We start from the raw sequence: 144,179 nt of genomic DNA on the forward strand, positions 1-144,179 counted from the left end.
TTCTGGGCATCTGCTATGTGCCTCACTCTGTGGTGGGTGCTGAGGGTCCACAGATGAGAAAGACACAGCCCTGTTGTCATGGATGTCAGGGTTAGTGAGAGAGATGGACAATAAAGAGATATTGGTTGGTTAGTGATATACCATCTGGTGAGATAAGAATGATGATAGGATATGTTGAGATTTTAAATTTTATGGTAGGAGCCCTGGCTGGGGAAGGGAGAGAAGGCACACTTCTAAGGATTTTCCTAAGGTTAATGAATGCCCAGGCTTGATGGACTCACTCCATGAACCATCTTCTTTGAGAAGGACCCAGTGGGGAGTGGGGGTTTAGGGCTGGGTGGCAAGTCCTAGGTGGAGGACTGCTGTTGTCTGCCCCTCCTCTCACTCCAAAGGGAGGATTGAGGTGGTGATGGGGGGTGGTGAGAGCAGAAATACAAGGTTGCTCTCCTGTGTCTCATTACCTCAAGCTGCTCTCCCAGGGATAAAGCTCAAAGACCCACCCATCCCATTTTATTTTTTTGGAAGGAGCGGAAGCTGCAAGTGCTGGGATGACGGCAGAGGCTGCTTTCAGGGTTATATTTAGAGATCGACTCCTACATTCAAATGGAATCCTAAGCAGGCTTTCAGGTGGGTGGAGCAGTTGCATGGCTAGGCAGACTTCCTTTGGATGCTGGGAACAGCTACCTAGGCCTTGGTCGAGGAGGACCTCAGCAGGAGGAAATGCGGGAAGGAACACTTTATGAGCTTAAATAAGCCCCAGCCTCCACTCCAGTTGGAACAGATTAAAATTTGTGGCCCCTTCACATTTCCTGAGGAAATAGAATATTATTTTTTTCCCTCCAAATGAAAGGTCCCTGGTTCTGTCCTGAGGCAGTAAGATTTGACAATAAAGAAAGACTGGCCCTGGCTAGGTAGCTCAGTTGGTTAGAGCATTTTTCCCATATGCCTAGGTTGCAGGTTCAATCCTTGGTCAGGGCATATATAAGAAGCAACCAATGAATGCATACATAAGTAGAAAAACAAATAGATGTTTCTCTCTTCCTCTGTCTAAAAAGATCAGTTAAAAAAAAAGACTAATCTAAAATTCATTTTTACTGAAACCAAACCTGGCTTGATGCCTATTCACAATGACCTTAGATCATCTTGCTTCATCACTCAGTGTATTTTTGCATTTCGAGAAAAAATTTGTTAGTTGCTCAAGATATGACTGAGATATGATCACTTTTCATCATAGTTTGGGCTAGTTACATTCTTCCTGAGGATAGAACTGTGGAATGGGAATGGGTATGAGATGAATGACAAAGAACAATGAAAGCCTGCATTTCCACTTTCCCCTTACAAGGGAGCTCTAGAATGGGCCAAGTCCCTTTTCTTCTTCTATCTGTTTCCTGGGACCTTGTTCCCCTTTGGCCTAGACATTATCTGCTCATTGATCAGCACTGTACTGATCAATGAAGGAGCGGAAGTCCCCCTTGGGAGAGATTCTGGTGGTTGTACTCTCAGGCAAATTTGCTGTCAACATAAGAGCCCCTAATATACTCTCCATTCTCTTCAGCTGAAGCTGGACAACAGGTATCAAGGACCAAAGATGACATAGAAGACAAAGTTTCTGATCCATGGCTAATTAAAAACATTCTGCCTCTCCCCACATCCCACCAATGTATCTGAATTCATGCGCTGTTCCTTGACAAAACTAATACTGCCAGCACCATTTCTCCTACATTGAATTATTTATTCATTCAACAAACCTTTAATCGAATAGTTCCTGTGTATCAGGGAGACCAAGTTGGAAGACTTGGCTCTGTTTTCAAGAAGACTCCAGTCTGATGGGAATACTGGCTTGTAGAACTGGTATATCTTACAGGGGCTGGAGGGAGTGCATATAGATGCACATTATGTGGTTGGAACATGGGAGAAAGTGAGTCTGAGTTGCCCAAGGGAGCCAGGGATGTTTCCCAGGGCAAATTGGAGGGATGACTAGGAATTTTCTAGAAAGATGAGAGTGGAGAGGCCATTCCAGCAGAAGAAACAGCATGTAAGAAGGCTCAGAGCCACGAAAGAGAATGGTAATTTCTGGAACTGGAGCCTAGGTTCTATCAGGGTGATGGCACATGGGGGATTGGCTTCTAGGCCTAACAAGAGCCCCATGGGCTTGTTGAGAAGGATCTGTTTGCTCCCAGGGTGATGGGAAGCTGCTGAGGAATTTCAAGAAGGAATGCTGGGAGTAGATGTTGATGTGCTCTCTTGACAACTGGCTATAGACTAATGAGAGAAGAGCTGACATCCTCCTACTGCTCTGCAGTGGATGCTCTTCTGTGCCCCCATTCTAGGCACTTGTCCCCCAGCTGTTGGAGTATCTCCTGCTGATGTCTCATGCTGAGTCCCAGAAAACTGGCTAAAGAGAGCTGCTTACCCAAGACTCCAAGGGCATATAAAAACCTTCTCTTAGGACAACTCTGAAGGGCCATCCCAGGTCCAGAGTGCCCTGTGGGATCCATTGACACCTTTGTTGTGACTACATCACAGCTCAACTCCTCCTTTTGTCTAATTCTGCTTCCTTTACTTCTTCACTGGTATTGTCCCCAAGAGCCCTACCCAGTAAGCCCCCTAAGGGCAAATCTCCATTTCAGAGGCTATTTCACAAGGGCATCAACCTGCATTTCTCTTACCCAGCCAAGGGGCTTGGTGGAATGCCCCTCTTCTCTTGGGTCTCTCCCTCACTCTGTCTCTTCATGGCAGAACAGTGGTTGGGACTTTGACACACCACATTTTGCAAAGTTTCTGATTCATAGTGTACATCAAAGTCTTTCTCCAGGCACTACTGAAGATTGTGTGGAGGAGGACAGAGGTGACCCTTCACTGAACACCCTTTTCCTCCACTGTATGAGAGAACATGTTTAGGCTCATCCCACATTTGTGTCAGGGACCAACTGGATCTATGGTTTTGTGGGATTCTACTGGGAAATTAGGACTTGGTTTATTTCCTTGGCAGTTGTCTCTGCTTTTAACCAATTCAAAGAAAATCCCTGACTTAATATGTACAAAAAGTCATAGAACTTAGAATTAAAAAATACTTAATAAATGCATATAGTATAAATTTCATAAATAATTTTTTGCATGTTTGAAATAAGTAATAAATGCGTATAGCAAAATATTCAGAAGATACAATAGGGTGTAAAGTAAGTATGCTACTTTTTCCTTCCCCTAACCTTTCAATACTTCCCCTTTTCCTTGTCTCTATTCCCCACCCCAAACAACCACTGGGGCCAGTTTCTTGGCATTTTGCACAGGTAAAAGATTTATCTTCCATCCTTTCGGCTGAATTGATCTCCATTGACAAGGCCACACTATGTAAAAGCTGGGAACAAAGTGTGTTGTATAATTGAGCTGTTCTATATCTCAGGCTGTAGCTAATTTATAGATTTTTAGTATTGGAAGGGTCATTAATAGATGCTTAGCTTGAGAAGGCTTTTTTGATTTCCCTTAGGAAATCTTTACTCGCATTGAGATGCTGTACCTTTGTATTTATGTCTCAAGACATACATTCCTTTTTAATGTTAATTATAAAGTCTTACTGCACATTAGAAAATGTAGATAAGCCATACCTATACTATCACCAACACAGATAAACACCCATACCATGCTGTTCTCACTTCTAGAGCTTTCTCTCTGTGTGCGTATGTACATTTATATACATATTCTTTTAAAAAGTGATATCACACTCTAATACAGTTTTAAACTTATTCTTCTCTTACTATATATTGTGAATACATTTCCATGTCAATAAATCTCTTCAACATTTATATTCCTTAGAGCAACCTGGCTGCTGTGTATGATAGATGTGAACAGTAGAAGTCTATTTCCTACCCTGGTGCCAGTCCTGAACGTGACCAGACCACGAGGGCCGCTTTCCCCCGGGGCTCGCGAAGGCTCTGCCACCTCAACACAGGATGCCCAGGTGTTAGTGATCTCACCATCCCAGCCAGCCAGGAGGAGGCAAGAGCATGCAGCAGGATCTCACAGGCACTGGAAGGGGTGCACATCATTTCCACCCACTGTACATTGACTAGGACTCAGGCACATGGCCACACCTCCAGTAGAGGAAGTTGGGAAGTATATCCAGCTGTGTACCCAGGAATAAGAGGAGGAATTTGGGTGAAAAACTGGCAGTCTCTGTCCCATATTTATTGATATAGCTTGTTTGTGGTCTCTCTTGTGCCTGAAAAACTGAATCCATGTCTGATTCATCCCCAGAATACTTTTTATAATTGTCAGTGCATTGTTGCTGCTCTGTAGGTATTTGCTGAATGAATGCATGGAGCCCTACTAGTTCTGTTGTTCGGGATTATGAGAATCGAGGACTTTTGTTAAGGGGTAAACAGGAGACACCTCTCAGATCATGAAGGAGTTATGGAGTAGAAAGTTGGCAACTGAGAAAGAAAAACCTTTGTAAGAGAAAGGCAGGTACTCATCCCGGACAAGGAAAAGAAGTGAAGGGAATGCAAACTTTGTGGAAGTTAACACTTGTATCTTCAGGGAATTTGTATGATTCTCCACCCCCCCTCCCCAAAGCTGGATAAAATGAATCTCTCTATAACCTTTATTGGTCTGAACTGTATGTAACCCTTGATGTTTTTGCAGTCTGTATCTTCATTACATATTTAATGATTTTTGGTTGTTCCTAAGAACACAGAGCACTGTTAAAGGCTAAGGGAAGGCTCTGTGGCCTAGGAAATGCCATAAGCCCCAGGGGACTAGCAATGGGATTCTGGGGTGGCACCCAGAGAGCAGCTGGTACAGACAGTTGGTATCCTGGCATTGCTGGTGGATGCAGGATTAAGACCTTCATTGATAAAACAAGTGTCAATATTTCTATGCATTAGATGATCCTGATAGTGATTCTAGGAAGGCAGGTGAGTGCAAGGGGAGTTCTCCATGTGAGTTCAAACTGCGGGAGAGTTTGAAAGGTCCGTACCACTTTGTTCCCCTTCTTCCAACTCCAGAAGCATAGTGACTGGTGCCAACACAGCTGGCAAAGGGGGCTGAGGCCAGGCCCAGAATTCCCTCATCACTCCAAGCCTGGGTTTTACTGTAACGTCAGGAGCCATTGAGCTTGGTGCTTGATCTCCCCATTCTGACTTGGTCAGCCCTGGTCTCCACCTTTATTTTGGAACATCCATTAGGGAATACTTGATTTCTCCTTATGTAATCTGATCTCCCCAATATGTACTTACTTTTTGAAACTAACTACAGGCTTTTGGCTGGCTTTCCTTTCTCTAGAGGGTAGCAGGAAAAATGCCCCCTATAGGTTCTCAGGGCCAGTGGCTGTCCTGTTAGAGGCCAAGAGCACAGTGGCTCTGTTCCACAGTGGGCCTGGTTGGGGAATGGACTGAGGACTTCTGGGCAGCCTGAAAGCCTTTTTTTATTGCAGGATTGGGCACAGCCTCCTGGACACACACAGTGCTGGAGGAAGAGGGAGAAGTAATGCTCAGCCCTTTGCCCAATTTGTTTCAGAAGCTGGTGCCCAACCAGCCAACATCTAAGAGGCAGGCACACATCCCTCAGGGTTTATGAATCCACCTCTTTGCCTCCTGCAAACAGAAAGGGGGTAACTAGGCCAGGTAATTGCTTTGTTGGATGGAAGTCCTTGTCATTTAATATTTTACAACTTACATGAAAATCAGCTTAACATGTTGAAGGCTACTTGCTTTTTCAGTGGAATTTTTAAATGGTACGGCAGTTAACTTTGGCTGCAGTAAAAGCTTACAACGAGTCAAGTAAAGAATATATATAGTTTCCTCTCAGTATCCCGAGTGGCACATGTAGTTATTAAGATTTAAAGCATTTTGACCTTCAGATCATAAAATTCCTAGAGCTTGGGGCAGGGGGGTGGAGATGAAGGGACAAAGGGAAATAACGAAGGGTAAGAGGATTCTTGTCAATGTCATCAGCTGTTAAATAGCGTTATTTTATGGAGCACCATCCATCTGAAAGCCTCAGAGCCCTTTGTGGGATCATACCATCAATCCTCGCACCATCTTATCCCCTCTAGGAGATAAGAGGCAAATGGCAATGAAGATGAAATGTGAAAGAAAAGGTGCTAAAGATGGGGATTTCAGTTGGTTGCTGAAGGTCACCCAGGAAGTTTCTACACCATGAGTCTGGGGCTCAGTGTGTCAACCCCTGTTAGAATGCTCCAAGGGCTCACATGGCCTTGCCCTGGGCTGCGTAAGGAAAGGATGAAGGCCACCACCTTGTTTTATGATCCATTGAGGGTCACAGGGAGGGCACTAGAAAAGAACACACACACAAAAATCATTGAGAGTATAAGTCAGAGCAAGGCTCTTGGGCTGGGCCAAATGATAGCTTTACTTGCTATCATTTACCAATGTAATTATAAAGTTGGTTGGCTACCATTTGAGGGCCACACAAAGCAACTGAGCATAAATGTGTCCATTATTTAGAAAAGTCAGTGGGAAAAAATTCATCATGGTGGGCAAGGGAAGGGAATATCATAACATCTCTTCTAATCCCTCCCCTAGCACTTACTCCCCACCCAATGAATCTCATTAGTTGGTGTATAAGGGGAAAATTGTAATTTAGTCATGGTTGAATGTATCCCATTTCCTTTCAGTATTTAGAGACCTTTTTCCCCCCAATTATGCTTTTGTGATGAGAGAGGTACAGGGATTCTCTGGGGTTTGGGAATCTTTGCTTTATCCTGAAAGCACCTGTTTATTCCCTGTGTGCAGTGGTTTCTAATCCTGCCGAGGATGGAGAGATACAAAATAGGCTTCTAATTTCATGGTTGAAGTGAGAAGAGATAATATCAGCTCACTTCCCTGCATAAAATTTTTTTCTAATAAAAATCTTCTATAAGTTTGCCTTTGTGACTGCAACATGGTCAGGAGGATAAGCATGTGTATGTGTGTGTAGTTAGTTTTCATTCACATATATTTATAAATACATCATGAGAAGAAATTCTTTTCTTAACCCGAGGATGAGGCAGGGTGCTCTATGTTGTCAATATGAGTGGCCAAGGTGATTCCTTTTAAGCATTTTTAACACCTCTTGAGACAGAATCATGGCAAGTGTCAGGTGTATCAGCCCTTGATGGGGAGCAATATTTTAGGCACCCCGAGGAGTGCATCTCTCAAGATAATTGTCCCTGCAGAGGCTCTGCACACTGATCACTGGCTGCCGTGTAATCTAAAAGTAGCCAAGAGAGGAGAGGGTTAAGGAAAATAAATGGGGTCCAATGTGAACATCTCTCCCTTTTTTCAGCTTTTTAGAAGATAAATGTTTCAGATTTCAATCTGTGGTTCCCAGCAGTTCTTTGGGAACACTGCAGTAGGCCCGCAAAAATCGCTACTGCTGAGCCAACCCGAGATAATGCGTCTCAGCAGGGATGACATAATGTGCTAAAAGAAGACGATGATGTAATGCCCATCTCAGAAATCAGAGCCAATTTCCGTTACAAAGCCCTGGAGTGTAGCAGGAGGTAATGAGCTAGCATAAATTGTGCTGCATGGAAAACTTCTAGGTCTGATGTCCCCGATCTGCATGTTTAAAGGCAAAAAAAAAAAAAAGAGAGAAATAAAATAGAATTCCTAGATCTGCTGGGCTCAAGGGCATCTGCTCAGTGAGAAGCTCTGCCCTCTTCCAATTTGGACAGAACGGTGCCCCAGGCTGCCCAGATCACCTTGGTCCATGTAGAGGGTTGGTTGTCTGGGTCTGTAAGCTGCAGCAAGGTGGTGATGTAATGTTTAATGCTAAATTTGTTTCTGCTGATAATGTTGAAGAAGTGGGTGTGGTGTTTGAAGGAGATTCGCCTTCCCTGGAGTGTGGGGGTAACTAGGCTGGAAATGCCTAGGAGAAAGTCGGGGGTGAGGAGTACTGAAGAAAGTCAGATTCACCTTGAACACTTTATTATGTGCAAGCTGCTCTGGCTCGGAGAAGTATGTGTGTGGGCTCCTGAAGCTCCCAGATAACCAACCTCAGCAGCCTCCCCTTAATTAATGATGCATTCCGACCTCCGGGTATAGCCTGCCTGGCAACCAGAGTCCAGCTTTTTGTTGTGTTTCATATAAATGTTGAAAGCAGCCATAAATTCATCTAAGCAATGATCTAGGATCTCAAACAAAAAAGGAAAGAAAAGCACGAGCTTTGATTGAGAAAGCGGTCCTCCCACCCCCACTACTATTTTCTATTTTAGTTTATTCTTTCCTTCATTTTATTTTTAATTGCTCTGAGGGTTTGCACGAGGAACACATTTCTATTTTATTTGCCTTCTACGGTTTCTGTTACTTATTCCTCACAGGGGACTTGATTCTGTAACCCGCCCTGCACACCACCAACTCCCTCTGGATGGAACGGCAGTGGTTTTATGTCACTTCGTGCTGCATTTTGGGCCTTCAGCGCCACAGACCTGGGTGGTGACAGCATTGGCAGAGACCTGCTGGCTTCACAAACTGAATGCTGTGTCTTTAAATAGGGAATGAACATCGGGAACAGATGAATTTTTTCTGGTATAAGAAAATGAGAGAAATAAAACAGAAAACATGACATATAGGCTAAGGAAGAATTGCTTCTGTGACATGCAAACTGAAGTGGGCATTGCTGTCTAGACCTTTCTGGGAAGTGCTACCAAGTTTTTTAAGTGTATTCTTACCTGCTAAAAGCACAGTCACCATCGCAGCCACTGGTGGTTATTTGCGGACTGATCACAAGTCAGGTATTAATACTATTAATGATAATTTTTATCTAGTATTTTTTAATGTGTAGCAGATGCTATCGTAAATTCCTTGCATTAATTGTCTCATTTAATTCATACCAGAAGCTACCCTATGAGGTGGGTATTACTATTATCACATCCATTTTACAGAGGAGAAAACAGAGGCTCAGAAGGTTTAAATAACTCACTAGGTTCACAGCTAGTATGTGGCCCAGCCAGCACTGGCACCCTCATCCTAGGACTCTGCAGTCCACTTGCCTAACCACTCTGGAGCACTCGCGAGTAGGTGACACCAGGTTTAGGTAGAGATGGTTCCTGTCTTCCAGGTGAGGTATTCCATAGGGCAGGTGAATTCCTTATATTAATATTTACCAAAGAAGGAAAGATTGTTGCCTTTTATTTTTGTATCTGTATCACTGGGCCCAGTGCTGGGCATATATACCAAGTGCTCCCTAAATGTTTGCTAAATGGGAGGGGTCAGGTAGACAGAAAGATGAGTGCAGAAGGAATAAAACCCAAATCAGACAGGGAGCTCTCCTGAGGATTACACAGAGTCAGGCTGCTTCTAGTTTATCAGGGAAGACTCTGAAGGAGATGGTTAACAATATGTCTGCATTAGCATCTAAGTAAGACCAAAGGATTGTTATTATTTATCCCCAAGCCTTTAGCATCTGACCAGGTGATTGAGGTGCTCAGTGAATAAATAGTAGAGAAATGTTATGTGCACATTTCATTCTTTATTATTAGAGGACCGTCCAAAGGCAAGTTCCTACCCATTCAATAATGTCAGTTTTTAAAAGGAAGCCCTGATATAAAAATGAATTAGGACACATAGGAAGGACATTGTAAAGCAGACTTATTGATCTGGATAGTTTGTAATAGATCATCTCCTTTATATTCAACAGCTCTCTGCAGGCCCACCACTATATAGTAGTTGCTATATTTATACACCAGAAGAGAGATTGAGACCTTCTGTGTTCTTCTTTAGTCTGAGATATATAGTAGCCATTGTTTGTTTGTTTATTCTGGTCTTCCTAAACCATAAAAAGACATAGAAGCAACAATAAAATTTAAAATTATCGCCAGTATTTTCAACCTACAACAAGCAAAATTATTCAATCAACTAACAAACAGCGGGCAATGGTGAGACCATCTCCGTGGTAGGTTCAAAATCTCACACTTTCAAGTATTCACTTGTGATAGAATTTCGTTTTCATCACACATAGTCTAGGAAATGCTTCTTTGGCCTTTCTACCAAATTATTCCTGCCCTTCCACCCTTTCTGCATCCTAAGGCCTAGTGAATCTGCTTCCTTTTCATTGTCTCTGCAAGTGTGCTTTACTTCGCATTTAGATCATCATAAAGAGCTAATCCATTTTTGTATGTAATATCTTCCACTCCAGTTCATCGTGGCCCAATTAATGTGCCCAAAGGCCAGCCCTCTGAAAAATTTTCAGTGGCTGCCCATCACCTAGGGAATTGAGACCAAGCTTTCTAGCTTGTCCTTTTAAATACTCTGCAATTTGGCTTCCAACACAGTTTTCTAGCTGTGCATCGCCATTTATCTGCACTTTATCCAAACTGGTCCACTTGCTATTTTCAAAACAGACCTTTTATTCTTGTGCCTTTGTGCCATTTCCCCCCTTCCTTCCTTGCTTCCTTCCTTCTTTGCTTCCTTCCTTTTCTTCCTTCCTTCCTTCCTTTCTCTCTCTCTCTCAGCTGCCTTGCCCCAGGAATCCCACTCCTCACTGTTTAAAGACTTAATCTTTTCTATCCTTGAAGTTCCAGCTCAAGATGCCACCTCTTGATGAATATTTCTTGGTTCCTGACACCTGGAAATGACCTAGTCCATCTCTGGACTTCCATAATATTCAGGTTGAGCCTCTCTGAGGGCACCTATCTGTTTCTTCCCTGTGTTATAATTGTTAGTGTGAAATGTCACCGCCTTAGAATTTTGCTACCAAGAGGAATATTTTTCTTGTCTATCTTATTAAACTGTAAAATTCTGGAGGCAAGACTATGTCTCCTTCATATTCATGTTCTTTGCGTGTGCAGCAGAGTTCTTAGCACATGGCAGGTGTTCAGTAGATGACTGTCAAATGAATAAAATTAGCATTTAAAATCCACAGTTGCAATATTAACCATTGAGGCCCAAAGCCAGAAAAATGGGGCTCACTTAGGTATACTTGTCTCTGCCTCTTTTTGTCCCTTGGATATGGGTGACCAAGGATTTCCACTGAGACTTGCTGATATCTGGTTTATCTGAGGAGGCTAAAGAGAACATAAATATAGTTTAGAAGAAAAAAGGGACAACAAGGGGATGACAGGAAGCTACTCACCAACTGACTTTTTTTCATCTAATTTTTTTACCCCTTACTTTTTTCTTTTATATCTCTTTGTCTTTCTCCTGTTCTCTACACTTTTTGACCCATGGTGAAGACTATTAAAAAAAAGTTATATTTTTCCCATTTCCATTTAGTCCCCCCTCCCCCAGCCCATGGTAAACAAAAACAGTATTAGATTTCTTGCTCCATGAAAATTTTCTGGTTCTGCCAAATTATTATGTCCATTGAGGAAATTTAGGTCTTACTTTCCCATTCCATAAAATGAAAGGATGGTAATGGATTAGCCCTGAGTTCCCTTACAGAATTTCTGAGTTTGTTGAAATTTAGTAAGAGACAGTACTAAAGACATTTTCCCTTCACTCAGGCTACTGAGTTCTTGAGTTCTTGACATTTTCTTTGCTTTATATAGCTTTATGGAGCATATATAAAGCAGAAGCACACATTGCATCCGATAAAAATCCACCCATGGTAAATCTTGAGAGGGTGGAAAGGATTTGAGTTGATTAGTATAGAATCTTATAAAGCTAAAGAAATTCCCTTTAATGAATAATAAGGTAATGAAACTCCCCTGTAAAATCTAGCAAAGTAGAGAAAAGGGTGGATATTGCTGTGATGAAGCTTGTATGAACCAGAGGGGTAGTTAAATGTCACAGTGCCTTTTCTGGAAGCTGGTATAGGCATATGTATCTCTGAATCCAAGAAAATAGAGACTTTTCTTGTCCTTGCTCAAGCACCCACTAAAAGACCAGTCAGCCTCCATCCCTGAATAGCTGTGATATATAGAGCTACCTCTGATATTCTTAAAGAATTTCCTCTGCCTGAAGATCACAGCCTCAGCCCTTCCAGGTTGACTTCAACCATCTATTTCTTGTCCAGATCAAAATAACTATGAGCCAAGCCAAAGGACAAGACAGTGTGAATGGATCAGTAGAAAAGATAATAATGCGATGAGGATCATCAAGATGTTGTTTCTTACACTGATGGTGCCCAAGGTCTCTAGCCCACGCTGGGTAAATAGGGAGGGAAAAGAGACCTCCCAGGGGATATAGGTGGATTGTGAGCAGTTCCCCCCGACTACCTATTCACATCCTCCTTCCAGGAATGAACTCAGTAACTGACTTCAAAGGGAGCTCAGCCCACACCTGCCATTGACCACAGCCTTGTCACCAACACCTTATGCTTAAGTGAATCAAAAGCTTCCGACAGGTCTAAAATTAGCCTGGCTAAACATATCATTAAGGAGTTATGGAGGAGTGTGAATGACCTTTCTTCAGCCCTGCTCTCCCAGACCCAGTCAGCTGTGGGGCTCACCGGAGTGCTAAATCAGGCTTTTAGGTGCTTGAAATAAATGACCCTTTAGATTGATTTTTTTTTTATTGCTTGAAGGTGCATATTTTTAGAAAGTTTGGAAGCGTTCTGTTCATCTATTTTGAATCATTTGAGTATAAAAATGTGGCATTTTTCACACTTTGGGATATTCAAGTCCCCTATTCCTTTTTTTAATGTCTCTAATATATTTTTTAAACCTTTCAAATTAGTTTATTTAAAGGCCAAATTTGATTTCTTCACAGTTTCTGAGGTAGGAATGTAACTTTACCAGCTTTCAGGGAAAAGAAAACCATGGTAGTTCATCGTACAGAAGTTATAAATATGTGTGAATACTATTTTAAGCATTATATTTCTGGTCGGGATTTAAATACACGTGGCAAAGGCAGGGTCTGTGTTTCTACTCCTTTATACAAACCTTAATGGTAAATTAAGGGAACAGATTTATTCTCTTTGTCCCTGCTACTCAAGGACACCTTTATCCTCCATTTCTTTCCAAGTTGCTAGCATATAAGACCCAGGGGAAGAAAATGAGGATGACGTGGTGCCATTTTTGTACTCTTGCTTGACGTGAGCCAGATTGTTTCAATTTCTTTACTTTCCAACCCAATTATTTTGAAATTCATTTCTCTTCTCACTAAGCCACTGTGTCCCTACATGTATTTTCAAGAACACCAGGCCTGTAGGATGTTAATAGATGTCAACTGGAAAAAGTTTTGAGTTAAACAGATTTCTTTATGGCTGAGCTTCTTTCTCAGAATCCCTAGTATGTGATGTGAATCACCAAGGAGGGACTATTGCATTATATAGTATTTGTCATGCTTTTGTGCCCCGGATGAACTAACTCGCTCTCTTTCTCTCAGTAGCTAGAAGCCTAGTGTTTTTAGGAGCACAACCTGGGAAGTAATAGAGGATGATGTTTTCAATTTAAAATTACATCTCTTTTTAAGTTGACTGGGCAGCTCCTTCTCCTGAGCAGTGATCATCTAGGGAGGCTACTGGTATGTCCCAGCTCTTCCACCACTGAGTCGTGACCATAGAGAGAGTCACCTGTCATCTTTGCACCTTCCTTCCTATCTGTGTAAAATGAGGAGGCAGGGCCAGATGATCCTTTGGACCATTAGAGTGCCTGCAAGGTGGACAGTCACGGGGCTTGAGCCCCAGTCCCTCAACCACAGCTGGTTGAACTGGGGGTGGGATAGTGTTATCTGTTCAGGTTTGAGTGATGTAATTTTGGCTTATTATCTTTCAGATATTGCCAAGCAGTCATTAGTGGTCAAAGAATTAATCTAAGAAATTTTAGGCAAAAGGAATTCCTTTAACAAAGGGCAGGCATCTGAAAATAGGAGCTTGGCTAGAAAGTGACTCCTCGTCCAGGATTTTAATATGGGTCTCACAGCACAGCGAAGGTCATTTTCATGATTTTTAATTAAAGTGTGTCTATGTTAATGCTGTAATTATAAACAGGCTCTGTCAAGTCAAGGAACATTTGCCCTTCAATCATTGTCTTTCAAGGCACTGACTGCTATTTTTGACAAGTGAAAAATGTCTTTAGTTTGGAAGTCTACTAAAAAAAGATGTAGCTTTTATAGCTAAGTGATCATACTCTTTCTGGTTCTTCCATCTTAAACTCAGAGCCTGCTACAAACATCTGAAGAGCCCTGGACTGCAAGTAAAGCCCATGTTCTATTTAAAGATACTGGACTCAGTCCCACTGGGCTCCAGTGTCCTGATCTGTGAAGTGAGATCCTGACTATACTGTCTCTGGGAGGCATGCCTCCAGAGGCTTCTCCGTCTTCCTGGTCAAAAGGTACCCACACCATGGGCCTGCCTTCAGCTTCCCAAGCTGAGTCCACAAAGATGTTGTAGTAGGTTAGGTGTTCATGGCTGAGAGCTTCATTGCTCTGTTAGGAATACTCCTGGGTCTTGTTCTCTTTGCAGCAGGATGCTCTTGCATACTCACCGTCATAGTTTGAGGAAACACATTACTCCTGATGCAAACATCATATTCTGAATGTGGTAATAGTGTTTTGGAGGCGTGGAATATTTTGGAGCCATCTTCATTCATACTTCCAAGGCAGCTTCCTTTTTTCCAAGTCTGTCCATCCTTAATAACAGTATAGAGAAGCAAGGGTGAAGCCTCATTATTTACACTCTCACCCCACCTTGGCTCCAACAAGCAGCACAGGATCAGAGTGGTGAATTGTGGGGAAGATCCTCTTTCCCAGTAGAAATCATTGTGTGGCTGTTCTGAATTCACAATTTGTCCTTAGGTCTGTAGAGGCAGGCTTTGCTCTAACTGTCCTCACCACGGTCCTCTCCAAATTCCTCCAGTGTGGACCTGGCTCTCTCTTTGGGTCCCCCAGCCACAATTATTGGAATAGGAATAGGCACCTGATCCCAGAAGAATCAGTCTGTAGGCTGGGCTGATTAGTGATATTTCTCTCCCAAGAATTTGAACTGCGAAACTTAGATTAACCATACTTGAAATTATAGAGACAAACCTGTCAACATTGGGCCAGCCTACTCCCCGTGATATACGCGGCAGGAGCTGGGTAGCTGCTGCTCTCATTATAAGACACGTGTTCCTCTCCAGCCCACCCCACCTGTCCTCATGCATATTATCTGCCTAAGGATCAACTTGCCCTCCCCCTATACATTACAGTTTACTCTTTATCTTAAAGCTTCATCTCAATTATGCTTTTGCCTAACTTTCCTATAATTGAAATTCTTACAGGATGACATACCTATTGGTCTCTTTCCCATCTACATGGAAGCTTGTCTGATTTTCTATTAGTACATGATGGGGGAACAACTGGGTGGATTGGCATCCTATTTGGAGAGTACATTAATATGGCCTGGCTTAAAAGATAGGCTGTGTGAAAGTCATGAAATTCTCCTTTCATGGGGATGGATGGGGATAGCTAAAAGAGGTCCTTTTTTTCCATAGACCTTTTCCAAAACACCGGAAGAGACTGATGTGCAATTAAGTTACTTTTGGACAATTGGCTCTAGCTGTATTGAATGATGTAATTTGTTATAGAGGTTGGGGTAGTTTGGGAACTACAGGAGACTTGGGTCTTTAAGGGTTTCTCTCAGAAGAGTCAGGAGTGTGGTTTGGACCAGCTCTACCCACTCTTTTGCAGGGTTGGTTTGGTTTTTCTGTTGAAAATAGTTGAATCACTTTAGGATTAAAGCCAGGTTGATGAGGAAATTTAAGCAAGAGAGAAGAGGTGGTTTTCTGCCTTTAGTCTCTAAGAAGCTAGGATCTTTCAAAGGAAAAGAGTAGTGAGGCTGATTTCCTGATGCTCAGCTCCTGAGAGAAGGCTTCTGCAGAGAAACACAGGGAGATCAAACCACATGGGATTGAGATGGAGGCTTAGGGGTAGCACGGTAGGGGTAGGTGTTGTTTCAGGGACCAAAGGTATCAACTGTGTGGCCAGATGTCCTGGCCAGAGTGTCACATTAGGGATCTGGATCATGTTTGGGTTCAGCATTTTTTTTTCCTACCATGTTTCTCAGAAACTGTGGAAAGCAAATGCTCAGGCATATGGGCTGCTGTCAATGGTAACGAATATATGGTATATTTTTTTCTAAATTCCTGGAAACTGTATTACCACAAGGCAGGATATAAAATAACCCCTCCCTTGTTTTAGATTGTTAAGTGGGTTTTAAAAGATGATGGCAATATATTTTCAAGAAATTAGAACTTGGGGGGAAATCTTGTTGGCCTATCTGTGGCAATTTCAATGACATTTCACAACTTTTCTGTTGGTGTGGAACACCATTCAGTCCTGCAGTGAGCAGGATGGTGTTTTAAACACCGATATTTGCAAAATTCATGAACTAAAGGGAAACCGAAATGGTTAGAAGGACCCCTTATTAAAATCTATTTAGTTTGTATGAGCAATTAAAATGTTACGGCCCCTCTTTTGTTTGTTATTAAGAATAGTGGGAATAAAAATAACATTTTACATAAGGAGACAGTATGACGTTATATACTAATAATACTCCTCCAAATCACATGAGGTAGGTGTTAATGACATCTGTGTTTCACTGATGAAGACATTGACTTGCTCTAAACCACACTGCTGACTGTGGAGTGAGGATTCAAGCCCAAATCTTTCCCTGCTGCACCTCATATAATCCCATACCCAGTCCTGTGGTGTTTTCTCTTTACAGTTTATTCTTGGTGAAGAATTAACCTGCAACCAAACCAAACCAAACCAAAACAAAACAAGTTAAGTATCCAAGGGGAAAGGTACATTGGCCAACTCTTACGCTGGCCAACTCTTATGATCACCTCGCATCCTCTTGCCCCACCTTTTACTCAACCGTTGCCAAGGAAACCAGCCACGCCTGTCTCTGTGCTGCCAGGATTTTCTGACTTGGCAGTGTGGTGCACCTGCAGGAACCCCTAGATCATTCTCATACTTGCACAAATCTGGAACTGAGAATTAACACCCATGGGCAATTCTTCAGCAATGAAGGGTGTGGTAGCTGGTCAATAAACCCTTCCTTCCTGGAATCCTCTTCCTGTGTAGCTCTGCAATGTACTTTGCATTAAGTTTTCTTCCTTTCTAGTTTCACTCTTTTCAGCTCCCAAGTGTTTCTTGGATTCATCTCTGCAAATTAATGACCTATGTTCAAGCTTTTATCTCAGGCTCTGTTTTCTGGGGGAAACCCAAGCTAAGACAAAATTGTTTTTCTGCAAACAGCAGCTTCAAGACCACTCACTAATTACAGCGGGTTTTTGTCATTTCTGTCACCTAGTATTCACTCTTTTTTCTTATGATAGCCATAGCTTGAATCTTTCTAACTTAGTCTGTGTGGCTTTGGTGTACTTGATTTCATCTCCAGATTCCACAGTCTCCAGGCCACAGTCTAGGATTGAGGGTGAACATGTGACCCAGTCAGATGCTCTGAGCCTTTTGCTAGGAATAGGACTCTTGCTCCCGTGTGTTGGGCTGGGTCCCTGAGAGGCCGAGAGGTCTGTTTTGCCAGTGCCATCATGTGGGACTTGAGACAGGGGAAAGCAGGACTAATTGGAGGAGAAAAAGCTGTGTCCTGATCATATAATATTTGAGTCCTGAATCCATCTATGCACCAAGTCAGATATACTACTGAATTTATAGTTTGTATAAGTCTGTAACTGTCTGTTGGCCAAGCTGCTCCCTTGTGATGAAAGTATCTCAACCATCCTCCAGATTTTTAGGCTCTCTAGGTGAGGCCTTCCTGGACTAGTGGACATCAGGACACATCTCTGTTCCCATCACACAAGTCTCTGTCCAACAACACATTTATGGAAACTGCTGTGGGGAGATAGATTGTCTTTCCCATTGCCATCCACCCAATCAGATGGAAATGTTCTGCGTGAAATAATTTGTGGCACAGTTTCAATCTTCCCTCCTAAGGAACAGCAGATTCCCAATATCTTTGCTAATGAGATCATGGAAGCTGTGGCTAATACAGAATAATTTCTGCCTTGATGAAAGGGGTGGGTTTGCTGTGTAGCAATGGCTTTGGTGTGACTCACTTCGTCTGGAGCCCCTAATGTCCTCTTTCACTTTGTAGAATTGCTGTTCTGGAGGAATACTCTGTGCTAGGCGATATTCCAAGTCTAGCACAATGTGCTCATGGGCATTGCTGGTGGTGGCTTAGATAGTCCAGGTTCTATCTTCTGCCATACTTTGCACCTCAGATTTCATCTTCTTATTTTTATTCCTGCTTATTTTACTCTTCCAACCCCATGGCTTTCTTCCCTAATCTAAATCAGTGGCTTCTGCAAATCTGTATCTTCTGAGGAAAGACAATTCAGTTTTAAAGGAGTTTTACGAGAAAGATATTTTTCTTTTCATTGCCCTCCATTTCTACTTTAAAAAAATTTACTTCTACTAGTATGTATTATTAGTTAAGCTATGATTCAGGATCCCAAGGTGGGATGTACCCAGGTACCCCTTCATATCCCTGGGAGAAGGATGGCAGACAGAGGACAAAGGGGATGTAGCCAGTTCAGATCCTCCCAGGCAATATGCCTTCTGCCAGGTGCTCGTCCCTGGCTGACACCTGGGATATGGGACAGAGGGACTTGTACACATGCCAGTACCATTTGCACATGGAGACATCACCCCCTTTAGCAGTCACTGCCTTTTCTCACAGCAGTGGAATTCCAGGCAGGTCTGCCTGTAGTTCCTGGTCTGGTTCCGGTTGGGGAAGTGGCTATCAAAAGGGGCAGTCTTGAAGTTCTTGATTTTGGTCTTGATGTCTTTGGCCATGTTGCTGACTCCTAAAGACGCCCCTGAAGCCACTCACTGCTCACTGTGACCCTCAGCAAAGACGCCCCCGTCTCCTCCATCTCTACTTCTGATTCTAGTTGCCAGTGCATTTGAACCCTGCTTGAGGGTGTGATGCAGCTAAAGGTTTCCTAAGCAGGAGGGGTAAGAGCTTCACATCATCTGTAGATGGCCTAAGCTACTGAACTTCTCAGAGGGAACCACCTCAATCCCTAGAGTTTCCTTTCTAAACTGCCTCCAACTCCACATCAAGGTGTCTCTACCTCCTTTAAGGATCAGTAACTCAATAAGCTCATCTCATGTAGTAACCATTCTCAAAGCCTTTTCTCCATAGGCTGAGCAATTTTGTAGTTTTCTTAGTTTTCTGAGATGTAGAAAGCTTGAGAAGAGGTGCCCAGAGTCACTCTGGGACAGATATAAGGGCCTAGGGTAGACTTGGAGACAGGTGTCCTGAACTGAAAGGATATACCAGAATAAAAAGAAAAGTTTTGTTCATCATAGCATGCTCCCTGAACAAAGCCTTTTTTCCTGGGAACTAGATCTACCAGAATCCATCTCATCATGTTCTCACTGTTTGTTGTATCTTTTGAAGACAAAGCTTTTCTTTGAGAAAGACCTCTTTATCTCTGGCATCAGAATTTCTGTTGTATTTGCAAGGGGCCCTGTGGCTCAGTCTTAATTACTAAGTGTGTTTTTGTTACTTTAAGTTATTGTTAATTTTTACTTCTAGGTGAAAAACTATGTTGTGGCTAGTTATATAATTCCGAGAGTAAAGCTCTAGATATAAATAACTACCTTGCTTTTTCCTGTTTGTATAACTTCAGTAATCTATTCTTTGGCCAAGACAGTGGGGTCCTGCTAGGAAAAAGGACAACTGAGCAACAGGAGGATGAAGAAAGGCACTTCTAGCTATACTGGTGGCCTTGGACGGACTCCATGCTTCAATTGACTTCTCTCAGGCCATTGATGAGGGCCCCAAGCAGAATCCTGCTCTATTCAGGATTGCCTTTGGGGCTGCTAAATAGAACCTTTTACAATTTCTAACAACACCTACTTTACATAAATAAATGAAATTGCACAATTGTTAGAACAACACACCTCATCGCCACCCTGATCAGGCATTCCCTTAGGCATTTAAGATTTATAAATCAAAGCTCTAGAGACTGCTCATCTGACCTCATAGAGCAAGCAAGCTCTCTCAACATGGCTAGTTTTAAGGATTTCTTAGATACCCTGTTGCACAGTTGTGATATTCATCACAAAGTTCTTTAATGGGCTTCTCTTGGTGGTCATTTTGTAGGCTTTAAAGCTGAGATGTTAGTGCTCTGGGCAGGGCACTGTGCTTAGCACTGCAGGACCACACAGAGAAGCCACAGAAAGGGTTCCCGCAATCAATACATTTACAGTCTTGCCTGGGACGCCAGGGCACAAAACAGACCAAATTTAACTAAGTGTTTTGAAGGGACAGAGACTGCAGTCCCGGAGCTGTTACAAGGAAGCTGTGATTACCGACTAGGTTTACTTAATATAATTAACTCTTTCTCTGAAAAATAAACATGTCCATTGTAGTTTCACATAACCTTAGTGTTCATCACCACCCAAAGACAGAGATAGATTTTGAATTTCTGATGATAAATACCCCATGATTTATTTTGCAGCTAAAACATAGAAACAAATATGCTGTTTTTTTTATTTACCAAAACTAACAGTTGATGAAACTAGATTGGATATTTTTATGGCCGAGGAAAAGTTTTGAGCTGCTGAGCCACTGCACTGAGGGGACATTATTACATGTTTTAAGAAGTCAAAGAAGCAACGTGTGGTGGCAAAAAAAAAAGAGTTCCTGGAGTCAGATGCGACAGACTAGGTTAACATGTAAGACTCAACACCTAAGTCTTGACCCTCTGAGAGCTGTGTGACCTTGGATAATTTACTTAATCTTTCTAAGGTTCTATTTATTTACTGGTAAAGCAGAAATAATAATCTCTTCTCACGTCAATTTTTGAATCCATGCATATGTCACCTAGCTTAATATGTGAGACTAGTAGGCACCCCATAGTGATAGATTTTGTATTGATATAACCACATAAATCTGAATTGCCTCTTGTCAGGTCATTTGGAATCTTCACATGGAATGATCAGGAACTGTGACATATATTGAGGGCCCAGGGTAAGTTATGCTGGGCTATATTTTGGCTAAAGGTTATGCTCTTTTAAGTGCCAGACATATAAAAATAATAATAATTTAAGAAGATGTTATTGGTCTCAATAAATTTTTAAAAATCTAGAATTTGTTTTTACTATTGATAATTCACAATTGGCAAAAACATTTTCTGTAATTTTTTTTTTTTACTAATGAGATTCATGATGTCTTCAAAGATGAAAATTATGATATAGCTGATATTGCTGGTAACACTGAATAAAAACTATGGTTTGGTCATAGGAAACTTATCTATATTACTATAGGGAGGTAACAAAAGCATTTATAGAATTAGCAGTAGTTTAAACTCCTTGTTGTTGGGGTCAAAGGCATTTATTTTATACAATACAGATGAGTTTGTACAAGGAAATTTTGGGGGTACTGTCATGGACTGAATTGTGTCCTCCCCCACGCCCCTCAAGAAATTCCTATGTCAAAGTTCTTAACCCCAGCACCTCAGAATGTAACTGTATTTGGGTATAGGGACTTCTACAGAGACAGTTAAGGTAAAGTGAGGTCACTAGGGCAAATCCTAATCCTATATGCCTGGTGTCCTTATGAGGAGAGGCAATGAGGACACAGGTACAGAGAGAAGATGATATAGAGACACAGGGAGAAGACGGCCATCTACAAGCCAGGGAGAGAGGCCTCAGACAAAACCAATGCTGCCAACGCCTTTCCATCTCAGACTTCTGCCTCCAGAATAGGGAAAAAATAATTTTCTGGTGTTTAGGCCACGCAGGGTGGTACTTTGGTAGGCTGTCATCAGTGAACAAATACAGATACTAAGGTAGTGCTAAAGAATTGGAAGCTTGTTCTTGGGGCCAGGATCATTCCACTGAGATGTGGCCACTATTTTTCTAAAAGAAAAAAAAATGAAAGTTTTCCAAAAGAAAAAAATGGGATTTTTGGGATTCTCTGAACTGGTGACTTGTGCTGCTGAGCCACACCTTAGAATGTGATATTAAATACAGAAGTCTGAGAAGAGAGTTCAAACTGGTTTCATTTTTTTTTTAACTTAAGTCATTTTAAATGTGTGAAAAATCAGCTTGACTAACTAGGGGAATGAGAATTTACCATGAAAGTAAAGATTGAAACTCCTACCATTTAAAATCTGCCTTGTAAACAATAGTAGAGGAATGTGATTAAGTTCTTAAAGTGACTAGCTAGGAAGATCTGAATTCTAACCTACACCCTTAACACTTACGAATGGTGTGGTTTGGGTCAAGTTACTTAATCTCTCTAAAACTCTGCTTTCTCATGTGTAAGAAGGGGTAAGTTTGTTAAAAGGATGAAGTGGGTTCATAGTGAGTTGTTGTGTAGATGTACAATCAATATAAGCTGCTATTATTATTTATGCTTATATTCAAACACATAGTTGTTTAAACAGCTGATGAGGAAGAAATGTAGGCAAACTCTGTGGAAGAACTCACACTGACCTGCAGTGGTTTACACAAAGGGTACCAAACACCATGGATGTAATGTGATATTCTATTATTCTAATTACTGCTGTGATGGCTGATGTGGAGACCCCTGGTGGTTCTATCCTCTCAACGATAATAGTGATGAATTACCTTCCAGTGAAATAGCCTCACTGGATAAAAAGTCTGTTCTTGAGGGCATAGGAATACTTCTTTGTGATGGGGTGGGCTGTGGTTAGTCACAGTGTTCTTTATTGATTCTTTTGAACAATGGGTGGTTTTCTCTTCTAGCTACCTATGTATGTATGTTAGAGGAAGTAGGATATGGTTAGTGACTTATTTTTAGATCTCATATAACCCTTAACTTTGCCTCTGTTATTACAATTCCAGACACTATAACTTCCTTAGTTACCATTGCCTCACTAGCTCTTTTTACATTTTGTGGTAAACCAGTTGATCATTGAGACTGCGGAAAACAAGGCCTGCAAAGCTAAAGGCTGAGAAATATATTTCTTTTACAAACCTTAAAGAGGAGCAGTGACTCAGACCTGGGTGAGCATGTTACCCAGGGCCTCTTAAAATAGGAATGTTCTTTCCCCTGAAGCTGCAGGGATTAGTGCTGTGGGCCTGGGAGTTCCTGAAATGAGTGCCTCCCGGACTTCCCCAGGGCAGAGCGTGGGCCTCTGCACCTTCCTGGAGGAGCGTGGGGCTTCTCAGTCCCCATGGACACCCTTCCTGCCACCTGCCAGTGTTGAGCTCCCCAGAAAGGAGAGGAGGACAGATCCTGGAGGAGGTGAAGAGAATAAAGCAGGGTTCCCAGACAACAAAGCAGCACAGAGAAGCCTACGGCAACCCCACGTAGGCCCAGGAGAGTTGATTTAAGTTGGGGCACATTTCCTTTCTACAGCTCCAGGTGTGGTACATGGTCACCCTTCACAAGCCCATCAAACCCTTTCTGAGACTGATCCTGCCTGGAATATTATTCTGTTACATTCTCCAGAATGTTATCTTAAGTTAAGATCCTAAAATAATAATTTTCCTTCTTGCTGTCTTCTTCTGGAGTGGAAGATCTTATAGAACTCCTCTAGTAGAAACGTTCATGGAAATTCTGATGCTAGTTGCAAACCAGGATGATAATAGAGAAGAGTGCTGACGAGAGGTCCATTCAAGTTTGGAGGCAAATTGTCTCAACATACACAGCTCATGGGGAGAAGAAACCTGGAAAGCAGTAGTGTGGAAGGGGCGCTGGGGTGATAGCGGACAGCCACGGAGCAGCCAAGCTGCAACGAGAGAAGGCAACATGAAAGGCCAGACTTATTTTGGGACACAAACCCTGAGTCATGGGGTAACAGAGACCAGGGGTGACAGCTGGTCTCTAGGCTCCACAGTGAGCAAGCATCTGGAATATCACTTTGATTTTGCAAAGCTGACTTTAGGGCATAGAACCTTGGGGAATTTGGAGAAGGGCAAGGAGAAAGGGTATGGAGGTGAGGACGACTCAGGGAATCTGATCAGAGGAAGGTTAAAGGAGCTAAATGTGGGTAGTTAATATGGGGAAAGTAACTCCTGACACCATAGAAGTCAAGAATTTTTTTATAATAAAAGTGGTACAATTAAAAGATAAGAGATAGGAATTGAAAGAATGAATAGCACATGAAAATATTTTGGGCACACAGGACCGTTTCCCAAGGAAATCCTGTGTGTGTGTTTGTGTGTGAGTGTATGTGTGTGTACCCCATTACTTGAGATATTTGAAAGTAGATTTAAAAAAATATTTTATTGATTATGCTATTACAATTGTCCCATTTTCCCCCCCTTTGCCCCCTTCCACCTTATACCCCATTCCCTCATGCAATTCTCCCCCACCTTAGTTCATGTCCGTGGGTTGTACATGTAAGTTCTTTGGTTTCTCCATTTCCCATACTATTCTTAACATCCCTCTGTCTATTTTGTACCTACTGATTTATGCTTCTTAATCCCTGCACCTTTTCCTCCATTCCCCCTTCCCCCTCCCAACTGATAACCCTCCAAATGATCTTCTTATTTATGATTCTGTTCCTATTCTGGTTGTTTGCTTAGTTTGTTTTTTAGATTCAGTTGTTGATAGTTGTGAATTTGTTGCCATTTTAATGTTCATAGTTTTGATCTTTTTCTTAGATAAGTCCCTTTAACATTTCATGGAATAATGGCTTAATGATGATGAACTCCTTTAGCTTTACCTTCAGTGTCTGGGAAGCACTTTATCTGCCCTTCCATTCTAAATGATAGTTTTGCTGGGTAATGTAGGTTGTAGGTCCTTGCTTTTCATCACTTTGAATAATTCTTGCCAGTCCCTTCTAGCCTGCAAAGTTTTTTTTGAGAAATCAGCTGACATTCTTATGGGAATTCCTTTGTAGGTAACACTCTGCTTTTGCTGCTTTTAAGATTCTCCCTTTGTCTTCAATCTTTGGCATTTTAATTATGATTTGTCTTGGTGTGGTCCTCTTTGGGTCCAACTTGCTTGGGACTCTTTGAGTTTCCTGGACTTGTATGTCTATTTTCCTCACCAAATTAGGGAAGTTTTCTTTCATTATTTTTTTTCAAATACATTTTCAATTTCTTGCTCTTCCTCTTTTCCTTCTAGCATCCCTATGATTCAGATGTTGGTACATTTGGAGATGTCCCAGAGGCTCCTTATACTATCCTCATTTTTTGGAATTTTTTTTTCTTGTTGCTATTCTGGTTGAATGCTTATTTCTTCCTTATGTTCCAAATTATTGATCTGAATCTTGGTTTCATCCTCTCCACTGTTGATTCCCTGTAGATTTTTCTTTGTTTCACTTAAGGTAACCTTCATTTCTGTCTTTTTTGTGCTGTTCCCACTCAGTGAGTTCTCTGAGTATCCTTATTACCAGTGTTTTGAACTCTGCATCTAATAGGTTAGAACTCTGCCTCTAACTGGTTATCTCTGTTTCATTTAGTTCTTTTTCTGAGGTTTTGTTTTGTTCTTTCATTTAGGCCATATTTCTTTGTTTCCTCAATTTGGCAGTCTCCCTGTGTTTGTTTCTGTATATTAGGTAGAGCTGCTTTGACTCCCTATCTTACTAGCATGGCCTATTCTAAAAAAGGCACCTGTAAACTATGTGGGGCAGAGCCTTCAGTAATCACCAGGATGGGACAACCTCTTTCACCACTTTGTGGCTCTCTGTGTGGGACGAGGGCTTGGAGAAGGTAGAGTGCCACTGCCTGGCTTCTGGAGGTTTTCCTGGCACTTGCCCTGTTTCTAGTTACTTCACTTTCTGTTATGTGACTGGTGCCCTCCCAGCTATTGGCCTGGTGCTAAATCCCAGAGAGGGTGGGTTTGTGTAAGTTCTAAGTCCATGCAGGCCCTTTAAGAGGAGTTTCCTGAAAATCTGGCAGTTTCTTCTGCCACCCTAACCCCCACTGGTTTTTATAGTCAGAAGTTATGGGGATTTATCTTCCTGGTGCTGGAACCCTAGGCTGTGTGGTCTGGCCTGGGGCTGGGATCCCTTCCTCCTGTGGAGTGTCTCCTGATTTTTATCCATCACACATGAATGTGGGACCACTCATTCCACTTCCTCTCTGTGTCATACCATGTCTCTGCCCACCTTTGTGTCTCTGCCCCTCCTACGCATCTAGAGGAATGTGGCTTCTTTAAGTCCCTGGTTGTCAGACTTCCATACAGCTCAATTTTATGATGATTCTGGGTGATATTTGTTTTGAGGTGTAGTTGTAATTTTTTCTATAGTTGTGTGAGGAGGCAAAGTGTGCTTACTTATACCTCCATCTTGGCCAGAAGTCTCCTTTATACTATGAAACTTTTATGCATACGGAGTTAAGGAAGGTGAAAGTAGATTTTCAGTACAATGAAACTGTAAACTTCTCTGCATCAGAGACCATTGCAATACAAGGTGATCTCATTTGCATAGCCCCAAGAACAGAGTCCCATGCAAATATTTCATAATTTTATTGCTTGATCCAAGTGAATTATACCAGTAGTCACTAGACCTCTAAACTTGGTAACAAATGTTTTCATGCAGCTTCTAGAATCCAGAGTCTTTGCAAATTAGCCTCAAAATGCTCCCCTAAAATACAGGCTTCTTTCAAAAGATGTTTTGATTCTTAAAGTCCATTCTGTGATGAGAAAAGGAATCCTCCCAAGGCTGAGAAAATAGAGGGCTTACGTCACATGTGGAAGAAGCATGGTCTTTCCATGGTGGACCAGAGAGTGAAGTAGAAGGCAGGGACGTACACCCTGGTGAAGACCTACCAATAACTGTGCTTCCTGAATCCTAAAAGATGCTGTGACATGTGTGGTTCTGGTTCCAGGACTGAGGGTCTGCTTAAGTGTTTGGAAATCATGGAAGATGCTATACTATCTGTACAAGCAGGGATTTTGCCTCAGACTGAAACAAACCTTCCTTTTGTTAAGTCCAGTTTCAAAAACAAGAGTTTGCTGCTAGGTTTTGAGGACAGCTAGGAAAAGCCTCTGGGCTTGGGTCCTCACAAGCCTTCTCAGACAGCAGGAGCCTATGAGGGGCCAGACCTTTTTGCTGTCTATTTTTATTTATAAATAAGTCCTACCTCCCAGGTGCTGGAAAGCTAATCCAGGCTGACAGATTTCCTGACTTGACTGCCCTGGCTTTCAGTGGCCTGTGTCACTGCTATTAATAGTAAACTCCATATTCTTAAAGAGCTTTTCTGTCTGCTCTGCCAGTCCTGGGGCAGACCTTGGTAAGAAGGATCAAGTTGGGGTTAGGCGGGAGGAAGACAGAAGCAATTAAGTAGAGGGGACAGGGAGGCACCAAAAGAAGAAAAGCCAGGAATTTCTTGGGGGAAATTAACCTTAAGCTGACTTTGAAACTTTCTTTGATACATTCTTTTAGCAATTGGTGTTAAGGTCTGCATAATACAAGAATTAAGGAGCTCAGCAGGACTTGTGGGTAGATGGAAAGTGATTCTGATTACCAGATTTTTTGGTCTCTATGAGAAGGGGACTCAGATAATCTTGAGGAGCTTTTTTTTTTTTTTTTTTTTGGCTTCCTTTTCGTTAAGCAAATATAAACATAATCCTTTTAAAACAGGGCAATGTATATCTTTTTGCTGGTGTCTTCTTTTGGTTTTCAAAGAGCATCGCATATTTTGGGAGAAATTCCACTTGGTGCTTTTGTGTCTTGCTTGTTTTTCCTACTCCCACCCAAGGTCTCAAGCAAAGTCTGCACAGTGTCCCTGAACACTTTAGAAGTGAACCTTTATTAATGGAACTCTGGGGAAATAGAATTTATGCTTAACTCCTAGTTAAACATAAGACCCCATTTGCTTTAATCCTTGGTGTTGAAATCCATTCAAAAATGTTTACATTTGCTTTTATGTATGTACACAGTACATGGATATGATCTAATCTCGCTCTGATGATTCAGCATCTTGCAGCCCCTTGGTTCTAATAATATTTTATGGTAGGAATAGAGAGTACAGAAGATTGGCATAGGTCTATGCCTTGGCTGAAAAGGCTCCTTTATCGAATTGTGTTTGAGTTCGGGGGCAGACTGGCATTCCTGGTTCAGTTCCAAATACCTGCAGACTGCAGCCCAAATACTGCCACTCCTTTAGCAGGTTCAGCATGAGTCCCTTCCTTTATGTTATCTTCTCCTAGGAGAATTGTGAAGCTCCGATAATGAAGAGTGGGAGAATGGCTGTGTCTATGAACAAGACAAAACCCATGGGGCCTGGCTGGGTGTGGCCTCACTCCCAGGCCTGAGGCCACCTGCTTCTGAGTTTCTGCCTTGACAAGCCTGGGACCTGGATGGGCCCTTGAAGCCCATGGGAACTCCTAGCTCTTTCCCAACACAAGGAGCTGAGGAAGTGTACATGTATTCCCTTACATGGGATAGAGGAGTCACACTGCAGTGTGTCTTGGTGTTCTCTTTGATTTCAAGGAAAAGTGCCAAGTTGGAAGGCATAAACAGCCCATTGAAAGACACTTGAAAAGAAAATCTCCTCTCTCTCCCCCTTTTCATCCTAACTGTTAGAATAATGGCAATGTGGATCCATGAGAAAGTTAAGAAAATAGTGGATCAGGAGTTCTATTTGCCTTGGTTTCTCTTGATTATTGTGACAAGGAAGAAAGAACCCGCTGCATGCAAACTTGTGTACAACCTCTCTCAGCTACGGGACTTACCACACTGATGAAGTAAATGGCCAAAGAAAGTAGAGCTGGGTCAAGGACAAGAGGAATTAGCCAAGGGAGCCCCGTGGTTCCTTGCTTGTCATGAATGATGTATAGAATGAGGTAATGCAACCAAAATTAAGTGAGAGCTGCACAGTCACTTTCCACACAGCTGGGAGTGAAGCTTTTTGATGACTACATGATTTTTAAAAAAGGCCTGGAGCATCAGAAGGCCTGAAGTCTAGAATCACATTACTTTGTGACCTTATGTCACAGGTACAGCTGGCCTTCAAGGAAATAGAGCTGTCTCCAAGGGAGGATGCGCAGATATTTGACACTGGGAGGTTTGGAAAAGCCTTTCTTCCAATGTCCATCCCTCCCCATTTGTGGTTCTTGTTTCCAGTCTAGAGAATCAGCAAGCTTGCTATTGGAAACTTGGGGGATGGGAAGGTGTGGTTAAGAGAAGACAAGAACTTAAAATCTCAAGTGAGGCAGGATGTCCCAAGGGAACTCCTTGGCTAAAGCAGAGTTTACAAAGAGTAGCCTTCATGATTTGCTTAGAATCAGGACTTTTACCTGCCTTGAGCTTTCCTTCACTTGAGCCTGTATTTTTGATTTATTCTTGGTCCCCTTTCCTGGCTCATGGACTTTTCTTCAGAAAAGGGGGTCAGGGAGACATGGGTTAGCCCTGTCCTGGCTGGGTAGCCTTGGGCCTCATCTGCAGACTGAGAGGGAATATCTGTCATAAGAGAGTTTTGAGGATTGATGTGTCAGTGGCTAACAAATATCAATTCTCTCCTTCCCTTTTTTTCACTCTCTTTTTTTCCTCATTAATTTGCTAGTAGATGTTTACTTTGCAGCTAATAAAACTGCTGCTTCTAAAGTGGACTCTAGGCCTGTTCTTTTTGAAACATGTGTCAGCCAATTAGTTTCCTTTGGAGAAAAATATTTTGAGAGAGAGAGCGAGCGAGCAAAGACTGTTTAGGGAACCATCATTTTGGGTGCATATGATGATTAATAAAAGGGTAAGAAAGGATAATGGACCTAGGTTTTTATAACCTACTTGCTTTCTGCAGTGTCTCTAGAGCACTAGCAAGATACTGCTTGAAAGACAAGAAAAAATATCTTCTATAGACCTGTGCTGGTTGACCTTTAATTTTATTCTGCCTACATTATTTGGGAAACCCCCAAGCTGAAAATTTTCATAAAAAGAACTAATAACTGGGGTTCCGGGCAGAAGCAAACACAAAACGCTTATGGTGGGATGAACCCTTAACCTGAGTCTCCCAGGAATCCCACAAGTAAATACCTGCTAAACATGAGCTCATGATACATAGTTGCAAAATATACAAGAAAACAATGTACCATGAATATGTATTAGTAGACATTACAGAAGCACATTAGAATTAGAGAGTTTCCAATAATTTAGGATAGGAGAGTCATTGAGTAGAAGCTAGGACAATGATGTTTTAAATAATTAAAGACATATAATAGGAATTGAAAATATGAGAACACTATAAGACATTACAAAAATAATTTTTTAAAAAAGGAAAGGAATACTTTAAAAGAACTTACTAGATCTCTATAAGGGAATATAATTGAAAGGAATTAAAGTGATAATTAGTGAATTGGAAAGTAGATCTAATAAAATTTCAGAAACTAGCATTGAGAGATAAAGTGATAAGAAATATGTAAGACAGGTGAAAATACATGTAGAATAGAATTAAAAGGTTTATATGTGTTAATTACAGTTTCTGAAGGAAAGAATAAAGGGAGCAAGGGAAAGGCAGTACTTGAGATTAAGAACTTAACAGAATTAATGATAGACTTAAGTCCTCACATACAGGAAGCACGACAGATTCCACGCAGATTAAACAAAAAAATATAGTAGACATACTGAAATGGAATCTCAGAACTCAAAAGACAAATAATAAAGAAACAGCACATTACTTCTAAGAACTGAAAATAGAGTTTTTAACGGCAAAAAGAAGAATAATATTTTCAAAGTGCCAAGATAGAATTTTATGGTAATCTTACTCTTGAATGATAATTTGGCTGAACATAGAAGTTTTCATTGACATAGCAAATCCAGAAATTAGTAGTAAGATGAAAGAAGACATGAAAAACATATAAATTAGTAAGCACAGGTAAATCTAAATTATATTACTCTATACAATAACAATTCAAACAGTGGTATGATATAGAGATAAGAAGATAAGGCACAACTAAAACCTGCTCAAGAGTAACATGCAAGACAGGAAGATTTAATTTAAACTGCTTTAAGTTCCTGCATTGTTTGAAGGAGGATACAGATAGTGATTAAATTTGAACTTTAAGGTAAGCATGCATGTTAAAACTTTGAGAATAATCACTAAAATTAGAAATTAAATATGTAACTTCCAAACCAGGAGAGAAGGGGCCAGGGATATAGAAAATTCATTTAATTCAGTAGAAGTAAAAATTGGAGATAAATAGACCTTACGGAAAATAGGAAACAACATAAGATAATAGTAATAAATTCAAATGTCAGAAATTACAATAAATGGACTAAACTGTCCCATTAAAAGATCAAGATTACTATATCGAATTGAAAATAAAAACAAAACAAAACCCACAGATGTATCTAAAACATAAAGACCTCCAAAAGGATGGCAAGAGATACACCAGACACATTTTAATCAAAAGAAAGTTGATATATCTAAATTGATATAATACAAAGTAGGGTTTAGCTAATAGAGGTAAAGATGATCCTTAAATAAGAATAAAAGAAATATTATTTCAAGGACTCATGAGCCAATGGAAAGAAAAAACCCAACATCATTACAAATAAAGTCTTAGTGACTATAGTAAAACCCAGAAAAGCATATACACATCAAGTTCTCTGACTACAATGGAATTAAATGAGAAAATAAATAAAAATTCTTTTTAAAAAACAGTACTTTTGGAAGTTAAAAATAATTTCACTTCTAAGTAAGTCATGGGACAAGTGAATAATAGGAACAAATATTTATAATTAAACAATAATGAAAATATCATAGATGAAAGTTAGAGTGAAAATGCTACTTAGGGTGTAACTGACAATCTTATTTGCTTTCATTAGAAGTGGAAAAAAACCCTCATAGAGACAGAAAACAGTATGGTGATTACCAGAGGAAAAGGAGGGTGAGTGGAGGAGAAGACAGTAAAGGGGTGGGGGGGATAAATGATGATGGAAGGAGACTTGACTTGGGGTGGTGAACACACAGTACAATATACAGTTGATGTATTACAGAATTGTACACCTGAAACCTATATTATTTATTATCTAATGATACCCCCAAAAGTCAATAAAAATACCAAAAAAATGAATAAAGCTTCAAAAAATAAATAAAATAAAGTCCCCCCCCCAAGAAAAAAGGAAGTGAAGAAAATCAGGACTTTAATGACTTAAGAATCTATTAAATAACAGAGTAACTCAAAAGAATTATACGGAAGGAAGATATGAGCCTAGAAACATAATCTAATCAAAAGCTAAAAACTAGAAAGATTCAACAAAACCCAAGAACTGACCTTCTTATGCTTCTTTATGCATTCTGTCTTAGGAAGGTAGGTTGACTCACCTAATTGGAAAATGTCAGGAGAATAAACTGAGCTTACTCAACTAAGCTCTGCCCTTTATTTTTTTCAGAGCAAACCTGTCTTGAGTCAGAATAAGTTTTCCTTTGTCCCTCCATTCCATAGATCTGACCCAGGCAGCTGTTTAGGGAATTCTGTATACTCACTCTAAATTCTGGCTCTCGTATTCAGCTGCAATTACCAACCTAGCTTTTCTTAGTGTGAAAATACTCTTTTATTTGTTTCTTAATTTGTTCACAATCTGGGTGGGAGAGAAAGCACAAATAAATCTTTTTAGAAATGGATAAAAAAACTTTGCTAAGATAAAGTAGATATTAAAAAATAAAGAGAGTATACTGTGGCTAACCAAATACCAATAAATATAAAAACTCTGATGGCAGTTTATTTTTTGGAAAAATATAATTTGCCAAAATTGACTCAAAAAGAAACAGATAATTATAATCATTAACAAAATTCAGTCTTTTGTAAAAATCTACACTTATTTATGTGTATATGTATACATATACTCATTTCAAGCTTCAAATTTATGAGTAAGTTCTATCAAACATTCACTCTTATGCAAATGTTCCAGATAAAATGAGTGAATTCTCTCCAACTCATTTAATGAGACTAGTAACTTTGGTAGATCAGATAACTTGATGCTAAAAACAGTGGAAGTCAAGAATTACTAATAAACATAGGACCAAAAATCATAAATGAAATACTTTCAAGTCAGAATCCAACAGTAGCTCTGAGTTTTGTAAATGTGCATTTGTGTGCATGTACACACGTGTGTGAGTGAACTAAGTAGGGCTTACTAATTCATGTAAAGGTGGCTTAACAATAGAGTCCCTTTTTAATATTTAGCATTTTAACTAATTAGAGAAGAAATACCACATAACCTTTGCAATTGAAGCAGAAAAAGCACTTGAGAAATTCAAAATATTTTCATGATAAAAAATTCGTAGTGAAATGGACAAGAGGGGAATATTTGATAAAGGACACCTACTGAAATATCAGAGCACGCACTGGACTCTGTGGTATTACCTTGAGAGAGGAATACGACAAGGATGCAAAACAAGAGTGCCTGTCATCGCAGCGTCCATTTAGCCATACACTGGAGGTTCTCATCAGTGGTGTCAGATAAGAAAAAGAAATAAAAGAGCTGGAAGAGAAAAAAAAAGCTGCTTTTTAAAATACAGTATATTTATTTATATACCCAAGAGAGACTGACAAATAATCCTGGTAGTAAAGTTGTTGGGTAAAAGATTGTAGGTTGGGTTCCAGAGAAGCTGATTCTGAGCCAGAGATTAGCTTGGAGAGGGATCATTGGATTGTGCTCTTGATATCACCTGTGGAAGGGAAGGGCGTGAAACAGGTTGATGTAAAGGGAGCAGCTGAGCTGTGATGCAGCCCCAAAGAAGCCCCAGACAACCTCATGTGAAGATCCGAAGCTGGCAATCCGTTTAGGATTGTTCCAAGTTAAGGTGAGTAGGCCAAGCCTTTATATCCACAAGTTGACCAGTTACTGGGTGCAGGATGGCTGGGGGAGGGGTGTGGCCTTGGGGTTGGCGGCTCTTTTCTGTGAAGACACTTCTTCAAGAGGACTGAGGTCTAATTGCTGACATTGCTTCCTGCACCTGAGGGGGGATAAGTTCTTAGTCCTGAGGGGGGTCTGGGAGGTGCTGGGATCTACTTATTCATCTAGTTCGGGAGCCATTTCTTCTGGGTTCCAGTGGGAGTCTTTTGCTTGGGGGAGACTTGTAAGAGGGAGATCAGTGGGGTGGACTGTTGCTCCCTTTGTTGTAGCCGGTTTTGGGGCCATGCCTGATACTCATTCACCTCTGCTTCACTGTGCATGCTACGCCCCTCAGCTCACACCACGGCTAGTCTCAGTGACCCACCTGGTGGGCGACCCAGATCTCCCTGCAGAGAGGTCTGACTCCCTGGTAACTGGTGCCCTCTTAGGCCAGAGTTACTGCAACTGTCCAATTACCATAAAAAATGGGCAAGATATTACCAAGAGGTACCCAGGTACATCACTGAAATACCAAATATAGCCTTCCCTGCCTACATGTGTAACAGCAGTCCCCCCTTTTCCTGATAATTAGCGTTAATGCCCCTGCTGCTCTGAACCTGCTACTCATTATGATAATTGCATCTCCTTGGGTTCTAACAGTTAAGTGCTGCCATCTGGCCTCTATTATTTCAGGGTTCTCATATCCCCATTGCTCTCAGTGGACGCAGTTCTATAATGGCCTCTGTTCCTGCAGTCTCTGGCCTGCAGAGGGGAGCCACCACTGAATTTAGGGAGGCTGGTGTCCCCCTCACACATTCTTTGTTGCTTTGGGCACTTCCTAGGGAGCATCATCATCCTATGGATGTTTTAGTCTTACACAGTAAGTCCACTTTTGCATGCCTACTTGTTTGAGCCTTTTAATTACTCTACTTCCTGCCTTGGTAATTCAGGTATTTCTACCTTCACTTATTAATATCTGGAATATTTAAGGAATGCCCAGAAAACTGTAAGAGAGAAGTCACATTAATAGGCAAAGGATAAGAACAGGCAATTCAGTGAAGAACCATGAATGGTCAATACACTCGAAAAGTTGTTTACCCTCCCAAACAATTGGGGAAAAGTTAATTAAAAACACAATGAAATAATTTTTCATACTCATCAGGTTTGCAAAAATTGATAAGTCTGCAAAATCCAGGTGAGGATTTGGAATGAGGAAATAGTCATGTTCTGCTAGTGGGAGTGGAAAGTGGGTGCGCAGATGGGAACAACCACTTTGGAGAACAATTTTGTAACATCAAAAAATTTTTTAAATGAACTCATTTTAACCCTTGCAATTCTCTACTACCCTAAAGAATTTTTTTTCATGTATGGATAAGAATTTATTGAAATTGAAAACAGCCTTAATTTCCTTTCATTGGAGAATGGATAACTTGAAGTATATTCATACAAGGACATATTATACTGAAGTTACAGTGACACAGACCTACAGTGGATGGACCTTAGAAGGTGAAATCTTGAACCCCCTCAAAAAACCAAAACCCAAGTTGCAGAATATTTATAGTAAAATCTATATATTATTTATGAAAATATACATATTTATGTATTTCATATATGTAATACTATTACATATTGCACATATGCATTGTATATTTTAATATCTTACATGTATGGATGTTATATATGTCATATATATTATGAAATATTATGAAAACATGAATGGAAGTGAAAAATACCAAGTTAAAGGTAATTCCTCTTGCAGAAGGGAGTGTGAGGAGGAGAAGAATGGGATTAAGGAGGAGCTTTTTATTATATCTATAATTTTTTTCCTTTTAAAAATCCTGAAGCTCAAAGATAGAAAGCAAAACTTCGAGCTTGACAAAGCTTAGTGTTGGACAATGGATGTTTGTTATTTTCTATACTTTTTGGCATGCTTGAACTACTTCAGAATTAAATAAAAGAAAAAAAAATAAGGAGTTTAGGCTGTCTAAGGAACAATCCATTATTTCAATTTAATTAAAAATAAAGTTGCAAATCCTTGTTTCTGACTAATGAAACACAACTTACATAGACCATGGAATATGGCCTGATAAACTCGATCTCTATTCTTCAGGGACTCTGAAAGAGGATAGTTAGGTGGACATGAATAAATCACATGTACTGAGAATAATCAGATGGGATCTCTTTAGTCTTTCTTCTCTGGGGACTTCAAGAGTAGGATAGGAGAAAGCGTATCAATTCAGGAAGAAGCTCAGCTCAGGAACTTGTTAGGAGATTCAGCAACTTGTGCAGCACCTAGGCCAAGGCCCCTCTATTTCTGCTGTCAGAATCAGGCTGCCTACCATTCACAGCTCTCTGTAGGCTAAGTCGCTCACTGGTCTTGGCATCGTGAGCAACGAAAAGATGGCATTCCAGTGCCTCTGATAACATCCCCTTGCCTGTTCAGTGGACATGGAGAGACAGGGCTGTGCTGGGAATGATGGTGATCAGAGCCATATGGAGAGAAAACTGAGAACATCAGCATTAGAAGAGGCCTTAGAGACCATCAAGTCAAGCTTTTGTGTGTGTTCAAACTTTTTGTTTCAACAGACTAGGTAAAATAGGTGATCATGAAACTGCTCTAGTTAAAGCAAATGGGGTGGGGGAACCCCAAAGAGTAGTTCTTTGTGCTCCTGCTTTCCCCTCTCCTTCCCTCCCCTCTCACTCACATCCCTGACAACCTGACCAGGCTCTAGGAAGCACATGATGTAAGACACTGGCACATCTAAGGCCTTCATTTGACAGATGAGGACATTGACCTCCAGTGGGGATGCTGTGATGTGCTCAAGGCCACACTCAGCTGTTGGGGCAGAGTCCCTCCACCCCACCAATGTTCTTTCTACCTTACCCTTCAAGCAGTTTCTTTATTTTCTTAGAATTGAGCCAATATAAACAGACAATATAGATTTTTTCTTTCTTCTTTTATTTATTTATTCAGTGTCTATGTTCTAGATTTTAAAAAGACCATTTTGAGCATGTCCATGCTCAAAACCCATATAGTATCATAACCCATGATACTATAATCCTGTTGTGTTGCAACACTATGCCACTGAGCTCCACGTGAAACAATGGGGGTTAATTCTTAAGTGTTCTGATGATGGAAGAGGGATCCAGACTAATTCCATGTGGGGGAGATAGGAAGTAATATTAAGAGGAAAAACAATATCTCACTCTGCCTCTTCTCAAACAGCTTTCTCCTAAACCCCACTCATTTAGATAATAATTTGGTTTATCATGCTGCACTTTTAAAATGCCGACATCTTCCCTCTAGGTAAAATCCATTGATTGCTTGTATCACCAAGGGAATATTAATAACATTTCCCGAGCACTTTCTACATGCCAGACACTATGCTAAATGTTTCATATGCATTATCTTATATAATCCACATAATGATGGCATGAGGTAAATACAACTATATCTGCATTTACAGAAGGATAAATGGAAGTTTAGAGAGGCTAAGTATTTTACCTCAAAGCACAGCTAATAATAGATGGCAGAATCCAGATTCGAGTCCATGCTCTTAGCAGCTATGCTTCCCTGCAATGGATAGTCAGTCAAGCACCTGGTTAGAGAATTTGTGTTTCACTGAATTGTGTGGAAGAAGGGAAATTAATTACAGAGCAGATAGGCAATGCTAGGTGGATCTTTCCTCTCCAATGTGCAATGTGGCTAAAGTTACTTCTGTATAGATTTTTGATTAGAGATTCTCAAGAATAAAGTATAACATAAAAATACATCTTAATATAACTAATGAGGCTAAAAAACTATACTCAAAGAATGTACAATTTGCTGTAAAATACCTAAATGAGAGCATAATTTCTGGGAGAGCTGTATGCTATCAGTCCTGATTATTTAAAGTAATATAAAAGTTAATTACTGATTATCCATTTTAAAGAGAGGTAAACTGGATATTTGAAATAAATACTATATATATATATATATCTCCAATGATATCAGTCTGCACATCATTCAGATCCATTTGCAAGAAACAGACTACCAAATTCAAACTGACTTAGAAAACAAGGATATTTCTTAGGTCTTACAGCAGGCAATTCAGAAGTAGAGTAGGCTCTGTTTGTTTGATTCTGCGACACAAAAAATGCCATCAGAGGGCCAGATTCTCACCATCTCTTTATTCTGCTGTCTTAAACTTTGACTTCATTCTCAGGTTGGTTTTCCTTGTGTTCACAAAAGGGCTACCAGCAGTGTTTGGGGCTCTACAACTTTTTATTTGCATGAGTGGGGAAGAGAACCGAATTCCTCTTGCTCTCTTTAGAATCAAGAAGAACATGCCCAGAAACCTCTTTTCCTCCTCACAGGGCAGACTCAAGGGTCACATGAACATTTCTTAGCCAAATTCCTGGAAAATGGGTTGAGATTACTCACTGTCAGTCAGGTCCCTCTCTTTAAAGGAGGCCATTCCCTCTGACGCCATTGACTTTCCTCAACAAGGTAAGTGGAATGTGTTACAAAGGTAACCACAGTCCGCAGTACAAATTTGCCTGTACCAGATGGGTACCATGATTCACTGATATATTCAAAAGACATGTTTGAAATATCTGCCATCTGCTCAGAACCAAGAGATTCTAAAGAAAAGCCACACATGAATCCACTTTCCTATTAGGTGACAAAAATGACAAACTGTGGCTCATGCCCCACCTTTCTCCTCCCTGATCTTTGGTGTAAGCATACAACAAAACCCCAACACAGCCCAGGACTGGGCTAGAGATGGAGATGAGCCCAAACTGATGGCTCCAAAATGAGGAAACTGGCCAAATCCAATCAACCTTTTAGTTACTAACTAGTTATTTTATTACACACAAAACTTTAAAAGAAGCAGTCTTTCTCTTTTACACAGACCAACCTCCCTGTATCAGATGATGGATTTCCCTGGCTTAACCTTTAACTTTTGAGAGCACTGGGTGTCTGGCTCCATCCCCCACAACTCGTCAATTCGAGAGCTGGCAGCTTCACTCCTGGGCTTACTACATTACACACTTACATATTTTATTTTCGGAGTGGCAGGAGCAGGGCTCAAAAAATTGTTATATGAAATTATTTTGGCAAAATAATTTCATTTGCTAGTGTGAAATACCTTTAGAAGCGCTGCCCTGGAAAGTGGTTAAGGTATGGGCACTGGGAACAAGTTATGAGTTGACTTATACTGTGGTTTAGCAAGATTTAAAGTTGGTCAAATAAACAGTTTTAACCCTCTCCCCCCATTTGCCCCCTAACAGCCCAGCTGACTGCACCTGCCTCTTTATTAACCGCAAAAAAGTGAAAACCTAGCAACATGAAATTAAATCTTTTTCTGCTTTGGCACCAGTATACCCATGGAGAGTTCTAAAGACATAGAAGATTTAATGCTTAGGGAGAGCAAAAGATTATTTGCTTCTGCCCCAGCAACAGAGCTATTCTAAGAGCTCCGATTACTTAAGAGAGGCAGGGCACAGGCACGGCTTCTCTTCCTCTTGCTCAGATTTTAAAATTCTTGTTAGTCTACTTATTTGCAGAAGAGATTATAGCATAGTCTAGAGCAGTGGTTTTTCTGGGTTTGTTCTGCTGGTGACTTCCATGATGATCACTAATAGTGTTTTTATTTATAAAGAGATAATAATTTACATTTTTACTTTCGACATCATCTTATCACTTAACTGTTAGCTCATAAAACCCAAGAAGCATCCTATTCTAATTCTAGCATGTGTTTCGATGGTAGAAGTGAATAGAGAGAGGTGGGGAGGGGAGGGATATGGAAGTCAGTGACCAGAGATTATTTTGCTGCGCCAAAATGAACATGGGGCTTGGACTTGCCACAGTCCTACATTCATATAACTTTTCAGAGCTTAGCCTTTCAGGTTCCAATGACTCTATATTTTAGGACTTTTGTTTCTCACAGAGATTAGACACCAACTCCTAAAACTATTCTACACTGTCCCATGTGTTTTTATTTATTTATTTATTATTATTATTATTTTTTACCATGTACATCTTTATTCAAGCCTGAATATGGATCCCACCTGTGTCAGAATCTTTCATACACAGAGCATGAGACCCACTACTCCTGGGCCTTAAGAATACTCTGAATACACTGAAGAAAAAAATTGGTGGTCAGTTGGGAAAGCAGAGTCTTTCTGGCTGAGTCCACTTCCAGCCTGTGTACATGCCTGTGTTTTTTTTTCCCCCCAACATCAAGGACTGGGTGAGTAGTTTGGTAGGTTGTAGACATGTCTTCCCTGTTGCTCTTGAGCCCAGGAAATAGAATATAATTCACCCTTTGTTTACATTAAAAACATGGGAGCAATCCTTGATGCTTTCGTTTTTGTCATTCCTCACATCTAATTATTCTGAAACCCTGTGGTGCTCCCTAAAACACATGGAGAATACCTCAGCCTCCTTTCTGCAGTTAACATCCTTGTCCAAGTCACCATCATCCCTAATGCTCAAGAATTTTCTGTCTTGTCTCCTTGGCTCAATCTATAATCCATACTCCATCTTGAGGCCAGAATTTTCTTTAAAAAAATACAAATCAGAGTATACCAATTACCTTTATAAAACTCTCTGTGGTTTTCTAGTACTATGGATAAAAATCAATTCCTAGTTATGATTATCTTAGCCCCATTTGATGTATCTTCTGTTAACTTCTCCAAGTTCTCTATTGCTTCATCACTATGCACAGAGTTGTTACCCATATTTTTTTCTATGCCTAGAAAGTTTATTTCTTAATTCTTCACATAGTATTAGCTTAAATGCCACCTTCCCCAGGGGCATTTCCTGATTATCCTTCCACAGTGGTGTCATAGTTACCATAGTTCAGGTAGTTTAGCATCCATGCAAACTCTCTTTTTCTATGCTGAGAATGCAAAACGAAAATTCACATCTCCCCAATCCTCTTGGAGCTTGAATCCAAGAAGTGACTTAGTTTCCACCAACACAATGCAGGGTCCCCATTCTGTGGCTCATGGGGTCTCCATTTTGATGGGACCAAGCATCATTTTGCTGGCATGGGTTGTGGTGGATAGGGGATGATTCTGGAGCAAGCAGTTGTGGCTGTGACTACAAGGTATAGCAGCGAAAGGCAGCTCCTGAGTCAGTGGCTCTGCAACAGCAGCAACAGCTGTTTTAATTGTACTGGGGGCTAGAATATTCTGCAGTCAGCATGGCTGTTGCACCTTCCTAATACAACAGCTTCTTTTAACAGATTCTGCAGAGGCTGGGGATTGTTCTTGAGAGGTCAGCCCAGAGCCTCCTCCTCCAGCTCTTTTAAAAACAATTTTATGAACACTGAATTCCCTGAATAGAATCCTTTTCTGCTTAAACTAGTTGAAGTGGATCCTGTTGTCTTCAATAAAGTCTGGACCAATATAAGTGCCTTCCATAGGTTACTCTTCAGCTTATTTTTTTTCCTTTTTTTCTTCACCCTTATCATAATTTAAATTGTACTGTTCACATTGTTTCTCTACACTACAATATCAGCTTTATGATAATGGAGCTTTGTCTCCAGAATGGAACTGTGCCTAGCACCTAGGACAGTTCTTGAAGCATGGAAGGTGTTCTGTAACCATGTGTTGCCTGAATGGATGGGCCCTATGCCTTTGCTAGGGTGCTCCACACCATGTGCCAGCAATCTTAGCAGTAGGGGGTTTGCTCTGCAGCTACAGTCTTTCATTTGACTCACCAGTTGTTTCTGGTCCTGCTCCACTTTAGTTTTTCTGACTCAGCTATGGAAACATGCACTTCTGATGATGATGACAGAGCAAGTCCTTGAATTCTCTAAAAGCTCTGCATTGGGAAGCTTCTGCTAACCGGTACCTCACACCATTATCAGCAGAGCAGAGCTCAGCCAGATTTCACTATCAGTAGTGTCAGGCAGCAGGGCAGAGACTGGACTAGGAGGGCCAGCCTAACTTGGCCATTGCAGGGCCTACTCGCACGATGAACTATTTCACAAATGATCGAAAGTCTGGCCTCTCTTCCTCTTGAAGGACTGCCCAAGATCATCCCATTCATTCTGGTTGCTTGCATGTCTCTTTCCCATAATTCAACATGCTTTCTTCCTTTGCAACCTGTTCCCAAGTGTGCAGCATGCCTAGCTAAGTTAACACTTTATTTGCTCTTTCGAAGAGCCGTATGTTTCCCTTGGCCTGTTTTCATGTGAAGCAAAGGTCCAGAAATACATGTATTCTTTTTGTTTTGTTTTTAACAAACTAAGAACTTGGATTCTCAGCATAAAATGTTGAATAATAGATTATTTGCCTAAAATAATCTATGCCTCATTCGATTTTTTTATTCTAGTGCTCAGTACAGGGTCCGGTACATAATGGGTACTCAGTGAATATTTGAAGAATGAGTGAATCATCCTTGTTTTGTGCTTTTTTTTTTTTTTTTTTTTTGAAGCTGGCTAAAGGTTAATATATGCAGAGGAGACAGTATATGAGAAAAAAAATCCCACATATGACTTTGATTCTATTCAAATGTGTTCCTGCAGTTAGGCAGGATTTCATTAACATTTTCTTCACATCATGCCCGCTGAATATCATTGCTAGGTCTAGTTGACAAGTGTCGTTCACAAGTCACATTCGTGAACCTAGTAGGGTATCCTGCCAGGTGGGGCTTCCTTTTCTCAGTTCTGACACAAATCAGATGGCAAATGTCAAATGCTCTTTTTCAGGACTCATATACAGAACGATGTGCTTCTCCAAGGTCAGGGCAAGCACCCACTTTACTTTGCATTCATGAGCAGGAATGCTGGCGACAGGTAACCTTCAGAGAGGGTGGCTGTCATTGGCAGAAGGGCGCAGGCTGGAAATTGAATCTTCCTAAAAAAAGTCACATCTGCCGGCTGGCAGGAGAAGGAACTCATGTCAGGGCAGGCGACTAACTGGCAGTGGAGGGCTGCTGGTTACTGATTAAGCTGGGCAAGGCATTTTAAAAGCAAAGAGCACTCCCTCAGTGGAGATTAGGCAGGCTCTTGCAGGCTCTCACACCAGGGGGCGGGGGGGAAGGGTGAGGTCAGGAAAAGGACAGGTAGTGGGTATGCCCTTGGCTGGGTGGATGGGAGAAGTCCTCTCTCAGGGGTAGCCAGGTCCTCTGTTTGGTGTCCAGAGCTGCCTGAGACACGGAACGCCTATCTCTAGAGCAGAAACTCCCGTCCCTGAGGGGTTGAGACACTTTATGGCTTTGCCAGCTGTCTCAAAGGGCAAGGTGAAATTCTCAAACTCAAGTGGTTTCCAAGTCTCTTGACTAATATGGAGACCACAGAGTTACCTTTGAGTACTTTTTGAAGGATGAATATTTCCACTCTCAAAATGCCTGGGAAGAGTTGCTGTGGTTGCTACTATGTAACAAGCCTTGAGTTATGTAGTTTGCAGATGTTACATAGCTGTTAAATTGAATCTTTACAAGCTGGAGACATAGGTATATTTATCCTGTTTTATAGATAAAGCACCTGAGGCTTAGAAAGGCTGAACAACTTGTCCCATATCACAGTACTGGAAAGTGACAGAGCCAACTCCCCCAGATGAAAGCAATTCTGCCCCTGTCTAGGGGACTGAGTCACTAAATAATTGTTCTTTGCCAATTGCAGATTTTAAGATATTTGGCCCTAAGGCATGCTTTTTTCCATAATTGGGAACTAACTGTACATTATTGCTCTTGTGTCCCTCAAACAGTATTTTATTAACTATAGATCAAACTAAGTTTTTTCTAACTTTAATTAAATGAAGCAAAACATAGATTAGCCATAGAGAGGGCAGCAGGCACAGGAGGAGTGGGCAGCTGGCTTATAAAACATGAGTGGAGGAGGGCCCAGCACCATAGCCTCTCTCTCTCTCATCTTCTCTTTATGCCAGCCTGCCCTGATGCCTGAAACAGAACCAGTCACTTAGATGACGTTCCTCACAGTCTCTACTAAAATGCCAGTTTATTACCTGCGAGGACTAATGTGCCGATGATCACAGTATTGTCCCTTCACCTGTGCATATTGATTTCTCTCATTTGATTGTCCCTTTATGAGGATCGGTGGCACTGCACCAAGTCCTCAGGGAAGGGAATAGAGGACAGTGCGTTTTGGTGGTAGGAATGATGATCAGGGGAAGGTGTCAGGAGAGGTCAGGGGCATTAGGCCCTATCACGTGGGCACGGATCATGATGGAAGCGGAAGCAGCTGGAGGTCTGCATGAGGATCTGAATGTCCCAGGAAGAGAGAAAGAGACCATGGGAAGTTATAAAGCTAAAATGTGCTGGGAGTGTTCATATAGGGAGGGGAACCCACAGATAGCTTTGAATATTTAAATTTCTTTTTAACATTTTGGGTAAACTTCGTCAATGTGCCACCCAATCGTTATGTTTTATCAAAGAAGTAAAGTGTATCTCTCAACAATTTGGCCTTGGCAGTCCTAGGGGGAGAACAGAGGAGCGTGGGGAGAGAGGACGAGAAATGGGAAGCGCGTTGTGAAGTGCACGAACACAGTTCCCACGCCATGATCGGATAGGGCTGTCTGACGTTGCCAGCTCTTCCTCACGTGCTGTGTTTCCCACCTCCCACACCCGCCCGAGGTCAGAGATCCCAGATGGGCTCGGAGGTGCTCACAAATGCTTGACCATAGCCTCCCCCGGAGAGGACCCAGGCACTGTCACCCAGTGGGAAATTCCAGGGCCTCTGACCTGCTCCACGATTCCCAACCTGGAGAACCTCTGACCCTTTCCTCCAATTTTCCTGGGCTCCTGCTTTGCTCCTGACACTCAGCCCAATCTCACAGCTTATTGTTCCCTTATGAGTGGTGCCAACAAGGGCAGATGTCAAAGACATTACCTGCAAACCAGTCACATCACCTTTTGGCTGGTGTCTGCTCCTTGATTATTAGTAAAGGCAGTGTGGGCCTCAGGCAAATCTGTCAATTCAGCCAGGTCTGCTCTTCATTTTTCTCCTCCTTTTGCTCCATTTCACACCAGCCTAGCATCTGGTGCCCTCATCCCCTTTCTCCCATGCCCAGTACTACCCGCTTTACTATTTCATGTGTTCTGGTCCTCGAGCAGCTCCTACTGTGGATCATTCTCCTCTTCCTTTTGAGCCTATGTATCCAAACTTACCTGTCTGGGGTTTGGTTGTTTTAGGACCTGTTCTTTTAGGTGCCAGGTTGTCCAGATAACATGAAGATTTAGCAATGTATTTGGTAGCTAATATGTTGCTTCTTCCTGATAAGCAAAACCTTAAAAGCACTTCAGTGTAGGCCTTGGTCTACATAAGAAAGGCTTCTAAAGGGAAACTCAAGAACTGCCACCAACCAAAAGGGAAGACAGCCTGGTCACTGGTCCTCTTATCAGCAGAGTCAGCTGTCCCCTCTGTGTCTGTGGGACAGGCCCTGGGGTAGAGGTCTGAAAGTCTAGATTTGCACTTTATTTATGATTCCAAAAAGATCTTGGCAACTAGCTGTACACCTCCCTCATGTCTCCAGTGTCTCTCTCTGCAAAATAAGGGTTGATAGCGAGAGGGCACTCTTCTTTGTCTAGGTGGTGGAGAAGGCTACTAGATTATTGCAGAGCTCTCTGAAAACACTGAGCATTTGGAAAAAGCTTAATAAAAGATTTTGATGAAGTTTCTCCAGAAGTTGTATGAGAGGTTGAGATGGGGTCCTTGGCAGAGTCCAGAGCTGAAGAGCAAATTTCTTGCAATGCATAAGGAAAAAAAAAAAAAAGCACTAAATGAAGTACTCGTGGCTATTAGATGCTTTCTGCCCTAAAACATTATCCATGTCTGGCAAGTTTGAGGGGTGATGTATGCCAGCCATCGTCCAATTTTGAGATGCTGTCTTAAGGCATCATAGAGACATACTGTGCTGTGAAGGTTTTGAGGCTGATAGAGGAAGGGTGGGTGGGGTGAACTCTAGCCTTCACAGAGTTAACTGTGGAACATGCACCTGGCTTTCAGATTGGCCCAAATAAATCCTGATGACCTGTCTTGTTCTGGAAGCCACCTAGGCTTGGATTTGGTAATATTGACAGGCAGGACAGAGTGTCCCAGGAGAAATCCAGTGATACCAAATTGCTCATGAGGGCATCTTGATTTTTTCTTTCAGAACTTGGAGTAACAAGTGTCTTACCTCTGGTGGCCACTTTGGTTAAATGGAAATGTACCTTTTTGAAGACCTGAAGTTCCACCTCTGCAGAGTGTTTGCTTGGACTGCATAGTAAATTCTGTACAGCCTGGAGCAAAATCAAGCTCGATTGTAGGTAACTGGGCCATAAGTGTTGACCAGAGTAGATTTGGGGTTGAGACAAAAACTATAAAATGTTAAGCCTGGAGTGTTTTGCTTGGTATAAGATGACCATGACTTACTTCCTTTTTAGGTTTCTATTGATATCTCATGTCTGCATGCCATGACAAGACAGGATAAGAGTACACCAAGCATTGGACTAAAATTTTTTTCTCTTCTCCTTCTCTCCACTGTGTTTCTCTGTGGGACCCTGCTGTGGCCTCCCTGTGTCTGCATATTATGCATATCAAGAAACAGAGGCAAGGCCAGCTGGCTAGGCTTCTTCTGTCTACTGGCTTGTGGTCATGTCTCCTCAAGCAACTGTTTTGGGGGGACACCATTAATGCTCATTGCCCTGGGGAAATGGAGAAGATTCAGTTCCTTCCTTCCATCAGCCACGGGACAGATTTCCCCTGCCAGGAAGGGCACTCTATCCTTGGAAAATTCACTAGTCTTTGTTTTCAATATTGGTGATTCTGGCAGTTAACTACTTTCATTTCCTTTACCATGCCTAGGTGCCATTTTGGTCCTATTAGTTTCTTTAGGAAGAAAATATCTCTACATGTCTTTAACATCTGATCTTTTTAATCAGGAGGAGGTGACTTACTCTGGGCAGTCTTGCTGCAAGACCCAAAGGAGCAACTATTGAAAGAAGAGGAGAGAAACGGGAACTGAAGTTTTAACAATAAAGTCACATTGAGAGAGAAGCCATTGACAGGTGAAGGTAAGAGTGGATGTTCAAAACCCAGACCTCTGAATCTGTGGATCAGGATGGTGCTCCTGGGTCTTGTCTTAGAGACAGCATCACCCCAGCACTGGTTACAACTTGAGCCCTTGAGAGTTAAGGATTTACTGGTAACATATCCATTCTGCACTGAGCTAAGCCCCAGATTTCTACTCTCCTCTTTGTTTCTTTTTCATTTTGTTCATGTTCATGATCAAAAAGGTTTAGAAGGATGGGAGGTATGACATAATTCACTATCATTTGCGGATATTTTGGAAATAACGATCTTTTTCATGAAGTCAAGGGTACAAGCTGCCATTTCTCCCTTCCCAGAGCTTAATAGTATAATGATTTATGAAGACCTCTTGCTGTGGGCAGAAAAGAGGCTATGCAGGTGAGAGAAACAGAAATTCCAGTCTCTTTTATGGAAGGTTGATGGCTTAGTCATGGAGAAGGGAGACCCTTTCAAACTCTGTGTCATGGAGACTGGACTTTGCCTGCCTGATCAGAGCCAGACACACTGGACTGATGGAAGGACAGGAGAGATGCCTTAGCCAAAAAGTCACAGACCTGCTTCCCTGGCAACCCTTGGTCCCCCAGCCTCTCACCTCTTCCCACAGAGAGAAACAAGTTTATAATAAAAGCCTTGGTAGAAATAAATGTTCAACTGGGTGAGTCTACCTTACTTAGTGTGTAGGGTCTTGGTGTTTTTTTCAATTGCAAAGGTAATTTAATATTGATATTAAAGGATAATTTGAAAAGCTAGAAATATTGATGTTTTATATACTTTTTGGTGTTTTTATATATTTTTCTAAAGTTTTTATAACCAATATGTATGACTTAAAAATAAAGTTATATTAAGATTTCAAAAATAAATCACTTCTACTCCCTCAGGCTACTACAACTATTTCCATTTGAGGTATACCCTTTTTCAGTGTTTGTCAATTTTGTGCAATTTTGGCATACTTTAAAAATAATTTATTGAGATGAAATTTACATAACATTAAATCAACCATTTTAAAGTGAATAATCCAGTGGCATTTAATGTATTCACAGTGTTGTGCAACTACCATATCTATCTAGTTCCAAAACATTTCCATCTTAATTTAAATGAGATTGTAATCGATATTAATGGGCAAAACCTCTTACCCCTTCAGTGGTTTTTCTGCATTTCTTTGCATCTTTCCCTTCCTCCACTAATCTTTGTTCCAACTGTATGGATTTATCTATTCTGGATATTTTATATGAATACAATCATATAACGTGTGACTTTCTTTCACTTAGCACACTGTTTCAGAGGTCTGTCTATGCTGTAGCATGGGTCAGTACTTTTTGTGGGTCAATAATATTCCATTGTATGGATATACCACACTTTGTTTATCCATCCATCCACTGATAGACCTTTGGACTATTTCACCATTTCTGGCTCTTGTGAATAGTGCTACTGTGAATATGCATGTACAAATTCTTTTTTGTGTTTTCAGTTCCTTCAGGTATATATCTAGGAGTGGAATTTCTGGGTTATATGGTGATTCTGTAGGACCTGACAGACAGTTTTCCACTGTGGTTGAACCACAGTGGTTGAAACACTATGCCTTCCAATCAACAACATATGAGGGTTTCAATTTTTCCACATCCTCACCAACTTTTGTAACTTCTGTTTGACATACTTCTAACCGTTGTGAACATGTTATTTTATGTAATCAAGTCTTAAGTTTTAAATTTGTACTAACCTCTAGTGTTTATGTATACTTAATTGCCACTTCAGGATGATTTTGTTCCATTACCCTGCTTTTTCTCAGATCCTATGACAAAACATTTGAGAACAGCATTTGTTGTTCAAGCAAATTCTCTTGCTTCTCAGAGCAATCTCTGTATTAAACATGAGCGATTGTACCTGTTGGCCCCTGCCCTCCTTTTTTTGCTAATGAGCTTTTTTGAAGTGTGATATTTGAAACAGAGCTCTGTCCTAAAAGCCAAGCTGTGGTGCTCACATTCGGCTTCTGTTGATAGCTCTGCTGACAATAGGAATGCATGTATGTTCAGAAGAGTGATAACAATGGGAGATGTCCTGGAGTGTGCGCTCTTCCTCAGCCTACCTGCCTCTCCACATTACACCTGTCACAAGCACAAGCAGGCTTTTCCAGCGAGGCTATATGAGTTTAGGGCCAGAGGCAGAGACAAGGATGGCCTTGTACCTACAGGAACAGACAGGATAAAAGGCAAGAGTGATTACCTTAAGATGGATTTTCCTATTATAACTTAACTGGTGAATTAAAGGATTAGGGAAAAATGACAGAAGGCAAAATTCAGGATTTTTCAACCTTGGTACTAGTGACATTTTGTGCTGGATAATTCTGTGTGGTGGGAGAGCTTCCCTGTGTGTTGTAGGATGTTTAGCAGCCTCCTGGGCCTCTATCTACTAGATGCCGGTGGCCCCCCACCTCCCATACCCCCTCCATGCCCTGTCCAGCCATTGCTAAATGTCCTTGAGGGGGTTGGTAAAAATGACTCCCAGTTGAGAACCACTGGGCAATGTGAATATTAACTTTTTTGCTCATTAACTGCCATTTTTGGTGGGTTATTTAAAAGCTAGTATTATGGGGTGGCAGTATATGCCAGACACTCTGCTCAGCATTTTCATTCATTTATTTCTCAGCAAATATTTGAGTGTCTTTCTGCTAGGAACTGAATCTATAACGTGGACTGAACCCTGGCAAACACCTGCCCTCATGGACCTTCCATTCCAGTGGAGAGACAGGCATATTGAAAGAATCACACAAATGTATAACTGCAACTGTGCCAAGTGACAAGGAAGGGAGGCCTTTGGAGACTATGATGAGAGCGGTTTCCCAGTGCTCCCAATGTACCAGGCTTTGTTCTGCAACTGTCACATGTATGCTCATGTGACCTTTACTACACTTCTTTGATGTGGGTACTAGTATTCATGTCTGTTTGGCAGGAAGAAAGCTGACTTTGAGGTGGTAAAAGTCACACAGATAGTAAGTGGTAGAGTTGGGGTTCTGAGACTGATGAGTTGTCTTCAGAGCCTACTACCCAAGACAGTGAGGTGACATCAGTGAGATCAGCAGCATGACTAGATGATAACTGGTTGAAGAGGGGAAGGGGAAGTGTTCCAGGGCAGAGGCAAAAGCAAATGGGTGGGCCTAGAAGTGGAGAGAGAATAGAAGACTGAAAGGCCAGAGGGACTGGAATGCAGAGAATGTTGGGGAAGGAAAAGCAAGAGAAGCTGGGGAGGTGGGCGGGGTCACTCCATTTCCAGGGCTTGCAGACTAAGTTAAGGAGATTCCTCTTGATCCCAGAAGGGAGTTTGTGGGGGGTTTCAAGTAGGGAGAGGACACTCTTAAGTTTGCCCTCATTACCATATTTAATATTACAGCCACTCATGCTTTTCAAAGTTTACAAAATTGGAAAATGGCAGAGCTGGCCTTGAAACTCAAGCACATCCCATTCTAAAGCCCATTCTCTTCACCACACGATGCAGCACCCTCCTATTCCAGGGCCTTTGAGCCCAACCTGGTCACTGAGCACACCTCCCTCAGGGCAGTGAGTTGGGTCTGATGTCTGGAAATTTTGTCCCTGTGCATTTTGATGTTGGCATGTGAACACAGACAATTCTATGCATCTTAACAGGCATTCTTTAACTTGAAGTTTCTAGTCTCTGTTTACTGTCTTGCACTCCAACTCCAATTCACCCTTTCACCCTGCCCACCCCTTAGCTCTGTGATTCTGCCCTGGGACACTGCACCCGTGGCCTCTGATAAGAATCACTCCATTCAGAGTAGCTGGCAGGTAGATGCCCTATTTGCTCAAACATGCGTGAAGGTCTCCACTCCCCGGATCTCGTGGCAGTGGAGTTTGGAACTTTTTGGCTAGCCTTCTTCTGTTCTGTTAGAGATACTGTGTTTCCCCCTCCAGGTAAACTTCAAAATTGTGTTCATTTAAATATTAATTTGCAGTTGCACAATCTTTCCTGTGATATTACCACACTCTGTGGGGATTAGGCTGAGTGAGCCTCCTTGCTCATTTGAATCACAAGTTTCGTCAGTGCTGAGACTTGCCGCCAAGTCGGATTCTTCCTTTGCACCACCCAAAACGCTCAGCAGTGCTAACCAGATTGAAATGAGCCCCTTCATCTTACACATGGATAATTAAACTTCAAACACTGTTTATCTCAGTCCCCAAATCCTCAAAATGCAGAAGCAAATTAATTTTAAATCTATATCTGCTTTAAATAGTAATTGTTTAATCAACAGGCTCGATGTATAATTATATTCTTTGTTCGTACTCCCTGCAGGCTTGAATAGACCACATAATTCCTGGGTTGCTTTCATTTCTGTAATTAGATCATGTGACAGGCCCTTACTGTATTACAGTTGACTAGAGTTGCTTCTCTCCCACCCCCTTCTAAATTCTAAAATGGTTTCTCATGAATACTTAGATTATAACAGCCCAGCTTAACACGGAGCTCTGAGTGTTTTGCTTTAATCCTTCACTCTCCTTCCACCTAATAATTTACTTGGGAGCAAGTGATTTTTACCAGTGCCTGCTCCATGGTGCTAGCTGTATCCTTTCAGAATCATGAGTACTTGTCCTTATGTTGAACTCCTCTTTCCCTAAAAGAAAACCCCTCTTGACCACATAGAAACACACTGTCTGGACCCCTTGAAGTCAATATGGCTCTTATAGAAGTGATAGTTGAGGTTCAAACTGAACAAAAATATATGTACTAGGTTTTTCTTTTGTGACCATCTGGGACTTCATGGAGAAAGAGGAAGTGATTTTCATTATTAGAGAGAATAGTTTTGTCTCCAAGAATTTGACTTGTCTGGATTCATTCCACAGAAATGAGAGCTGGACATTAGATAATTAGGTCAGCATGGAAATCTATTCTCTAATTACGATCTGTTTGTCCCACACAATATGCCTGATTTTCTAAGGGTCTGTGCTAAGAATATGATTGTTCAGCCAATCTGGCTCTTTGAACTTCTTTTATTATTCATATCCTCCAGCTTATTAGTTTTTCAGATTTTATTTCTCAGAGTTCTTATTTCCCAGAGTTCTTATAATTCTTAATATTTTCTCATTTTTGTTACTGAGACATGCAAAACTGGGTGAGGCTTAGCAAGTATGGCCTAGTCAATACTATATAAATTGGCAGGAGTGATTTGAAGTTGGAGAAAGAGAGCACATCATTTCTTTTTGTTTTAAAAAAATCATAAGGTGTTTATTGTTCAAGCTCAAAATAACTAGGCTCTTGCCTTCCATCATATTTCACAACCACATCCAAGTTTGCTCTGTCACTCCGTGGTCTTCTTTAGTTTTATTCATTATTTCTTTTTTTTTTCTACCCATGGAATATCTGTGTTTTTGAGCTCTTACCTATACAAATATACATTTTTCAGGTTGTATCTCATTTTGCTAATTTGATCCAGCTATGCACTTTTATGATTTTCACCACCATATCTCTGTAACTGCCAGGTTTTGTTTTTTTGGATCATTACAACATCCGTCTGGGTATTTGTAACATCTCCCAATTATATCTGTGGAATTAATTTCTGCATTTGTTATCCACCTTTTCAGATCATGCATGCAAATGCTAAATTAAATGTGACATGCTCATAGATACCACTACATTCACAGATTAATACTTATCCTGAATTAATGTATCTATGACATTTTTGGTTGGAGAATTCTGACCCCAATTTCTCTTCAATTCTTCACTGGGAGATCAATCATTATGTAGTTTTTATCTGTATATTTCTCCAAGATTAAAAAACCCACATAATCATACAGAAATAATGAGGTGTATTTTGATTTAGATGCTATGTCTGTTAAGGTTTAGTCAAGAAATATAAATCACTTTTCGGTTTTTGATAGAAGAAATACAATACAGGAGACTGATATTGTTACCCAGGTGATGATAAAATTGAGAAGCCAAAGAAGAGAGGGTACAGCAACCCAGAGGTTGGCAATGGCTGGAAGCTGCTTCCACTATGAGGCAGGATGGACCATACAGGGAAGAGGTGTTACCAGAGTGGGAGCACAGAGGACAAGGTTGCCTGTTGGAGCTGGAAGCTTCTAGGAGAAATAGCACTGCCTAAGGTGCCGCCCTGGGCAGGGGCAGGGAGAGGAAAGGATAAATATCTTAGCATCCTTTCTCCTCCAGCTGTCAATCCTTTTAGCCTTGGATTGGCTGATCTTACTTGGAAGCCAGTTGGGAAGAAATCCAGATCCTGAATATAAAGGTTAGATTTGGGGAGGTTCAGAAGTAGATCTGAGAGCAGAGACAAATGATCAACACAGATGTGGTCAGAGGTGTGGCAAAAGCAGGTATGAAGTCCTTCACGTGTTTCAGTGAGCTTGCCAACTCACTACTAAGCATCATTCTGTCCATTCCGGACACACTGCTAGGCTAGTCTTCCTAAAATACTACTATGAACAATTGCCCTTACTTTCTGCCACATCAAGCTTGAACTCTTTAAAACTCTCCTAATTTGTGTTGTCCTTGCCAACTCGAGTCCAGATTGAGTTCACATTTGTCTTGGCCCAATTCTCCACCAGAAAGGGAGGACAAAAGGTAAAGTGATATTGCCTGACCACCTATATGTGACAGACACTGACCTGGGAGCTTTGTATGCCTTGTCTTATTATTCTATTTTGAAGTAGTACTTCGATTTTTAAGTAGGATAGTGAAACTCAGCAAGGTAAGGCAACTGCTCCGAGGTGACGTAGTCTGGCTAGCATTGGAGCCACATTCATCTGACACTGAATTTTCTTTCCGTTGTGCCATATTACCCTGCTATTTTATTAATGCTCAGAGAAAATCAGTGATTTACTAGAGTTCACACGGTTGGTAAGTGACTGACAACTCAATCCATCTGTTTTGGATTTAGAAGATTTCACTGGTAGTCATATTTTAACAAGATCATGTCCACTTCTCCTTAGTTCAAATTTTACTTTCTCCATGGTATTTTCCCCTGACCTGGAAATCCCACATCAAGCTTTCCTTCCTTTCAACTTCTCTGGCCCTTACATCATTTAAATATATAGTGTCATTGAGTCTCTAAGTGCTTTATATATGGGACATAAAGTTTGGAGTCAGATGTAAATAGTAATGGCAACCAATTCTTATATATCCACTATGTCCCTTTATAAAATCCCATTATAGTGACATAGTTAACTTTTAATGGTTTGCTGCTAACCTCCAGGAGTGTGATAAGTGCCTAGCAGTTTAGAAAGAGAACCCTCTATTTCTTAACACTGATGTTTAACCTTTAATATTTATAAGATAGTGTTAAAGTGCAGATTTTGATTCAGTGATTCTGGGGGGAGGCCTGGGGTTCTCACCCCAGACCACACTTTCAGCAGTGAATCTAGAACACAATGTCACATCAGAGGCAGCTGACAACCTACCAAGGACACACATCACAATGGACATGGACAGACAGCTGCATAGGCTCAAATCTTGGAAGCTGGGACAAAAGGTCAATCAAATGAAGGGTCATAAGGTTGGAAGACGAGAACATGAGAGCAAATAGGTATTAGTGAGAGTAAGTTTGATGGTTGTGGGGCTGGTATTGTATGGTAAAGATCTACTGTCCTTAAAAGAAAATTTTTTATAGTCTATTGCTCTTTTAACCTTGAGGGAAGAGTGACTGAAAGAAATGTGAGGTGTTCTTGAAAGGGAGGAAGAGAAGGCTGTTTTTAGGCTCAGCTCTGACTTAGTGATTTCCAAAGAGGACAAAGACGATGTTCTTCTGGAACTTGGTTTGGGGGTTGTATTGGGAGAGGACTTTGTGTTATGGTGGCCTGAGTTTCTTGTTCTCTTTTGTCAAGTTCTAGCTGGACTATAGGGAAGAAGTCACTCTTAAGAAGGACGATAACTGTTGATGTCCAGTAAAACGTGGCAGGAGCTCCCCACTCAGCCACCTCTGCTGACTGTGTGTTGGAGCCTGGAGTCAGCTAGCATTTCCACTGGAGCAGGGGTGCTGCTCCTCCAGGGTTGTGGGTGTGACTGCGCCGAGCATAGGCTTGATTGCCTCTTGGGGCTTCCTGGAGAAGAACGGGAACACGGGCCCTTCTTCTTTCTCCATGACCTTCCCCTGGGTCTCAGGAAAGTATACTGAGGTGCCTCCTTGATTGTTAGAATCACACTGAATGTTTTAACCAAGATCGAAGAAGATTACCTGAGGTCCTGGTCAGAATCAATCTCAGTTCCATTTTTAAAAATCAATCCAGTATTTTCTATAATTCAATCTTCTCCTCTCTCTCCTAAATCCCTGTTGCTGATGTATATATAAAAAATCATTACTGCCTTTGTCAGGCATTTAACTATCTATGATCCATACCATCTGCTACAGATTTGTCAGTTTTATTTTTGGATTTTAATGAAGTTTGTATTCATTTCATCTCTCTTATACTAACCATTACATCTAGGACACAGCTCAGATTTCCTCAAACCATTTAGAAGAGGATTGGATCAATGTGCATTGCTGATTGTGGAACTGGATCAGGAAAAAAATGTGTTTTTTGACAATTTATACAATTTTCCCTCATTGATTACTCTCCAGAATGTCCTTGCACATTGCTTAAATTTTCTTCACAATGTGATCTCCCCTAGTTACCAAATACTAGTGATTTTTATTGACCTTGGTATTTTTGGGTGGCCATGCTTGAAAAACACTGGGGTGGAAGCAGTGGGGCAGAAAGAGATAACGCTGTAAGAAATAAATATTAAGTATAAAATATTACCACTCTTTTCTCCTATTAACTTTTAGTAATATCTGGATTCAATTTGGCTAAGTACATTGCTTCTCCACTCTCTTCTGGAAAAGACTGTACTAGTCTCTCCTACTAGTGTTGAGATCATGCATTTTCATCTACGTCTTTAGTACTTGACACATCAGTGCTCAGTAAATACCAATACATGAATCAATGAATGACTTTATTTGATTAGTCTATATTATGATCCACTGACAGGAGCCTTTTTGAATTCTGCAAATGACTGGCTAGGAGGTGTAGGCAAATCTTTTTCTTCATAGAGTTAAAGTCAGTTTTCCTGAAATTAATAGTTTTGTTCCTTTCTATATATAAACACAGATATTATATTGCTGTATAGAGAGATAACTGTATAGAAATACAGACTTGATTTGTAATTTCTGTTTCTAGTGAATCATCTCACCTGAGAAGGTAAAGGGAACTGCTAAGGGAGAGAGATAGGCAGCAGAAAGGACTTGGGCTTTGGTGTTAAATAGAAGTATGTAGGTTAGAGCACTGGCATCCCCTCTTTCCCATGATGGAAACTTGAGCATCTTCCTAGTGTTATGAGTCTGTAAAATACAGATATTAATGAAGTATAAGTGAGATAACATACAGTGCCCTAATAAGGCCTCCAAGACCCTGTCTGAGCTGGCCCTCATGTGCCCCATCATGGTTTCTTTGCTCTCTGAGTTTCACCCACACTGCCTCCTTTCAGTCCTTCAAACACCCTAAGCTCCTCGTGACCTACCATAGGGCCTTTGCACATGAAGTCTCCTCTATCGTCCCCACTTTTTATCTAGTTAGCTCTTACTCTTGATTAAAAGCACAGCCATAGCATCACTTCCTCAATGAAGCCTTCTCTGATCTCCTTCAAGTAAGATCTCCCTGGAAGGTATACCTTGAACTTAAGATTTACTATACTTGTCATTAAAAAATAATGGTGTGATGTTGTTCTATTCCCCCTACCCTTTCTCCCCATGAGGATGTAAGCTCTATGAGGGCAGAGATCATGCCTATCTTATTCATCTTTATATCTGCATGTTTAGTGGAATGCTTGGCACAAAAATAGCTTACTTAAATGTTGGATGAATGAATAAATGAGTGAAAAGTAATTAATAAAAGCAAAATAAAAACTAGGTGCACAATAATTTTTATTTCCATCTAATTCTCCCAACTGCCTTCTTTTCTGAGGCTTTGCAAGGGGGAGTAAGACAAATAAAAAGAGTTTGTGATTTTAATGGGCATATGGTGATCTTCAGCTGTCTGAAAATTTCTCCGTTGGCCATTTCTCTAAGTCTGTAATTCTCAAGCCTTGCCTTGCACCAGAATTACCTGGGAAGCTTTTTAAAACTACAGATAAAATTTCAATTATTGTAGGGTGAATCCTTCACATCAGCATTTTAAAATGCTTTCCAGGTGATTCTAATGGGTAGCCAGGGTTGAAAACCACTGTTGTAGGCAAGCAATTGTTTTGAAAAGACGCATTAAAATTCAAGAATGTCTTTGTCTATAGAAGCCATTGTATGTCTGTTGGAGTGAGTTAAACATATTAGCTTCTACCAGCACGTTTGCCCTGACTAATCAGATGGTCCTTTAGAAAAAGGGAGGGAGCAGAGACCAAACATCACACTGGTAGATCATCATCTATTGCTGCACGTCGAAAATACATGATCAGGTGGAATTCTGCAAAGACAAAAAACCTCATCTTTCAACATTGCCAGTATATAGGCTTTGCCTAAATACACCAGACTGTATCTTGTTTCTATGGAGTGAATCACAATGGGGCTAGTCCTGGATGTGTCTTTCACTAGACAAAACTGTGCTGGAATGGGTTTCTAGTGTGGAAACAGCTTCAAGGACATTGCCCCTGGATAGTGCTATAGAGGGGAGTGGTGTGAATGTGCTATTGGACAGGATTTTGGAAGCCAGTTGGCAAAGATGATAGGAAAGAGCAAGCAAACTTTGGCTTCAAAGAATGAATTTGTAGAGTCTTATTTACAGAAAAAGAAAATAGAAAAAATGTAAAATAATAATTTGGAGCAGCTGAGCTCTCTGGTGTAGCCATATCCCTTGGGATGTAACAAAGGAAATGCTACCATCTCTGGGCCTGGAGGGTTGATGCACAAATGCTAAATTTTAGAACTCTGTTAAAGCAGGGGTTGCCAAACTATGGCCTGTAGGCCAACCCCTGCCTTTTCACTGTTTTTATGCAACTTGTGTGCTAACAATGGTTTTTACATTTTCAAATGGTTGAAAAGTAATCAAAACAAGAATAACATTTTATGACTCATGAAAATTATATGAAATTCGAATATCAGTGTTCATAAATAAAATGTTACTGGAATATAGCTACATGCATTCATTACACATTTCCTATGGCCACTTTTGTTCTACAAGGACAGAGTTGAGTAGTGGTGACAAAGATTGTGTAGCCCACAAAACCCAAAATATTGACTCTCTGGCCCTTTACAGAAAAAGTTTGCTGACTTCTCTGCTAAATAATCAGAAGAGGGACTGACTGAAAGGGTTAACCAAAGATGGAAAGAGGAGTTAGAGACAAGAGAAAGGAGGATACAAATATCATGGTCACGATCGTGTACTAAGTGGCAGATACAGTTAATCCTCTCAACAACTCTTAAGGTAGAGTCAGGGTCCCAGCAAAACATAGATGCACACTCAAACTAAGGTGATTGGGAGAGGGCTTCATAAATAGACTATTGACAAAGTGAGAGCAGGGGTAGTGATCCGCAAGAGATAGTGTCATATCCCTGGTGTTGTAACAAAGGAGATGTTACACCTCTGGGCCTGGAAGGTTGAAGGAAGGGAGGGATTTCCAGAACCCAGAATGAAAGAGGTGTGTAGATAAGGTTTCCTGGAGGACATAGGCAGTCAGATAGACTCCCATGGACAGTGAACCAATGGCTTCAATATCCTACCCTTGCCCTTCTCCCTTCCGGCAATATCCTGCTGGGCAGGACTCTGTTGAGGAATTTCATAGAGGTCAGTCTTCTGGGGCAGAAAGGAGGATAGTGAAGGGTACAAGGGATCTGGGGGGTGAGGCAAACAGAAGATATCCTACATGGGTGGGTATGTACCACCGTCATCACTGGGTTCCACTTGCCTACTATTTTATAAATGATGGAAGTCACACTTAAGGTCAAATAGTGTGCCTCAATAAATGCCAGGCTGGGCTTTGAACCAAGACACTCTGATTCTAGGACTCTTTCTCTTAAGCATTGTGGTATCCTGAGTTCAGATAGAAGGGACCTTAGCCAAAATCCAGTTTTCCTCTCTCTCAACTCAGGAATGGCTTTTGCAGTATACTTTTCAGGTGGTTCTTTGGCTGTTACTTGAATATATACCTATATGGAAACCAACCACTCTCTTGTGGTCATTTTTATTTCCACTGAGGGATCTTTCTTGTTACTGGAAAGTTCTTCCTTACATTGGACAAACCCAGGAGGTCATATTTACTAATTAAAAAAAAAACCATATTGATTGATTGGTTTGTAGGCATCTGAAGTTTGAGTTTTCTTTACCACTTTCTTATATTTTTCTCTTAAGTTACTATGAAAATTCCTCAATTTCTACTTTCTTTCCTGTGGCCCTTTTGGTATCCTTCACTATGTTTAGATATATGATGTTTTTATGGACAATCCCTTCTCCAGCCAGATGATCACTTTCTGTAGCCTCCTTCATAGTTCAAAGTAACAACCTTTGATTGAAAGGAACTTAGAGTACAAGCCTTTATTTTTAAAAAAAGCTTGAGCTCTTAAAAGTCATGAAAGGTATATTACCACCTCTTTGGCTGGCTACTCAGTTTCATGTGAATCAGTGGAAGTGGGTGGTGGTCAGTGGGACTCATGCATCTGGGCAGACTTTGCACTGTGACCTGCAAGCAATCCAGGAAGAAGGGTCACTTATGAATGGCCACATCAGGCCCACAGATCTGCCTTTGCAGTGTGGGGAGGCACACTGGACACCCTCCTATCCTGGATGTGGTAATGGGATACCTCAAACCTGCTGGTATTTATAAGTATTTCTTATTGTTTCGTGGAACATAGCATGTGGTTTCTTTTTCAGAGTAAATCTAGGACTTGATGAAGCTCTGTGGACTCATGACGACGATGGTGATGATGTTAGTGATAATAACAACAAAACTGTATTGAGGACTTAATTCTTGGTATACCAGGGATACTTCTCAACATTTACCATTTGAGTCCAATAAACCCTTTTTATGATTTTACATTTTGTCACTTTATGAGTAATTTAAAAAAGTAAAATCAGAGATATTGTGCAAAACAACTTTATTAGAAATATTAATAAAAATTTAAGCATTAAATATGAATTTTTCATTCCAGGTTTTCCGAGGGTTATGTACCTAAAATGGGCAACTTCCTTTGAATGCCATTAACTGGTTATCAGCTGTCAAGTATGATTCTAGAACATACTCATCTTGTAAATACTGATTCCAGATTTCAAATACATCTCTCAAGAGTTTAGTTTATCATTACTTCTGATTTTTTTCTCCTTGCCGTTACATCATCAAAATATAATACTTTTTTTTCCTGGCAAAACACCAAGATAAAGTCAATATTCAGAAATCAAAGGCACTTTTGTACACCAACAATGAAATATCAGAAACAGAAATTAGGAAAAAAATCCCATTTGCTATAGCAACAAGAAAAATAAACTACCTAGGAATAAACCTAACTAAGGAGGTAAAAGACCTATACTCAGAAAACTACACAACACTGAAGAAAGAAATTAAGGAAGACACAAATAAATGGAAGCATATACTATGTTCATGGATTGGAAGAATTAACATCATCAAAATGTCTGTTTATAGACAAATTACCCAAAGCAATTTATAGATTCAATGCAATCCCTATTAAAATACCAGTGACATATTTCACAGATATAGAACAAACACTTCAAAAATTTATATGGAACCATAAATGACCCCAAATAGCTGCAGCAATTTTGAGAACTAAGAACAAAGTAGATGTGATCACCATACTTGACATCAAACTATATTACAAGGCCACAGTAATCAAAACAGTCTGGTACTGGCATAAGAACAGACACATAGATCAATGGAACAGAATAGAGGCCACAAAGAAACCCAAGTCTCTATGGTCAATTAGTATTTGACAAAGGGGGCAGAAACATAAAATGGAATCAAAATAGCCTCTTCAACAAATGGTGTTGGGAGATCTGGACAGCTACATGCAAAAAAATGAAACTCGACCACCAATACATAGAAAAATAACCATATAGAAACACCATATACCATATGGAAAAATGTTATTCAAGGTGGATAAGAAACTTAAATATACATCGTGATACCATAAAAGTCCTAGAGGAGAAGATAGGCAGGGAAATCTCAGATATTCCATGTAGCAATATTTTCACTCATACGTCCCCTAGAGCAAGGGACATAAAGGAAAGAATAAATGGGACTTCATCAAAATAAAAAGCTTCTGCATGGCTAAATAAAACATTAGCAAAATGAAAAGGGAATCAACTGTATGGGAAAACATATTTGCCAATGGTATCTTGGACAAGGGTTTGATCTCCAAAATATGTAAAGAACTCACATGATTCCACACCAGGAAGACAAACAATCCAATTAAAAAACGGGCAAAGGACCTGAACAGACACTTCTCCAAGGAGGACATACAGAGGGCCCAGAGACATATGAAAGGATGCTCAGCATCACTAGCCATCAGAGAGATGCCAATTAAAACCACAATGAGATACCACTTCACACCAGTCAGAATTGCCATCATAAACAAATCAACAAACAAGTGCTGGCAGTGTTGTGGAGAAAAGGGAACCCTGGTGCACTGCTGGTGGGAATGCAGACTGGTGCAGCCTCTGTGGAAAACAGTATGGAATTTCCTCAAGAAACTAAAAATAGAACTGCCTTTTGACCCAGCAATCCCACTGCTGGGTTTATACCCAAAGAATCCTGAAACACTAATTCAAAAGAACCTATGCACCCCAATGCTCATAGCAGCACAATTTACAGTAGCCAAGTGTTGGAAGGAGCCTAGGTGCCCATTGGTAAATGAGTGGATCAATAAACTGTGGTTTTATACACAATGGAATACTATGAAGCAGAAAGAAAGAAGGAGCTCCTACCCTTCACGACAACATGCATGGAACTGGAAAGTATTATGCTAAGTGAAGTAAGCCAAGTGGTGAAAGACAAATGCCATATGATCTCACCTATAGGTGGAACCTAATTAACAAAACAAACTGGCAAGCAAATTATATCCAGAGACATTGAAATTGGCAACAAACTGACAGTAACTAGAGGGGAGGGGAGAGGGAAGTAACATGGGAAAGAAGGGAAAGGGATGTAAATGAACATGAATGAGGGATCCATGGACGATGACAAGGGGGAGTGGAATTGAGGGTGGGAGGTGGGTGTGGGTAGGGCAGGGGAAAGTGGTAGTGGGAAAATGGAGACAATTGTATTTGAACATCAATAAAAAGGAAAAAATATAATACTTTTGAAAACTTTGATGACTCCTGGTTTTTTGAAACCATCTCTGTTCCATAGCTACAAAACATTTCAGATTTATAAACATAATTAGAGTTTTTGGGTTTTACATTGTCTATTTTCTTCAACCCCTGTTCCTACACAGACCTGCCTTGTCTACTTATGGCCCATATAAAGCAAATTTTGTGTACAACCAATATAAAAGATGAAAGAATATTGCCACTCATCTTTTTAGCAAAATAGTGTGGTCCAGGTTCTCATTATATGCTGAAGTTCTTATTAAGTGACTAACTCTATGAGAACACCATACCTCCTTTTGTCCTTAGAAATCTAGTGTCCATTCATTGAATCTAGAGGTTGAGAAAGTTCATGTAGGATATTGTCATCTAAAGACTCATAGTCTCAGATTTCACTTATGTAAAATCTTTTAGCATTAATCTTGTGGTTTGTTTAATAATTGTGAGACATCTTCCTCTGTAAATTTCCCTATTTTTGCCATTATGGGTAGAAAATAAAAATTATGGATTCTTAATTATGTTTACTGAAAGATTAAAACACTACAAAGATGGTATCTCCTGTGTTCTTTTAATCCTTGAAAGGGGCTACAACACTTGAGGCAAGACAACAGGAAAACTGAAGGGTGATCTAATAGTGATGGTGTTTAAAAAAAATTATTGTATCAACCTATTATGCAATTCCATCATTTTCCTGTTTCAGATTATATTAGTGTTTTATAGCACAGTTGAGAATAATTGATGAGTAATATCAAATAATGCCTAAGATAAGCAACAAAAATATTTTAAGATATAGAAAAAAATTGCTAAAATCCCATAACATATCTTGAATTTATATACATTTATAAAAATTTATAAAAATTCAAGATAGGATGAGTTTTATTCTATTTTTTAAATAGCAAATTTTCTCTTTGTTCTTTGGAAGACTGCTAAGAAAGAGTAACAGAGATGAAATAGTGATCCCTATAAGACTGCTTAAAAATGAAATTCCGAAGCTAAAATGGCACCTCATGATTCCCAACATTATGCTTACAGTTAACATGTATTAGGTACCATGTAAGAAATTTGTGAACATGACTAAAATCATGTTACTGGATCAAAAAAAAATAGAGTTTCAGTGTGGGATGATGAAAAAATTCTGGAGATGGATAGTGGGGGTGGCTGCACAACATTGTGAAAGAAATTAATGTCACTGAATTGTACACTTAAAAATGGTTAAAATGGTAAATTTTATGTTATGTATATTTTACCACAAAAACAGTAATAGTTATCTAAAGATATTTAGATAGTATATGTAGGATTCTGTTTCTAACATCTAACTTGCAGGAAACAATTCTTTAGTCATTCACCACAATCCTATGAGTTAAAACCACCCCTCTTCCAGTAGATGGAAAAGGCTCACAGAGTGTAGGTAACTCACATAACATCACAACTGGTAGGTGGCAGAGAGGGTGAAGAACTCTGAAGAAAGACCCCAGAGCCTCGCACAGAGCCGCTGCACCAGCTACCACTCGTGGGAAGCGGGCCAGGCCAGGGTCCCGCCATGGGGTGCAGAGGCTCCATTCCCCTGTGTGTGCCATGTGCTCCGCTTCCTCTTTCCAGACTTTTAGTATAATTTACGATTCCTTATCTACCTTTTGAGCATCTCTTTGTTCTGATATTTAAAATCTTTACATTTAAAACCACATGCATTTTTGGACAAATACAGCTCTGATACCCTTAAAAGAAAAGATACACATGTGGTGTCCCAAAGGGCAGAGGAAAACAGCCTCCCACCCTCAGCCTTTCTGGGTCTCTATTGGACTTGGCTCCATGTGGCCTCATCTTCCAGACTCATGGCTTATGAATGGCAATGACCCCATCTGCCCCTCCTAGTTGCCACTCATCTGCCAAGTGGTGGTAACTTTCACCAGTTTGCACAAGCTCCATAGATATTAAGCCCAACTTGATTTTATTATGTTTTTGAGGAAGGTAATGTGTGATTAGCTGGATGTTTTCTGCTAGTAAGGTGATGAATTCTAAATATGTATACTATCTATCTTTAAACATGAAATACACAGATACACATTATTATTCTAGTCTAATAAAAATCACATTGATGTGAATAAACAAGAGGCAGCAGAATAATGTACTTTACTTGAGTAGAAAATAAATTATTATTCACAATTCAAAGATAAATTCATTTTAGCATAGGAATGTAATTGGGGTGAAGATCTGGAAATGCCTTAGAGTTGTAGTTCCTACCTGGACCAGCTGAGGGCAGTAGTTCTGGTAAGAACAATCGTTGGCCTTGATTACCCCCATGATGTCTGGTAAATGGTCATTTTGAGTAATTAGGAGAAAGAATATCTCTAGCCCTTAGAGTGTTCTACAGTATTATTCTATTTTCAAATGGAAGGAAGGAGGTGAAGACAATAGAGGGAACTAGGCCAAGATTAAATGTCAGTATTTATGGGATTGTTATAGTGCCATGAAGGGTCCAGTGTGGGATCCAGGGAGTAGGAAGGCAAGAAGAACAATCAAGTGAAGAGATCTCTCAGGGAACTATTAACTTGCCAGCCTGGTTGGAAATGTGAAAATGGGAAGCAGTGGTGAGGCAGAGGCAACCCTAAGATTTCAGGGTTGGGAACTTGTGATGCTCAAAGCAGGAAAAGGAGTGGGTGGGGGACAGTGGACCTCACTGTCATGAGGTCTCAGGGATGCACTGCAGTGCAGGCTAGGGCTAAGGGCTGTACTGTCACAGCAGTGAGCCTTTCTCCGCTGTCCGGCATGAAGGTCGAACTCACACCTCTATTGTGTTAGGCAACAACCCGTGGGTTGGGGCACTGACCCCTACATAGATGAAAATCCATGTATAACTTTTGACTCCCCCAAAACTTAACTACTAATAGCTTATTGTTGACTAATACCTTACTGATAACATAAACAATCGTTTAACACATATTTTATATGTTACATGTGTTATATACTGTATTCTTACAATAAAACAAGCTAGAGAAAAAATGTTATTAAGAAAATCATAAGGAAGAGGAAATACATTTTTTTATTGAAAAACATTTACGTGTAAGTGGACCTGCATAGTTAAATGTACGTTGTTCAAGAATCAACTGTAATTGCAATTTCTGGAGGTCCTGTTACAAACCTAACACCCAAATTTCAGATATGGGAAGCCTTGCAGCATAAGACGCTTCCTCAGAGCTCAAAGAACAGGCTTGCTTCATGCAGCTGATTGAAGTGAAACCCATTCAGCTGACTACCTGGTCTGTGGGGGAGAACATGTCAAGGGGTAAGACTGATGTGAGTAAATCAAATAGGAGGGTGAGAAATGAACCAAGCCATTGGGAATCACTGTTGTGTGTGTTCACACTTGTGTGCAATGCAAGGCTGGAGAGGTCAGCCTACTGAAGACTTTGTAAGTCTGGGATGTATTCTGAAGGTAATGGGGAGCCATGCAAGGGTTTTAAGCTAGAAAGTGACATGATCAGGTTTGTTTTTAGTCTAAAAAGTACTATAGCTGGGTTGGTTATTTTGATCATATCAGTGACAAGACAATCAGAACTGAGGCAAGTTAGTTGATTTCTTGTTTGATGTTCAGACCAAAACATACACCCTTTGAGGAATTTGATTGTACTTAGTCCTCTAACTCACTTGGCTGGGTTTGGACTCCATCATTTTCCCTATTGCCTACTGTTTACCTTTTCTGATATCCTCTCTAAAGGAAACCAAGATATTGTACTTCTCAAACTCCTAGCAGAAAATGGGAAGAAATATTCTTGGGATGAATTAATCTTTTGGAATTTCCTCATATATTCTTCCAAAAATTGAAAATAATGATTACAAAAGGGATGTAAATGTTAATGGCTTTAGAGAGTTGTTGATGAAACTGCTTATTTTTGTGAAAAGAAACACAAGAAAAATTAGCTAGAAACTTGTGAAACTGGTTATCTACAGGGGTGACTGGGAACCAAGTGTAAGGGGTAGGGACCTCTCTTGAGTATACCTTTTGATTTAGTTTTGACTTTTAAGCTATGTTGATGGTTTTCACTTCCCAAAATTAAATTAACGGGATGGAAAAAATATATTGAATGTAAACAGAAAAAGAAAAACAATTTCATGTCAAATAGATAAAAATCACACATTAGAAAAATTATTCAAGTCACTCTTAAGCACAGTATTCTGATTGTATACTCTCAAGGTGACATTTTCTAAGAACAGAAATTGCAAAGAAATATTGAGCTTAACAAGCTGTTGGTAATGGTAATGATGTAGCAATACCAAAACTATCGTGTGTGTTGTAGGATTGAACAAATGAGTAAAAATACTGGGGCTGTTGGGAACCTGGGTTCTCACTGTGGGAGACACGAGATATAAATATGGACTGAGAGATGGTGGTTCTTGACTAAGCTATTACTATTATGGTTATGAAGTGGTAATTTTCTAAATTCTTTTCTCATTTACTAGTTGATATTCTTCTGTAAAGAAGAGCTTTCCCTTCTTTCCACTGTTATTTTTTTCATATCAGAATGTATTCCTTTTTTCCCCTAATGTGTTATAGCCATTTCTCTCATTAGCTGTTTTGATGTTCAAATTATACAGGTTTCTCAGTGGACATTGCTTTAGTCTAGATCCCATGTCCTCTTGACATATTTCCATTATACTAAGAAATGCATTTCTTAAAAAAATAATGAATCTATACTGACACTGCTAAGACCAATGTAATAGCACAGAACAAAAACAAACCAAACCCAACAAAAGGCAAAACAGAGACCAGAGTAAAGGGACATGTCAACTAAATGCAATGTCATGTCATTAATTAAATCCTGGAGGTATATCTATATATCTCTATCATATCTATACACACATATATAAATACATATTTACATAACCATACATACACATTTATAATTTGTGTGTAATTATGATTTGTAAGATTATAAATATATAACCATGTATATCATATGTACATACTCATTTAAATCATTTACATATGACTGTATAGGAATAATTGGAGAACTTAAATAAAGACCATATATTAGATAATAGTTTGATATCAATATCAAATTCCTTGAGTAAAATAATTGTATTGTAGAAATGAGAATCTTTTTGCCTTTTTGAGATACACCCTGAAGTATGTTGGCATGTCTCACAAAGTCATAAAGCTAAGTCAAGTAATTCTCAAATGGTTAAATGAAAATATGAGTACATATGTATACAGAGAGATACAGCCAGTGGGGGATTATATGAGCAACTAGTGAATCTAGGTGAGCAGTGTTTATTGTACTTTTCTTGCAGTTTTCCTTTAAGTTAGTAATTTTTCAAAATAAACAGTTGGAGAGGAGGGAAAACATGTTAGATTGAATGAGAAAGGCCATGGAAGGCAGGACTGCGGTGGGAAAGAGCTTTCCACAGCTGCAGGACGTCCTGGAGGGGTCTGGCAGGCAGTGCCGCATGGCAAGTTGGTTAGAGGCCAGTGGCAGAAAACAGAACATCTGGTGCAGCTGTGATTTAGGGCCTGCAAGCCTTGGGATTTCGGCGATGCAGCTATTTGTTTTAAACACACATATAACATCATTTCATTTCATATCCATATTTCACACCAAGAAGATGAGGTCATATTCCAGGCCCACTCACTCAATGGGAGGTGCACTGGCTGGTCTGGTAGATGCGTTTTTCTCCAGAGCTCCTCTTCGAGTGATTTCCATTCTTCCTCCTCAATCTTGCTGTGAAATCACAGTTAAATGATTGTAGAAGAGACTACATTGAAGATATCCAGTGATCAGCAATGTGGCTTATTTTCTGTCAAGTATGACTTTGTCATTTTTATCTGATGCTTACCACACAGCCTCACAGAAAAACAGGTTTGCTTCACTGCCTCCTATCCCTCCACTCAACCCCCTCCAGCCCATGGCCCCTCCGGCTCCCGTACAGATTTGTATTCCTGGCATCCTGCTCTTAGTTGATGAGTTTTTGTTTTGTCCCCGGGAGTAAAGCGGTGACTGCTTTAAACTGATAGCAGTGCCATTTTGCTGCCCCATAGACAGTCATTTAAACTCTGGGACATGTGGCCACAGCTTCAAAATTCAAGCAATGGAAATGACATCATTATCAGCCAACTCTTTATGATGAAAAATGACCCACATTAGGAAACAATCTGAACCCAAGGAAACTTTAGTGATCAATCATTACAATTATAATGTGCCGGTCTTTTATGTAAATCCAACCTACAGTGTAGCTGGGTTTGGGTGAAGGAGTTGGGGGAGGAGAAATTCTGTGGAAAAAGAACATTAGTACAATATAATTAAGCAAAAGGGAAAGCTTCAGATAATATATGTTTCTCAGAGGACCATTTCATGCCTTAGGGACCCTGACAGGTCTAGGCTGAGAGGTTGCATCATCATCATTAAAAGCATTTGTTAAATGCCCAGAGCTACACAGAAATGGCCTGGGCTTTGTGCTGTGTGAAGTTAATTGAAACAGACCAGGGCCTTCCCTCTATGAACTGGAGCCTTTGATGGGCTACCCCATCGTTGGGGAGGGAACAGGGACTCCCCTTGCTGCAGGGAGGCCATCACAGTCACCAGAGGCTGGTGTTCCATGGGAGAGGGGAGTGTGGAGGGGTGGGAGGTCTCGGGGGTGGGTGTGTATGCCTGGCTTCCCTCATTCTACTTCATTCTTTTCTGACTGGCAGTTCTTTCCGGCGCTGTAGTCCAGTCACAGTGTCGTGTGGCCTGAGTACGAGGTAGGAAGGTATGGACTGTCACTCCACCTGCAAGGAGTCTGCTTATGCCGAGCTCTGCCATTTTCACATAGTGCAGGTGGTGAGGCCTTTGGTGATGGATCTTGCCTTTATCTGTGGGCATATATGATTGCTCTTGGCCAGAATTACCTGTTCACACGTGCTCCTCAGAGTTTGTGTTTTGTCTAGTCCCTTTTTCTCAAACCTAGAAAAGGGGGAAGTATGTGTGAGATGTAAGGGAGGTGAGGAGGGACAGAGAGATAATTGATGTGGCTGTGATAGTCCCAGAAAGTTGCAGAGAACAGACTTATCAAGGTGTCTCTCAGTTGCCTGAACCCTTGGACTTGTGAAAAATAGAAGGAAGTGAAAGTTATTCTTCACCAAGGACTACAGAGGTCATAGGCCCATGGGTAGCCTGACGGTCTGGTATACCTGGGCTAGTGAGTGTTATAAGGAGGATCTCCACCTCGCACCTCCATCTGGGGATGCTGGGTCCCTACCAACCCCATTTTTTTTGGAAAGAACTTTGTGGTATCATCTCTTCTGTCCTTCTTGACTCTGCCTACAAAACCCATCTGTCATACATGTTCTTGTCCTAAACCAATGTCTAGGTTAGGAGGCCCTGGTCTACTTCCTCCTCTATAATACTCTCCTACAGGATGCAAACAAACAAACAAACAAAGATACAAAAAACCCCCAAACCTTTTCTACCTGCAAACCAAAAATACCTGAGATTCCCTCCTAGGAATTTGGTCCTAGGAGCTAAAGCTTCGCCCTCCTCTGGAATACACAGGCTCCTGATAGGCCAACACATTAAGTCTTGTGTAGATTTGTGGATTGTGGAGCTTTCTCATAGGGCAGCTGAAAGCAGGTTTCCAAAGGGTGAATGGAGGAGCAGCCCAGGGCACAGGCACCACCCCAGCAGGACAGACAGGATGGAGTCTGGTGGAGAGGCGAAGGTGTGGGCCCAGTGCCAGGAAAGTGGAAAATCACTTCTAACAAGACCCATTTACTCAGTGTCAGGCACTCTACTAAGTCTTTACACCAGTCACACCACTTACTCCCACAACAGCATCATGATGCTGTGTGGGAGCTTTTATTATCCTGTTCTGTAGAAGAGGAACCTGCAGCTCAGAGAGGTTGAGTGACTGACTTGCTCATGATCACATGGTTTGTGGGAAGAACTGGGATTCAAACCCTGGCAGCCCGCCTTTGACTCTTGCCCTTCACTGTCACACTGCACTGGAAAGAAGAGGCGCACCTGTGGGGAGGAAGTCTGTCAAACTTCCTGGGAAGGAGGTTCCCACTGCAGTCACCCAGCCCTGCCTCTAGTCCCAGGCGAATTGGTTGTCTTTGGTTATAGTCGATACATGTGTCATGGTGGCAGCAGGAGGCCACACCCTGTCTAGAGAGACCTGTGGCCTTGCCAGCAGAGGCTGTGCTCTGTTCTGCTGGTGTCAGTTCCAGAGAAGCCATGAGATCTTACCCTTGGTGGAAGCCAAGACCCAAACACCCAACTACTGCTCCCCCAACCCCCCCAAACATCCATGTTGCCTTTGGACTTGTGCTGCTAGCAGCTTCCTAATTTGAGCCACCATGGCAGTTTAAACATTGCCAGCAAATGCCCAACTAATTTGTCTGCAGAGATTAATGAAATCAAATCTTGGGATCTACTGATGTCATTGGGCATGCTCCAGCTGCCCTCAGTTGTAGTCCAGTGGCTGCTTACGCCGAGCTCTGCCAGTTCACTTAGCTCAGTGAGGGTGTTGTGTGGAGTGTTCTCTGACCATGCAGAGGGCAAGGCTGTGTTTTCTGCATAGGAAAGAACTTACTTTATTCTGGGCTAAAAATGAGGCAAGAAAACCACTTTGCAACATACCCCGAGAAAGATACTCACTTTCCCTCCTAGGTGTAGCGGACTTTCAATCAAGGCACTGTCCCTGTTCTCCCCACAGTGATGGAGGCACAGAGTTAGGCTCTTTGGAAGATTTGAGTGGTGGCTCTGGCTCACCCTGAACGTCCAGCTCCACCTTCTCAGTTTCAGGTCTGTTTGGGGAGGGGCAATGTGGGACATTGTGAAATAGTCATCTCTTAGCAATGGTTTAAATCATGCTTTCTCTGATGAATAATCCATACATGGTTACCAGGAGTCATTAATTGTTGTCAGTCTTCATTTTCCAGGTGGTGGGAAAAGGGGAGGGTGAAACACACATCACAGGATCTGCTTTGCCTCTCTTTGAGAGCTTGGCTCTGTTGACAAACTCAGGTCTTTCTTCCCCATTTAGCAAAGAAGCAGGGTATGGGGGACTCTCTGAAAATGTGTTTGGAGAGACAGAAATAATTCATTTTGGCTGGGAGCTCAGGAACTGATCTGCCTGTTTGTAAAATCCTCATTTATTTGCACCTTTAGTGAAATGATTATTTTATGTCTGAGGTCTATGGGGCACTCATTAAAATTAGTATGGTATTTATATTCAACTGGCTCACAGAGTAAATCACCCCTCATGCCCAGTCTGCTTCCTAAAGCTCACCCCAGAAATTCTTAGGCTCTGTCTCTTTCCATTAAGTCCTTTTGGATCTGGTGCATATTCATGACTAGATTTTAAACCCAGAGATTTTTCATGCCCCATTAACTCACGCCGCTCTTCAAAGCCTGTGCACTGGTCATGTTTCTAATCACAGCCAGACTGGATCAGTGACTACCAGGTGGCGAGTGTGGTTGGGGTTGTGGTGACCAATTCCCAGTGGGTAGAAAAAGTGCAGTGCAAGGAACACTGGGATCAGAAGACCTGGGATCAAAAAATAAGTCAACCAGGTATTATCTGAGTGACCTTGGACTTGACTTAAAACTCTCCTGGCATCAGCTTCTTATTCGTACAGTGGAGATAGTAATACCTACATTGGAAGGTTTGGGGAAGGCTCAAGTAAGATAAGGTATGAACAAATGCATCGGGAATGATAAAATGTTGTATACACACAAATTGTGGCTCCTGGACTTAAGTTGGATCAAATAGTTCTTGAAAGAAGATGATCTAAGTCCAGAGCTTTGCTAAGCAGATATTCCTTATTGATTTTTCTTCTAACAGGATTTAATCTATACTCTGTTGCCTTGTGTCTAATTTTTCAAAAGATAGAGCCAGAGCACCTCAGTGTAATTCAAGGAACAGGTGCATGTCCTTGTGAGGGGTTCCTCCCTGACTGCCACAGTGGACCCCCTGCTCTGCCTCCGTCTTCCACCCCTGCCAGGCTTTTGAGCTACCACATCAGTGTGCCCAGGTCTGTAGAGGCTGGAGGGTGTGATCACAGCCGTGCCCAGACTCAGCAGGCCTTTCAGAAAGAGAGGTAGTTTGCCATTTGAAGAATTGTAATAATTCCTACCACTTATTGCTTATTGTGTGCCAGGTGCTGAACTGAGCATTTTACATGCATTACCCCATTAAATCTTCACAAGAGCCCTGGGAGGTAGGGACTCTTATCATTCTTATGTTACAGATAAGGAAACTGAGCTTAGAGGGTTTTAGGTCTACTGTCCAAGGCCAACAGTTAATGTAATGCAGTTCAGGAGTCCCAGGTAGGTCTGTCTGACTCCAAAGGCTGCTTTCAGTGCCTGGCTGGGCTGGAACTGGACACAGCAGCCAGAGCCTTGGGTCACACAGCAAGATCCAAATCAACCCAGGGAATGTTCTCCTCTTGAAGGGAGAAGAAGCAGAGGGCTGGGACTGCATGTAATTTCCATCTTGTAGCACTGGTACCAAATCCAACATCAGTCCCAAACTGAAAATGCCACAGGCTGATTCAGCAGGTATGTGGCTATACCGAGTGCTGGTATGCTTTGGGGTAACTTTGCTTCCAAGTCTGTCCATTACCTGGCCACTTAAAACATTTTTTTTTCCAAATAGCTACTCCCTCATATTTTGGCTGTTTAAAAGGGTGGGGTGAAGTGAGCTACCGATCATTATAGCTCTTTGATCATAACTTCTTACTGTTTATTCATAACTTACCAGTTATTGTCCAAATAAAAAGAAAAGAAAAAGAAAGGAAAGAAAGTTTATTCAAGGAAGGCAAGGAAAAGGAGAAAAGGAATGGGGGGAAACTGAATGTGATCCAGAGTTGGGTAAAATAGCATGAAACCAAGGATTTTTACGTGTTCTCCACCCACCCAATACCATCTCATAAATCTTTACATTACATTCCACTAAATGTGTCAGAAATGCAACTGTGCTTGCAAATAATTGCTGCCATTGAATGGATCCGCCCTGGCATATCCATTTGAGCTCAAAATAACCCATGTAACCTAAGAGGAAATCAGTGACTGAACACCCAGTGCCAAGCATAATCTCAAGCAACGTTTAACTAGGTTCAATATTTATTTCCCTGCCTTGAGTCACTTTGAAACGATCTGGACTCAGTTCAGACAGGACCAGCCCTAATTTTATGGTGCTCTTGGAACACTTCCAGCAGCACCAGGGCTCAGATGTCAGGGTGTTCCAGAAAAATGAGATTTCTCACAGAAGATTTCACAATTTAAGGTACCCTCCTTTCAATATTTTGCAACATGTGGGCCTTTCGACTGGAGATGTAACTTTTTGAGAGTGCTTTGAGCACCCTTAAGAAGTATGCCTGCCCCACACCCCAACTCCTCCCTCCTCCCTAGGGACAGGGCTGGTAAAGTTAACCTGGTTTATAGCTTGCATAAATAAAATCTCTGACTATGTGTAACTAAGAAGAGTATCCCACAACTTACCACTGTTTTTCAAGCAAATGATATCTTCCACAAAATCAGGGAAGCCATATTTGGGAAGCTTCAAGACATATTAAACAGCAGATAACACCTCTCCAAGTTGGATGGATACAGTGACATGTCAAATAAATAGCAGCCAATTTTTAAGCTTTAGTATCTCAAATGCTGATCAATAGGAAACCAACCAACTTTAGTGCACCTCAGAGATAAATCTCAAGATAGCAGGATCGACTTATAGCTCCCTGTGAAATGGGTATTGAACTGACGTTGCGTGACCTCATGTGCAGCCAAAACATTTATTATAAAAGCCTGATGCGGTTAAGTGAAATGATTGACATTGGCCCATTCTGTTCTAAAATTCAGGCTTTCATCTTTTTTGGTTGGGAAAAGAGTCAAGGACCTCCCTCATGAAATCAAACATTTCCTTCCCTTTATGTATCCTTAATCTATAGGTGATTAATCTTAACCCCGAATAGCAGTGTACATTCTGGAGTCTGAGAGACCTAGTTCACGTCCCAGGAGTATCATTTCCCAGCTTTTGAGCACATTTTTAAGGACTTTTTAAAGTAAATTTTTAACTTCCAGGGTACAGTTTCTTTATCTATAGAATTGGAAGGGTTAGGATGAGATAATATCTTTAAAATAGTAAAGTGTCCAGGCATGTACTCAAGAAATTCTAGTCATGTTATTATTATAATAATAATAGTTAGTTGTTTTGATTCCTGCCTTCACTATTCCATAGACTTCATGCTATCAGCAGAGGTAATGATGACAATAACAGCAGTAATTATTATATATGCCTTTTGTTGATACTTACTAGGTACTAGGCACTGTGCTGAATGCTTTAAATATTTTTTTTCTCATTTAATTCTTACAACAACCCTCCGAGGTAGCTGCTATTATTACTCCAGTTGTTAGAAATGAGGAGACCGAGGTTCAGAGAAATGAAGGAAATTACTTGGGATCACACAATTAATGGGCAAACATCCAAACACACCACTTACATTGGCCTCCCTGCCCCATGTCACATAGATTATTGCTTTTCCACCCTGAGGGGAATAGAAAACTTTAATAATTTGGGGGAATCACTTTATCTCTCTGGACCTTGGGTTTTTCATCTGTCAAATGAAAAAGTTGGAATAGATTATATCAGACATTTTTGGATTCCAGGATTCTAATGGAATCAGTTACGGTCACGAGAGACAAGCTTGGAAAATGTATAAATAGGATTTTATAAATGTTTGAAAGGAGATTATGTACATGTCTGGCATGTCCAACCTGACCACTTCTTCCAGTCATGGTGGAAGGAGGAACATCACTGCACTTTCCACAATGGCTTAATTCCCTCTCCTTAGCTGTCCTTTCAAACTGTGTTGTGCAGAAAGTGGTCAGCTCACCCAGACATGCTCATCTGCAGTGTACATGGTTGGCCTAGCAAACGCTAGCACCCTCTTCAGTTAGGGCAACCATCACTTCCTGCTCACAACATTGATTCCTCTGAGACACTTATAGTAACTCCTTCTTCCCAAAACTCTAAAATATACGCTCCTGCTATTCTAATGTTAATAATTTGAATGTTATGATTAAAAAGTTATTTACATTTGGTCCATACACTTTAGTGGACCTCTCATCACTGTGGTAGTAAGGTTAGGCTTTTAAATATTTCACATCTTGGTCAAAATCTAAGCAGTTTCCAGACATAGCTTGTTTTGAGGCTGGCCTTCCAGTGTGGAGAAGGCGGGCAAAGGTATGAAGAAGTGGCTGGAGGATAGAACGGTCCAGAGGTGATAGAGGGGAATCTGAGCCTCAATTTCTGACTGAACCCTAAGCCCTGGGCATTTCCTGATGGCCTGCTGCTGTGACCTAGTGCTGTGACATAGAACAGATGTGGTGTCCTGCCTCTGAGTTCTTGATTCCCTCTTGAACACAGCTGTCTGCTGGTCTTGGCCTGTTGAGCCACTGTTTACCCTGCTGGTGTTATGGGCGTGCAGAAATGCTGTATATGCTGGACTGGCTCTGCAGAAGGAGCCAGGACTCCACATTTTGACCTTCTCTTTGGGGTTCATACTAAGGTAAAAGTAAGAGATTATAAAAAGGACATCTGCCTTCAGTTCTTAGGGCTAGTCTCTTAATATTGTGTTTATACAGAATGAGAAGGACCTATGAGAAGGACCATTTGTTCACCTTAGTAATGTCAATAAAACCATAGACTACTGGGGGAAAATTAGGATGTATTAAATAACTAATTGAGACTAAGGATGCTAATCATGTATGTGGCCAAATTAGAAAAAAATTTAATGTGTTTTCTTTAATTGACTTACATGTATAGACACAGAGCAAGTTGGGCTCAGGCAGATGAATGAGGGAGTCCAGTCAGCCGTCTCACAGGCCTTCTGCCAGTTTGAGAGATTTTAGGGGTAGTGGAGGGGAGCAGCAGTCGATGGTTAATTTTGTGGAGTATTCTTTCAAAATCACATATTAGAAACCAAGAAGACTCTTAATCTGAAAGTGATTAGCCTTGGCTCTGATGATTGGTGCCTACCCATTAAAAGTGGGTAGACACTCAGTCATTGCTGGCATTTTCCGTGGGAGGATTAGAGTTAGGTTGTTAAGCGAGATTTACTATACTTCAAATATTATTTACCAAAAATGTGACCCAGATTTCCAGGGAAAATGTACAAAAGAAATAAAAAGGTCTATTTTTTCCCCTGAGGTCTCCCTAAACCTTAAAGTTCAAGTCTTCTCAGAGATTTTACCAAACCTGTTTTTCAGAGATTTGAAGTCTGCTCATAAAAATTAACTGCAGGCTTTTATGCAAGGTAAAAACAGAATTCATGTGGTTCTTTTAAAATCTTGTAAGTCTTTAAAAGAAGGACTAATAAAAATATACCTTCTTAGATGGCTTTTCCTGTGGCTGGAGGCCTGTTTGTTTAAGAACTCAGTACAGTTCAGAGGCTCATCTCACCCCGCCCCCCAGCAGCACAAAGTATTTCTGGTTTTATTCAGAGCCCTCAATGGAAAATACCAGCCATTCATTCCCCCCTACTGCCCTCGCCCACTGAAAATTGAATTAAAAGTTTGGGAAAGGTATATGATAACTTCACAGTGCAGAGCTTGAATTCCTGTGCAGGTCTCCAGGCGGATGAGGTCTCGCTCACCCTTTGCTGAAGAACAGCTCACGTTTTCCTTGGAGCCCAGAGCATGGGCCATTAATCTTATCCTCTCAGGCTTTGGAGGTCAGATCTGCCACTCAGCCCAACCCAGTCACAAAAGAGGACATGCTTCCAAGGCCATATATGAGGTCTGTCCAGAAAAAGTCCAGCCATTGTTAATATAATGAGAACGGTTTGCACAACATCCATGTAACCCAGAAGCCAAGGAGAGTGGATTGGAATGTGCATGTGTGAAAAATGACACCTTCACTGTACTAGTCAGTAGTGGTGGTAGATGCCATTGAGTGAGCATGTGTACTGTATGGCCATCACATTCAAAATGACTGAGTGAGTAGAGCAAAGAATCCGCATCAAATTTTGTGTTAAGCTTGAACATTCCTCCACGGAAACTATTCGGATGATTCAGAAGGCTTTCTGGGACAATGCAATGAGTGCAGCACAAATAAAAGTGTGGCACAAACATTTCAAAGATGGTCGAGAATCTGTTGAGAGTGATCCACATTCTGGGAGGCCTGCAATTAGCACAACACCTGAGAACACTGAACGTGTACGAGCTGTAATCAACAAAGACTGGTGACTGACAGTGTGGGAACTAGAAGCTCATCTGGGGATTCCAAAAACTACTGTGTCTGAGATTTTGACATGGGGTCTTGGCATGATAAATGTGTCATGGCAAAATTTGTTCCATGGCTTCTGCTAGCAGAGCAAAAGGAACTTCATGTTGTGGTTGCTTATGACTTGATTCATACTGCTGCCAATGGACCAGATTTCCACAAGAAGGTCATAATCAGTGATGAATGATGAATCTACAGCTACGATCCAGAAACAAAAGTCGCCTGGTTCTCCACACCCAAAGAAGGTGTGGCAAAGCTGCAGGTAGATCAAGACAATTTTAACGGTACTTTTTGATTGGGAAGGTGTTGTCCATTATGATTACACCCCTCCAGGCCAGACAATAAATAAGAAGCACTGCAATGTTCTTCATTGGTTGAGAGACGCAGTACGACAAAAACTGCTGCAGCTATGGGTGACTGGTGATTGCCAGCTTCATCACAACAACACACCCACTCATGCATCATGTCTCATGCAGAGTTTTTTGGCAAAACATCAAGTCACGCAGGTGACTCAGCCTCACTACAGCCCGGATTTGGTACCCTGAGACTTCTGGCTTTTCTCAAAATTAAAATCACCTTTGAAAGGGAAGAGATTTCAGATTGCCAATAAGATTCAGGAAAATACGATGGGGCAGCTGATGGTGATTCCCACAAAGGATTTTGCAGAGTGTTTTGAACAGTGGAAGAGATACTGGGAGAACTATGTGAGGTCCCAAGGTGCCTACTTTGAAGGGGACTAAGATGTCATTGTCCTAAGTACAATGTTTCTTGTATCTTGTATCTTCTTCAAAAAAAGTCTCTGTTTTTCATAGTATGTGGCTGGATACCTTCCGGACAGACCTCATAGTATCATCAAGAGGGTTTCTTCTCCCAAACCAGGACAGAAACCCAAATGATGTTGCCTGTAAGTGGAGTGAAGCTTCCTTAGTCTGAAAGAAATCGGACAGCCTTGCCTGTCTTGTGACTCAGTGCAGAGCCCAGCAACTAGCAGGTGTCACAAGTTCATGATGTTTCCTCCTGGGAGCAGCTCAGGCCCCCTCTAGTCCTATAATTTTATTTCTGATTTTCATGGGCTTGGTTTTCTTGTTTCCCAGCCCCCAAGTGTTAGACACAACAAACAAGGACAGGGGAAGGGGTGAGGAAGTTGGCTTCTAGAGGTGGCTGGGAGTGACTGCAGTCAGCGTGGCAACAGGTAAAGTGGAAGGGGGAACCCATGAAAATTAGAGACCCAAGAATTTAAAAAGTAAGAAAGGTCTAGCAAAGTTGGCTGGGGGTAGAGATTCGGTGAGAACCTTGGGTTTTGGTCCCTCTTCAGTGAGTCTTGGATTCTGCTTTCCTGGCATTTTGTTCAATTGAAAAATGTGTAAGTATTTTCCTAATTTCTAATTGACATGAACATTATGGTAGTTTGTGTTAGGAAAGGATTTTCTCAAATCACTTTATAAGTTGTTACAAAAGTATTGTCCTCCTTGATGAGAACATAGGTAGAATCTTATTCTTTTAAGTACTGTTTTCTAAGAGGAAAGTGACATCACTCAGAGGATGAGCAGCAGATTCTATATCTGGAACTTGTTTCTGGCTTTGCTTTCTCCAACTCTGATTGCCCTGACAGAATCTTCTGAGTGATACACTTTTGCAATAGAGGTGGGTATGCAGAGAGATTTTTGGAAACATAGTATATATTTACATGAGAATTGGGAAAGGAAGCTCCCACCATCAGATGAATCTCAGGTGACATCTAGAATATGATAGAAGATTAAGAGATTGCAGTCCTCATTGTGCAAATGGGGAGACTGAGGCATAGCAAGGTGAAGTAACCTGGTTGAGGTTCTTTGAAGGGCAATGTTAGGGTTGTATGAACCCTGCTGGATACTGAGATTTTTTCATTAAATTGTGATACTGATATTAAATTTGTGTGCCATTCAAACTAGTTGACCCGCCCTTTAATTTATTATGCACCTTTTAAATTTTATTTATTACATGTTGGAACTCTTTTTTTGATATTGCATTTAAAATTATTTTATAGCTATAGCTTTGAAGGCTTATAATACAGTAGCTTCCTAATAGAAAGTCAGTTAGGAAGACTTTTATTTGGCACTGGTTTCCAATGACCTAAGCCATTTAAAGCTTTCCAAGGAAGTCCAGTAAAATGCTGCAATTGTATCCTGAAGCTGATTGGCTGAAGTGATTTTGGCTCCTAAGAGAAACCTCAGGAACAAGGATTGCCATAGCCACACAACTTTTGTGGCAGAGATGGCCCATCTCCTGGGGATTTCTCTAACCCTACATCTGTGCCAGACCTCACATGGCCTTACCTATTAGAGGGGCTAAGGGAACCATAGTGAACCCAACTCACATGATTTATTGTATGGGGGGGCTGTTTTTACATATCCCTACCACCCTGTCTTCCCGTCTCCACGCACCATAGTCCAACAGGATCTTTCTTATAAAACCCTTTGAGAACCTTAAATAAATACACATATCCACTTATTCTGCGTTCATTCTGTATCCATTCACAAAATTAGGCATCTACTAAGCATCTAGCTCTGTGCTCTACAAGGTGGGAATTATACACACACACGAACCTCACTGGAGTAAATGCCATTGTGCACACGAGACACAAGCACGTATAAGAAGATATAAAATGATATAGAAAGGATACAGTACACGTGTATGGTGAAGTGGACCAAAGAATGGAGTATGGAGTAAGGGGCAGGAGTGGGTTTTACTGATGACAGATCTGGGTGAAAGTGCCATCTCTGCCACTTACTAGGTCTGTAATCACAAATGTAAAATAGATTGGAATAGCCGTGAAGATGAAATAAGGTAATATATGTCAACTGCTTAGCATAGGACTACTATGTAGTAAGTACTCAATATATACATATAATAGATACATACATACAATTTTGTTATTATGACATTATTACATAGATTCTAAGTGCTACTAGAATTCAGAGAAGAGGGAGCTCAGTGTTGGGGGAGATGAAAAAAATAAAGGCCTATAAACTGGGAAGAGGTGGGTCCTCGAGGAATGAATTCAACTTAAACTAGAATGGGGGTAGACAAAGAGCCCCCCAGACAGCCCCAGACAGACAGCACAGCAGAGGTCTAGAGGCAGCGGTGAGAATGGGCTTCTGGAGAGACTGCAGGGAGGGGTCTGTGAGGGGAGCATGGGAGAGGAGGTGCAACCAGATTTTGGCCAGTGGCAAAGTCCCTACCTCCTTTCCCAGATGGCCCTTGCTGGGCCTCGTCTGCTTTTCCCCAGCCACAGCCTCACCACTGGCGAGCTGTGCTGTGAGCTTTGGAAATGTTCTCACACAGTCACTTCTGCCCCGTTTCAGCAGGTGGGGGACCTCCTGGTCCACTGTTGGTAATCCAATGACTAGGAATCGAGAATCTTTTTGTTACTGTTGCAGTTGTTAGGGGCAGTGGAAACATCAGGTGTATTAATGAAGAGAAAGAACTAGCAAGTGAAAAACGGTTAGGGAGACAAAACGGCTCAGTCATTTTCTTACGGGATCTTCCCCGCTCTTTCCAGATCCTTGCGAAGTCCTGCACGTTTAAGACTCGGGCTGTCGTAGTCATTCTTAACGTGAGAAAGTTATCCCCTTCCTCTACTTCCAAAGGGACTCCACGAATGTCATTTAGACTATTTGTTAGTGTATTTGCAGTTTCGCTTCCACGGCAGTTGTCTTTTTGTGCTATACCTTATTAATTACATATAGTGGTAGGTTCCCCCTCCCCCAGAAAATCCATAAAGCATTAGCTGTCTCCATTACCATTCACAGGCCTGCTTAGCTGAATGGCAAGAAGGCTGCTACAGCCAAATTGCTGTTTTGAAAGAATGATTATGTGACCCTTGGGGATTTTTTGAAGTGTGTTTCTTGATAGCCTCACTGAGAAGAGAAATGATAGTACATTTCCCAACCAAATAGGTATGGAAAGTTCATTGCAAGTGAGTTTCCGAAGTTAGGGGTCAATAATAGCTGGTATCTGGGCCATCCAGCTAGTGCTTTCCTTAAAATAGAATAATGGGAAGAGCTCACTCCACTCTTAGCAGCCCCTCAGTCCTTTATTTTAAAAAGGAACTAGTGTAGCCTTTGGAATTGAGTCACAGAGAAACAGCCTGGAAAATCCATGAATCGCAGCCTCATTTTACATTTGCTACAAACTGGAGCGGCCAAGCTGTTTGGTCCAAGGATGTTGTTCCACCCCCTCCCCCCCATCACTGTTGTGCAAAGAGAGAAAACTGGATGTCCTTTAGCCACCGATCTCTGCAGGGTGAGGCAGAGCTGGCTGGAAAGAACATGTAGAGGATTGTTTTAATTTTAAATTTGCCTCCAAGTTGGTATTTAATTTATTTCTTCTATTTTTAAAATAATTGTTTCATGTGCAGCATTGGCTTCAGGCACAATAACAAAGAATGAACATTTCCTAACAAGTAAGATGTTAAATAGCAACAGTGATCAGCTTATTGTTTTAAATACATAAATGGTTTTCTTGGTTTTTCCCATGGAAAGAGGGTAATGAAAATGAATGGTTCCCAAACTTGATGTCTCTTTGGGGATTCTGTATCATAGACCTGGACCCTAACCTATCATGCTTCTTTAACAACTCAACCCAAACCAGCCCTAAGCAAGTCAGCAGACCTAATCTGTGATTAGGAAAGAGGCAAGTTCTCTGAGAGGGGAGCAGAGTTTTGGAGACTCTGCTTGTAGGAAAAATGACAAAAAAAACCCTCCAAAAAACCCCTCTAGGCAAAGGTGTCAAGAGGAACACTACCATCCTGATTCACTGGCACATCCCACAAAATAAAAAAGTGAGGATTTCTCTCTGATGTGTGACATAGAGGTCACTTTAAGCCTCTCTCAAAGGCAGCATCAGCCACAGTAGACAGGTATCCTGGCTGAGAAGGGGTGTGCGGTGAAAGGATAGGCGCTTTAGAAAGGAGAAACACAAAACTAAGCGCCTCATTGTAGAATTCTGCTATCTGTTGCCTAAAATAAGCCAGGCTTTGATTTTAATTTTCCCTTTTTTATCACCCTCTTTCAATTGCTAATCCCTGAGAAAACAAGCAATTGCTAGTACCTTTGGCATCTTTGGGTAAACATTAAGAATGACTGCTAGGTTTAGCCCTTTATCCAGAGCTGGCTATTGCATTTTCTTAGAAAGTTAGGTGAAGAAGCCTTGGAAACAGTCTCTTTCTTAAATATATACCCTTCGTCAGTTTCCCCAATTTATCAGATTCTGGTACTGATTTATTACAATCTCTTGGAGGTGTTTATTTCTCTATTTTTTTTCCTCTTGATCATTTTATCTTGGCTTTTATTTCGTTGCTATGTTGCAGCAAGTTATTCCTCCCATTATTTCTCTGGCTTCTGTCTGTCAATTTCTTGCCCATCGGAATAAAACAACATCTAAGACTAAAACTTAAATCCCATAATGATAGGTTAATGTGTCTGTAGCAAAAAGTATAAAGATAACATCCTGCTGTAATTAGGAAAGGTGGCCATGCATCACAATTACAAAAAAAAAGTGGGTCCCATGCTAAAATGCAGTGACCTATTATAAGCCCAGCATGTGTATCAATTGGTGCAGCCCTTTTGGAAAACCATTTGACAATATCTATCACAATAGAAACATGCCTATTTGACTCAGAATTTCCATGGTTAGAAATTTTTCTTATTAATATTGATCTGTAATACACAAAGATACACAGAGGAATTTCATTGAGCAGTGTTTGAGTAAGAGTAAAAATCAAACAGCTTAAATATCTTATAAAATATGACTAGGTAAGTAAAATCTGAAACGTCTCTGCAATGTAATATTATATACTAGTTAAAATAAAAAGAGATTTATTTAGGTTGATAGGGGAAGTATGGATTACATGAATAAAAAAGTTTCAAAACCATTCACATAAAATGAGTTCATTTATATTAGAAAGAATGGCACGTATTACACTGTAATCCAAAGTATAAAGTACATGTATATGAATCCATACAAATATAACTAACTAAATAAATAATGAAGAAAGGAAATATTTTTTCCTTTAGAGGAATTCCAAATTAATATATGTAGATGCTACCTGCTCCAGGAGGTGGAACTTAATTCTTATTGCCTTGAATGTGGGCTGAGTTTAGTGACGTAGTTCCAAAGAATGGAGTATGGAGAGGGAAAGATGCTAACTTTACACAGGGGGAATCTGGTAGGCATTGCCTTAGCCAAGTGGTCAGCCTTCACATCACCAGTGATAAGCCATATTGATAGCACATACTATCTGATGTGATGTGATGAGGCCACTTCCCCCAAACCCACAACCCCAGTGTCATTATGAGAAAAACACCAGACAAACTCAAAATATCTGACCAATACTCCTCAAAACTGTCTAGCTAATAAAAACAAGGAAAGACCAAGAAAAACAGAGGAGACTAAGGACAGATGACAACTAAATGGACCCTTGGAACAGTATAAAAGGGCATTAGAGATAAAAACTAGCAAAATATGAAAAAAGTCTAGAGTTCAGTTAATGAGTCTTGATAAATATACCATCACTATGTAAATGTTAACAATAGGGAGCCCTGGATGAAGAGGATATGGGAATTCTCTGTAACTTTTCTGTAAATTGAAAATTATATTTTTAAGGTTTATGTTTAAAAAGCAAGGGAGGGGTTTGATAATGCATGCATAGAAATGTATGAAGGGCTATATAAAAAACTGTTAACACTGTTTACCCCTAAGAAGTAGGATTGGGGTGGAGCATTAGAGAGAGAGGGAGAGAGAGAGAGAGAGAGAGAGGGAGAGAGGTGTGAGAAAGTGGGAGTTTTGTTTTTACCCTTCTTCACTATTTTCTCCATGTTTGACTTGTTAAAAGCCCACCATGGTTATCAAGACCCTCTCATCCCTCAACCTATTTTTTTGAAACTAAAGAGTAGACACTTCATTTTGCTGAGCATATAGTTCATTCTACTTCATTAAGAGTAGAATGAAGTGTCTACTCTTAAGCCCTGCGCAGAAGCATTAGCTTAATTCAATATTTATGCCTGCTATATAATGACTCTTATACCCTGCATCTCACATTCTAAAATTTGAATGTCTCTTTAGATTATAACATTAGTCATAGGGGACCAATCCTTCAAAGCAACAATCCCCCAGTTAGTTGTACAGCAAAGGAAATCATCAACAAAATAAAAAGACAACCCACAGAATGGGAGAACATATTCAACAATACTTCTGATAAGGGGTTAATATCCAAAATTTATAAAGTACTTACAAAACTGAACACCAAAAAACCCAAACAAACCAATTAAAAAGTGGGCAAAGGACCTGAATAGACACTTCTCCAAAGAAGACATACAAAGGGCCAATAGACATATGAACAGATGCTCTGTGAATGTCACTAATCATCAGAGAAATGCAAATTAAAACCACAATGAGATATCATCTCACACCTGTCAGAATGGCTATCATCAATAAATCAACAAACAACAAGTGCTGGGGAGGATGTGGAGAAAGCGGAACCCTTCTGCACTATCAGTGGAAATGCAGACTGGTGCAGCCACTGTGGAAAGCAGTATGGAGGAGATACCTCAAAAAATTAAAAGTGGATCTGCCTTTTGACCCAGAAATCCCACTTCTGGGAATATTGCCAAAGGAAACCAAAACACTAATTTGAAAGAACATAAGCACCCCTATGTTCATTGCAGCATTTTTTACAATTGCCAAGATATGGAAACAGTCCAAATGTCCATTTAATAAATGAGTGGAAAAAACAACTATGGGACATTTACACATTGGAATTCTACTCAGACATACAAAAGAAGAAAATTTTACCCTTTGCGACAGGATGGATGGACCTGGAGAACATTATGCTAAATGAAATAAGCCAGTCAGAAAAAGACAAATACCATATGATTTCACTCACATGTGGAATCTAATGAACAAAGTGAACTAACAAGCAACACAGAGACAGACTCATAGATGGAGAGCAGATGGCAGCTAGTAGGGGTGGGGGGGGGGACAGGGAGATTAAGGGGTGGAGGGATTGAGCAAAAAGGAAAAAGATCTCATGGACGTGGACAACAGTGTGGTGATGGCTGGGGGGAGGGGGTTATAAGTAGACTAAATGGTAATGGAAAAAATACAATAAAGATTAAATAAAACAACAACAACAATCCCCCCAGTTGGAAATATATGCTAGTCAAAACACTTATGTTCTGTCCCTAGTCACCTTTTTTTTTTAAAAACTGAATTTTGCATTTATGTTGGCATACACAATGCACTGTAATAATAGTAGCTAAGTTTTTGGTTCACACCGGCATCATCTTGAGGCCATGAATTGGTTCAGCAGAGGAAAACATTTCAGTGAGAATCACTTCCAATTAATCGTGTGGGCAGAGGAGAAAATGATTATGTCAATTAGAGGATGTTAAACTTCCAGCTATCTAGAAGACAGTAAAATAGATCATGAAAATGAAAGCCACTTGATATAATTTAGTTCCTAAGTAGAAGTCCATCAGAGGTCACCTTTCCTAACTTCCCTCAAGATGCAGCTGGGATTATAGTGTTTACATACAAAGTTTGTGTTGGCATCAAGAGTTTTTGAGAATTTCTATAAAACAACAGGGGTGCACGCATCTTGCCTGAAGGTTGAGCTTGGGGAAGGGCAGAGGTGAGTATTTTGTTCAAAGACGAGTTAGAAGAACGGGAATAAGGTGTGATGTCCCACTTTCATATGGAATAATTATATGCTTATGGAGATGGGTTGAATGTTGGAAATTATCTTGGTGTCTGGCTAAAATCAATGAATGTGTCCCTGTTCTGAAGGATAAAGTTCAAAAAATTCACAGAGGCTATTTTCTCAAACAGACTTTTGTAGAAATTTGTCAAGCTGTCTTTATAAATCCACATTTTGTTTTGCTTTTGTTGTATGGTTTAAACTGGTTCTCTTGTGTTTCTTGGCTTCTGTATACTTAAAGTGCACCACTAATAACTGGGTCTTGTTTTTAAATCCATTCTGACAATCTCTGTTTAGCCCATATGCAATTAATAAAATTACTGATGTGGTTGGATTTAGGTTTACCCTTATAGTATATATTTTTGTTGCTGTTTCTCAGTTCTTCCTTTTCCTCTTCTTTTGAAATACTTGAATTGTTTTTAGTAATGTGTTTATAATTATCTATTATACATTTTCAGATATACTTCTTTGCTTTTTTTCAGTAGTTGTTTTAGAGATCATACTGTACATAGTTAACTCTTCACAGTCTACTACTTAGAGTTAATATTGTACCATTTCATGAAAAACGTAGAAACTTGTAACTGAGTCCACTTTGTCTCCCTGCCCTTTGTGCTATAGTTATCACATGTATCACATCAGCACACATTCTGGCCCCCATGAGGCAACATCATATGTTTTTTTTGTAAATACCGACATGAATTTCAAAGAAATAAAGGGGAAAATGTCTTTTATACTTATTCAAATATTTACCATTTATGCTATTTTACACTGTTTTCTGTAAATTTGAGTTTCCATTTGGTATTATTTCCTTTTAGCACAAATAATTTTCTTTAGCTTTTCTTATAGTGTAGATTAGCTGACAATATATTCTCCTAGTTTTTTTTTTATATAAAATGTCTTTGTCTTCATCCTTGAAAAATATTTTCACTGAATACTGAATTCAAGGATTAATAGTTTTTTCTTTCTTTCTGTCCTTTAAAACATGTCTCACTGTCTTCAGGATCTCATAATTTCCAATGAGAAGCCATTTAATTTGAATCTTGGTTCCCATGTGAAATGTGTTTTTATTTTACTGCTTTCAAGATTTTCCCTTTATCTTTGGATTTCTGCAATTTGACTAAAATGAAACTGAGTGTGGTTTTCCTGTTTGGAGTTCACTGAGCTTCTTGAATCTGTAAATTTAAGTCTCATACCAAATTTATTAAATTTTCTGCCATTATAGCTTTGAATATTTTTTTAATTTTAATACTTTTTATTGATTATGCTATTACAGTTGTCCTATTTTTTCTCCCCTTTATTCCCCTCCACCCTGTACCTCCCCTCCCACCATCATTCACCCACCTTAGTTCATGTCCACAGGTCATACATATAAGTTCTTTGGCTTCTCCATTTCCGTTCTCCATAGAGTAATCTTGGACGTAGGTCCTTGCCTCTCATGACTTTGAATACTTCTTTCCAGCCCCTTCTTGCCTGAAAAGTTTCTTTTGAGAAATGTCTAATGGGAACTCCTTTGCAGGTAACTGTCTCCTTTTCTCTTGCTGCTTTTAAGATTATCTCCTTATCTTTAATCCTGGGTAATGTAATTATGATGTGCTTTGGTGTGTGCTTCCTTGGGTCCAACTTTTTTTGGACTCTCTGAGCTTCCTGGACTTCCTGGAAGTCTATTTCCTTTGCCAGATTGGGGAAGTTCTCCTTCATTATGTTTTCAAATAAGTTTTCAATTTGTTGCTCTTCCTCTTCTCCTTCTGGCACCCCTATGATTCGGATGCTGGAATATTTGAAGTTGTCCTGGAGGTTCCTAAGCTTCTCCTCATATTTTTGAATTCTTGTGTCTTCATTCTGTTCTGGTTGAATGTTTATTTCTTCCTTCTCTAAACTGTTGACTTGAGTCCCGGTTCCTTTCCCTTCACTGTTGGCTCCCTGTATATTTTCCTTTATTTCACTTTTCATAGCCTTCACTTTTTCCTCTATTTTGTGACCATACTCAACCATTTCTGTGAGCATTCTGATTACAAGTGTTTTGAACTCTGCATCAGATAGACTGGCTATCTCTTCATTGCTTAGTTGTATTTTTTCTGGAGCTTTGATCTGTTCTTTCATTTGGGCCATTATTTTTTTTCTCAGTGTGCCTGTTACGTAGTAAGGGGCAGAGCCTTAGGTATTCACCAGGGTGGGGCAGCCCACATCACTGCATTGTGGCACTGTATGTGGGGGAGGGGTCCAAGAGGGAACAATACCGCTTGATCAGCTCTCCCCGGCTTTCAGTCACTTCCTCAGGTACCCACAAGCAAATTGGGCCCTTCTGGTGCTGATTCCTGGGTGGGTGGGCTTGTGTACATTCTAGGACCCTGTGGGTCTCTCCAACAAACTCTCATGTGAGGCTGGGAATTTCTCCTGCTGCCTCAACCCCCACTGTTTTTCCAGTCAGAGGTTTTGAGGCTTTATTTCCCCACACTGGAACCCTAGGTTGTGTGGTCTCTCTCCCTAGTTGTTCCTCCTGGTTTACCTTCACATGAATGTGGGACTGCCTGCTCTTCTAGCCACCACCTCACCTGCCCAGGTCTTCTAGCCGCTGCCTTGTCACAAGTCCTTTCTACCCCAGCTGCCCATCTCTGCCCCTCCTACCAGTCTGGATGAATATTTCTTTTTTAACTCCTTGGTTGTTGGACTTCCATACAGTTTGATTTTCTGGCAGTTCTGGTTATTTTTTGTTTTTAAATTTGTTGTCCTTCTTTTGGTTGTGTGAGAAGGCAAAGTGTATCTACCTATACCTCCATCTTAGCCGGAAGTCGAGCTTTAAATATTTCTAATGCCCATTTTGTATCTCCTTTCCTCATGAGACTCCAATTACATACATGTAGACTTTTTTGTTATTATTCTACAGGTCCATGAGTTCATGGGGTTCTCTTCCATTTTTCACAATCTTTTCCCCATCTCCTTTTGTAGATTCAATAATTTATATTTGTGTTTCTTAAAGTTTACTGACTCTTTGTTTTGTATTTTCCATTTTATCATTAACCACATTCAATACATTTTAAATTTTAGATATAATGTTTTTCAGTTGTAGTATTTGTACTTAGTTTTATAAAAATACTTCTATTTACCAGCAGAGATTTCCTGTCTTTTCATTTATTGTAGGAATATTTTTCTTTATTTTGTTGAGGACAGTTTTTTATATGGTGACAAATTTTGGATTATACCTTGAACATTGTGAATGACTGATTGTAGAAATTCTTAATGCTATTATATATTTTTTGTTTTGTTTCAGGAGGCAATTAACTTGGTGACTCAAACTATAAATGTTTTTTGTGGTGGCTCAACCATCAGTGTAGTTTTTTTTTCTTTGCTGAGGTTCTTGGAGCCCAATATCTGCATGTGTGATTCAGTGGTCATCTGGATACTTGGGAAGAATGTATGTACAAATGTGGGGCTCTCCCTCTCCAGATCACTTCTTTCTGGAATTTCCTGCTCACTTTCTGGCAGCTGTGGTTGCTCCAAATTCTGTTATTTAGTCATTTTCTTCAGAAAACTTGATTTTTCTATTAGAGATTTAGTTACACTGTATGACACTCATTTTATCCTGCCTTTAGGTGGAGGCATAAAAACTGTTAATTGACTCTGTTCTAATCCCTTCTATCAAATCTTAGCTTCTATCCAGAATTTGCCTGCTTGACTTCACTCTCTAGTGACCTTGTAGTATTTGATTTTTGTTTGTATATTTTGCCCATATATTATAGTCATCTGGTGGAGACTAGGGTTTGGTAAGAGCTTTTCTAGTTATACTGGAAAAATAGTTTAAAATAAGATTAATTCTTTCTCTTATAAAATAGAAATAATATGACCTGCTCATTTCCCATGAAAGTTCAAAATTTGGGGATAAGAGTGTATCTGAAAAAAAAAAAACAGTTAAACTCCATCATGGGTTTCACTTTTTAAAAATCACCACAAAACTACAGCAGTGTCAATGGTGTGGGGATTGACTATGAAAGCTGGGGGTGGGGTGGGTGGAAAGGACGTAGGGAGAAAATTGGGACCACTATAACAGCATAAACAATAATAAAAAATACGTATGCGAATGTGAAAAAAAAACTATGTATCTAGGCTAAACTTAAATATAAAATATAAAAAAGAGACTTAGACAAAATTCTGCTTCAAACTCATTAACCATATTTGAGGGGCCTAGTCTAGACTCTGTGATGTAACACTTAAAAATAGGCGAGAGAGGGTTTGTCCAAGACTTTTGAAAATAAGTATTAGCCGGGTGATGTCCTCTAACACTTGAAGTGGGTCTTCCAAGAAGTCAAACACCCCACAGATAAAGTTCTGTAACACTCCCTGTAGAGTGGGGAGAAAGTCCCACTAATGTACATGAATCCGATGATGGCAGTTGGAAATGGTTATCTGTGAAGCTGTGTTAGATGCCCAAAGAAGTATTTATGGAACGAATACAAGAACCACTGGTTTAAACTTCTATGTGAAGAGAAAGTATAAAAGGAAAAGTATGTAATTGAGAAGCTCTGTATGGGATATATATTAGTTGTGCATGCATGACTTCTGAATCAGAAGAAGGAGGAGAAATATTTTTAAGAGAAATGAAAACTGAGTTTCTTGCTTTTTTTTCTGAAATGTAGAAACTTCAGAGCCCATTTTCAGTCTTCTACCTGTTTTTATTGCTGACTGTTCCATGACAGATCAGGAATTTGAGAGGCCAAAATGAAGGGAAACTTCACAGGGACTAGGGTCAGTTCCAGGCCCTGGCCCACAGCTCAAAAGCAATTTATTAATTTCTGACAAGTATGAAACTTAGTTGCTGGTGATGTGTGAAACTAAATTATTGCAGCTTGAATGTTCAATGAGCTTGGAGAAGAATAATTAGATCTGGGTGTGTTCATGAGCTGGAAAACGCTGGTTTCCTGGTTTAAGCATCTCTGATGGTGTACTTGCTGTTGAGGGCGGGGGGAGGTGGCAGTCTGTAAAAAGGGCTTTGAAAGGCTCCCAGAGAGCTCTGTGTTCTGCTCCTAGAGGAGTCCCCAGCCAAACAAACTTGGAGGGTATGGAGTTTTATTGGGAACCAGGGACTTGCCGTGTGGCTCAAAGACGCTTTTGCAAATGCTCATTATGGAGCCTCCTCTTGAAAGGTCTCCATGTTTTATTCAGCTTGATGTTTCAGTTGGCCTGGGGTCACTTTGGCTAGAGGATTTCTGCCTTTTCTTTAGGTTGTTTTCTGGAGAACAAAGACACTCTTTGAGTTCCTTTTACAGAGGCCCCAGGCAGCCCCCAGGTTATATTGGGCCCTTCAAGCCTCTGTAGCCCTCCCAGGATTCTCTCTTTTTGGGAGGAGATGGTCAGAATGAGCAAAGATTCACTGCCTTTGCAAGGATGTGTATTTGAACCAGTGGGTGATTTGCTGCTGTATTAGAGAGAACTAGTAGAAATCCCCCCAGGAGGGCATTGTTTAAATTATGTATGTCTCATCTTTTTTTTTTTTAAATTTCTGATCTCCCAGACTTTTCCTATCATGTGGCCATGTGATTTTGTAATGGCTAGGTGGCAGGATGTTGATGAGGATGCAGGGGTTACTCTGACAGAAATGGAGAGCTCACTGGCCACAGCCAGACACCACAGACATCCAGCACACTCTTAAAATGGTGATCATATTCCTGTATTTCACCTGGTTTCTGTCTGAACTGGTGGGCTTCCATTTCTCTCTAGACTCTAACCTTGGGAATTCTGAACTTAACTCCAGAATTTCAAATTCCCTGTGTCTGCCCATTGCTGTGTTTACTTTCGCCCAGAGCCTATCCTCCATATTTCTCACTCCAGACTTCAGAACTGATTTCCAATTTTGACCTGCCCAGAGACAGGCTTTCAACAGGAAATCTTTTTTCTTGACACCCACAGACTTTAATGAGGTGAATTGTTCACAACAGTTCTGGGGAGACAATTACCTTAAATGTAAAGAAAAGTGGTAATTTGTTCTAGAATATTATGTATTAAAAAGAAGGTATAAGGAGTTTCTTGCATTTGGAGTGCAGTGAAAGCAGGATGACAAACACTGCTCTGGGAATGGAGATTGGTATAAGTTTTTGAAGGGTGTTGTGGAAAAATATTTGAAGAACCTTAAAAAATGCTTATCTACAAATTCTCCTTCTAGAAATTTTATCCAAATAAAATAAGAAGTACTAAATACCTATTAAAAATTATTTCATTATGTGTAATTAACACAACCTGAGTGCTCAAAGGGGAATTAGGTAAATATTAAGCTGAATCATCTGAAATTACAAGTTGACAAGTGTTGACCTATGGAAACAGGTTTTTGTGCAGTGTAACCTAATAAATGTGGGATGTAATCATGACAGACTTCTATGACTGTATTGAAAATAATATTTTAAAGAATATCTAATGCTCATAAATAAAATGCTGTATAACAAAAATAAGATATAAAAAACTATATAACATGAGATCTCCATTTTATTTTATTAAAATACACCTTGTGAATATATGTAAAAATATGATCATAAAAATGACTAGAAGCAAACATTCATGTTAATAGTTCACTGAGTGATTGGGTTATTAGTTTTTTATTTTACTTTTGTCTTTATACCTCTGTGTCTTCCCCCAAATTTGTGTGGTTATAATAACTAGTATTTTGCATTTCTTAAAGTCTTATAGGAAGTATTTTCCATGTTGTAGTATACTCTTCAAAATCATTTTAATGGATTCATAATAATATCTTCATTAGAATTTCATCAATTATTGAAATATTCCTCAATGGTATGCTTTTAAGCTGACCCTTCCTTCCTTCCTTCCTTCCTTCCTTCCTTCCTTCCTTCCTTCCTTCCTTCCTTTCTTCCTTCCTTCCTTCCTTCCTTCCTTCCTTCCTTCCTTCCTTCCTTCCTTCCTTTCCTGTTTCCTTCCTTCCATTGTATATAAATAATGCAAGATTCCCTTTCCCATATTTTGGGTTATTTCCATAAAAAATATTCCTAGAAGTTAAAGTCTGTTAGGAGTGGGACGGGGTGGGGAGAAAATTAACTGGAAGCTGAATGTTGCCCATGTACTGCTGGAGAACATCAGCCCTGTATCTGTCAGCCTTTTGAAATACTGGAAAGGCACTGTTCTAATATCTTTTCTTGTTATTAAGGGAAACATCACTTCCCACCATTCTGATTCCAAGGGAGCAGCATTTTAAAAGCTCAGCTCAGGTGGAATAACTTAGCATTTGCATTCCTGGTAAACCTAGGAGAAAAAAATCATGGAGTCAGATAAAGACATTGATATACCGGCACATGTAACTTTCCTGTTTTCATTATTCATCTTCGTTCAGGTGACATTTACATACCTTGGCTGCCCAGTGCTTGCTTCACATAAACCCACCTGAAGCATATGCTAAGGGGTTCAGAGGAAGACTACATAAATGCAGGGCTTTCCAGAGCCCTTTCATGTGTGAGGAAGTTCTGCCTGCATGGTGGTGAGGCTGCATGTGATGAAAGTGGCTTCATGTTCTCCACCCACTAGTAAAACATAGGTTGGAGGAATACTGTATCTTCCTTTAAAAAACTTTGATGCCTGGACACATGACTTTAAACTGGTCTCCCATCCTGTTTTTGTATGAGTACAGAAGGGTATAAGTGGCCAGAAGACACAGAAGGGCAACATCCCATAGAAGGTACACCATCTCCATCCCTCATACCTGGGTACCTCCATGTGAATGGGTGTCTGCTGAGGGCCTGCCAAGCTGGGGAACTTAAGGGTGTGGCAGCTTTCTTAGGGGCAAAGGCTGGGAGAAAGCAGCTACTGTCTGTTGGTTCATTCAGAAGCATTTATTGAGCTACTGCTATGTAACAGATGATGTGCTGGGCCTGAAAATGGCACCTGAATAAAGCATGCTTCCTGCTTCCCAGGAGCTCACATGTATGATGAGGTAAGCAAGTGAATGGGTCATTTAGAGGCCAAGAGAGATGGTGACACAAGAGAAAGAAAGAACGTGTTGTGAAGGACACTGAGGAGAAGCGTCAGGACTGGAGAAACTTTCAGAAGAGGTGATGTTTGGGTTGGGTGTTAAAGATTGGGTGGTGTGCTTTTGCCAGGTGGATGAAGGAAGGAAAGCACATGCATTTGATAGGGGAGCAGCCAAAACTGCAAGCCTGGGGGTGGGGAGGCTTCTCTCTGAGTGCTGAGCAAACACTTTTGCTGACCCACTGATTGTGTCACCTTCTTTGCAACTGCTAATGGTGGGCTGTGGCTGCCTTGTTCGCAGCCTGTGATAAGGGGCTACTTCGAAGAAATAAATGGTAAATGCCGGAGCCCAATGGCCAGCAGCGTGCCTCTTCCTTCATCCAGATCTTTTCATTCTTTTTGAAGTTTTTAAATGACAATGTGGTGAGCTATTTTTAATTAAGAAAATGACTCATGCTTATTATTGAGATTTCAAACAGTACATGAACATATAAGGAACAAAGTAAGTATCGCTTTAAATCCTTCAACCTAGAGATCACCAGTGTTAATGTTTTGAAAACATCCTTCAACATATCCTTCCATACCACCAGGGCCTTAACACGAGCTGATTTCTCTGCCTGATTGCTACACTGTTCCCCACACTAGGGACAGATTTCCTTGTCAACAGATCTAATTCAACAGTATATGTAATGGAAGTATCTTTTCTTCTGTTTGAATAAATCACTGATTTATTATTATTTTTAATCAATGACTTACTAAGATTTTTAGGTATTTAAAATTTTTTTTCTATTATAAACAATTCTGTGAGAAACATCCTTCTATATACAGGGGAGGGCAAAAGTAGGTTTACAATTCATATGGAAAAAGACATGCAAGTTATGATTATCACAATAGCTCTATTAACTCAAAAGAATGTCACAGTGGCCCAGTGTCCTTAACCAAATATAATCTGGTAAGTGCTCAAATTGCTGGCCTTTAGTATTTACACATTCTGGTAGTTTACTTACTAAAGCACACTTCAACACAGGGTTCTCAGTTATTTTTGCCCACCCCTATACATCTTGAACATTTATCTTAGGATAAATTCCTAAAAGTGGAATTACTAGATCAAATGATATGCACATTTAATTTCTGATACGTGTTAACGAATACACACTACCCTTCTAAAAGTTTTTTTCAATAGTATATAAATTACCATTTTCACATATTCTACTAACACTAGGAAGCCTGTTTATAAAACCTTTGACCATCTGATGAAATTTTATTTTCATTTACTTTTTACCTGTTGTTAGTTCTATCATTTTCATCATTTGTTCATTCTCGTATGTCTTCTTTTGTGAATATTCTATTCATATTATTTTTTCCATTAAAATACTAATTTTTTCACATTAATAATTTGCAAGTGTTTTTTATATATTAAGGGCATTAACACTTTGCTATACCTACTGCAAATATTTTTCTCATGTATCATTTGACATTTTGTTTTTTATGGTTTTTGCCATATACACTTTAAAACAAACAAAATAGGATAGTCACATCTAATCACCTTTTCTTTTGTGGTTTTGTATTTTTATGGTTATTCTCTTCATCTATTTCTAATCATACAGTCTCATTGCTTGTGCCTGACTGAATTTGAGGCTTGGACAAAAGCCAGATGGCTAAGGACTCATTCTAATAAGACAGAGACTGTGTTGGTAAAAATTGGGAAACATGTAAAAAATGTGTCTGAGATCATGTCTGTCCACTCATTTAAAGGCACGACTTTGTCCTTTTCCCCACGATTTGTGGGGTCTTCATGCTGTGGTTTCAAGATAGTCTGAGGGCAGGATTATGCAGATGGTCTGTCAACAAGCAGAAAATGAGGAAAACCATCTCTTTTTTCAAAAAGGGATATTCTGCCAGTCCCATTGTGGACAGGCCAGTACTAAGGATTGAACTGAGCCTAAGTAACAGGGAAGACTGAGACAAAGTGATGTAGAAGATAAAATCCATTCTGAAGTGCAAATGTGAACTAGCTATCATTTAAGTGTCTATTCTGTGTCCTCCAGCATCTTACACGATAGATAACCCTGTGCCCAGTTTATGTGTCTTAAAAACTAACCAGCAAACACGGCTTACAGAGGTGAAAGGACTGGACTAAGGTCATGTAGCTACTAAGAAAAAGAAATGAAATTCAGATTCTGATCTGAGCTGAGCCCAAAGCTAAGAACAGCAACAAAAATTTAGTATCACTGAGTACTCATCTTGACAAACCTTGTGCCAAGTGGTTTACGCATATTAGCTCTTTTAAGATGATGGCAACCACTTGAGGTAAGCATTTCTGCTTTAAAGATGAGAATATTAAAGCCCAGAGCAGCTAAGCAGCATGCCCAAGGTCACACAACCAGTAAGTTGCAGAATCAGGAACTGAAAAAAACATTCTGAGTTTTGACACCTGTCTTCATCCAGATCTTTCTTTTTAAATTTTATATTTAAAAGATAATAGCTTTATTATTTATCATGATTAAATGCTCATGCTTCTTAAAATTTCAAATACATGAAACAAATAATTATTTCCATCAGTCATACTTCTTTCTCCCAATGCATGTTCTGAAGGACCCCTCGTCCTTGGGAGAATTTAGCACTCTATTCCCACTCCATGCTTTTTGAAGGTCATGCCCCTGTTATCTTCATGAAAATATATTTTTTGGGTAACTACTAACTGGGAAAGGGAATAATTCATATAATTACCAAGGCAATCTTGGTGTTGTCAAGCATGACCAAACTACCTGGAAAAGTTAATAAGTGAGTAATTGTTTAATTACTTAACTACTAACGATTTTCCAGGAATCAAACCACTTGATTTTGCACCTGAACATTTTCTATTAAGTTGATTGGAAATAACCTGTGAGACAGCAGAGTTCTGAGCTGCAAAGGTCATTGTATTGGGGTCACCACTATTGATTCTACCATACAGCTCCACTAAAACATCGATTAAGGTATTGACCAGTTATTTTAATGCATCCTCTCTTTTAGTAGGCATGAGTAACGCATTGGGTGTTAAAAAAAACCTGTGCTTTCCAAATCCTGCTTCCCAATCTGGAACCTTTTTCTGTGATGAGCTTATCTTTTCTTTTGATTGGTGACCTTACTATGAAGTGTTTTCCCAAAGGTTGGTCAAATCTTAAATTTGAGTATATAAATAATGAATGCCAGATTTCAGAAAATCATTTGATGCATACAGATCATTTGTATGTGGGCATTTTCCCCAACCCCCTTTTCCCAAAACACATACCCTCTTATATACAGTATAACAAACCTCACAATTTCTTCTTCCCCTCAACTAATTAATTTTGGGATATTCAGCAAGGATTGGCACATGAATAATTCAATGAGAGTTATTAGAGAGAAATGAAAGTGAAAAAACATTTATTCCGGGATACAAAGAGAATGTTTCTTATTCTTAGAGTTGGGACTTATAGCAGGGGTCAGAATCACCTGTATAGCTGGTTAAAACAAAGCTTCCTGGGTCCTAACCCTACAGATTCTGATTTGGTGGGTCTAGGGTGAGCCCTGAGAATTTGCATTTCTCACAAGTTCCCATGATTGTGGTGATTTTAAAATATAGTCACAAATTCTTCAACACTCCTACTTTTTTTGAGCTATACCTCCATCTCTCTGTCATCTCCATATTCACTTAACCAATAATGCCTGTAGATTTTACCCTTTAAATGTTTCTTACACCTGCTGACTTCCTTATACTGACTGTGACTGGCCAAATCCTACCCTCTTCATCACTCACCTGGACTATTGTAATCATCCTTTTATTCTTTCCCAGCCCACTAATACTGCCCCTGCCTTAAATTCATTTACCATTCTGTAGACAGTGTAATCATCTAATACTAAAATCAATTCCTTCTTGCATTTCTTTCCTGTAACATTGTCATTCAACTTTTAAAACAAACTTCAGAAAGTATCTCCTCAAGGCAGTCTTCCTTGAAACCCTTGCTGGGCTATACAGTTCTCTTCTGTCCCATATATTCCCCTGTGCAAACTTTTAACATAGTGTATTTTCCACTTATTGAAACTGTGTGCAGTGGCTTCTTCTATTAGAATGTAAGTCCCTTCTGGCAGAAAACAAAGCTTACTCATTTTCCCACCCCAACCACCTGAAATAGGAACATGACAGTTGTTTAATAAATGTCAGTAACATTGGTTAGGTGGGCTGTATTGTGTACCCCCTCCCCCAAATTATGTTGAAGTCACAACTCCCAATACCTCAGAATGTGATTATGTTTGGAGAGAGGGTCTTTAAAGAGGTAATTAAATGAAATTGAAGCCATTGGTGTGATCCCTAATCCAATATGACTGGTGTCCTTGTAGGATGAGGAGATTAAGACACAGATACAAGGCGGGAAGACTGTAAACTTAAAATATAGATCTCAGAAGAAATCAACCCTGCCAATGCCTTGATGTCAGACTTTAGCCTCTGAGAATGTAAGAAAATAAATTTCTGTTGTTTAAGTTACCCGATCTGTGGTCCTTTGTTAGGGCAGCCCTAGCAAATGAACACAAGCACCTTATGTGTTAGGTGTTATTCCAGATCTTGGGGAGATTTAGATCAATCCCGCTCATAGGGTCCCTGCCCTCATGAGGCTTGCAGTCTACTGAGTGAATCTTAGATGTGAATGACTCTCCAATTCAACACAGTAAGTGGGCTCTGCATGCACAGCATGGGTACACACAAGAGTGAAACATAAATGCCTTGACAATGCTTCATATGCATAGTAAAATGAAGACACAACTCAAGACCAACTTAGATTGGGGACAAAAATGTTCTCAGGAATGATGAAATGGGGAGGGGTTGTTTAGGACAAAGTATATGGAGAGATTATTCAGTCAAAGACTCCAAGGATGCAGAGCTTCAGATTAGCAGGATTTATACTCCGGGAAAAGAGCAGCAGGACCAAAGATCCAAAGCAGTCAGCCAGATGCTTTCAGGTGGTGGAGTGGGGACCATAGCAAAATCATGTCAGAGAACAATGAGAGTTATTACTATTATGTACGTGTATTTTTCTACGTACCAAGTACTGTGCAAAATGCTTTGTAAACATTGCCTCATTTACCCTTTGAGGCAAAGCTACAGTAGATATTAATATCTTTGTACAAATTAAAGCCCAAGACTCAAAGCAGTAAATAATTGTCTACAGCTATTACTGGTCATTTGTTAAAAGAGTAAGTGAAAGAAGAGATAATACCTACCCAATACTTAGTAAGGAAACAATGTGAGATCTTTTGGTAGAGGAAATTATGAAAATAATTGAAAGCTTGATTTGGTGGCCATTTTTAAGGTGATATAAATCACTGGTTCTCAAATCTAGCTGCACGTTAGAATCATCTGGAGAGTTTTGAAAAATCTTAATGCCCAGATGTACCAAAATACCCAAGATCTTTACCAGAAATTTCTATTTTCTTAAATCCTTCCTCCAAGTTTCCTCTCCCATGCACAAACACCCCAAACCCCAGTTCCCTCTAACTCGTCGATATCCATTACAGTTATTATTTTATTTTGCCTATTTTTCTCTATCAGACTATTTTAAAAATGTGGTGCCCAATATGAACTTTCCTCTTGCAGTAAATCTACAAGTACTGAGTATTGCCCATCTCCTCATTAGTACTTTCAGATTTAGAAAAAGAAAGTTATAGACCCTCTTTACAATTTCTCCCAGTATCTATCTATCTATCTATCTATCTATCTATCTATCTATCTATCTATCTATCTATCCATCCATCCCACTATCTATCTATCTACTCATTTATTAATCTCTATATCCATCCATCCATCTTTGGCACTTGTAGGGCAGGGTAGCTATCTCTGGTATATGAATATATTGTGAGTTAATCCTTTTTTCTTAATTTACTGATGTCTCTGTATAGTTATTTCATCTCACATATCTCCTTTTAACTTCTTTTTTGTTGGCCTATTTTTCCTTCTTTTACCTACTGAGTTCTCCAAATGTTAAGACCCATACCTGTTTTATTTACCCCAAACACCAACTAGCACAAAGCAGCTTCACAGGTAGTAGCAACTGTTTTTTCCAAGAAAGATGTCAAACAGTTCTTTCTAAAAGAGAAAGGTTAAGGGCCTGCATAACACAGCTGAGCATATTAGCTCTCGCTTCAGTGTGAATTTTAAATTAAGATGGAAAACACAGCTGGCAGGGTGAGAGCTGCATGTTTTCTTCTGCCCACCAAGGTTGGGTCTGACCAGATGCTCTGTAGGTTTGGGAAGGGCATGGATACAGGATAGGCTTGGAGAGCCTTTTGATCTGGGTTGCAGCACAGTGATTCTGTGTGGATGATTCATCTTCTCTCCATTTCTATTTTCCTCCAGGCAACACAATCAATCCTCTTAAACAGTGGTTCTCAGATTCATTACCTCAAGAGTTCATAAGGCTGAAAACATAAATAGGGTCAAGAAAAGTTTAGATAAATTAATGAGAGGCAAGCTTGTTGGTTTGTGTTTTTGAAGGGAAAGGGAACTGAAGGATGTGAGTATCCCTATCCCTGAGATCATCACCTAGACTACTCCTCTTTTAACAAATGTCTGCTCGGTCCTGTTCTCAGAGATGGCCAAACCGTATTTCTTACATGTGCTGGGAGGACAGATGCACAGTGAGGTGCCTGATTCTACATATATCTAGGACAATGGCAGTCTGAGACAGTCATGTGTGAGTAAATGATGCTGCCTGTCTGTCATCACAAATTCATAACAAGAAATGGAAGTTTCAGAAAATCCTGGATGTGTGTCCTATGCTAATAGCCCTTAATTTTGTTTTGTTTTGCTTTAAATTTTGTTTTTGGCTTAAGACAACAGAAATTTATTCTCTCACAGTCTTGTAGGCCAGAAGTGTGAACTCACTCTCCCTGGGCAGGGTCGTACTCCCTCAGGAGGCTCTGGGGCAGTATCTGTGCCTTGCTCCTTCATGCTTCGGGTAGCTGCTAGCATGCCTCAGCCACGTCACTCAATCCCTGCTTCTGTCTTTGCGCAGCTTCCTCCTCTGTTTGTCTGATTTCCCTCTGCCTCTCACTTATAAACATTTGCGATGGCATTTAGGATCCACTCAGATAATTCAGAATAATATTCTCATCTCCAGACCCTTAAGTTAATCATACCTGCGGAAACTTTGTTACCTAAGATAACATTCACGGATTCCAGGGATTAGGCCATTTTAACCCAGGTATTAGGATAGAAATTTATTTCTCTATTAACAGAAGTCTGGAGATAGGCAGACGAGGACTGGTGATACAGTTGTGTAATGTCAGCAGTGTGATCACTCTTACGTAATTGGCCAAATACATTATAAGTAAATGTTAAATCAGAGTTGTACTAATGCCTAATAAACTGCTGAGCAAGCAATCTGTGGTTGACTCTATTAAAACCAATAAGAAAACCACATAGGAAAACCGAAGAGAATATTCTAAAGGAGATGCCTAAGTTTCTGTCCCTATAACACCCAACCAAAGGAATTCTTTCTTTAAGAAGAGTAGAAAGAGTTTGCTATCAAATCACTTCAATACTGCCTTTCTGGTAAACTGGAGAGGACAACTCAGAATTTCTTTTAAAAAGTGTTGACTTTAGGCCTCATTATTTTACTTTTCAGAAATGTTCCTGACATTGCAAATAACTTATGCAGAGTGAAGGATGACAGGTCAATTAGCTGCCAAATCAAGAATGAGAAAACTGGGGGGATGTTTGTACTGGAAAATTCCACTTACCTGAGCAGCCAGAGCCCAGGGGAAGCTGACTTGTAGGAGAGGATAAATACAAACATTGTTTTTCTGGTGCCTTCAATAATGTGGCAACAGAAAGAACAAACTAAAGACACTCAACCCAAACCAGATAATAACAACTTCCTGTTGCTTTAACAAAATAACTACAACAAACTATGGGACGCTCTAGCAGTAACAATAAACAAAAGAGAAGAAATGCGCCTTTGAGTCTTAGGATGCCAAATGGCAATAATCACTTGCCAAGGATAATTGTATGACCACTGACCACAAACCATTTCCTTGGCCATCCAACAATGAGAACTGAAGAACATAAGGGGACCAGGGATTCTTCTTGTGTGAAAGGTGGGCTTGCAACACTCAGATACTAATGAGGCCTGAGCTCCATCACTAAGCTGAAAAGCATGATTTTCTTTTCTTAGGAACTGAATTGTCAAATGGCTGGAGGGGCACAGGGCATGTTTTTTTTTTAGGAGGAAGCACTCATAATCCTGGATTTAGTTAAGTGGAGAACAGTTCTTAATATTCTCTGAAATTAGGAAAACAAAACACTAATTCTTTAAGGAAATCAACTCAAAACCAGGAATGGCAAGTATCATTAGAATATCCAATTTATTGGTCACGGCTGCTAATATGATTGAACCGGTGTAGATAGACTGCAAAATCATACATTTCCTCTAAGCTTTCATTCATTGTTTTATTTGAGTGTGTCAGGGTGCTGTATGACTTTCTTCATCCTAAGCCCTCCTAGAGCAGGGGTGTGACCCCCTAGCAGGCACGGCCTGTTGCAGCATTAAAACGAATTACTAGCTGTTCTTGCTGCCAAACATGAGATGATTTTTCCACAGATGTGGGATAAGCAATGATAAAACTGCCCAGTCTGAGCCTTTTATTGTAAATAAAAAGTGAAAACTACTTCATCATGAGGTAACACAGCATCTCAATAGTAGATCCAGACAATTCTTATAAAAAAAGACCTTATAACATAATGGAAAGAGAAATTTGATGCCATTGCTGGTTATTCTGGTCCAGAAGGAGGAGTAGTAAATAGGTTGAAAGATGCTAAATGTAAAAGTTAGGGATGATACTTATTCTTTTGGATTATGTTTACTTTTAAAACTTTTTTCCTTTGAGTTTTTTAAGCTCATAATATCAATTTAAACTCTAGACATTGAAGCAAAATTTTATGAAGTCCGGCTTTGATAAAATTCCCCATTTATTTTTATATGTGCTAAGAAGGGATGGAGAGAAGGATGGAGGTTGCTTATGGTTAGAGTTCAACCCAAGTTCAGCAAGGTATTTACTTGAAGTCAACTGAAGTTGTACAACTTCACATGAATTTCCCTGGTTCATTTTTGTTTTGCAAAGCTTTGTTGAGATTGTCATACAGTAACTGCAAATATGACAATTTTGATATGTTTTGACATTTTCATACACCCATGAAACTATCATATAATCAAGGGAGCAAATGGAGCCATCACCCTTGAACGTCTGAGTCCCGTTAAGCCCTTCTCCTCTCTGCTCCCCACCAGCGCTCTCCATCCCCTGGCAGCCACTGACCTGTCATTACCGATTCGTTTGCATTTTCTAGAATTTTATAAATGGAGCCATACAGTATGTATTCCATTTTGCCTGGCTTATTTCCTTCAGCATAATAGTTTTGAAATTCACCCATATTTTAATGTATATTAATAGGTCATTTCTTTCTATTCCAGGTAGTATTACATTATATATATACACCAAAAGTTGTTTATCTATTCACTTTTGATAGACATTTGTGTTATTTTCAGCTTGGGGGAATTATAATAAGTATGTTAAGGATACTCATGCAAAAGTCATTGCATAGACATAGTGTTTTACACTCATGGCACATGCCTGAATGGAATGGTTGGATTGTATAGTTGGTTTATGTTTAATTTTCAGATTTTGATGTTTTTCATTCATGGAGTTCAGAATATTTTAAAAGTTCTCATGAGACTTTTTTGACTCATGGGTTATTTAGAAATATGTTGTTTAATTTCCAAACATTTGAGAATTTTTCAGATATTCTGTTTTTGATTTCTAGTTTAATGTCACAGTGTTTAAAGAATGTATGTTGTACAATTTCCTAAATTTATTGAAGTTTATTTTATATCACAGCATATGGTCTATCTTGATGAACAGCCCATAGGTACTTGAGAAGAATGTATATTTTGCTGTTTTTCCAGGGAGTGACCTGTAAATGTCAGTTAGGTCAAGTTGGTTGGATGTGTTGCTAGACTCTCCTGTATCCTTACTTATTTTCTGTTCACTTTTATCAATTACTGAAAGGTAAGTGTTGAAACTTCAATGAATATTATAGATTTGTCTATTTCTTCTTCATGTATTTTAAAATCCTGTTGTTAGGTAGATACATGTTTAGAATGATGACTTTTTTCTTTTTTCTCTTTTCCTTTTCCCCAGAGGAGAGCGTGAATGCAGTCCCCCCACTGCCACAGATGATGCAGTCAGGTTTCCCACATTTGGGGAGATCTCAGGGGTCAGCACCTCCGGAGTGCAGTGCATAAGCCTCACCCCGAGAAAACCACATTCGTGATCATGGCATCTCCCTGGCCAGTAAGTATAGAACTGTTAGGTTTTTCTGAAGAATTGGCTCCTTTCTCATAATATATTGTTCCACTTTATCCCCTCTAGTATTTCTCATTCTTAAGTTTGTTTTTCCTGATATCAGTATAGCTTCTTTGGCTTTCTTTTTATTAGTATTTGCATGTCATATCTGTTTCCATTCTTTTACTTTTAACCTAGCTGTGCTCTATATTTTACAGACAGAATATAGTTGGGTCTTATTTTAATTTGTATCTAACTGGATAATCTTTGTCTTTTCACTAATGTGTTTAGATAGTTTACATTTAATGTAATTATTGATGTGGTTAGTTTTAAATACACTCTCTTGCTAAATATTTCCTATTTGTATCATTTCTTCTTCTTTTCTTCTTTTTGGCTGATTGTTTTTCATGACTCCATTCATCTCCACTTCTGATTCATTATTTCTGTCACTTAAAAACATCCTTTCTACTTTTCCCCTAGGATTTACAATGTACATACTTAATTAATCAGAATTCAAATAATGTTAACTATTTGACCTCTCATGCATGTATCCTGTAAGAGTATATCCCGAGCCCCTCCCTCCTGCTTGCTGGGCTGTTGCTGTCATACGTGTGCTTTAAACACACAGTATCTTTCTATCTTTCTTCAGATAGGTACCTTTCAGAGCAATTAAAAATAAGAAAAAACAAACTTTATATTTGCCTTCCTTTACTGCACTTCCATTGTTCTTCCTTTTCTTATGTAGGTCCAAATGTCTGGTAATGTACATCTTCAACCTGGAAAACTTCAACATTTCTTCTGTGAGAAAGCCTCTACTTCTTCCTTCCTCTTTGAAAGCTCATTTCTTTGGGTTTAGAGTTCTGAATTGAGAGGTCTTTTTAAGGTACTTTAAAGACATTACTGCATTATCTTTTGGCTTATATGGCTTCCGATGAAAATCTCTATTCTTATCTTTGTTTCTCTACACTTAATATGGCTTTTTCCCCCCTCTAGCTGCCTTCAAGACTTTCCCTTTGTTGTTGTTTTCAGTAGTTTAAAAGTCCTTTTTTGTTTTCTGAACTTCTTGGATCTGTGGCTTGGAGTACGTCATTGATTTTATTAGACTATTTGACATTACTATACAGCTCTTGGATACTCTTTTTAAAAAAATATTTTTCTTTGTGTTTTTGTTTGAGCTGTTTCTATTGACTTGAAGGTCACTGACTTTTTTCAGCTGTGTTAAGTCTACTGCTGAGCATGTGGAAGGCATTCTTAATCTCTGATTGTGTTTTTATTTCTTGCTTTTCTACTTCTTTTACAGTTTTCATCTCTTCATTAAAATTACCCATCTGACCTTGTGTGTTGTTCCTTCTTTCATTATTGCCGTTGACATTTTAATCAGTTGTTATATTTTATTGCTATTTGTTTTCTGTTTGACTCACTTGTTCTTTTCCCGTTTCTTTTTACTGCTTTCTTTTGAAAGTATTTTTTTATGATTCTATTTTATTTTCTTTATAGTTATATTAACTACAACTCTTTGCCTTTTTATGTTGGCAGATACTTTAGGATTTATAGCACACTTAAGTACTTAGCCCAGTTAAGTATAGTTAACTTAGCACAGTCTGCCTTGAAGTAACATGGCACTGCTTCACATTTAGTATACAAACTCTACACTAGTGTATTTCCAGTTCTCACCCCCTGGCCTTTATGCTGTAGTTATCATGTCTTTTACTTTGACATGTATTATAAATCCCATACTATAGTATTATTATTTTTGCTTTAACTCAGGAATTGGTAAACTAAGGCCCAATAGCCAAACAAGCTTCCCACTTGATTGGGTAAATAAAGTTTTACTGTAACATAGCCATGCCAAGTAGTTTATATACTTTTCACCGTACAACAGCAGAGCTGAATAGGTGCCACAGAGACTGTCTGGCACACAATACTTAAAATAGCGACTCTCTGACCCTTTCAAGAGAAAAAGTTTGCCTATCTTTATTCTAGATGGACAATTATCTTTTAAAGATGTTCAAATAACAAGCAATAAATCATAAATATTAACCCATATAATTAACCCACATAATCACCATTTTTGATGTTTTCATTCCTTTTTGTATATACATATTTCTATTTGTTATTTTCCTATGTCTGAAAGATTCCCTTTAATATTTCTTGAAGTGCAGGTTTGATTGTGATGGATTCTTTTAGCTGCTGTAGTTTTGAAAAAGTCTTTATTTCATCTTCCTTTAAAAAATATTTTGCTGGTTGTAGAATTCTATGCTGACAAATATTTTTTTCACTACTTTAAAGATGTTACTCCACTATCTCCTCATTTGGGTTATTTTGATGAGAAATAGGCTTTCATCCTTATCTTTGTTTTTCTGTACATATTGTCACTTTTTATGGACTACTTTTAAGATTTTGTTATCACTGGGTTTGAGCAATTTGATCATGATGCATCTTGGCATAGTTTTCTTTGTGTTTCTTGTGCTTGAGGTTGGTTGAGCTTCTTGAGTCCGTGGGTTTATAGTTTTCAACAAATTTGCATGTTTTTCAGCAATTATTTCTAACATTGTTTCCGTCTCTCCTTTTCCTCTCCAGTTTTGTTGAAAAATAATTTACATACATCACTGTATAAGTTTAATAAGCAGCACGATGGTTTGATTTATGTATATTGTGAAATGATTACCACAATAGGTTCAGCTGACACCTATTTTCTCATATACTATATTTTGCCATGTATGATGCATACCCATGTTTTTGTGCATGTTATACACAGGCTTATTATACCCATGGTATGTAACAATTATACCCATGTATAATGCGCATCCTTATTTTTCCCTCAAAAATTTGGTCAAAATGTGTACATTATACATGGCAAAATACAGTAGATACAACAAAAAGAAAAGAAAAAATAAAGGAAAAAATTTCTTGTGATGAGAACTCTTAAGATTTACTCTCTTAACAACTATCCTAGATGTCATACATGAGTGGTAGCTTCTATCCCACTTTGAAGACTCCAATTATGCGTATGTTGGGCACTTGAAGTTGCCCATATCTTGTGAATGTTCTGTTTACTTATTTATTTTTATTTTTTCTTTGTATGTTAATTTGGGATAGTTTCTATTGCTATGTCATCCAGTTTACTAATATTTTCTTCTGCAGTGTTTAATCTCACATCAATTACACCTGTGTATTTTCATCTGTAAGAGATCTTTGTATGTCTTTTTTGATTATGCTTACATATATTTCATATTTCTTCTTAACATGGTCAATCTTTTCTGTAGTTTTTTGACCATATGGAATACAGATATAGTAACTATGCTAAGATCTTTGTTCTTATTGTTGCTGTCAGTTCTGAGTTGGCTTTGATTGATTTGTCTTTTTATTCCTGCTGCTTTTCATGCTGGTAATTTTTTTATTAGATGCCACAGATTGTGAGTTTTACCCCTTGGGGAGATTTTTTTTTATGTTTGTATAAGTATTCTAGACTTTAGTTCTGAAATTTGGTTAACTAACTTGAAAACATTTTGATTCTTTTGGTTCTGGTTTTTAAACTTCATTAATATGGATCAGAGTAGCATTTAACATAGGGTTATTTTTTTATCCCAATACTGAGGCAAGACTTTCTGAGTACTTATGGCTGGCAGAATTCTAAGATGGCCTTGGTGTTTCTGCTCCTTGGTGTTACTACCATGATTATGTTACAATACATGTAAAAAGAGGTTTAGCAGCTATAATTAATGTTACTAATCAGTTTAATTTAAAATAGAGATTATCTAGGTGGACCTAGACTAAATTTAAAAGCAGATACTTTTCTCTGAATGGTTGCAGAAAAGTAGATAGAATATTCTAAGTACAGGAGAGTTTTGATGTATCATTGAGGGCTTGAAAATGTAGGGGTTCATTTGGAAAGTATCTGAGAGTAGCTTCTAAAAGCTAAGAGCACTCCCTGGACAACAGCCAACAGGAAAATGGGAACCCCGGTCTTACAATCACAGGGACCAAATTCTGCTAATAACCAGAATGAACTTGGAAACAGATTCTTCCCCAGAACCTCCAGGTAAGAAACCAGTCCAAATGACACTTTGATTTTGGCCTTATGAGATCCTAGATAGAGAATCCAGTTAAGCCTGCCTGGATTTGTGACCTACATAGCTGTGAAGCAATAAATGGGTATTGTTTTTAAGTTTTTAAATTGTGGTACATTATTACACAGTGATAGAAAACTAATATGGTAGTCTACCCAATATCCTGCAAATTATGGGGCTTTCCATGTCTGGCCAGTAGAAACAGACACTATTCCCTGACCTGAAGTAGCCCTGAGTTTTGTTCCCTCTAATCCTTTTGTATGGTTCTTTCCCTGGCATCTGACATTTACCTCACATTCCTGTGCTGGTTAGTACTCAGCTGAATACTCAAGGGTGTCCTTATGAAGCTCTCCAGAATTCTCTCTCTGAACAGTTCTCTCTTTTCTGGTACTTTGCTCTGCACACTTTAGCCTCTTCATATTTCCAGCTCTGTGACCTCGACTCTGCTGAGGCTCTTTTCTCCCTGTCCTGCAGCCTGGAAAGTCTGTCCAGGAAGTACACTGGTGTTTGGGGCTCACTTAATTTGTTTAATGTTTCTCAGAGGTCACTATCCTATGTTGCCTCATACCCTACGTCTTAAAAGCCATTGTTTCATATATTTTGCCTAGTTTTTGGTTGTTTCAGGAAGAAGGGTAAATTTAATCTCTGCTATTCCATTTTGATCAGAAGCAAAATTCCTCAGATAAATGCACTTGGAATCAGGCACTGTTTAATCCAAAATTTGGGTAAAATGCTCAAAAATGCTTATTCAGGCAATGGTGGTGTTTCAGCATCCTCTGAGCTTATAGAATGAGGGTACCATTTAATTATAGTAATCTACCAGCATTTTTATGTAGGTGGGATTGAAATATTAAAACAAAACTTCTAGCATGGTCACACCCTAATCCAGGCCTGTTAAGTTCTGAAGAAGTGAGATAGATTGTCTGAAAGTTGTTGGCTTCTCTACAGCTCAGTCTTCCCATCCTACTTTGGTAGTCAGGCTGATTTCCAGTTTCAAATGTGGGGGTCTTTTTTATTATCCTTGTGGAGATATCAGCTCTTAGTTTAGAAGGAGATGCCTTGACCTTGGGATCACAAGCTGCACTTCAGATTCTCTAGAAGGCATTGCCCCAGATACACCTCTTTTATTCATAAGTTTCCACAGTCAGGTGGCCAGGGTTGAGGTGAATGTGAAAAGAGGAAATGCGTTGTTACAAAACCCTCCTGATGGCTGAGGCTTATGAACCACTTTAGAGACTTTATTTTATGTCACAGTGATGAGCAACTTCCTTCTCTGTACCAGGAAGAGGATGTGGGTCCTTGTTCCACCTGGGTTGTTGCTTTATGCAGGTCATCTGCAGTACAGCCTATTGAGCCAGATCTGTGAGCCTGTTTGGGGGCAGGGGAGGTTCTTGTGTGCTTGCTCTGAAGCAAAACGAACAAACAAACAACAAAAAACAAAGAGAAGTACTAGCTACTAATGCTTCTTCCCTTGAGTAACACAGCACTTCTCACATAGAAACAAGTTCTTACAAAAGAAATAGCTTTTATGGAACTGGCCACATCTTAGATCATAGAATCTAAGACCTAGGATGGAGTCGAAGAGGCTAGAGCCAAGGCATTCATGTGTATAGATAGGTGAGGGAACCATGTGGATAGAGTGGAATAAGTTTGTTAAGTCTAGCCAAGTCCTTTAAAGGGTGCTTTGCAAACTTGAATGTACATGTGAACCATATGAGGAACTTATTAAAATGCATATGCAGACTCAGCAGGTCTGTGTGGGGCCTGAGATTCTGTATTTCTCACAAGGCTCCTGGTGGCACATACGCTGCTTATTTGGAGACCACACTTTGAGTAGCAAGGTTCTGAAAGAATATATCCAGGAGTAAAATATATGAGACATAAAATCACAATTAATGTTCATTCATTTATGTAGCACCTCATGTTTAATAAACTATACTTAACGATATGGAGAAAGGGGGTGGGAATCAGAATAAAACCTCCTCTTATAGATTTTACAAAGTAGAAGGAGACTATATATTAAACTATAAGTAGTGTAGTTCAGTATCTAGTAGTTAAAGATTTGAACCCTGGTCTGTCAAAAAATGACCAAATTGCCTAATCACTATGTGGTTCAATTTCCTTCCCTGTGAAGACAAAAATAACTATAGCACCTACAGCTTAGAGATGTAGTGAAGATTAAATGAGTTGATACATGTAAAAATGTATAAAATTGTGAATGGCACATAGAAAGGACTAAAATTAGCTTTTATAATTCAAGTTGAAAGGTAAGAAAAATCATAAAGAGATTTATATAAAATATGGAGTGTAGTACCAGCCAATTTTCAGTTACCACTGCTTTCCAATCCCACATCTGAAAATGGGAGGGTTTTTTTTCTGGAATTCCACAGATATAGCAGAAAACAACTGGGCTATCCCTGCTACATAGGAAAAGCCTGAAAGAGAATTTGAGAAAAAAGATTTGAAAAAGTTGTCATCTGAATGTTTCCTTATATCTCCGATCTTCCTCCTTTTCTTCCATAAACTCAGAAGAATTGGGTTTGAATCTTGAATCTGTTACTTATGACCTAAAACAACAATACATCTCTTAATCTGTCTATGCTTCTCAGTAGCTTTGTCTATAGAACGGAGATAATAATGTCTGTGTGATGGCATAGTTGTGAACATTAAAAGAAAATTATGGTAGGTTAAATAATGCCCCTCCCCCCCAATATCATGGTCATAATTCCTGGAAACTGTGAATGTTACTTCATGTGGCGAAGTAGACTGCTGATGTCATGAATTCAGGATCTTGAGATAAATTATTCTGTGTTGTATGGGTGGACCCAGTGCGATCCTAAGTGTCTGTACGAGATGGAGGCAGGGCGAGGTTTGACACAGAAAAGAAGGCAATCTGAAGCAGGATGCTGCATGGCTGGCTTTGGAGCTGAACAGGGGCCATGAGCCAAGGAACGCAAGAGATACAGTTTGAGAAAGTGGAAAAGTGAAAGAAACATTCTCCTCCAGAGCCTCCAGAAGGAATATGTCCCTGCTGACACCTTGATTTTGGCTCAGAGAAACTCATACTTCTGACTTCTAGAATTGTAAGAGAGTAAATGTGCATTGTTTTAAGCCACCAACTTTGTAGTAATTTATTAAAGCAGTCATAGAAAACAAATACAAAAGTTATGAAAACCATTTATGGAGCACTACACAAATGTTATTTTTCATCCTTTCTCTAATTGGAGAGTCCTCACTAGCATGAAAGATCTTTAAGTTAAGGCCACTGTAACAACCTTAGTTTTCCATGAAGAAGCCTAAAGCTATGAAATATTCTTTTCTTGTTCATAAGACTGAGATGTAAATGAAACATTATTCATGGTTCTCCAAAAGGATATTAAGAAAATTGGGGATTGCACTGCTCTCATAACAAAATTATAAGACTAGGTGACCAGAAGTCCCAAATGAAAACACTACTGGTTTTCATTTTGCCCCAGCAGGGTATTTATCCTGTGGTCTGAATCAAGTCTCCGGGATCCTTCCAGAAACTTCCGAAGCTTCAGAACACAATGATCTAGTTATTTCAGAAGAGAACTTCAGAAGGGAGGTGAAAGGAAGGGGTAATGATCTGCGAAGTGATTGAAAAGTGATTAGAATTTCTTATCCTTTGAAGTTTCAATTTGAGGCGTAAAACACATTTTGTTTAGCTCAGTTGCTCTAAGTTGATATTGACAAACCTTTGGTATTTGGGTCAAGAAGGAGAAAGGATTTGTGAAAAAGATAATTTTTAATAGTTTTGATTTAAACTAATCACTATTTGAGTAACACAAGGTTAAACTTGTGGGCCTTTAAATCTCCAAGGAAATGTTCAGAAAAGGTTACCTAATCCATTAATTATAAACTAAAAGGATCTTTTTCTCCCTCTCTGCACATCTCTTCTCCACCTTTCCTCTGGCAGGGGTGTCCAACCTGCTGCCCACAGGCCTCATGAGGCCCAGGATGGCTATGAATGTGGCCCAACACAAAGTTGTAAATTTACTTAAAACCTTTTTTTTTGCTCATCAGTTTCTGTCGGTGTTTGTGTATTTAATGTGTGGCCCAAGACAATTCTTCTTTCAGTGTGGCCCAGAGACGCCAAAATGTTGGACACCCCTGCCTAGAGACAGACAAGTCTGACACTTAAAGAGGATAAATAGAGGCAGGTTAGCTCAAGACCAGCCTTTGTGGCTTCTCACACTACCTGATCTTACTTACTCCACTGGATGATTTTCCTAAAAAGGTGATCTGAATTCCTAGTACAGAGGGTTGTGATTACCCACTTATTTAAGCATTTTTGAGACTCTACCATGTTGCCATGTTAACTTTAAGTGACCCGATTGGAAACATTAGTTTTGCCAACAGGTAATAGAGTTTAAAGGCTCCATAAAAACATGGTGTATGATAATTATTTTGTTAGCCTAGCAAGTAGCCTGGGTTCCTTTTGAAAAGTCTATCCATTCATTTGGAGGGCCCAGAATTTGATCCCCAAATGACACTTATAGAAGCATTTGGGAAACTAGTAAGTGCTATGTAAATATTAGATAATCATGACAATAATTGCACAAACCACATCCCATGAGAAAAACATCTGGAGAGCAGTATGTACAGTGGAGCTTCATATAGTCGAGTAAGACCTGCTCTCCAAATGGGTTCAGAGAGTTCTTGACTTCTGGCCTCCACGTAGAAAAAAAAGAATCTTGTCTGTGTGGCTGCAGCGTTGAGCGCTCTTCCCCTGCGAATCCTTCCATACCTGAACTACAGCTCCAGTACTGACTCCCATACCCCGCATCACCTAAGCCAGGTGTTACCAACTGCAGTTTTTACCTTTCTTCCTTCTCTCTTATTGCAGTTTTTCCTCTTCTGTTCTTTCCAACCACCTCTTTAGTTCCTCAGGCCACCATTTTCCCAATTCTAACTTCTCATTTTAAGGACCGCAGCTGTATTACTCTTAACACAGCTCTGAAGCAGGAAGGGGGAAAAAGTCTTGACTATTATAAATAGGCATCATGAAATTCATGCATGAAGGTATCGCATGCAGATCAGGTTAGAGAGGGATACTGAGGCCCGACCAAGGAGGGCCTTGTGTGTAAAGTAAAGGCAGCTCAACTTCATTCTGAAATTGGAGGTCGTTTTCTGAAAGGATTTTAAGCAGATCTGTGACTACATGTGTGTTTTAGATAGATCATTCTGAGAGCAGTGCAGAGGATAGATGGACCCTACACGAGGTTGCGGGTTAGGTGGGGTGGGCAGTATGGTGAGAGCAGGGTGGGGGTAGACAGATTAGTGAGGAAGGGATTGCAGTGGTGCAAGCAAACGTGATAAGACTCTGAACTAAAATGATTACACAGGGAATAAAGAGAAAGGAATTAGTAAATAATTAATGACATCAGAACATCTATAGGAGATAGTGAGTACAAAAAAATGATAGTCAAGAGCAAATAGAAGAATAAGAAATCTGGGTCAAAAAAAAAAAGAAACTTTCCTAATTTCTCCAGATGGAAATAATAGCTTGTTCCTAGACTAAATTGTCATCTTTTGTACTTCCTTATGGCTCTTATGGCTTTCAACTTTGTATTTTGGAGTTTTTTATTAACGCATTTTATTCAGCTACTGGGTGGCAAATTCCTAGGGCTCAGAGACTGTTTAGATTACACTCCTGAAATTAAGGATTTCATTTGTATAAATCATTTTATACTGGCAACATCTTTTGGAAGGGTAGGCATGATAGTTGTTATTATTCCCATTTTTTTTCAGATGAGAAAAACCTATGGTCAGAAATATTACTATAACATAGTTAGTAACTGGCAGAGCTGGGCTTCATATATGTGGTCCAGAATCTACTACACTACTACACTCTTTATCATAATAAAGGTCTCAATGTCCTTACTCAGGATGTTTATTTTTAATAAATTAGGTATCAGATTTTCTAGCCATTACCATGTTAAATGCCACAAAATAAAAGATGGAAAAGAGTGGAATGCAATGACTAAGACAAACCCACTGAGTAAGTGGCAGAATACTCAGCAACCAGCAAAAAGGCAGGAAAACCCAGGTGCCAATAATGTCTGTCGATAATCGCATCGTTTTCTCCCTTCTAAATTCTCTCCTATGTGCAGACACTGGAAGTCTGGAAACTACATTTTCTTGTCCTAGGAAGGTTTTACCAATGACAGGAGCTAGCATACGATGTAGAATGTGGGAAAGGAGAGGCTGTTTTCTGGCCACAGCTGTGGGCAGGCATCTGGACCACAGCAGACAGCACACATGGATTTTCCAAAAACTTCCAGATAACCACCTGAGAATCACCTACCTTTATACCACATTCAGCTAAGGCCATGGATAGCAGTCTCCTATAAAACCTTCATTTCCTGAATTATTAAGTGCTGGCAGTGGTATTCCTGGTCTTCACACCACTCAGCCTTTCCAATGATTGCATAAGCTACTAAATCCCTATATTAAATCACTTTATGCTTTAAATACCTAGAGTGGTTCTATTTTCCTGACTCAGACACCATACAGAGAAAATAAAAGTATCACATAAGTATTATAAGCTGAGATCATGTACTTTAGACAAATATAGACCTATTGGTCTCAACCAATACAACATGGTCCTTTAAGAATACAGCAGAGTGGGTCATAGACTGACAAATATTTCTGCTCCAAGTGGTTTAAATACAAACCTCCAATGGTATGATGCTGGGGGTTGATACTTAAAACATTTAGTTGCCCAGAAAACCTTGGCTCTTTGAATGACCTCATTCCCCCCAAAATACTGGCAGAAAGCTGAAGTTTTACCATGGATAGCATGGAGTTTCACAATGGCCGTATGCAGGAACGAAAGATTGCTAAATTTGAAATTTCATGTATAGTCCTGTTCAGATAGGTTGCCGATAGATAGATTTAAAAAATATTTTCCAGTAACCCATGGGTTGATGGAAAGATATTCAAATGGACTGGCATTAAAGTGTCAAAAATTTCCATGCATTCCTTTGGGATTGTCTTTTTTCAGATAAGTAAAATGAAGTTCTTAATGCCTAGAAAGAATTTCCAAACAATATGACCTTACCTCTCATCAATACTCTAATTCTCCTTGGCTTTTCTAAATGCTCCTGTCAATGCAGATAACAAAGGACCCTGTCAGCCAAGCAGCTATGGCCATGACCTTTCTCTTAAATGAGCATTTCCTATTCATTTGCTGCGTTGTGCTAATTTTCTAGCCTAGATGACATATTTGCACACACAGACTATACTGGCTTTGGTTCAGTTCTTAATATCCTCGTGGGGGAGGATGGGAGACACTCACCTTTCAGGTCAGTGGATTGCTGCCTTTTATGGTACTGGGCAGGCTGAGTTACTCAATAACTAATGGACATTTCTACTGCACTCCCAAGGCACGTAGGCGATTTTGGTGTTTCAGACATTTATTTCCCCACAAATATATTTGACACTGAATCAAACCCTGATATGTCAAATTATATTTTTCCAAACTCTAGGAATGGGTCCACCTGGCTTTGTGTTTAGTTCATTGAACATCTCAGAACTATTTTTCAAATATCCCAGGTTTGGCCAAAACCAAATCTACTTTGCCAAACATTTTACTTAATTTAATAATAAAAAAATACCCATCTGTATTTTAATGAAAATTTAATCCACATGTTTGATTCACTTTTTGCACTCAATTCATCAAAATATTTTGTAAGAGTTATCTGCAGTCCAAGTAGCCTTCTATGTCATTTTTAAAAAATAAGCCAGTGTAAGTCTTTCTCTACCCCCAACACCCCACATTTTTCTGGGCTGCTCATAGGGGCATTCTGTTTTCTCAATGCTTATCTGACTCAAGCCTTATCTGCACTCTTTCTCTGACTCCCCTTCCACACCACTTCCACTCTGGTATGATCACTAATTGGCTCATGAAGTGGCTCATGAAGATGTTGTCTATTTGCTTTCCTGCCTAAGGAAGGAAATAAATAAAAAAGGGAAAGAACAAAAACAACAAAAAAGCCCCTAGCTTTTCCTTTGGGGAGGAACCTAGTTACCTAAATGTAAACTATAATAATTTATATCTCCTGTGACCATGGAGTTGAATAAAAAGCCATATTTCCACATTAATGTGGGTGCATTCAATGTGGAAGGTAATAATAAAGATGATTTAAAGTTTCCCTTAAATATGATCTATAGAGGTAGCACCAACAGAGTCTTGGGATGAAAACAAAAGGACCAGCCATTTGATAGCTACTCACTAATTTCCCTTGATTTAAAATTTAAGATGGTTTCAAATGGGCACATGCTTAGTTGGTTGATTGGAAAGGAGACTGTAGGTTCAATACATTGACATGTTTACTTCGAACAGTAGGTATGCTTCACTGGGCAACTGGCAATTCAGTGGTAGCTGAGGAGAGGCAAGGGCAGCCTTGGGGGGGCGGTCAGAGAGGGAGTTTGGTAGCTTTGGCTGCTCTCTTTGGTGAGATAATCCTTCCTTGGTGTAGCACTGCTCTCCCTGTGCCTGCCACCAGTGCCCAAAGAGCTCCAGATGCAATTGATCTCATTATAGATCAGAACAGAATTGGCTTGAACAGTCTGTTCTTTCCTAGTGACTGGGACATAGCATATTTTTCTTCCCCCTCCCCCTCAGCCTCATCTTTGTCTCTTGGCTGAAGGTTTTTTTGTTTTTGGATTAATCTAGGGTTAATCTAAGTTTACTTACTTGTTGTCAGCTTAAGCTGGCAAGGTAGGTACTATTCTTCAAATAACTCTGAAAAAACCCTGCTCCTGTCATCAGCGTGTGCTCTGGTTTGTTTAACCTCTGTCTGTATTGGACTCAAACTAACCCAAAGACACTGGGTACATGCCTTAGTAGGATTAAATCAAAGATTAGTTCTGCACTTTGTCTCAGAGGAGATTCTCATTTTGATGTTGACTTGCTAGGAGGTTTCCTGATACCTTTATTTTTTCTCAGTGTAGAAGAATCATGAAACATGAAGAAACTTCAGTCCTGGTGGGGTAGCTCCATGGGTTAGAGTGTCGTCCCGATGCCCCAAGGTGGTGGGTTTGATCTCTGGTCAGAGCACAGACAAGAAGCAGCCAATGAATGCAAAAATAAGTGGAACAATAAATGGATGTTTCTCTCTATTCTTTCCTCTCTCTCTCTCTCTCAAAAAAAAAATCAATAAATAAGTGTGAGATAGGAAACAAAAATTTTAAGAAAAGAAAGGAACTTCAGAAGACTGCTATTCTGTGTCTTTGTCTCCAGGAAAGTCTGCATTTAAAGTATTCACTTACATCTTTATAAATAAATGTTTTCAAAATTTTCAGGTAGACAATCAGGAGAGGGGTTGCTAGATTATATGGTAACTCTTTTTAATTTTTTGAGGAATCTCCATACTATTTTTTATACACCTATGTTTATTGCAGCATTATTCATGGTGGCCAAGACATGGAAAGAACTAAAGTGTGCTTTGATGGCTGATTGGATAAAGATGATATGGTCATGTATACAATGGAATACTCCTCAGCCATAAGAAAAGATGAAATACTGCCATTTTTGGGACAATGTGGATGGATTGTAAGAGTATCATGCTAATCAAAATAAGTCAGACAAAAAAGTCAAGAACCATATGATTTCACTCATATGTAGGATGTAAAATTGAAAGCAAATAAACAAATAGACAAACAGACTCATAGACATCCTCACAGACACAGAAAATAGTATGATAGTTACCAGAGGGACAGGGAGATGGTGGGGAAAGTAGTAAAGGGTAAGGGGGGTCCAATATATGGTGATGGAAAGTGATCTAACTTTGGGTGGTAAACACACAATGCAATGTAAAGATAATGTATTAAATTATACACTTGAAACCTATATAACTTTATTAACCAGTGTCACCCCAATAAACTTAATAAAAAATTTAAAAACATTCACTTAATAGAGAGGTCCTTCTCCTTTAAACTCTCTAGAGAGAGAGGCCCATAAATTCCTTGCTAATGTGTTTTGTATCTTTCTAATTCAAGGTGATTCCTTAATGAAGCTGATTATGAGATTTTGGGAGTGAAGGTGTGTAGGTAGTGAGAAATCTCTGTCTTCTAAGGAAATTATGAAGTAAAAATGAGAGCTGGAAACAATGTTGTGGTCTGTGAGTTAGGAGAAATATGGCCTTACTTGGAATCCAAAACAAATTCTAGTTCGACTCTGAGTGACAAAACCAGTTTTGGCTCTAGTGTCCTCATCTATATAATGAAGAAGATCCCTCAAGTCTCTTATAGCTCTAAGATTCTTCTAGTTTGTGGTTTAGTTCACTTGGGAAATAGGTTTCCAGGCTTAGATGAAAATTTAATCAGTACCCACTGGTTATTTCACATCTGTCTCAGAATCTTCCTTACTTGCACACCCAGCAATATATTCACCGAGCCAGGATATAGACTTTTCTCTTTTCTCTTTGGTGGGAGAAACATACCAAAGTTTCATGCTTAAAGTTACTAAGAGTTTCTAAACTTGCTACCAATGAAGACAGACATTGCCCTTGGGGACCAGGATGGGGACCTGAGAATCTGCGTGTCCTTGCAAGCAGCAGCTGCCATGGCAGGTGAGCACCAGAAGCAAGCCTATGTCCACAACCTTCTGGGTTTCTCACAATGGACCTTCGTTATTGAGGGGGTTAGGCACTCTATGTTCTTTCTAACTGCCTTCCGCACCCTTTTTGTTTCTCTATAGACAAGGAACATATAACAACCAGGAGAGACATGGTTTTTAAGTCAAGGAAATCCCCAATGTTTATTATTGGGGATTATTGATTTCAATGTTCAAATAATATTATGATTGCTTGGCAGTACTTATTTACTCAGGGAAAGGCAGAGTTCCCACTCAGGCCTGAGTAATGCTGAGCAAGCCACTCACAAAGCAATTTGGAAGTTATGAACGGAAAGTATAGGTATGGTGTAATTTGAAGCAGAGAAATAAGCCTTACCAAGACAGCATTCTATAAAGCAGAGTTTTAAAAAGTTTGATTGCTGGGAAAAACTTAAGGAATAGATTACTGATGTCAAATAAATAAAAAAATTCATCGCAATGTTGTAAAAATAAAATATCTTTAATAAGAATAAGAATAGTCATTTCTCAATATCAGGTTGTTGGAGTTTTAGGCCAGATTCCACATCAAGATGGCTTATGTTTTACCTTTTCTTTCTATACAAAATGTTAATTTAGAGCTATAGATCTTTAGAAGTGGCAGCAAGTTCTTGGTATTTAGATTTTAAAATTATGGAATAATTTATCACTGAAGACTACTTTGAGTTTTCCATCACATGTTGAGTCCATGAATCTGTCCTATTTAAAGTAGGACATTTAAATATTGAGTGATTCAACTTGGAAGATGGGGGTGAGTGGTTCCAAATTCACTCTTTGGTAGTGTTGACCTCTGTATTTTTCCATGTTTTATGTTAGAATTTATATGTGATTTTTGAAAAATATACTAAATGATATTTTTATTGATTTCTTTATCTGCTGGGTTAGAAAATCATGAAATGCTGAAAAGAGTCAAGCCTAGAGATTACATCATTTGAGTCACAGTTTGGTCTTAAGAAATTCTGGTGTTTTATATATAGCATTAAAAACTGCAAGAATTTTACCCTAAAGTAACAGGTTCAACCTATTTAAGATGCTGTATATATCACTATTATACACCACTCAAGATATGTCATGAACTAATGTTTTCATTTTATCTTTCATCCCCAAAATTACTGCGAGCATCCTTATTTTTCATGGAGAGAAAACTTCAGGTGCAAAGATGAAATCTTGAAATTTTTGCCTATTTTGTGCCTCCAGTCATGACTTGATTGTATTAACAATCTTCACTAGTTCCCTCCTCAACACTGACTCAAGAGTCAGAGGCATATTACTGACCACTAGCTGCTCTCTGTAAATAAGTTAATATGTGGACTTATATTCAAGCACAATATCTTTTGTTTGTGGAGCAAAACCAAATTTTCTGTCCATTCAGTTTGTATTTAAGGACTGTTAACCCAACTGTACTTTTGTCTACACCATTTAACTCCCCAAATAATCAGTAATAAAAAAAACAACAAACAAACACATATCCCCATTGTAGCATGTGTTATCATGGATACAATCTACAAATTAAACAAATATTTCTAGCTCATAAACACACAGCATATATAAACCAAGAAGTGATTTGTTTTAGGTTCATCCATAGTTTTCTTCCCACAAATTTATCTTATAGTATGAGGTTTCTCCAGAAAGTATCCAGCCATGTAATATGAAAAATAGAGACATTTACTGAATATACCAGATACAAGAAACATTGAAATGGCATCTCAGACCCCTTCAAAGTAGGTACCTCAGGACCTCACAGTTCTCCCAGCATCTCTTCAAAACAGTACAAAATCCTTTGTTGGAATCGTCATCCACTGCCCCCTTGTATTTTCCTGAATTTCATTGATGGTCTGAAATCTTTTCCCTTTCAAAGGTGATTTTGGTTGTGGGAAAAGCCAGAAGTCACAGGGTGCCAAATCTGAGCTGTGAGAGGACTGAGTCATCTGGGTGATTTGATATTTTGCCAAAATCTCTGCATAAGATGTGACGCATGAGTGAGTGCCTTGTTGTGATAAAGCTGCCAATTACCAGTTGCCCAAAGCTGCAGCCTCCTGAATCATCCAAATAGTTTCTGCAGAGGAATGTTCAAGCTTAATGCAAAATTTGATGCAGATTCATTGCTCTACTCACTCAGCCATTTTGAATGCAATGGCCACACAGTACACATGCTCACTCAGTGGCATTTACCACCCCCACTGACTAGTATAGTGAAGTCATCATTGTTCATGCATGCTTATTCCAGTCCACTCCCTTGGTTGCCAGGTTACATCAATGTGACACAAACCATTCTCATTATATTAAAAATGGCTGGACTTTTTCTGCACAGACCTCGTATATATGAAAGAATTACATGTCTACATTTTGATACTATGCACTTCCCAGCAACATCATTTGATACAGGAATTTAAGAAAGCTTACTCTTCTTTCTTGCTGAGAATAAAACTTGACATCAATTTTGTAGCTGGTTGTATAAGCTTCTTGGAAATATTGTGATTTTGAACCTCTTTTCATTATGAGGAGTACAGTCTTTGAATAATGTGTCTGCACTTTTGATCTCTTCTTTGCCTTTGTCAATAAAACTAATCAATTTGGTTTGAAAACATAATTTTCAACTCATCATAGAAGAACCCAATTGGTTACTCTGTTTGGTTATTTGTCTATAAATGATACAGTTCTGATACTGGTCTTCCATTCTTCTTCAACAAGGACTTAAAAAATAGACCTGGAACTTCTTATTTGTAATCTAAGGATGTTAGAAATTTGATGGGTCAGTTGGGCCCAAATGGTGCAACAATTTGATCCACATAGTAAAGAATGGGACATGGTTCACTGATATATTTAACTGGGACAGTAACTGTTCTCAAAATATTTATCTGGCATTCATGTGTAAGATATCTTATAAGGATAAAATATTAGAGGCAGAGAGATTAGTAGAAACAACTGTGACTCATCAAGAGCTTTAAAAATATTCTTACCTTTTATGGAGTACCTCTACTCCATATAAGGAGAAGTTCCTAATATGGAAAATGGTTCATGTACAAAGATGCTCAGTCTTCCCCATGCATATCTTGGTATTCCACTTCCTTGTCTTAATTCTGTTCTTCAGAGCTACAGAATTATGCCCTCCATGTCTATTTTAGGTTGTTTAATGTGGAGTTATGTGTATAGATTCTGGAGCTAGACGACCTGTCTTTAAACTTCAGCTGTCACCTACTGTTTGAAGTCCTTGGGTCTCAGATTTTTGATTTCTAATAAAATAGCTTAATGAGGTTTTTTGAGACATGTATTTATAAATCATTCAGCAGAGAGTGTGGAGTATTAAATATATTCAGTAAGTGCTGACCAATGTTGGCACTGTAATCCCAGCCATCCTTCAGGACAAAACTTACAAGTCATCTCCCCATGGAACCTCCCTCAATACCCAAAACAGATTTTTCTTTTTTTTCCAAAGTATTTCCTATAGTACCTTGTGAAAAATAATCCACATAATACATGAATATGTATCTATTGGAAAGCACTTAAGCAATTCACAACATGTAGAATAAAAATTAAACACCCCCCAGTTAACAGTTTGATGTTTATCTTTCTGGACTTTTATCTATGACACATAAATGTAACATTACTTTTCTTTCACATTCTACTAGCTCATAGCAAAAACTTCACATTTTACTTTTTTTAAGTATATTTATTGATTATGCTATTATAGTTGTCCCATCTTTTCTCCCCTTTACTGCCCTCCACTCTGCACCCCCCTCCCACCAGCATTCCCCCTGCCTTAGTTCATGTCCATGAGTCATACATATTAGTTCTTCAGCTTCTCAATTTCCTAGACTATTCTTAACCTCCCCCTGTCTATTTTGTGCCTACCATTTATCCTTCTTATTCCTTGTACCTTTTCCCCAATCTTCCCTTCTCCGCCTCCCCACTGATAACCCTCCATGTGATCTCCATTTCTGTGATTCTGTTCCTGTTCTATTTGCTTAGTTTGTTTTTGTTTTTGTTTTTTAGGTTCAGTTGTTCATAGTTATGAGTTTGTTGTCATTTTACTGTTCATATTTTTGATCATCTTCTTTTTCTTAGAAAAGTCCCTTTAACATTTCATATAATAAGGGCTTGGTGATGATGAACTTCTTTAACTTGACCTTATCTGGGAAGCACTTCATCTGCCCTTCTATTCTAAATGATAACTTTGCTGTATAGAGTAATCTTGGATGTAGGTCCTTGCCTTTCATGACTTGGAATACTTGTTGCCAGCCCCTTCTTGCCTGTAAGGTCTCTTTGGAGAAATCAGCTGACAGTCTTATGGGAACTCCTTTGTAGGTAACTCTCTCCTTTTCTCTTGCTGCTTTTAAGATTCTCTCCTTATCTTTAATCTTGAGTAATGTAATTATGATGTGCCTTGGTGTGTGCTTCCTTGGGTCCAACTTTTTTTGGACTCTCTGAACTTCCCAGACTTCCTGGAAGTCTATTTCCTTTGCCAGATTGGGGAAGTTCTCCTTCGTTATTGTTTTAAATAAGTTTTCAATTTCGTGTTCTTCCTCTTCTTCTTCTGGCACCCCTATGATTCGGATGCTGGAATATTTGAAGTTGTCCTGGAGGTTCCTAAGCTTCTCCTCATATTTTTGAATTCTTGTTTCTTCATTCTGTTCTGGTTGAATGTTTATTTCTTTCTTCTGCTCCAAACTATTGATTTGAATCCTGGTTTCCTTCCTTTCACTGTTGGTTCTCTGTATATTTTCCTTTATTTCACTTTTCATAGCCTTCACTTTTTTTCTCTATTTTGCTACCATGCTTAACAATTTCTGTGAGCACCCTGATTACCAGTGTTTTGAACTCTGCATCTGATAGGTTGGCTATCACTTCATTGCTTAGTTCTATTTCTGGAGTTTTGATCTGTTCTTTCATTTGGTACATATTTCTCTGTATTGGTGCACCTGTTATGTTGTAAGGGGCAGAGCCTTAGGTGTTCACCAGGGTGGGGCAACCCACGTTGTTGTGTTGTGGCACTGTCAGAGAGGGAACAGTGTGGCTTTCTTGCCTCTGGCCCAGCTTTTGGTCACTTCCCCCACTACCCACAAGCAAATTGGGCCCTTCTGGTGCTGATTTTTGGGTGGGTGAGTTTATGTACATTCTAGGACCCTGTGGGTCTCTCCAACAAATTCTACTGTGAGGCTGGGAGTTTCTCCTGCTGCCTCAACCCCCAAAAGTTTTTAGAGTCAGAGGTTTTGAGGCTTTCTTTTCCCACACCAGGACCCTGGTTGCATGATCTGTCTCACCAGTTGTTCCTCCTAGTTTATCTGCACACAAATGTGGTACCACCAGCTGCCACCTTACCCATCTTGCTGCATATCTCTTTCCCCTAGCTGCCTGTCTCCACCCCTCCTACCTGTCTGGATGAATGTTTCTTCTTCAACTCCTTGGTTGTTGGACTTCTATACAGTTTGGTTTTCTGGCAATTCTGGTTGTTTTTGGTTTTTAAATGTTTTGTTGTCCTTCTTTTGGTTGTGCGAGGAGGCAAAGTGTGTCTATCCACGCCTCTATGTTGGCTGGAAGTTCCCACATTTTATTCTTGAGTGTAGTTATTTTGGTGTACATTTTTCTATATAGCTAGATTCTAAGTTTCCTTTGGTTATGGAAGGTGCTTTTTCATTTTTGCATCAAGATCATCTTGGTACACAATAGGCACTTAATAACATGTGTAGAATGAATGGATAACCATTCCTTCATTGCAAACGAGAAATTGATTTTAACCTCCTCAAATCACATTTTTTTCTATGATATTCTTCCAGACCATTTATCTGGGAGAATGGTTTCTGAGATTTTGGTACTGGATGATACCCTGCCTGGTATCGTGATTTACCTATCCCACATGGGTTTGTCTGTTCCATTAGTTAGCTCCTTGATGATGTGAACCATATTTAAGGGATAGTGCCCCACATGTAACTGACACTCCATAAAATGCTTCTAGAATTAAATAAGAATTGAAGAGTTGAACTTTGTGCCACAAGTAGCAAGTTGAAAAGTAGGAGAAAGAAACTCTATCCATGTTCTATGCCACACTAACAATTTAGGTTCTCCATTTAAAAACTGTAGTGACATGAACATGAGTAACACAGACACATGAACCTTCTAAGAAAATCCCCTTTCCCTCCTTCTCAAGGCTCAGAAAGAGACAAACAACACATGGAGGAGATAAAATTAGAGAGAATTAAAAAGCATAAGAGCACAGGTGCTTGTTTGTATTATTTCAGTTTGCACATGTCATCTTCATGTTTGTCAACTCCCCTTAGACTGAACCAGGCATGACTCTGAAAACAGTGATGATGGCGAAGCCGCACATTTCCATGAAGCTTCCGTTGAAAGAAGCTTATTTGTTTCTTTCAGGAGACTCCCATTATGAAGGTAGTGTTTATTTCAAGAAGGCTGCCATTATTTAGCACATTTTTAAGACAACTTAAAAAATTTTTCCAGTTCATAGACTATAAGAATAAAATATATTTTTTGCTTTGTTGTCTCCTCTTGCTTCTGACATAAAAGTGTTATCCAATTGTATCACTCATTCGATTTAAGACTTATTTTCAAAACTCTTTCAACACTCCAAAAAAAATCACACATCCTCCAGGAATTGTGACCATTATACTAATAATGCTAGTAACATTTACTGAACACTCGCTGGTGCCTAGTACTTTGCTAAGTTCTATTTGCAGGCTTTCTCACTTAACCCTCACAAAAACCCAGTGAGGTTGATGATATTATATTGCCATTTTACTCTGAAGAAACATAGGCACAGAGATGTTAAATAACTTGCCCAAAGTGATTTATCACTTTTTTTTTAAAGTTGCCTTTCTTTTTATTTTATTTTATTTTTTAAATATATTTATTGATTATGCTATTACAGTTGTCCCATTTCCCCCCCCACTCCACTCCATCCTGCCCACCCCCCGCCCTCCCACATTCCCCCCCCATAGTTCATGTCCATGGGTCATACTTATAAGTTCTTTGGCTTCTACATTTCCTACACTATTTTTACCCTCCCCCTGTCTATTTTCCACCTATCATCTATGCTACTTATTCTCTGTACCTTTCCCCCCCTCTCCCCCTCCCACTCCCCTGTTGACAACCCTCCATGTGATCTCCATCTCTATGGTTCTGTTCCTGTTCTAGTTGTTTGCCTAGTTTGCTCTCATTTTTGTTTTATGTGTGGCCGTTAATAACTGTGAATTTGCTGTCATTTTTACTGTTCCTATTTTTATCTTCTTTTTCTTAGGTAACTCCCTTTAACATTTCATATAATAAGGGCCTTGACCTTATCTGAGAAGCACTTTATCTGCCCTTCCATTCTAAATGATAGCTTTGCTGGATACAGTAATCTTGGATGTAGGTCCTTGCGTTTAATCTTGGGTAATATAATTATGATGTGCCTTGTTGTGTTCCTCCTTGGGTCCAGCTTCTTTGGGACTCTCTGAGCTTCCTGGACTTCCTGGAAGTCTATTTCCTTTGCCAGATCGGGGAAGTTCTCCATTATTTGTTCAAATAAGTTTTCAATTTTTTGTTCTTCCTCTTCTCCTTCTGGCACCCCTATAATTCGGATGTTGGAACGTTTCAAGGTGTCCTGGAGGTTCCTAAGCCTCTCCTCATTTTTCCAAGTTCTTGTTTCTTCATTCTTTTCTGGTTGGATGTTTGTTTCTTCCTTCTGGTCCATACCATTGATTTGAGTCCCAGTTTCCTTCTCATCACTATTGGTTCCCTGTACTTTTTCCTTTGTTTCTCTTAGCATAGGCTTCATTTTTTCATCTGTTTTTTGAACAGATTCAACCAAGTCTGTGAGCATATTGATAACCAGTGCTTTGAACTGTGCATCCGATAGGTTGGCTATCTCTTCCTCGCTTAGTTGTATTTTTTCTGGAGCTTTGAAGTGTTCTGTCATTTGGGCCTTTTTTTTGTTTGTCTTGGCGCGTCTGTTACTTTAAGGGGCAGAGCCTTAGGTGTTCACCGGGGGGGGGGGGGGGGGGGGGTAATGTTGGTCGCTGCTCTGTGATGCTGTACGTGGGGGAGGGGCCAAGTGGGAGCAATGGCGCCCGCCTCACTCTCCTCCGGATTTCAATCTTCCACTCCGATACCCACAATCAAACTGGGCCACTCTGGTGCTGGTTCCCGAGTAAGTGGGCCTGTGCACACTCTAGGCCCCTGTGGGTCTCTCCAACAACCTCTCCCGTGAGGCTGGGAGTCTCTCCTGCTGCCGCCCCAACCCCCAGGGGCGCTTTCAATCAGAGGTTTGAGGCTTTATTTCCCCGACCTGGAGCCCTGGGTTGCACAGCGGTCTGCTTCGCTGCCTGCCGTTCGTCAGGTTTATCTGTGGGCGAATGTGGTGCCGCAGGGTGCTACCCGCCTCTCTGCCTGCCCCACTCTCCGCCACTGTGAGTCCGGCCCTCTGGGTTTATCGTGCAAATGTGGGGCCGCAGGGTCTGCTAGCGCTGGGACTGCCTGTGCCATTTGTCCCACACTCCGCCAGTCTCAGTCCCGCCACAGCCACACGAGTCCTCTCCACCCTGGTGCCTGTCTCCGCCCCTCCTACCAGTCTGGATGAATGTTTATTTTCTATTTCCTTGGTGTTGGTCCCCCTTGCTGTTCGATTCTCTGTCAGTTCTGGTTGTGCGAGGAGGCTCAGTGTGTCTACCTACGCCACCATCTTGGTTCCTCTCCGATTTATCACCTTTGAGGTGATTCGAAAAAAAATGTTTTAGACTCTGAAGAAAATTCCAAAAGTCTTTCTTGGACAATGGCGTCATTATGAGAATGTTTATAGTTTTGTGGGTGTCTTCTCTAAAAGAAACAATAGTTATATGGATGTATAAATATTAGGACTTTTATTAAAAATCAGGCTCATGAATTTATAGTCTTATTCCTTAATGTCTTCTCTTTGGATGTTTTTTTCCAGAGAGAATAGTGTATTATTTTAAAGAGAGTGAAGACACAGTTGCTGTATCTTGTCTGGTAATATGCAAGGCAAATCTAATCTTTAAGGATTAGTTTAATGACAATTATGGTAGCACAAAAAGTCATCATTCTCTTGAATTAGAATTACACTACTACTAATAATAATACCTCAGAGAAAACATCTCTTAGTCCAGTGAGTGGAGAGGAAGGTGCCTTCAGTTCCTGGCAGAGTGGTGGTGCTATAGGTCAGTAGCAGGAGGGAGCAGTTCTGGCTAGCCAGGCCTGCATCCTGTTCAATACTTATAATTCCTACCAGTCCTCTCAGACCATCTTCTTTCTCTGCTGTTGGACTGATCTCCTCTGTCTAGTGAAGTGTGTCATGAACACATACACTAGGTAAATATATTCTATAAATGTTCTATTTATATTCTATAAATTTTTACTGAATTTATTGGGTGATATTGGTTAATAAAATCATAAGTTGCAAATACACAATTGTATAATACATTTGTATATTGTATTGTGTGTTCACCACTCAAAGTCAAGTCTCCTTCCATCACCACTTATCCCCCTTCTACCTCCTTCTACCTACTCTCCCCAACCTTCCCATGCTCTTGTCTGTATCTCTGAATTTTTTCTTAATCCCTTCACCTTTTTCACCCAGCCCCATATACCCTCTTCCCTCTGACAACTGTCAGTCTGTTCCCTATCTATGAATCTGTTTCTATTTTGTTAGTTTATTTTACTTGTTAGATTGCACATATAAGTAAAATCATATGGTATTTGTCTTTCTCTGACTGGCTTATTGCACTTAGCATAATACCTTCCATTTCCATTCATGCTGTCCCAAATGTAAGATTCAATTCTTTTTTATGGCTGAGTAGCGTTCTGTTGTGTAAATGTACCACAGTTTTTTTTATCCACTCATCAACTGGTGGGCACTTGGGCTGTTTCCAAATCTTGGCTGTTGTAAATAATGCTGAAATGAACATATGTGTGCATGTACTCTTTCAAATCAGTGTTTCAGATTTCTTTGCATATATTCCCAGAAGTGGAATTGCTGGGTCATAAGGCAGTTTCATTTTTAATTTTTTCAGGTATCTCCAAACTGCTTTTCACAGTGGATGCACCAATCCACATTCCTACCAACAGTGCAGAGGGTTCCCCTTTTTCTACATCCTCATCAAAATTTGTTTATTTATTGATGATAGCCATTCTGACAGGTATGAGGTGATATCTCATTGTGGTTTTAATTTGCATTTCCCTGATGATCAGTGATGTTGAGGATTGTTTTTAAATGTCTATTGGCCATGTGTATGTCCTCTTTGGAGAAGTGTCTATTCAGATCCTTTGCCCTTTTTTTTCTAATTGAGTTCTTTGGTGTTTTATAATTTTTTTATAAATTTTGGATATTAACCCCTTATCAATTGTATCATTGGTGAATATGTTCTCCCATTCAGTATGTCATCTTCTCATTTTGTTGATAATTTCCTTTACTGTGCAAAAACTTTTTAGTTTGATGTAGTCCCATTTGTTTATTTATATTTGTTTCCCTCAAACAAAGGAGGAGATGTTCAGAGAAAATATTGCTATGAGAAATATTCAAGTGTTTACTGCCTGTATTTTCTTCAAGGGGCTTTATGGTTTTAAGTCCTTCATTTAAACCAGGGGTGTCCAATGCATGGCCCGCAGGCTGCATGTGGCTCAGGATGGCTATGGATGCAGCCCAACACAAAATCATAAATTTACTTAAAACATTATGAGATTTTTTTTGTGATTACGTGATGCAATGTATTTAACGTGTGGCCCAAGACAACTCTTCTTCTTCCAGTGTGGCCCAGAGACATCAAAAGGTTGGACATCCCTGATTTAAGTCTTTAATCCATTTTGACTTTTTGTGGTCTGGTGGTCTGGTCTCATTATTCTGCATGTATCTGCTTATTTTTCCAACATTTATTGAATAGACTGTTATTAACCCATTGTATGTTTTTACCTCCTTTGTCAAATATTGATTATGATGGCATGGGTTTATTTCTGGGCTCTCTATTTTGTTCCATTGATGTATATGTCTGTTTTTACACCAGCACCATGCTGTTTTGAATACTGATGCCTTGTAGTATAGTTTGATGTCAGGTAGTATGATTCCTCCAACTTTGTTCTTCTTTCTCAGGATTGCTGTGGCCATTCATGGTCTTTTGTGGTTCTATATAAATTTTGGAATATTTGTTCTAGTTCTGTGATATATGGCATTGGTATCTTGATAGGAATTGTATTGAATCTATAGATTGCTTTGGGTAGTATGGCCATTTTAATAATGTGACTTCTTCCTATACATGAACACAGTAATGCTTCCCCTTATTTGTATCTTCTTCAATTTATTTCTTCAATGTCTTATAATTTTCTGAGTACAGCTTTTTCCATCCTTGGTTAAATTTATTCCTAGGTATTTTTGTGATGCTATTGTAAATGGAATTGTTTTCTTAATTTCCCTTTCTGGTAGTTTATTATTGGTGTATAAAATGCCACTGATTTTTGGATATTTATTTTTTATTCTTCTACTTTACTGAATTTATTTATCATTTCTAGTAGTTTTTTGGTGGAATCTTTAGAATTCTCTATATAGAGTATCATGTCATCTGAAAATAATGACAGTTTTACATTTTCCTTTACAATTGGGATGGGTTTTCCTTCTTCTTGTCTGATTGCTGTGGCTAGGACTTCTAGTACTATGTTGCATAAGAGTGGTGAAAGTGGACATCCATCTCTTGTACATGAACTTAGGAGAAATGCCTGTAGTATATGCCTGTTGAATATAATGTTGGGATGGGTTTGTCATACATATGACCTTAATTACTTTGAAGTATAATCCCTCTATTCCTACTTTGCTGAGAGTTTTTAATCATAAATGGATGCTGGATTTTATCAAATGCTTTTCTGCATCTATTGATATGATCATGTAGTTTTTGTCCTTTATCTCGTATATGTGGTATATCACATTTGTTAATTTGTGGGTATTGAACCAACCTTGCATCCCTGGAATAAATACCACTTGATCATGGTATATGACCTTTTTAATTCTTTGCTAGATTGGTTTGCTAATATTTTGTTAATGGCTTTAGCATCTATGTTCATCAGGGATATTGGCCTATAATTTTCTTTAATTATAGTGTGTTTATCTGGTTTTGGAACTAGGATAATGCTGGACTCATAAAATGAGTTTGGGAGTCTTCCTTCCTCTTGAATTTTTCGAGATAGTTTGAGAAGAATAGGTGTAAGTTCTCTGAATGTTTGGTAGTATTCACCTCGGAAGCCAGCCAGTCCCTAACATTTCATTGTTGGGAGGTTTTTTAATTGCTGCTTCAATTTCACTAGTTGTAATCTGTCAAGATTCACTGATTATTCCTGACTTGGTTTTGGAAGAATGCATGTTGCTAAGACTTTATCCATTTTTTCCAGATTGTCCAATTCGTGGGCATATAGTTCATGATATTTTCTTACAATCCTTTGTTTTTCTTTGGTGTCAGTTGTTACTTCTCTTTCATTTTTGATTTTATTTATTTGAGTCCTCTCTCTTTTTTTCTTGATGAGCCTGGTTAAAGGTTTGTCAATCTTGTTTACCTTTTCAAAGAACCTGCTCTTGGTTTCATTGATCTTTTGTATTTTTTTTTTTAGACTATTTCATTTACTTCTGATCTTTATTATCCTCTTCTACTCACTCTGGGCTTTGTTTTTCTTTTTCTAGGTCCTTTAGGTATTAGGTTAGACTATGTATTGAGCTTTTTCTTATTTCTTGAGTTAGACCTGTAACGCTATGAATTTCCCTTTTAGAACTGCTTTCACTGGGTCCCATGTTTTGGGTTGTTGTGTTGTCATTTTCATTTGTTTCAAACTATCTTTTGATTTCTTCCTTTTTCTCATTGTTAACCCATTCATTGTTTAGTAACAATGTTACTTCAGTAACATGTTACTTAGCTTCCATGTCTTCATGTGTTTTTCAGTTTTTTTCTTTGATTGATTTCTAATTTTATACCATTATGGTCAGAGAAGATGCTTGATATGATTTCAATCTTTTAAAATTTATTGATACTTGTTTGTGTCCTAACATGTGGTTTATTCTAGCAAATGTTCCATGTGCATTTTAAAAGAATGTATATTGTGCTGCTTTGGGGTGAAATGATCTGAAGATAATAATTAAATCCATTTGATCTAGTGTCAATTAAGGCTGTTGTTTTCTTCTTGATTTTCTATCTGGAAGATCTATCCATTGAAGTCAGTGGGGGAGTTAAAATCTCCTACTATGACTGCATTACTCTTGACCTCTTTTTTAGGTTTATCAAGATATCACTTATATATTTAGGTTCCCCTATGTTTGGTGCATAAGTGTTTACAAGTGTTATATTCTTTTGTTGAATTGCTCTCTTTATCATTATGTAGTGTCCTTCTTAGTGTCTTGTTATAGCTTGTGTTTTCAAGTCTCTTTTGTCTGATATAAGTATTGCTACTCCAGCTTTATTTTTATTTTCATTGGCATGAAAAATCTTTTTCCATCTCTTTGCTTTTAGTCTGTGTGAATCTTTCTTTCTGAGGTGGGTCTGTTGTAGATAGCATATATATGGGTCTTCTTTTCTTACCACTCAGCTACCCAGTGTTTTTTGATTAGAGCATTTAAGCCATTTACATTTAAAGTAGTTATTGATAAGTAATATTTATTGCCATTTTATTCTTTATAACTATATTCCTCTGTTTTTTTTCCTTCTGATTTTTAAAGAAGACCTATTAATATTTCTTGTAATACTGTTTGGTGGTAATGAACTTTTTTCCATTTTCCTTGTCTATGAAGCTTTTTATTTTTTCTTCAATTTTAAATGATAGCTTTGCTGGATAGTCTAATCTTGGTTGTAGGTCCTTGCTTTTCATCACTCTGAATATTTCATGCTAATCCCTTCTGGCCTGTAAAGTTTCTGTTGAGAGATCAGCTGACAGTCTTATGGGAACTCCATAGTAGGTAACTAACTGTCTTCCTTTTGCTGTTTTTAAGATTCTCTTTTTGTCTTTAACCTTTGACATTTTAATTATGATGTTTTGGTCTGGGCCTCTTTGGGCCATCTTGTTTGGGACTCTCTGTGCTTCCGGAACTTGTGTGACTTTTTTCCTTCACCAGGTTGGGGTAGTTTTCAGCCATTTTATCTTCAAATATGTTTCTCAATCCCTTGCATTTCCACAGGTTGATGCCCTAAGGAGGGGAGTGTCCCACGCCAGAAAAATGGTGTCTGTAGTGTCGGAAAGTGACTCAGCACAGGGATCCTGGAGGCTGTCCCTTCTGCTCTCCCCCTAGGACCACAAACCCCAGCCTCTCCTCATGACTCTAGTCTGCTCCACCCTCCCTACACTGAAGCTCAGGGTGAGTGGCTGCAAAGAAGATTTTCGTGTGTTGGTCCTTTAAGAGGGCACCTGTGTCTCTAGCAGACTCCCTTCTCTCTCTGGCAGACAGAATTCCAACTGATTTTTAGAGCCATATATTGTGTGGGCATCTCATCCTGGCCCTGTTGCTCTAGGCTAGAGCCCAGCAAGGGGTTGAGAGCCCACTCTCCTCAGGAGAAACCTTTGCAGATGAGATATCCCTCCGAAATCTCCACCTCTGCCCATGGGAACAGGGCCAGCACTTTTTGCACCTCTGCCCTTCCTACCAGTCTCAATGTGGCTTCTTTTATAAATCCTTGATTATAAGATTTCTCTTCAGTTAGTCTTCAGTTGGTTATTGAGATTGACTGTTCTGTATTTTAGTTGTAATTCCAGTTTGGACCTGAAAGGAGGTGAATGTATCTTTCACCTACTCCACCACAACTTGGCTCTCACTATTTACACACTAAGTAAATATTTGTTGATCGAGCAGTCCATCTCTTTCTAAGGCTAAGTAAATGCCCAAACTTCAAGTTAATCTTAAGCAGACCTGAAAAATATTTCAGTAGCAATTGTATTCCAGAATATTATGTACTTAATGCCTTTGAAGACTCTGCCTTCTAGGCCATATGTGGCTCTAAGCTATGAAGCTCCAGCCTCTTAAAGAACCTATAAGCTCCAATATCTTGCTGGCTGCTTTTTAAAATGAATAGAAATAAGCCAATTCTTATTATTTCTCTTTTTGTCATTTACTTAATAGGAAGCCTTCATATTTTTAATATCGCTGTGGCCTCTCACTCAATTATTTGAAGCCTGGGGAATACAGACCCTAGGGATCTGAAAATTAAAAAAAGCAAATCACTATCTATTTGTAATATTACAAACAGCAAGAAACTCTTAATAAGATTAAACAAGGTAACATTGCTTTTGCTTAAAGGCCAAATAAATTTTGATAGGATATTACATGTTTCAATTAATAAAAATAAGCTAATTAGTCAATGACTAATTAGTTAAAAATGACTAGTTAAAAATGTTAATCTTTTTGGTTGACCCAATATTTTAAAACAGTGTTCTTGGGGGCAACAAAATTGATTCAGTAGGCATAAAACATCATTACCTGGCACATAGCAGTGGTTCAATAAGATTGCATCAAGTAAAGAATTAAAACAAGTTTTGCTTTTAATCAGAATTCTCTACCTTTTAAAACAATGGAAATATTTCTTCAAACAACATCTTAGTTGGGATACAAATTGTGCCTCTGAGAAGAGTAGACTGGCTTTGAATAAAGTTCTGGTGTGTGTGAAAGTCACAGGGTTCCAAAAAGCTGTTTTCTGCACCTTGTTTTACCTCATGAAGCTCCATGAGTAACCATGTGGTTTCTTAAAGCTTCATGAAATGTAGTTTTAAAACTACTGCTCTAAAACATCCCACCCCAAATCTCTACTCTTCATCTGACATCTATACCTACTTCAGTCTTAGCTCTTTGCTTTGAAAACAGTTAATTTTCATTATGTAAATAGACCATGACAACAGGAAGGGGAAATGTAGTAGTTTGCTAGGGCTCCCATAACAAAGTACCACAACCAGATGTCCAAGGTCAAGCTGTCAGCAGAGTTAGTTTGTTCCGAGAAATCTGAGAGAGAATCATTTCCATATCTTTCTCCTAGCTTCTGGTAGTTTGCTGGCAGTCTTCAGTGTTCCTTGGCCTGTAGAAGCACTACGCCATCTCTACCTTCATCTTCACTTTGTGTTATCCCTGTGTGTTTCTGTCTCAAAATTTCTCCTCTATAAGGACAACCATCATATTTGATTAGGGCACACCATAATGACCTCATTTTAAATTTGTTACCTCTGTAAAGATCCAGCCTCCAAATGAGGTCACATTCTGAGGTATTAGGGAGTAGGACTTCAACATACAAATTTTAGGAGGGCACAGTTTAACCCATAACAGATACTTTTTATGATGAGGATGAGAAAGAGAATGCAAGGAGGATTCAAGGTTTTCTTCACTGGTCAATGATTCAGACATAGAGAAGCCGAGTTAATGAGCATCAAAATAAGTAGTAGGAACTAGATTATCAGAGGCATTTATAAAGCAGTGGTTAAGAATACAAACTGTGGGGTCATTCTGCCTGGGTCCTGTTCCTGGTTTCATCACTTACTGGCTGAGTGACCTTGGGTAAGATATCTTTGTACCTCAGTTTTCCCATCTGCAAAATGAGGGTGATAAGAGCACATGCCTCATAGAGCCGCTGTGAATATTCAGTGAGTTAATACATGTCAAGCACTTAGGGCCATGGCCAGGGTATGCACTTTATTAAGCTTAATTAAATGATTTACACTAATTCATGTAAAAGACGATTGTATAGCAATAAAACTATACAATGGGCATGTTATCTAGAGTGTATTCCTAGGGAGGGTCAAGGATGGTCTTAACTTACCTTAGTCTTTGTACAGTGTTGTGCATAACTGACGACATTGCAGATACATTCCTAGTACTTAGGATAACCTGGGGAGAAGACATTAGCCTTCTTGCCTCTGCAGAAGGGGCACCATGAGCTTATCATAGAGGCGAGAGAGCCTTCAGTCCCTTTTCTGTCCTGAGCTAATTGCCTCTTAATCACCTTGCTGAGCTCAGGAGAGGACCCGAGTTTGACAGAAAGTCTCACTAGCTCTAAGCTTTCCTCACAAAGACCCAAAGCCTGGAAGTCAGAGAAGGGCTTGTATGGCAGTGGAGAGGAAGGATTTATGCTTCAATGGACAGCATGGATAGTGCTTTAAAACAACCCAAAGGTGACACAATGACATGTATACTGCAGTTCTCTGTCATGTCTACTAAGCAAGAAATCAATCTTTTGGCTACTTAAGGTGAAAAACCTTTCTGACCAAAAGTTTTTCTCAGAGGCAGGAGGCTGGGGTGTTTAAAACACCATAATTTTACCATTTAAATGACAACTCTTGCTGGTTGTGTATGTTATTATAAATGATATTTTGAATATTCTAATTATAGGATAAGTATTTTCCTATTTAGTTTCTTTTTAACTGTATTTTTAATGGCCACATAAAATCCCTCAAATAATGCATTGTAATTTATTTAATATCCCCTCATTGGACATTTGGATATTTTCTTATTTCATAATTACAAATAATGCTGCGATTAACATCTTGGTTAATAAACCTTTTTCCATATTTTGGGTTGTTTCCCTAGGACAGGTTCCCAGTAAAATTACGGGATCAAAAAGTAACTACATTTTTATACTTCTTAATACATATCGCCAAATTGCTTTCCTCAAGAGCCATACCACTTATAAACATGGCAGCTAGTGATGAAAGTACAACTATTACTATATCTCTCCAGTTGGATTTTATATAATTTTTATTTTGATAAATTTTTCAGGAAAGTGGTGCTTCATTTTTAATTTATATTTTATTGTTGAGACTGATCATTTTTCTAAATATTTTTCTAGTGTTTTCCTATCATAAATTATCTTCCCTTTGCCCACTCAGAGATCTTGGTATCTTCTTAATAATTTGTTTAAACTGTTTTTTACTTTAAAGATGTTCACCATTTTGACATTACATAAGTTATAAATAATTTTAGTCTGTGACTTCTTCTAATTATATTTGTTTTTTATTCATTGACAGGCATTTGGGATTTAGTAGTAAGCCTGTTGACTTTTCCCTTTTAGAATGTCTTGTATTGCTTCTAAGCTTACAAAGGCATCTTCTCTTCAAATGTTTATTAGCTATCTGATTCCATTTTTTTCTATGATTTGAATTTTTAAAGCAGTTTACTCTTTAATCCATCTGGAATTTATTTTAGTCTGTGCTATGAAAAACAGGACTTTTTTTCCATTTATTTGAAGTGATTCTTTCTTAATTTAGCATTTCCTTTTGGATAAATTAACTTTAAGGCAAAGTACTTAATTTAAGAGTACCTAATAGAAAGTCATTAGAAGTAATGGGATGAGCTCTTGTATGGTTGGGGAAAGTGGGGCAGGGAGTTGAGGGAATAAAGGAATTTTGGGGAAGGGCTGTGAAACTAATGGATGAAACTTGGTTGAAAGCAGGAAGATGGACAAAATAATTACTGTCAGCCCTATTTATCTGCAGAGTGCCAATATGCCTAGATTATTTATTGAAGATGTTCTTTATAAGATCAAAGAGTCAGTAGCATTATCAGTCTTCACTGATACATTTTCTTTACTGTGCATTTCTAGCAAATTCTAAAATAATAAAGGAGAAAATTAGGAAAGTGTTTATATATTTTTTCATTCATTTAATAAATATTTATTGAACACCTGCATGTGTCAACCAGTGTTCTGAGGGCTGAGCACATAATTGTGAGCAAAACCATTGAGACTGAAGAGTCTATATTGAGCCGAAGTCTTCCTACTCAACACATTCAAGATCCTCCCAGTCTGCCATTCCAGCCATATTGCTTGCTTTTCTCCTAAATATACCATGTATACCTATTTCAATTAAACTAGATTCTTTGCTATTTCTTGAGCATTTCTAGTCCTTTGGCCTCTCACCTTTTCTTCACAGTGCCCCCTTCTCTTTAAACACTCCCTACCCCATATCTCCATTTAAATGGTCTGGAGTGCCATGCCTGACCAAAGCATTTTCTCATATTCTGAAACAGAAATAACCCCTTCCATCCTGCTTTTGCCTCCTTTTGGAATTTTGCTCCTTTTCATAGAAACTACTTGGATTTTAGTTGATTATTGGACCCTTCCCTCATTTCTTTGTTATTAAATGGTAAACTCCCTCCCAAAAAGAAAAACAGTTTTTCCCTTTTCTAATTTTTATACCTCCAAGTATAGTACTATGTGACCAATGGAACAGGAGTGGAAGTAATATGCACCACTAGAAGAGTGTGTATTCTGGACAGTACAGCTACAAGATTGCGAGAGTTCATCAACCTAGGTCCCTGAGTGAGTATTGGGACACGTGTCTCTGCTAACATATGTTGGATAGGTAGATTAAGCAAAATTAATAATAATAATAAATATATAAAAACTTTTGTTATGTAATGCATAAAATATTTTAGAATTCTTACTGAAGTATAGACTAGCATAGGAGATGGCAAAATTTTTGTATAAAGAAACAGATAGTAAATATTTTCACTAAAAGAAGCCATGGACAGTATATAAACAAAGGAAGGTGACTATGTTCCAATAAAACTTTATTTATAAAAACAGGCAGTGAGCTAGATTTGGCCCATGGATGTAGTGTATCAATACCTGGTCCATCATATCTGGACAATATGTCTCCAAAGTATTGTTATTCTTTGCTCTAAAATCTCTTAGTGACCTTTTTTAAAAAATGAAACATAAGAAACATTTTCCATTAAAGTCATGAAGAAAGCAAAAAGTCCACACTACTTTCTATTATCTAATGCTCATTGCTCCAGAGGTCCAAACAGCCACTATCATGCAATTTGAATTATTGGAAATTTGTAATATATTTTAGTATTCAGTTGGGCCTCTTACCCCTTCATTGCTCCTCTTCAGAGTTTTACTGAATATTTCTTTTATTTTTCACATTAGATTTAAAATCAATCTATCTAATTTCAAATATGAAAGTGTTCTTTTTAAAATTTTTATATATTTTTTATTGTTCAAGTGCAGTTGTCTCCAATTTCCCCCTACCACTCCCCCCCCAGAAAGTATTCTTATGTTGTAATAAAAATTTGTTAGTATGATATAGATAATGTTGTAGCATTAATTTATAAAATAACTTTGACATTGCCCTGGCTGGTATAGCTCAGTTGGTTGGAGCATCATCAGGGCACATACCCAGGTTGTGGGTTCAATCCCTGGCCTGGGCACGTACTGTAGGCAACCGATCCATGCTTCTGTCTTTCATTGATGTTTCTCTCTCTCTCCTTTCTTCTCTCTCTAAAGAAAAAGCAATGGAAAAATGTCCTAGCATGAGGATAAACCCCCCGCTCAAAAAACAACTTTGATGTTCTCCTCACCTTCATATCTCAGAAAACAGTGTGTCTTTTTATTAGTTCAAACCTTCTTTTGTGCCTTTCAGGAGTGTTAAATTTTGTTTCTTTTTTTCCGTGGATATTTGAAAATTCTTATCTCATTTTTTCCTATTTATTTTGTTGTGGTGATAATTGCTATTGTAAATGGGGTTTTTGTACATATGAAAGCAATTTATATATTTTAATTTAATGAATTTTTTATTAAAGGCATTTTTAAATTCAGTTGATTTTTCTCCCTGGCTGGTGTGGCTGAGTTGGTTGGAGCATCATCCAGTAAACTGAAAGGTCATGGGTTTGATTCTGAGTCAGGGCACATGCCTAGCTTGTGGGTTCATGGAATCTATAGTGCTGTTTCCTCTTTTATTACTGTTAAAAAGAAAATTTATAATTTGTATTCTGTCTCTCTTTACTTTTTCATAGTTAGCCTGGCTAGGGGCTAATCAATTTCATTGATCTCTTCACAGAACCAGCTTTTGGTTTTGTTGATTTTCTGTCTAAATTTCCTGTTTTCAGTTTTACTTGTTTCTGCTCTAATTCTTATTATTTCTTTTTTTCTAGTTTCTTAACATGGAAAGTTATATTATTAATTTTAAATATTTCTTCTTTTCTCTTTTCCTTCTTTTCTAATACATGCATTAAATATCAATTTCCCTCTAAGCAATCATTTTGCTGCATGTCATAAATTTTGAAAAATTGTGTTTTCATTTTCATTTAGTCCAAGAAATGTTAAAAATTTCTCCTTGGATTTCTTCATTGACCCATGTGTTATTTAGAGGCCTGTTGTTTGATCTCCATGCATTTTAGGATTTTCCAGTTACCTTTCTGTTAGTTATTCCTAGTTTAATTCCATCGTTGTCTAAGAATAGTCATGGTATGGTTTCTATTTTAAAAAATTTGTTAAGGTGTGTTTTATGGTCTAAAATGTGGTCTGTAATCATGGATGTTTTATTTTTTTGTGTTTATCCTGCTTGGTATTTTTCATGGTTTTTGAATTTTTAGGTTTATAGTTTTTTAAAAATCAGTTTGGGGATATGTTTCACCATTGTTTCTTTAAATATTTTTTTCTGCCTCTTTCTCTTTCAGTTCTTGTTTTAGGACTCCAGTTACATGTAAGTAACATGACTCGATATTGTCCTACTTATTACTGAGGTACTATAATTTTTTTTCAGCCTCTGTTTTCTATGCTTGATATTGGGTAGTTTCTATTACTATGTCTTCAGATTCACTGATCTTTTCTTCTGCAACATCTGATCAGTTGTTAAGCCCATTAAGTGTATTCTTTCATTTCAGTTATTGTGTTTTGGGGCTCTAGAATATTTATGTGGCTTCTTTTTATATTTTCAACTTTTTTCTTCTTTATGTCCTTGTTTTATTTTAAATTGCTGAGCATTTATAGTAGCTCTTTTAAAGTCCTGCCTGCTTCCTCTGGCTGGTGTGGCTCAGTTGGTTGGAGTATCATCTCATAGATTGAAAGGTCACAGGTTTGATCCCCAGTTGGAGTGCCTATGACAAGGCAACCAATCCATGTTTCTCTCTCTCTCTTTCTTTTCCTCTCTCTCTAAAGAGCAATGAAAAAATGTTCTTGAGTGACGTTAAAAGAAAGAAATACACACACACACACACACACACACACACCCCTTGTCTGCTAGTTCCACATCTCTGTCACTCTAGGGCTGTTTCTACTGACTGACTTTTTTCTCCTAATAAGGGGTCATATTGTTCTGTTTATTGACATATCTAGTCATTTTCATGGATACTGGATATTAGGATCTTTATATTATTGAGTGTTATTTTGTTGTCTTTCTTTAAAGCATATTGGCACATAGTCTGGAAGATAGTTACGTTATTTGCAGTTTGATCCTTTTGAGGCTTGTTGTTAAACTTTATTAGGTCAGGTCTAGAATAGGCTTATTAAATTTTCTGTAGTCTTTACGGAATGCTTAGGTATTCAATAAAGACTTTCCACTCTGAATGATAGCAACTTGATTGTCTCTTAGTCCTGTGTAAGCTCAGGGATTTGTTCAATTAGGGAGTCTCTGCAGTTGTTCTCTGCCTGGCTTTGTGGTGTTCACTTACACATGTGCAGTCTTGGATTCAGCCTAAGACTCAATGAGACTCCTATGCAGATTTCTGGAGAACTTGCATTGTGTAGCTCCTCCCCCTCTGGAATGCCCCTCTACAATATCCAGCTGCCTCAGCCTTTCCAAGCTCCTGTCTCTCTCTCCTCAATTCAGAGAAGCTGCCACACTCTGCATGGCTACCCCCCTGTACCCTGAGGCTAAGAAATTGGGTCCATGTTTCAAGTCTTGCTCTCAAGAATCATAGATCTGTACTACCTATTATTTAATACCTAAAAAAAAGACATTTTATATATTTTGTCTAGTTCTATAGATAACAAGTATGGTGAAGGGGTACAAATACCACATAGTTTCTACTCTTTCAAAGGAGGAAGTGAAAGTCTTCCCCCTTTTTATTTTAAAAATAAAGTAAATGGAAAGAACTATTAAAGGGAAAAGAAAACAAGTCCAGATAATAAAAACAGTAACAGTTAATACTGAGTACTAGCTGCAGTGTATGGAAGCAGGCCACATTAAAAACTACTAGTTGAAAAAAACCCCACTGCTGATTGGTGTTTAAATTTGAATGATCTTTCATAAAGGCATTTTAGCAAAATAAAAAAAACTTAGAACATTTTCTATTTTTGAACTAGCAATTTTGCTTTTAAGGATTTCTCCAGAGGAAATAATTAAGGATATATAAAAGTACTCATTACTGAATTAATTATAATAAAAATTTAAATCTATAATATGTAAAAATTTAATCTAAATATCTAACAATATGGAGTTAGTTAAAAAAATTATTGGTGTATCCACATAATTATAGAATATTTAACTACAAAAAATGATTTTCTGTAAATAATGATATGGGAAAATGTTTTAACAATTTTATTAAGCTGAAAAAATTAGATTACAAAAAAGTTTAAAATCTTAAAAAAAAAAAAAAAAGCCCTGGTTGGTGTGGCTCAGTGGACTGAGTGCCAGCCTGTGAACCAAGGGGTTGCTGGTTCGATTCCCAGTCTAGGGCACATACCTGAGTTTCGGGCCAGGTCCCCAGTAGGGGGTGTGTGAGAGGCAACCACACAATGTTTCTCTTCCTCTCCTTCTCCCTCCCTTCCCTCTCTAAAAGAAAATAAATAAAATCTAAAAAAAAGTTTGTTCAGTTTAATTACAATAATATTAATGATGTAGAGAATACAAAATATTAATGATAGCATACCTGGGAGGTATGATTATATAAATACTTTCTAGTTTGTACTTTTCTGGGTTTTCTAAGTTTTTTACAAGATATGCAAACATATTTTGGAAAAATTAAAACATTTAAAAGTATTTTATTGGATTACTTTATAGTTACATAATTGGAATCTGGATAAAAATGGCTATAAAGGAAGCACAAAATTTGTTAGGTGAATAATCTTGACAAGGTTTGCAATTTCTTGGAAGTTGCTTTTCCTGCAAAATTGCGATAAAGAAGCTACTTACCTGTTAGGGTTCTTAAAAGAATTAAATGAGATAATATGCATACACCTTTAGCATGGTAAGATTCTATGAATGTCAGTTAATGACTTGCATTATTACTAAGATTTTTACTACTACTACTATTAACTATGAATACACTACTATTACTATTACTATTGCCAATACAATTATTAGGTTAAAGGACCTTAAGAGGATATGAGCATGTTGTTAGACTAAGTGAAGAGTGCTGAAAAGGGAGAAAGGACAAGAGCCAGAGAGAAACTACTAATTTTGTGGTTTTTCTTGTGACCAGCATTGAAAAAAAACCTCTCACATGGGCAATTATTTTTTAGATAATTAAGATAAACACTTATTTTTGAAGATCCTCAAGAAAGATTAAAATTATACCCCTACTCAGTTTACAATGAGTATCAGGTTTTTTTCTTGACAGAGAGTAACACTTTACATGAAAAAAAGGATTATAGAACTTTTTTCTGGTAAAATACTTGATTACCTCATGGCTCAGTGTTTTCACCTCTCAACTAGTTTGAGGTTTTTGATAGGCTTTTAAATAAAATATATAAAATGAGGTATATATGAGAAAACATATGAGAATCTGAGTGTTCTCCTCTGCCTTCATGCTACCACTATGGTCCAGGCACTATCAGCTCTGGTCTCCCTGCTTCTACTCTTGCCCCCCTAAAATCTATTCTCTGTAGAGTACCAGGATTGATATATTTAAACCACATGAAGCCAAAGCAGTGGGAAGCAATTTCAGGCCAAGAGAGCCACATGTAAAAGCAGGGAGTTACAGAGCCACAAAGGCACAGTTGGGAAATTGTAAGAATTTGGCATTGCTGAAGCTACATGTGAAATTTGGGAACCAAGAAAGAGAGAGAGAAGTTGAAGAGGTAGAGAGGGAACATATTCTGAAGTTTTACACATGGTCTACCAAGATGAATGTTTATGGTGATAAAAATCCATTGAACAAATTTAAGCAGAAGTGTGACAATGTCAAGTGACTATTTTAGAAAGTCAATTCTGAGACCACAGAGGAGTGCAGACTTGGGAGGGAGAATAGAGAGGGGAAAGGTTGAGATTAGTGTTATTACATTTAAGAACTTATTGTGTGAGACAGTGATACATGAGTTTTTTGACCTTAGCTCACTTAGGGGGACAAAAGATACCTCAAGAACGCACCTACTCTAGGAACATTACACTCTAGTAATAAAAGGATTTAGAGAAACAAAGATTCTGAGTAGAACCATATTTTTATTCAATAAGAGAAGAATGTAAGTTTTAGATATATATGATGTTTATTGTCCAAAAGATCCCTTTAAATTTGTTTGATCATTATGCAGCACTGTGGGCCTTTCAAGCTGGCTGAAGATCTTATGTTG

The 144,179-nt window shown here is 39.3% G+C and overlaps 1 long non-coding RNA gene, 1 other non-coding gene and 1 pseudogene across 2 annotated transcripts; 1 reads left to right on the forward strand and 2 right to left on the reverse strand.

Moving 5' to 3' along the window:
* Positions 1–18,417: 18,417 nt before the first annotated feature.
* On the reverse strand, positions 18,418–18,680 carry LOC112321167 (cytochrome c oxidase subunit 6B1 pseudogene; annotated as a pseudogene).
* Positions 18,681–45,741: 27,061 nt separating this feature from the next.
* On the forward strand, positions 45,742–104,215 carry LOC128779414 (uncharacterized). The gene is made up of 3 exons (XR_008425362.1): positions 45,742–45,859; positions 46,479–46,610; positions 104,092–104,215. It is a non-coding gene; the product is annotated as an uncharacterized lncRNA (long non-coding RNA).
* On the reverse strand, positions 104,089–104,252 carry LOC112321200 (U1 spliceosomal RNA). The gene has a single exon (XR_002976495.1). It is a non-coding gene; the product is annotated as a U1 spliceosomal RNA (small nuclear RNA).
* Positions 104,253–144,179: the final 39,927 nt, after the last annotated feature.

This window comes from Desmodus rotundus, chromosome 1 (genome assembly GCF_022682495.2).
Source record: "Desmodus rotundus isolate HL8 chromosome 1, HLdesRot8A.1, whole genome shotgun sequence".
Lineage (NCBI taxonomy): Eukaryota > Metazoa > Chordata > Mammalia > Chiroptera > Phyllostomidae > Desmodus > Desmodus rotundus.